The 144179-nt window shown below is 37.9% G+C and overlaps 6 protein-coding genes and 1 pseudogene across 9 annotated transcripts in view; 4 read left to right on the forward strand and 3 right to left on the reverse strand.

The window, feature by feature from the left end:
• Nucleotides 1-17666: 17666 nt before the first annotated feature.
• On the forward strand, nucleotides 17667-28219 carry LOC110163388 (coxsackievirus and adenovirus receptor homolog; annotated as a pseudogene).
• Nucleotides 28220-31718: 3499 nt separating this feature from the next.
• Nucleotides 31719-32705, forward strand: LOC110163302 (uncharacterized). Its single transcript, XM_020928231.2, has one exon. It carries the CDS (start codon nucleotides 31719-31721, stop codon nucleotides 32703-32705), a length of 987 nt encoding a protein of 328 aa, XP_020783890.2.
• Nucleotides 32706-37929: 5224 nt separating this feature from the next.
• dock5 (dedicator of cytokinesis 5) lies at nucleotides 37930-87118 on the reverse strand. Its single transcript, XM_020928272.2, has 51 exons — nucleotides 86966-87118; nucleotides 74887-74970; nucleotides 74652-74692; nucleotides 74516-74571; nucleotides 73460-73556; nucleotides 71942-72090; nucleotides 71441-71576; nucleotides 71085-71242; nucleotides 68940-69021; nucleotides 67704-67833; nucleotides 66447-66519; nucleotides 65004-65146; nucleotides 64709-64834; nucleotides 63687-63811; nucleotides 63432-63530; nucleotides 63168-63240; nucleotides 62467-62570; nucleotides 62046-62226; nucleotides 61065-61162; nucleotides 60782-60871; nucleotides 60447-60547; nucleotides 60178-60312; nucleotides 59722-59833; nucleotides 58971-59041; nucleotides 58680-58786; nucleotides 57754-57890; nucleotides 55859-55954; nucleotides 54406-54504; nucleotides 52259-52429; nucleotides 52044-52144; nucleotides 51902-51960; nucleotides 51500-51654; nucleotides 51288-51373; nucleotides 50848-51004; nucleotides 50708-50748; nucleotides 50346-50436; nucleotides 50138-50254; nucleotides 48875-48964; nucleotides 48415-48519; nucleotides 48020-48161; nucleotides 46301-46382; nucleotides 46113-46197; nucleotides 45882-45968; nucleotides 44861-45037; nucleotides 43834-43917; nucleotides 43610-43747; nucleotides 41917-42083; nucleotides 41120-41252; nucleotides 39961-40120; nucleotides 39422-39540; nucleotides 37930-39290 (listed from the first exon to the last, which is right to left on the reverse strand). Exons 1-51 carry the CDS (start codon nucleotides 87006-87008, stop codon nucleotides 39189-39191), a joined length of 5595 nt encoding a protein of 1864 aa, XP_020783931.2. The 5' UTR covers nucleotides 87009-87118; the 3' UTR covers nucleotides 37930-39188.
• An 8762-nt stretch (nucleotides 87119-95880) lies between these two features.
• Nucleotides 95881-98740, reverse strand: LOC110163301 (neurofilament light polypeptide-like). 3 transcript variants are annotated; one of them, XM_055161739.1, is made up of 7 exons: nucleotides 97682-98740; nucleotides 97312-97436; nucleotides 96819-97095; nucleotides 96696-96741; nucleotides 96585-96617; nucleotides 96478-96510; nucleotides 95881-96056 (listed from the first exon to the last, which is right to left on the reverse strand). In XM_055161739.1, the coding sequence occupies exons 1-7, from the start codon at nucleotides 98738-98740 to the stop codon at nucleotides 95881-95883; spliced, it is 1749 nt and encodes a 582-aa protein (XP_055017714.1). The 3 variants fall into 3 exon arrangements, with proteins under 3 accessions (XP_055017714.1, XP_055017715.1, XP_020783889.2); XM_055161740.1 differs by lacking the exon at nucleotides 96585-96617 and having other exon boundaries at nucleotides 95881-96068; nucleotides 96484-96513; nucleotides 96696-96726; XM_020928230.2 differs by lacking the exon at nucleotides 96585-96617 and having other exon boundaries at nucleotides 95881-96053; nucleotides 96478-96513; nucleotides 96696-96726; nucleotides 96816-97095.
• A 945-nt stretch (nucleotides 98741-99685) lies between these two features.
• Nucleotides 99686-128748, forward strand: cabin1 (calcineurin binding protein 1). The gene is given in 39 exon segments (XM_055161521.1): nucleotides 99686-99848; nucleotides 100173-100227; nucleotides 100367-100459; nucleotides 100535-100648; nucleotides 100748-100882; nucleotides 100960-101140; nucleotides 101231-101360; nucleotides 101439-101588; nucleotides 101653-101963; nucleotides 102042-102201; nucleotides 102272-102402; nucleotides 102476-102693; nucleotides 103718-103790; nucleotides 103895-104082; nucleotides 104194-104331; nucleotides 104674-104862; nucleotides 104966-105208; nucleotides 105594-105747; nucleotides 105813-105943; nucleotides 106062-106164; nucleotides 106167-106219; nucleotides 106476-106682; nucleotides 106764-106909; nucleotides 106995-107256; nucleotides 107628-107798; nucleotides 108742-108831; nucleotides 108978-109138; nucleotides 109586-109797; nucleotides 111723-111902; nucleotides 112479-112876; nucleotides 114455-114568; nucleotides 119010-119173; nucleotides 119265-119361; nucleotides 119438-120091; nucleotides 121537-121611; nucleotides 123963-124215; nucleotides 126284-126517; nucleotides 126886-127088; nucleotides 127381-128748. Coding segments are annotated over 38 exon segments (6663 nt in total). The 5' UTR covers nucleotides 99686-99848; nucleotides 100173-100224; the 3' UTR covers nucleotides 127525-128748.
• Nucleotides 128749-133340: 4592 nt separating this feature from the next.
• On the forward strand, nucleotides 133341-137367 carry tbx16 (T-box transcription factor 16). The gene is made up of 9 exons (XM_020928228.2): nucleotides 133341-134059; nucleotides 134142-134298; nucleotides 134396-134498; nucleotides 134977-135141; nucleotides 135556-135702; nucleotides 135785-135855; nucleotides 135946-136034; nucleotides 136104-136311; nucleotides 136726-137367. The coding sequence occupies exons 1-9, from the start codon at nucleotides 134044-134046 to the stop codon at nucleotides 137165-137167; spliced, it is 1398 nt and encodes a 465-aa protein (XP_020783887.2). The 5' UTR covers nucleotides 133341-134043; the 3' UTR covers nucleotides 137168-137367.
• A 2169-nt stretch (nucleotides 137368-139536) lies between these two features.
• Nucleotides 139537-144179, reverse strand: part of klhl22 (kelch-like family member 22) — a 7730-nt gene continuing 3087 nt past the window's right edge. For both annotated transcript variants that reach the window (XM_020928332.2, XM_020928331.2), the window contains exons 5-8: nucleotides 143753-144162; nucleotides 143164-143356; nucleotides 142441-142674; nucleotides 139537-141646 (exon numbers count right to left, since the gene is read on the reverse strand). In XM_020928332.2, coding sequence (XP_020783991.1) covers nucleotides 141311-141646; nucleotides 142441-142674; nucleotides 143164-143356; nucleotides 143753-144162 — 1173 coding nt within the window. In that variant the 3' untranslated portion in view covers nucleotides 139537-141310. The remainder of the gene's footprint in view (nucleotides 141647-142440; nucleotides 142675-143163; nucleotides 143357-143752; nucleotides 144163-144179) is intronic.

Below are 144179 nucleotides of genomic sequence, written 5' to 3' on the forward strand. Positions count from 1 at the left end.
GCTGCTTTGCACTCTGCATGTTTCCAAACATCGACCCCTGATGAAAATATTCCTCGTGTGACATCAATAGCACATCTAGCCCGCTCCACTTCACTTTTGATGTTTTATATGCTGTTCAATACAGCGCCATGTACCAATGATCGCCCTCTAATAGCTCATGACATTTAGGAAGAAAATGTCTGGCCAGACAATTAGCAACAGGCAAAATTTGTACTTTGAAGGGCGCATGTAATGTAAAAATCTTTGTGTGCTTTTAACCATGTAATCATGGTATTTCGACTAAGTCTAAGATATGCCTTTTAGAGTAATTTTGCATTGTCCTATATTCACCTACCCATATCTCCACCCACCTGCCTGTACTTTTGATTGTTCAAAATCCAAATCCAATCCCCTTTATTTCTATAGCATATTTTACAAACAAAGCAGTTTCCAAAGTGCTGCACAGAGATCATAAAATGCAGATAACAAAATGGTAAAGTGCTAAAATTTGGTCATACCAATCCTAAAACAATAAAACCAGTAAAATCAAAATAAAAGCAAAAACCATTCAAAATCATAAAATAGCACCAAATAAGTAAAATAAATAAAGTAAATAAAATAAATAAAAGACACAGAGGACCACACAACTCAGGTAGTGTTAAAAGTCAGAGAGTAAAAGTGGGTTTTAAGACTTAAAACACTCCACTGTATTCAGATTCAAATTCAGAAAAATTCCACCATTATTTGAGCAAAATTCAAGGTATGTTCTATAAGTAGCTCTTGATGTAATAATAAGTCTGCAATGTTCTATCTGCATTCAATTATGAAATGTTTTATTGTCTGATAATCAGGAAGTGTTAGCATGCTAATTGTTGCTTAAAGTCATGGTAAACTCCACTTTTGACTTTGGAAGTTGGGAAACACTCTTATCAGCTCAGAATCCAAAGGTAAGTGAGGGATAACTAGGGACCATTTTAAAATGGCCTAGTTCTGTTTTTCATGATTTTTAGAGTGTAAAAAGCAGGTACAATACCTTTAAATACTTTTTAATGCCCAGTACTATTTTTTGTATTATAGCTTTTAATTAAAGGGACTACTTAAAGACTGCCCTTGTACACCATTTATGCATAAATACACTGAATTCTGAGAAATACTCGTGACATTTAGGTTCAATCCCTGTGTAAAATACTGATAATGTGAGTGATACTGTAAGTGTTGTCATGCTCAATAACTCTGCCTAAACACCACGCCTTAACATGTCGTCTGCATGTAAAACGTCTGCATGCAAATACATAACGTTTCTAACAGAGAGACTAATGCATTAGTGACTCAGCTTGTCTGCATAGCCCATTAGGATTAACATTTATGTGCCTTATATTAAACACCACCATGTCTGGATGTATGCGTCTTACATTTAATCTGCAGTGAGGAATGTGAAAATAATTTACTATATGTGCCACGCTAACAGAAACCACTTTAAAACCTTTAGCGAGAACGTGAAGAACTGACCAAACTGCCAATTTGTGTCTCTATTATTACACTGAATTCTTAAGTATTTTGATTAATTAATGCAGACAGACACTTCTTTATCCCAAAAAAAAAAAAAAAATTACATACTAAACATATGTATTAATTAATTTCACAGACAGTGCAGAGTGACCTACAGTAACTGTAATAATATGCAGAGTTAGCTTGAAAGCAGTTTTTTAATTGTTGATGTTTGCCAGATGTTCAGAACACACCTGTTAAAGCAGAGAAACAGAGCTCATAGTTAAGAACAATAAATAATGTTAGTTATAAAACACCTTATTAACTCTTTCACTGCCAGTCATTTTTGTAAAAGCAGCCTCTAGTCTGAGTTTTTGCCTATTTTCAACAGTCTCAGAGAAAGAAAAGGTGTGCTACAATAAAATGTAAATTTGTAAGCCAAAGGGAAGATTCAAGTCTCAAATTTTTATTATTATTCTGCGTTCTTCCTTTTGTTATGAACAGTTGAGCAAATATAAGTTTCATCATTAAATTTGTAATTATATTGGCTGACCTGGCAATGTTATATTCTCACCACTAGATGTGATCTGTGTTACTACTGGATTACAGCATGTTTGCTTTGGCCTGACAGAAGAAGAGCAGAGAGCAAAGGTGAGCCTGAACAAAGGTCAGGTGAGGGGAGGGGGAACAGGTTTCACAACTGCCATCTCTTGGTTTAAAAAAGAAAAATTAAATAAACTTTTATCTGTCTTGTATGTGGCTCTACTGTGCCACAATGAAAAAGAGAAACATATTCAAAGGTAAATTATTAACTTAATTATTATTAACTTAAAGAGCAGTCATAGGAGTCTGTCCCTGTCTCTTGGTGACATTTTCATGGTATGAAGTTTGAAAGAATACATTTCCTTCATTCAGCAGTAGAACAATGTGATTCAACTCAACAGACAGAACTGTTGAAGTTTAGTCTGACAGTTGTCTTATTTTTTTGTCCAGAGGCTACAGTGACCCACATTTCTCTCAAAACTAAATTTATATGTTTATAATTTCTTATTGACTGCTGCAACCAAGATTTCAGAATACAAATGAGACAGATGGAGCCAAAGTGATGTGTACTATATGAGGCACAAATGATTCTGAGAGCTTTTACAGATCCGTTAAACTCCTACGCTGTTACACAATTCCCTAAATCTCTCAAATAAACAAACTGGACATATATCTGATGACTGCCCACTTAACTCAGGTTAACCTGTGTTATATATTCAGCATCTGCTTATTCAGGTTAAGGTTCAGGCAATAGCACGAATATTCTGTCATTTTTAGTGAAAACATTATTCTACTTCCCCTACTAAATGAAAAAGACTTGAACTGTACCATTATCAAATACCAATATTAAAGGTGCATTGTGTAAGTTTTCTGGTGGTGGGTTCATCAAATGCTTTTCTTTATGGGGATATTATTGCTTTATCTGATTTTTTTTTACAGTATAATATTAAACCTATAATATTAAATCTCTATCTTCATGGAGACCAATCCAGACCAAATTACAGCTCAAATCTGTGGGTACACTGTAAAGAATTTCTCTGTAAAATAACAGTAAAGAGCTGGCAGCAGAGACGCCTGCACATTACTGTTATTTTACAGTATTTGTACTGTGAATTCACCTCACGGCATATTGCTGTAATAGTGAATTACAGTATATTTCTGTATTTTTTTAAATTTACAGTAAAGTTCTGGCAGCAGAGACGCCAGCACTTTACTGTTATTTTACAGTAATTTGACTTTACAGCTTATTATTGTTTTGGTGAAATACAGGATATATGTATGCTATTTTTTTTAAATTTACAATTAACTACTGGCAGCAGAGATCCTCCAATATACTGTAATTTTGTAGTTTCCTTACTGTTGACCAATTCACAGATCATAACCTATTACAGTAAAAATAAAATGCAGTATTTCAGTGATTATTTTAAGTTACAACATCCTTGGGTTACTAAATGTTTACTGTAGCCAGGCATAATACAGTGACTCAGCACTTTAGAATATCTAAAATCTCAAAATTTACTGCAATCAAAATTAAAATTGTTCTGTGGACTATAGCTTAAACCTATGCATAATAACCAATAAACAATTTACAAAGGATATAAATCACACAAATATTTATTGAAACAGGCATTGTCAATATGAATACTGTTACTGTAAAATACAATAATAATACAAAATAATAATAATAATAAAATAGTTGAAAATAGGCATCAATTACAACATTTGGGAAGAAACTGTAGGTAAGCTGTTTTTTCCTAGTCCTGTGAGGTACATGTATATGTTCTATCAAAAAGCAATTATATCTACAGCATATAGATTTACTGGAATGTATTATCTGCTGTCTATAGAACTATACCTCAGTAAGAATTTCAGTCAATGGCAACATTTGGGGGAAAAAACTATCTCGTCCTCCTGGTTCAGTCCTGGGATCAGTCCTGGTTTAGAAATATTCTTGTGCATAGGATAGAAATCCGTGCATATTTGTCTGTAGTTGAGCATAAAATAAATATTTGTAAAGTCTCAAATGAGTCCAGTCATACATAGAATGTATTGTGTGTATTTTATTCATCAGAATACAAATTGAAAAGTTACAACATCAAGACTTACGATCACAAAATGAAAATTTACGATTACACTTTCTTCAGTACGAATACAAATTCACAGACACAACTCGACTGTCAAAAATACAACATCATTTCACAAGCAGAAGAAACATCAATCGAGATGCCGGACTTTTGGGCCGCAAATGGACTGAACCTGGACTAAACCAGGTCTAAACCAGGTCTAAACCAGGACTAAACCAGGACTAAACCAGGACTGAACCAGGACTAAACCAGGACTGAACCAGGACTGAACCAGGACTAAAACATGTTTAAACCATGTAACCATGCATCTCGATTGACGTTTCTTCTGCTTGTGAAGTGATGTTGTATTTTTGACAGTTGAGTCGGGTCTGTGAATTCATATTCGTACGGAAGAAAGTGTAATTGTAAATTTTCATTTCGTGATTGTAATTCTTGATGTCGTAACTTTTCAGTTTGTATTCTGATGGATAAAATACACACAATATATTTTATGTACGACTGGACGCATTCGAGATTTTACGAATATTTATTTTATGCTCAACCAGACAAATATGCACGGATTTCCCAAATATGCACAGATTCTATGCACACAAATATTTCTAAAAGCTTTCTTACTCCATAGTTTTAACTCTTAAAATAGGTCTCTGAGGTACTTTTACTTCTTAAAGGAGTTCTGTGACATAGACTCATGTTTTAAACTTTTAAAATAGTATGGTGAAGTTTGTGTAGCTTTTAAACAAGTTCTGTGAGTTAGGCTTGTGCTTTACCACCAAAGAGTCCCGTAAGGCCTGTGTTTTACCTCTTAAAAGTAAGTGCCTGCTTATCTTCGTATGAGTAGGTGTGGACAGTGATTCAAAGAGGAATCATCTCAGTCATGGAGAAATGAGTGTCACCAGGCTAGTTGTTGTTCCTCTTCCTGGCTTTATTTCAGCGTTGCCACTCTAAACAGCAACAAACACAATAATAAATATAAATATCAAAAATAAGGGACGTACAATAACATTACATCCTTCGTAAGCTAGGTAACCATAAAATAGTTATTGAGGATTGTTTCAGACAGAGCACTACTGAAGACTTAGGTGTGAAATGCACGCTCTGCCACTGGAATTATTTATTTATTTATTTTTCCATGAGACCACTTTTCATCAGCCAATTTATTCCTGTGTGCGTGTGTCTGTGGCAGGCAGGAGACCAAATAACATATTGCAACAGACAGACAATTTAGATAAATTAAATTCAAAATTTCAAGAAAGCAAACCCATTTTCAATAGTCTAATTGTTACAAAAATTGTTACAACTCATGTAAAAGTTGTTTTACCAAACAAGGATTAACGTTAGCTAACTTGCCTCAACTCAGTGTTTAACAAATTTCATTCAGACTCAACAGAAAGTAAAATAAACTCACCACACCATCTCTGTTCTCTGTCATTTCACTATTTCCTCATCCACCAACTGTAGTTTACTCGTTATAACCCCTTAATACACTCTGCTAGATGTAAATATGTTCTAGCTTTAATTCATGCACCTCTTTCCCTCCTGGTTACGCTAACGTGACTGTGTAGCATTAACTGAGCAGCTTTTGTCACTCATTCGAAGGAAGAGCAGTATATTAAACTGACCATAGCAAAATCAAATGCAAAAAATTAATTACAATAACACACTCACTCACTAGATAACTTGTTGAGCAACAGTTCGATTTCAAACATGATTTTACTTGTATTCTCTTGGCAAAGACAGTTTTTACTTACCGTTGTATTTGTAGATGCACAATCCGATGCAGAGGAAGCAGGTCGTCTTGCAACGCATGTCTCCGATGCACTGGCAGTAAAACTTTCCCTCGCAAGTTTAGCGTGCACCAGATTTCAAAAATACTGTAGTTTACTGTGATTTACTCAGATTTATTACATTAACATACTGTTGAAGGCATGTGTGCTGTTGCTTCACGTTCAGCAGCCCACAATGCATTGCAAATTACAGTATAAAACTGTATTACAGTAATACAGTATATTACTGTTAGAAATTGGCCGTAAATTTACAGCAATTGCTTACAGTGTAGGTGACTCCACACATGCCTGTTTTTCTAGGTATTTTTGTGCTATAAAACCACCTGTAATTGAATACATGTAAGACAGAGCTGTTTAATGCCATACTGCTGAACATTCCAGGCAGAGCAATAACATAGCCATAGAAACAAGCAGGTGATCGACCCCCAACTGAAAAGTTACACAGTGTACATGTAAATCCTACCCTAGTAACCAAAACTCTAGTAATTTTAGTGCTTAGGGCAGGGTAATTAATCCACTTTTAATCAAAATTGTTACTGATGAATATGTGGGAAAACATTTACCTCTAATGTGATGAGAACCTAACTTTGATTTTGTTTTCATAGCGTGACAACTTATCTTAGCATGGTATAACTTTCTCCTTTGTGTCAACAGAAGTGACACATGGCTCACTTCCCTTCCACCTACGCCATTGATGCGGACATGCTGTGTTGTGTGTGCATCTGTGCAGCAACAATGGAGCCAGCCACAGTTCAAAGCGTAAGAACAATAGAACTACCGTATATTAAAATGTATGGTGAAGTAGCAGAGGTGACATTATGGCAACATTTTGTGAATTAAATATTTTGTTAACCACGTAGCCTAATTGCTTACATCTTTTTTTAACATTTTCAAGAAAATACAAAATAAATTGTCACCAAGAGCAGTAGTCCCTATACTGAAGAGCACTAAAAAGGACAATTTTGCACAATCTCTACACATCCAAGTAGCATCCCTGTCCCCTAAAGTTTTGTCACTAAGAGCAGTTTGAATGTGTGTTTTTTGTTTTGTTTTTTTAACATTTAAATATTGGGCAAGGACACAGGACATAAGAGACTAGAGAGTAGAATAAGGCAGAAAACTCAGTTTGGCCAAAAACGCAGTCAGTTAGGCTATGAGGCTGATGATTAGAAAAAAAAAAAAAAAAAAGAAAACCCTGTTTCATATACAGCAGAGGTTTCCAACCGGTATCTCACCAAGGAACTTCTGAATAATACATAGTGTGTTGAATAACTACAATTTTATGAATTTAAATGCCTATTACCGTTGCAAATGTATCATTTTGATGCCTAACTTTGTGCACTACTAATTGGATAATGGTTCATGTTTTCTAGCCATCTAACTCTAGCCCACTGAAGTCACTTAGTGTGGTTCTTATATTTACTCAGTTTCTTGCGATCTCTAAAATTAGCAGCTCTCTGGTATTTTGTTATGTAAAGGTAGTTCACCAGGAGAGTTTCGAGACCCCTGACATACAATTATGTTAATATTGACTGCAAGAGATCATCTACTGTGACTGGTTTAATTCAGCTCCCACAAAAGCCTGAGGTAAGAATGGGTGAGAAAATGCATGTATGTTTGACCAGAAAGCTGCAATAAATAAAACACTGCAATTTCACACAAAAATTTGATCATCATGGAATAGATCACAATTTTTTCACCACAATTTATGTACAAGCTATTTGGTACATTACTGGCAAAATATTTCGTGTATATATATATATACATATATATACATTGCTGTTTGTTAGCACTTTGTTTATACATCATTAAGAGGGTTTACTAATCTGGTATAAAACAGGATAATATTATGACCAATTACAAAAGATGAAAAGGAGACAGAATCTATCAAATCTTTAATAATGGTGGGTAACTGACACTTTGACTCAATTTATTTGAAAAGAGACACTCAAAAATTCAGATGAAATTGCATCCATCTGCGCAAACCAACTTCCATCTCCTCCTTTTTATCACCCATCTGTCACAAAATTGGCTCAAGGTTCAACCCATTTTGCAACAATAGTTTCTAATAGACAATGGATGACAAATGTAACTAAGATGAAGACTTACACAGTATAGATGGCCAAATAAGAATTGTTTATGTGTGTGTGTGTGTGTATGTGTGAATGTGTCTGTATGTATATGTATGTGTGTGTGTGTGTGTGTGTGTGTGTGTGAGTCTGTGTAGGTGTGTGTGTGTGCGTGTGTGTGTAAACATGAGGCCGTATGTTTAACTTAATTGCACTTTCATTTCTAATGTAACTCACTAGTCTGTCTAAAAATACAAATATGATGCACTGGGGACAAAGTGGGAATACATGGGTACACAGAGACTGGGGCAGTTTAGAAAAAATATTGTTTGAAAAAATATTTCAATATTTCAAAATATTGATGGGAAATATTGTCTGAATTTTCAACATTGAACTGATACAATTACCAATATTAAAGATATACATCACCCAATCCTAATAAACAGATGAGTTTAACATATGCATAGAAAAAATATACCAAGTCAGGCCAAACATATTCCACTAGTTCAGACTAAGTTTAAAACATCGCTGGACTTCAGTTCACCCTGTGGAAATAAACAATGTTACTCTACTTAGAAATGTTATTGTGCGTCCTGATGCTGTACAAATTAGCATTTACCAAACCATGGCCAACTAGAGAAAGGAAAGAAGAAACAACAAAATAATTAATGAATACAGTCATATAAGGTAAGTTTGAGTGTATGCTATATAGCCTCGGGTATGTTGGACTCACATTTTCATTTAGGTTGGCTCAAGTGATGCACAAAGTCTCAACTGTCCAAACAAGTGCGTAGTGCATAATGTGAAATTTGTAGGGAGGTTTTGCTCTTGAAGATTTTATTAATATCCAGTATTGAGCGCAGCTATCTGTCGACAAAGTCAAGTTACACAGAGTTTGAACTGAGAACAAGGACACACGGCATCAAAAGAATGCTAATTTCGCTACACAACCACTGTTATTGTTTTGATGAAAATTGCCATAACTTGAAAAATGATTATGCTTTCAGCCATGCTCGGACTCGTGTGCCAATCCATTCCACGCGCTGTGGTTCTGCAAAGATAATGTTCCTCTGAATTACTGTGTTTTTTCATTCAGTTGAGGATAAAGCCAAACATTTTGTGGATTTTCAAACAGTTTCCACAAAGCCATTGGGGCTATTGCTACTAATACTGTTTCTACTAGTAATGTGTGTGTACTATGTTCTAGAATAGTTGGTTATTAGGAAAAATACTAAGACATTTTTACAAAACCACCACTACAACTGAAAATCAGACAGGCTCCTATTACTACTTAACACTAAACTAAACATTTTAGGTTTTATCTTTAAAGGTACACTATGTCACTTTTCTGGTGGAGGTGTTCTCTACCTGCCTGTCTCCATGGAGATGGCAGTAGTGTTAACCATTAAACATATCTATCCTACTTTTCTTTTTTTCCACTTTTTCCAGGTGTTCTTTTACAAAAATATATCTTGATAAACATGCAGTCGTGCTGTGAACAGCTGTTGAACATCCCTGTCAAGGCAATCAAATCTTCATGGAGACAGCCAGCGCATCCTGCCCAGAAAACTTAGAATGCATCTTTAAAATGACATGATGAAAGAGAGAAAAAAGGAAACAAAAGTGTTGGAAACACTTATTTGACCTTTATACGTTATGTATAACTAGAAATTACCCAACATTTTTAACTTTTCGTTTTCTTTTTTAAGTACTCTACAGGCAATATTACATAATTATTGAGTGATATTTCTCAGTTGCCGTGGTAAATATTCCCGGCTCAGTCATAAGCACGTGGAGGGGGTGAGATCTGACGTTTTTTTTATCTGAAAATATGGTTTCCATCCTCCTCCTGCAGTCAGGCTTAGGGGAGCGCGTGTGTGTGCCAGACTTCACTGGGTTTAGCACAAGAAGCACAACTTATTGGATTAGGGGGTCCTCCGTCTATGCTCATATAGCTGTAGGCGTGTGAGCGTGTTTGTATGGGGGGGTGGGGGGCTGCATGTGGGTGGGTGGGCAGAGGGAGGGATAGAGGCCGTAAATACACAGTAAATTCCCATTTACTTTCACATTTCATATGCAAAATGTGCTCACAGAAGCACTTCTTTTCATGTTCACGGGTTAGGAGTTTAAGCGGGCCTGAGGAGCTGAGTCTGGGAAAACCAAACCAGGCCATGGAGGTTGTTTCACGTGGATTTACCTGTAAACAGTCACTCCACAGTCGTCCCCATGTGGGTTTTTCACAGCACGCGCTGGAGAGCACTTCAGACGCTTTATTACACTGCAGAGATTTCTTTTACACTACAATTGTCGGATGATTTACTGACACTCATACAAAAGATTGAGGAACAACTCAAAATGTTGCCTCAAAATAATATTTCCTCCAGAAAGACTTACAAATGAGTGAAGTGTGATGAATAAATTTTTGAAGGAAAGCAAAGTACTTTTTTAGGGAAACTGTCTTCCTGCTGGGCCTTACAAGTGTTGAGGGGATGTAGGCTTCTCATAAAAAAAAGGTTTTAAAGTGCCATACATTGTTACTGTTAAAACTACTTAATGTAAATGACACAATAAGGCTACAGCAATACACTCTCTAAATGTACAATATCATTAAAAACATGAACTAATGAATTAACAACATAAGAAAAGTATCATTATTGAGTCACAAAGGTTAATTATTCAATGCTCTACAGCTCAAATGTTTCTGAACGAAGAAAAATAAAGAAAACGTATTCCATCACCTTTCATTTATTGAACAAAGTCAATATTAGGGATGCACAGACAATTCTGGTATTGGCTATTGGTGCTGATCCTGAAAAAATTGCTGGATCGGATATCCACTTCTAAATATCGGTTCAGTTGACATCCTTGTTGGACATATACATTGATGTAATAAGAATATTTACTATTTACAGGTACTAAAAGTGTCATAATGTTTGAGCTTTTATACAAAGTAGTTCTGTAGTTACAAGAGTGCTAAATAACAGCTACATAACACATTTGGTCAAAACAATCTGCAAAGAGGCTGCATATTAGAAGAACTTCCCTTTTTTATAATTATACAGCAAAATCCCAAGCTCCAATTACTGTTGACTGAACAAGTCATACTACAATGACACTACCCACTGTGAGCCAAAAGTTAAGTCTCACTTACAAACAAAAGTATTTTGAAAAAAGTAGAAATAATTTTTGGTTTCTTTCCACATCTGCATAGCCTTAATTAACAAGTTAAACATTTGATAGGTAACAGCAAATGTAACACTGATATCTATCTAAATTTCAAAAAGATACAGAAAAGCACACACAAAGCAATGGGATTTGGTCATGCTGCGTCCAGCGTCATTCAAGCATGCTTTGATTGTCGGTGTGCCCTTTTCTTAGTGGCTCCCGTACTGAGATAAAGAATCGCAGATGCTGGGGAGGATTCTTTGCATTTGGCTTTTTATTATTTATTGTGCAGTCTGCGCGGGAAGGCATGCAGTGAAGAGGCAGTAACACAGTGCTCAGAGCCCGGGAGAGCTGGGTAATCACTTCTGTCTCTTCTCTGCAACAATGCAACCCAAAATTAAGTAGGATGACATATTTACAAATCCACAGAAGTTAGGACACTGCCTGAATAAAATAGAAGGATTTGCACGCTTCAGAATTCTAATTAAACAAAAGCTAATTAAATGTGGGTGTCTGGTGTGAAAAAAGAAGATAATTTAAAGATGAAATTAGCAGATTGTGAAAAAATGCTAACAAATGTAGCTTTCCTACCATATTTCTAAACTCTGTGCATGTATTCTACTTTAGTGTTCCGCACTGTGTAATTTTTCTGGTGGAGAGTGCGTCAAATGCTTTTCTTTATGGAGATGTAATTACTTTGTCTGGAATGTTTCACCGTATATTAAACCTTTCTATTTTCATGGAGACCAAACCAGAACAAATTACAGGCCAGATCTGTGTAGAGGCAACCCGGCTCACAGTCAGAATACCCCGTTTTTCAAGGTATTTTTGAGGTATAAAACAATCAGTAATTGAACAAATATAAGGTAGCGCTGTTTAAAGTCATATTGTGGAACACTCCAGGCAGAAGAATGACATGCCCATAAAACAAGCAGGTGATAGACCCCCATCTAAAGTGCACCTTTAAAGATATTTCTACCAAATTCTGGCATAAGCCATTATTTTACACTATATGCAGCCACAAACTGTCACAAGGCGATCCACAGTAATTGGGCTGGATAACTTAAATAAAATGAGGCAAGTACAATGTCTATGGGCATGATTTGCTGTTGTGTCAGGATTTTGGTTTCACAACATAACAACTTTCGCACTGTCCAAACTTTTCTTTTAGAGGCTGTGCAACAAAGTGCTTGTTTCTCCCCACTCTGACTAGTATGTTTTTGATAGCTAGGCTTCGACAGATAAGAAATCAATGTAGTGTGAGGGCAGGCATTTAATTGCAACAGCAGGGGTCATGAATAAACTAGATGTATTCCTCTCACGTCTCCTGTTCAAGGGTTTGACGGACGGTCTTCTCCTGCCAGTAGTGCCATTCCTGGACCCATTGGCACTGCCCTAAAAGACCAATAGATGTGCCTACCTGCAGCTCTAACAAGAAACCGCTGCCTTATAAAGCAGTGCTGCTGGGAAGATGGGGCAAGTAGAGAACTTACAAATATACCAAGTCGTATTACTGCTCCTACTACAATGGTACAACAACTATTTTTCAAGCTATTACAGCTAAAGGCAATGCCATGCTGCTGGAGAAAATGGGATAAATACTACATTGTACTACTATTTACTATCCATACTGTTGCATTTAGTACTACTACTACTACTACAGCTGCTACTGTATATAAATTTCAGCTTTATTGCTTGGGGGAATTATAAGGTCACAGCTCAATAGTATAATAGTACAATAAAAAAATAAGACCACGGAATACAAAATTAATATTGGTAAATATAACCATGAAACATGAACAAAATTAACATAAATAAGTCAAAAGTACTATAGAAGGTCTAAGTATAAAAAGTACTAACCAATATAGAATGTGAATTTACAATATACAACAATCAATCCATGCAGAATAACAATAAGGATATGTATTACTGCTATTGCTATTGCTCCTGCTCCTACTACTTAAACTTCCGCTATTACTACTGCTACTGCTACTACTTCTACAAAAGCAAACTCACTGTACTTCTGCATCAAACTTTTGACCTCCTGACTAATGGTACTCTGACTGCTGAGCCATTCTCTGCCAATAGTGCCATCCTCAGCCCAGTGGCACTCCACCTTAAAAAGATGAATATATGTGCCTAACTGGCTCGCTGACATTGACACACGGTGAGTCACGAGCTATTTCAGTTTGACTGCTGGCTAGCCCTCCTCCCTCCTCCCCTCTCCTTCACCCCCCTCCTCCCATCCAATGCTTCTTGGTCATTTGTTTGCCTCCCTTGCCGGGCTGTTTACTTGTAATTTGGACATCTGTCAAGGTGGTTTGTTTGCTCCCCCTGTGGTGCGATTAGGCCACCTTTGCCAAATCTGCACAAGACAAATGAGGTTATGACAACTCTTGGCTGTAAATGCAAAAATAAGCTAAGTGTTTGGGCCCCTTGTCATCGGCACAGTTCAGGAGGATAATTAAAGTCCAATTAGGTGACTAAAGAGATAAAACATACAGGTCAAATGAGTGCCATCCTCTCTACTAGCACTTGTACTGACTTCATAGTGTTCATTTGACCACTACATAACTCTTGCACAACTTTGTACTTTAAATTTCAATAACATACTCATTATTGCTGTTTCTGCTTCTGCTGTTGCTACAAATTATTAAAATCCTCCTAGCTGTCGAAAATTTGCATTTTCGATGCATCCACTGTAGTTCATAGTAAGTACATAATTACAAATCTACAGCTTGATGTATAATGGGTAATAATTAAAACAACATATTAAGGGGCCTATATTACACTCTATGTTATAATGTTGTTTTCTCATCAATATACCTGGAGTTTTGTTTTGTTTCATTCACACAAACCCTGCATATTTAGACTGAGTTCTTTTCTCAGACAGAAAACACTTAATGACATGATGCCATGTGGTAATACAGAAAGTGTTCCACTGTGTTTATAAACTCCTAAACTCCACTCCTGTTTTTAAATACACCTTTACTAGAATCATTTGGATCACTGGAATTGCCAGTCTCTACTAAACAAAAGATAAAAGGTAGCTATCGCTTCATGACACCACAAGGTGAAACAAAGTATTTTGAGCTTTGGAGATGTTGTTTAACTACATTTTCTACTGACACTGCAATGTCCTTTTTCCCTCGACTGTTACTCTTTCAACTACTAATTGCACTATTCCTATTACTACTAATACTCTACTTCTCCAACTACTACTACTTCTACTACTCCATCAACTACTGCTCATACCACTACTACTCCCAAGTCCTGAGTTGTTGTCCTACGGTCCTTCTATATTGGCAACATTGTTCTCTCAACCACTATAACTCTTGCACACCATAGGAGGAAGGAGATATTAACCAATTAACCACCTGCTGGTCAAGCTGTCACTGTGCCCCCCTCCTCATGTTCGCTGACATTTTGCAGGACTACTGGTTGAACATGGATTTAGTGGTGTAAAGCCAATGGAGAGAGAAGTGAATACAGCCAAGTGCTTGTAAATTCACTTAGCTTTCCACAAGCATTTGTTCATCTTCTTAATGAACAATATTGGCAGCGTATCATTAGCCCAGCACTTAGCTTCTTAATGGCCAACAGCCATGCTTACATCCTGCACTGTAGTCTCAACAACAATCAATACTGAATCATTTCGGCATTCTTGCCTTGTTTAATTTTGGGGTGGTTTTGTTGGCTGCTAAAGAAATGAGTTGTGCCCATGTTTCTAGAAGTGCTTAGGAGAAAAAAACAGGTGACATGAGGGGTTATTTTAAAGGCATTATTCTTTGTCTGTTACATAGTTGTAATCTGACATGGATTATCATATTATATTTAAATAGCATCATTAATCTAAAATTACTTCATAAAAGAAACAAGTCAGCTGATAGTTGAAAACACAAACATCATCACAACAAAGTGCTGCGCTGTTGGCTCATGCTGACGACTCCGCCTATGGCTGGGGGTAGGTGAAAATGGGACTTTTCAAAACAATTTCATCTTGAATGCAGGAGAATAGAGGTTGCACGAAAATGCATTAGTCACTCTAAATTAGAAGGGAAACAATTGTAACATTGAAGAAGAAAAGAAACGTTGATTTTGCACGTATCTCGTCTAATGATTAGAAGCAGGTTTATTTCAATAGAATTTTGTTTTGATATAGTTTTAATGGGAACTAACTTAGTTTTAGTATTGAGAAATGGAATGTTATTACTGCTGTTACAATCAATAATATTACTACTTCAACTAGCTGTTATTTTACTGCTGGGACACTGTCAGAAATAAATTGTTTTAACTGATAGATACTAACAATGATCGTGTGTCCTTGTTTGGACAGTGTATAGACATCTACACCTATTCTATAGTCTAAATTAAGCTCAGTAGGTTAGTTGAAAAGCCTTAGAATTGAATAAGCCAAACCAGGCCTGGATGTGTTACACTGTGCTGACAAAGGAAAGAACCCTGAAAGCTGCCTGCCTCTCCTTGCAAATCATTCATAGCTGATAAAAGTTGTTGCAGAGTTCAGCCCTCTCAATACGTTTAATCATCTAATAAAAGCATTATTTACAGCGGGCATTGCGGCAGACGGCGGTGCACACTGCAGTCTCCAAGCTCCTGTCACTAACTTGGCACAGGTTTCAAATACATACACATACTCCGCCTTGTGTGTCTGCAGCAACAATGAAGGCGTGTTTTTTTAAGGTGTGTCAAGAAGGTGTGACTCCATGTAGGAGTTGTGTGTGAGAAAATGTGTGGCCAAAAGGTTTCAGAGGCTTGAATTTTAGCTGTGATTACCAGATGTACACTAGTAGACAGACAGCTCTGCAGTGAGAGAGGGGAGCCATCGTGGGACTTAATTACACAGTTGTTTATTTGACTGAAGAACCTGTCAGATCCTATATACAGTTCTGTAGGTGTGGGCTGAAATAACGTTGCATGATCCCTGGTGCAGAATAATATATGCAACTGCCAATCAAATGTAAACAAGGTGCCAGCAGGTACTTAAACACATTTAAAGATCAGATATCAGGAGATACTCTCTCTAACAGCTTAAACTAATCATATGTATACTGGTTTCAAGTAATACTTCAAAATAGTGTGCTATTCAAGTCAAAGTAAATTGAATTATCATTTTAGAATGTATTTTTAAAAAAAAAAGCAATTTATTATAATAACAACAAAAGACACATTGATTAAATAAAGCAAATAAATGTCATCCTATCTACTGGCTGTTGTACTGACTTCATAGTGTTCATTTGACCACTACATAACTCTTCTACAATCTTGTACTTTAAAATTCAATACCATAATCATTATTGCTGCTGCTGCTGCTTGTGCTGTTGCTACAAATTATTAAAATCCTCCTAGATGTCGAAAATTAGCATTTTTGATGCATCTGGTTTGTCCAGTGTAGTTCATAGTAAGTACATAAATACAAATCTACAGCTTGGTGTATAATGGGTAATAATTGAAACAAGATATTAAGGGGCCTATATTACACTCTATGTTATAATGTTGTTTTCTCATCAATATACCTGGAGTTTTGTTTTGTTTCATTCACACAAACCCCGCATATTTAGGCTGAGTTCTTTTCTCAGACAGAAAACACTTAATGACATGATGCTATATGGTAATACAGAAAGTGTTCCACTGTGTTTATAAACTCCTAAACTCCATTCCTGGTTTTAAATACACCTTGACTAGAATCATTTGGATCAATGAAAATGCCAATCTCTGCTAAACTAAAGGTACAAGGTAGTTACCGCTTCACGACACCACAAGGTGAAACAAAGTATTTTAAGCTTTGGAGATGTTGTTTAACTTCTACTGCAATGTCCTTACTATTTTTAGTACAGTTCCTATTACTACTAATACTCCTACTACTCCAACTGCTACAGCTACTTCTATTGCTACTACTCCTACCACTCCAACTCCTCCAACTACTACTACTTCTACTATTCCATCTCCTACTGCTCCTACTCCTACAATTCCCATAAAGTCTTAATTTGCACAGCTGTTGTCCTAATAAACTGCTATTTTTGTGGCTTTCATCTTTTGAAAATTTAAACTTTTTTAGCATTTATTTTTGCTGTTTGTTATTAAAATTCCATCTAATCTGTGAACTACGGCATCCAAGTAATTTCCCTTGTGGATTAATAAAGTTTGTCTAAGTGTAAGTCATTAAAGGCATTAAAAGAAACACTGTTGCTTCAAAATAGTGCTAATTGGAGGGTAAGGTCCATAGCAAAAGAAAATTGAAATTCTTTCAATAAATAAACTTTTGTCTGGTTGATAGAATTCAATTTTCTCATGCTAATTAGAAACAGCAATTTACTTAAAAGTAATAAAGTAAAAGTTTTAACCCCTTTATCTGTGCATAGCATTAAGCACCAGCATTTGTAGCACATGTAGGATAACTGCCAAAATCTGTAAATAGAACAGTTTCATTGCAGTGAGAGACTGGGAGTGGCCTCCACATTATGAACTATGCACCTAGAGAGGGTGGGGCCCAAGTCACCTCTGCAGAGTTTCACTCAAGACTCAGTCTACACTACAGCGAGCACTCAACAAAGCAGGAATTACTCAACGGCTGAACGGATTATTAGTTATCCCCTTTAAGGTAGGTCTATTTATTTATGTTATATTGGAAAGTAAAAAGTAAGTTCCTCTTTTTGTGACTAGTTAAACTGATAACAAAAGCAAATAGTATGCTAAGATAGCATAGTTTAGTTCAATACAGATTTAGTTTAATTCCTCCTTATACTATAGCGTATATATATATGTATATATGTATATATATGTATATATATATATATATATATATATATATATATATATATATATATATATATATATATATATATATATATATATATGTGTGTGTGTATATATATATATATATATATATATATATATATATGTGTTGTTGTATGTATTTTCAGATTGTGGACTTGTGCACACTACTAAATACATAATATTTTAATATTAAATGTTTAATCTACCAGTCAATAATGTCACTTCTTTTTCTTGTAGGTTTTCAATGGAATTTTCAAATTTGAAGATTGTGTTGTTTCTGGTTCTTTACACAGGTAAGTCTTTTACTTTCTTCTCTCATTTCTCTTTAAGAACTTGACTAATCAGGCAACAGAAAATACCATCTTCTAATTCTACATCTCATTGTAATATAAATGGCATTGCTTGAAAATAAAACATTTTTATCACAATTCTTAAACCCATCACATTCTGCTTATGTTTCCGCAAAATATTTTCTGTAATAATAACTTCAGGTACAAAAAGGTACAAACAAAGCAGTAATTTAGAATAATATGTTGTGGCACCATAGAAGCATTTGATAGTTTTGCTTTTATAAACTTTAAACAAAAAAATTAGACTATAAAACTGAAATTGACATTGGTTTTGATTGAGTTGGTCAGGTTTTGCAATGAAACAGCACAGTGCTTTCTATCTGAATGATACAAAGGGGCTAGTCTGCCTCGCTCCTGTCTGATGACCTGCCTCTAAAACTCACTAAATTGCATTGCACAGGGTCAACCAACCATGTACTTAATGTAGGTACATCTGACAAGTTCCTCGCATAGCATCCATTTAAAAATCTTTTTGCTACTACAGCTGCTGCTGAGGGTCAAACTGTTTGGAGCGTTTCAAAAAGCAAAGACCCTGAGAGAGTTTATTGTCCCCAGTAGAGGAATTAGTGTCTGGCTTTCGGCCAAGCTGCATGAGTTTATATAAGAAAAACATAAAATGCTCAGAAAATTAAATCAATGCCCACTGTGGGGACAGTCACAGGGCTTTAAAGACAGATTAGGTGCTATGGGAGATTACCCTTGTTTTGTGAAGATGCACTTATCATCTTTAACCACAGCCAAGAGAAGTTTTGTCTTTGTTATTCTATATAGCCTCTTAAAATTACTCTATTGTTGAACCTTAAAGCAACATAATTCAACTTTTGTTCTTGAATCCCTCACTGGTTGTTACCACTTTAATACAAAAATGCTACATCTGCTATAGCATATCAATATTATACTACAATTATTTCTGCTACGACTGCTAATACGACTAGCCTACATAATTGTTCTTCTATGTAATAACAGAAAGAATGTTGTATAATTTTATACGTTTTTATTGCTTTTATTATTGTTTGCACATGATGTAGTCTGACGCTTGTGTGACAGTGGAATATATTGCCTTTAACCTGACATTTCTAGAGCAGTTTCATTTGTTAGCAGCTCCAGGTACTGTGTAGTATGTGACACCATAGGCAGTAAAAATGAGATCCGCTGTTAAAGAAGACATACTGGTAATTGATAATAAAGACAAGAACAAGGGGTGTGGCAGTTGAAATTGTTTGCATTTTTGGTGTCCAACATAATGCTACACAGAGCTATATTTGAATACCTGTTAAAGTGAGGTGACCGGACAGTTTCACTCATTTGAAAAATGTGTGTTGTCTAGATTCCTGTTTGCGTTTACCCCGTAGGGATTCCTCAGAGTCAATATTTGTGTACCTCATGCATGCATAGTTAAACCATGACATACAGGTGAATTGCAAAGTAGCTGAGATGTTGACAAAAAGTGACACAGGTGCAGCACCGGGAAGTAGTCTTATCATTAGAGTTAGTTGTCTTTTGTTTTGAAAATCCAATAGAGATATGTATCCAAACATGCTGGTTCTTGTAGTTTAAATATAAGACACTAAAAGGTATTTGCTATGTATCAGATTACCATAATACACATGTTAAAAAGAAATAATAACTAAAAAGCCAGTAATTCAAACTCACCCACAATTCCTACATAGAAATGCAGCGAGTCATGTTTGTTTTGGTGCTTTGAATAACCTGAAACAAGCCATATAAATCCAGGGCATTATTCTCATAATTATCTTTTGTATGATTATATAAACAAGTCTTTCAGAGCTCAGGACAAAGTCTGCAGTTTGGTATCGCAAAAAATAAGCAATGCAATGACTAATAAATGCAGTCATAAGCTTGAATACATTTCTTCATTAATGATTAGTAATTTGTTTTATTTACTGTCACTGGCCATCTTTATATTAGCTGAACTTTTAATTTGAAACTGTTTAACACACTAAAGGGTTATTGTGAGACATGGCTATATAGCTTCCAAGGCCAGCATCACAGTCAGTCGCTGCTAAGCACTTATCTGTACTCAAAACATCAAACATAAAGAGCAATTAAAGCACAACTCTATGTGGGTGTTTGTCACTACATACATTTAACTGCCTGCCACTTGGATCAGGCCCATTTTTCATTTCAACACACATTCATAGCTTTCATCATTTACCAATATATTTCAAACAATTAATGAGCCTAGTGGGTTTTAGATAAGCATGGATCTCACTTTTTTGCCCAAATCACCACTTTTACTTTGGTTCCTACTGCGAACTCTTAAATCCTCAGATTGAGTTAAGAGGCTCATTAGTCTCGGATCAGCACTTCTACTTCATTTCAGAGTGCTTGTGTGCACAGGCCCAAAGCTTGAATGACATTAAAAAGTACAGAACAAGATAAATTAATTTAGTTTATTTATTTGTTTTTTGGCTAATGTGTATATTTTAGCATGAACACTGAATCCTCCACATTCTCCTGCAACCATCTATAAAATGTCTTTGTTGGCATCATTTTATGAATGCTTACTCACTCCTAGGGCTGTGCATTTAATCAAATTTTAATCAAGGCTGAGATGATCAGAGTTATTTCTAATTGCCAATGATCAGCCTGGGTCGAGAGGTCCACTGCCAATCCTCTGTCTGTAAAAATATGTGGTTTGGAGCAGAGTTCAGACTTGAGAGGAAGAAATAAAACTTTTTGTGTCAAAGCAAATTGAAAAAGCAAATCAAGATTGTTCAAAATGAGGAAAAATATTGTGAATATTTTTTTCTGGCATATCTCCAAACCCTGCCCTCTCCTCTGTATAAGTCTAAGCTTTCTCTGGGGTGGCCTCTCTAACTTAATCTTGCAACATCTTCAGCTATTCACCCTGTCTTTTCCCCAATGCGATTGATTTTACCACGCAGCAGTGCAATCTTCAGTAATGTCTATAAAAAGCATGCCACACTGAAGTAAATAACACATATTTTCCTGTTGATCTGTTAGAAGCTGAAAATTGCAAAATCGTTTTAGCATTTAAGGGAGTTTGGAAAGGACCAATTGTGATGGCTAGACAACATAATCAGAGAATCTCCAAACCAGCAGCTTTTTCGACTGGCAGTCTGCAGTGGTCAGTTATTAAGTGCGGCTCAAATTGTACAGAAGATTTACAATACTGAGTTTGTATTAACACGTAGTTGTTTTATACTGTACAGTATATTTTACAGTATGAGCTGACTGGCTTGGTAATTTTGACAGGTGCCACAACTGCGATGCAGGTGACATCGTCAGGACCTCAAACCATTCAGAAAGCCAAAGGAGAGACAGTCACCTTGGGGTGCACATACACACCCGGAGCACAGGACACAGGGGAGCTGGACATAGAGTGGTCCAATGTCAGTCCAGATATGACACAGAAAGACTCACTGGTAAGTTATACAAGCTATAAACTGTCTTCTTTTGTTAAGTAACCTATATTTCACAGTTTAGGGATATATAGAAATTACTCCCTTTTATGACTGCAAGAGTATTAATGGTACACACAATAAAATAATGGACTTTTAAATGTACACAGAATATTTAGTAAAAAAGTTGCCTTAGGAAAAGCATCTGGTTATAAATCTGGGCCAAACAAATATAGGCTGATTCTCTGTTGAGGTGGACCCAGACAGGAGATGAGAAAAATACTTACTTCATTTGGAAAATTAAAATAACCAAAACTCATAAGAAAATGAGGACTGCAATCAACTATTATTTTGATACTTAATCAATCTAGTTATGACTCTTTTGATTAACAGATTTTTAGTAAATGCTACCCAGAATAAGATGAAGTAATGGCACTTGAGGCCATTTTTACGAAGCATTCAGGCAGATTATTTTTAAATCATAACAAAAAATGTACATGTCATGTATGCTGTATTTACTACTTTGTCTGGGCTAACCCTAAATCTAACCCTAACCCTCTTTTCTCACCATATGTCATGTTTTAGAATCAGTATAGATCCACATAATGGTAATGTAATTCACTGCCAGACAGGGATGTTGTCAAGACAGTTCTGACAGGCTTTTGTGATCATTTGGCATATAGCTAGGACACAATTGAAGACTCTATTGAAGACTCTAGTAAAACCTGCTGTATGTGATCTAAAACTGTACAATGTATGCGTTCCAGATCTTATCGTTCACAGGAGGCAGTACGCATTACTATGGCACCTGGGATCTTAAAGACAGATTCAAGTTTATCGCAAACCCACAGAACGGCGACGCCTCGGTCTCCGTGTCCAACCTACGCTCTTCGGACACAGCCACGTACCAGTGCAAAGTGAAGAAAGCACCTGGAGTGGACACCCGTAAAGTCACTCTGGTGGTGATGGGTGAGTACGGAGACATGCCTTAGATACCGGTTCGACCTGTTGACTGTCTCTGCCTTTTGTCTTTCGTCATGATACCTGTCAGTCATCTGGAATGTGCTCTGCCAGTAATTGCACTTAGCTTGTTTCATAGTTTGCTTTGTTGCTTGATAACAACAGGTACAATATTAAAGGGCACTACCTTGACTGATAGGAAGTTGGGGAGAGTCCAATTCTGATATGTTTACTACCTTACCTTTAGGCTATTAGTCAGCTCAGAAAGAATGTTCAATTCACTGTATAAAAAAAAAAAAAAAGACAGACAGACAGACAGAAAAAGAAAAAAGAAAACAAAAACTACTAAGAAAATTGTCTCTCATGAAGAAGAAAAATATATACCATTAAAATATATATATTGCTGGATTTCAGATGACATCACATCATTGTATAGCAAACATTAATAAAAAATTATTAAAATGCAAAATTATGTCATAATATAGTGAGCTTTAGGGTGTAGTGACCAATTGAAAATACCAGGCTCAACAATTGTGAATTTACCTTTTGGATATTTCATGGCAAAGTACAATTTAATCAACAGGGAATCTGGCCCTTTCCCCCCATTTGGAAATAAGACATAACCATATTCGAGAATCTGAAAACGTTGTAAAAGTAAAAGGAAACTACAGTTACATCTTTAGTTAATAATGCCACAACAAAATATACGAGTGAATGTAATATAAAATTATATTGTTGTTTATCTTTCTCAGTTCCCCCAACAAGACCCAAGTGTTGGGTTGAAGGTGGCGAGGAGAAAGGCAGCACAGTCTCCCTGCGCTGTAAGGCCTCGGAGGGCTCCACGCCCCTCACTTATTCATGGACAAGAGAGTCAGGAGGACCTATGCCTCCAGCCGCTACCCAAGGTAAACCAAATATAAACTGAATTTATTCGGCAAAACAGCACTCTGCAGGTTAGATGAGTGTTTATTAAATATAACATTATTATTATGCATCACTTACATTCTTATATACTACAGCAAAACAGCACTATAGTTCTATTTTACAAATAGCCACAAGGAGCTTTTTCGAAAGCAAAAAATAAAATAGATTGTGAAACAGCAGTAGTCACTTAAAAGTTCTCATTTTGAAGGTGCTAAAGCCCGTCCCTCATATTCTCTGTTACAAAAAGATGGAGTCATGTAACTGTTATGAATCATTTTTCAGAAAATAATTTTGAGTGTTTTAATTAAAGCATAGAGTGTAGAGTTTGTGGTCATTGAATTAGGAATATTAGCATAAGTTTTGAGAGAGGGCCATTACTGCATAGTACAGCTAATTAGCGTTAAAGGACAGATACAAATTATAAAATGATTAATGTTCATTTTTAGCTATTGTGAGTGAGTAGAACCTTTGGCTCAGTGAAAGTTCATAATATACTCTTGAAGTCAAAGATCATTGGCTTTAAAATGGACAAGACCTGAAAGCAAACCTCACTTGCTTGCAGTTCAAAATGTTTCTATTTTCCACATTTATTTTCTATTCAGCGCTTTTTCAGAACCTTTTTACCTTGAACAGTACTGTATCACTTTGTCTTCATTATGAAAAGCCTGTGAAATCTGTGTTCTCTCATTAAGACTATTCCACCGGGGAGCTGTTGATAAAAAACCACACAGACAGCTATGCCGGGACCTACGCGTGTGTGGTGAAGAACGCCGTGGGGTCAGCACAGTGTAAATATGTACTGCACGCGTACAATCGTAAGTCACTTCTAATTGTACTCTAAATATGCTCTTTTCCTCTGGCCATGTTGTTTTTGTAACCCTGTGACTCAACTTTATCTATTGCAGTCTGTACAAACTTAAAGGGGGCATATTATGTAAAATACTATTATGAGCTTTTAACCTATGTTATATTTGTGGTCCCTCATCATTAGTTTACTCATAGTTATATTTTGGTGGATTCATACATGTTGAAATAATTCTGTATTGTTTTGCATTCATGACGTGAGTGTGCAAAAAAATTTATTTTTCACCTACCTCGTATCCCTACCCCTGGGGTCTCCAACCTGTAGCTCAGGAGCTACCAGTAGCTCTCCACCACCTTCCAAGTAGCTGACAAAGAGATTTCTGAATTATAAGCATTGTGCTGAATAACAAAATTTTGGTTAATTTAATGCTAATGCAATGCTATTACCATTGTAAATGTATAATTTTGATGCCCAACTTTATGCACTAATAAATGGTTTATGTTTTATAGGCATCTAACTGTACCCATCTTAAGGCTGTGGCTCTTTTATACACTCAATTTCTTGTGACCACTAAAATGAGTAGCTTTCTGGTAGATTCCTGCCCTACCCAGTGTTCAGTACCTACTTGAGAGTATTCAAAATAATCTGAATTTTGGTCATATGCATAGGGTAAAAAAAATGTTAAGTAACAATTTTTGAACAATGAAAACACATAAATGAAAATCCTCTGCTTACAACAGTGTTACATGTTTTTTGAAAACATGGGGCCTACCAGCTCTGCAATATAACAAAATGATAAAATGTAAAAAAAAAAAAAAAAGATCTATGGTGATAACTGGGGATGATGGGAATGATGTATATATTTATATAATAAATACCAGAAAAAATACTCCTTTAAATACATTAAAAGTATGTGTGATGAAGCTAATGTGATAAATGTGGCACTTACGTGTGATTTCTGTATCCTTATTTAGCGACGAACAGAGTGGGCATGATCGTGGGGGCCGTCATAGGTGCCCTCCTGCTCCTGCTGCTGCTCCTGCTGCTCATATGGCTGCTCATCTGCTGCTGCAACAAGAAGGAGATATGAAAAAGAGAGAGCCAATGAGATCAGGTTAGCTCAATCAGCTCAGGCCTATGTATTTAGTACAAGGGGAAAAAAGTATTAGAGGTCTATATTTAAAGGTGCACTATGTAACCTTTCTGGTGGAGGGTCTGCTACCTACTTGTTTTCATGGAAATGTTATTGCTTTGCCTGGAATGTACCACAGTATGACATTAAACTTAATCTCCATAAAACCAAGCATGTGACACCACCAGGCCAAATAACAGGTCAGATCTGTGGACAGGTGACCCCACTTACCATAAGAGTGTATATTATTCAGTGTATCTTTGAGCAATAAAAACACTTGTAATTTAAGGCAATAATGTTGACTAACACAGAGATGATTTCCTTCCAGAAAAAAAAGTTAAATAGTGGACCTTTAAATAAAAGCAAGGCTCTCTATTCTACCGTGCCTTAAAAACATGCAAGTCTCTCACAAAAGAAGGAACTTAGTGGCTATGTACAAGAATAGTTGTTTTTTCAGAAAAGATTTTTGCTAAGTGATCTGAGGCATTTAATAGGAACGCTTGAAGTCATAGATGCACAATTGAACAGTTAATGGAGATACTGTTGGAATTGTGTGAAAGTTAGATAAGCTTTAGATTTCACACAGGACTTTAATTAACTGAACCCAAATTGTTTTCAAGCAGTGTGACCTTACCCAACTTTTAAAGTGCCTTCTATTTTGGTGATGCACATGAAAGACTGGATTTTTTTCTTCAAATTAGAAAAGATCTGACTTGCAAGTCTTCAATAGAACTGTTGTAAAGCATAATATCAAAAGAAGTGCCAAAAGACGTAACAATGATTAATCAAAGTTTATTTGTTTAGCTGTAGTGCCCAACAACAGTCTATCTAGGGCTTCACAGAAAAATGTTTAAAAACACAGTAAGACCAATGTACCAGCAATCTATGGTAATAAGGTTTGCTTATCTTTATTAAGGTTGTCAAATCATCACTACCCATATAGTAATCAATACTAAAGCTATTGATACTAGATACTCTTTTGAACAAGAATCAATATTAAAGCTACTATCTGTAAGTTGGTTTGATTTTTCTTATCAGTAGATGGCAACCTGTTCCTGTTCCCCCTCCCACATCCCCCCAGTGGGGCTGTTGAGGCTCAACTATAATGACTGGTCTTCTTTTGTTAAGCCAAAACTGGCACTCGATCAGACAGAAGTAACACAGAGTGCATCTAGTAGTGATATGTGAGAATACGACAGGGGCAAGTCAGACAATATAAATACATATGGTAGCTTTATACAATATATACACTAAAAATAATTAGATTTTTCCTGTATAGTTATTGAATGGGTTTGATCTCTATCAGAACTAGTAAGATCATCTGGTATATTAAAGAAAGTAGGGCTTAACAACATGAGAAAAAGATGTGCTATTTGATAACTATCTTTTGTAATGCGATAAGTAATATTACACAAGCTCAGTTAAATTAAAACAAAGAAGATGCACAAATATTTAATTAATCAATTAATTAAATATTTGTGCTGCCCTGGGGCAGACTGACGGAAGCAAGGCTGCCAATCTGGGTCATCGGCCCCTCCGACCACCACCATCACTCACACACACATCATTTTCATACTAGGCAATGTGGGTGAAGTGTCTTGCCTAAGGACACAGCAACAGTTTTTACCCACTGTGGCACCTGGAATTCCCACTGGTCTCCCATCCAAGTACTGACAGGATCAGGCTTTGACAAGTCGGTATGGTATTACTAGTCAAACAGGGTAAAAATAAAAACTTAAAGACAAAAACAAGACCAATCCAAGCTTTTCAAAAACAGCACACTTTTGTAAATTAGAGAACTTTGTGTTGTGGCAATATCTTTATTTAAATTTTTGTGCTATTGATTGATAACTGTGTCAGCTAATATTTCAACATTGGTACTTGCGATATACTGTCCAGCCTTAAAAGAAAGTCTTATTAATGTGTGTTGAAAATTGTATTCTATTGTCTAAAAAAGTGTTTTTAAAGAGCGTATGCTAAGTTTGATGATTCTTGAATTTTTCCTAATTTGGTGCTATAATACCTGTTGTCAAATAATAATCTCTGTGTACATTTCAGGTGTTTTGGCCTATAGACTGTAAAAGAAAGTGTAAAATGTAAAATCTTAAATATAATGATGTTAACTGTGTTTTAGTAAAATGTAAAGTCCAACCTGTCACAGGCTATTTAATTACCTTTTCTTAGTATGAAAATCAACACTATCCTCTATATGCTTATTCTTTTCAGGGTGGACGTCCAACCCCCAGAGAGCCGTCCCACCAGCAGAGCCACAAGTGTGCGGTCTGTCCTGAGCTACCACACGCACCATGGGGTCCAGTACAGCAGTGTGAGGAACCCCCTGTCCAGTATCAGGGAATCTGTCCCCAAAGAAATCTGCCACAGGGGGCTCTGTCAGGAACTCACAGCGCTCTAACAAAATCCCAGATCACACACACACCCTCAAATATGATCCCCAGTATGGATACCCTGTGTGACAGCGCTACAGAGGACTTACTGTCAGGTTATAGTGTATTGAAGATGTACAGAACAATGTTTTATGTATTTGTAAATGTGAGTGCAGTTTGTATATAATATGTCTGTTGGCAGAGCAGTTTAAAAATTGTATTGTTCTATCTGTCTATCTTACAGTTCTCATGAAGATATTGCAATATTTTTGCTAAAATTGTAATGTGTAAATAATTTGGTGCCTTTTTATGCATTTATTGTAATCAGAGATGGATAGTACAGTGTTTTAATAAATATGTTGTATACAATATTTTTGCTGAAGTCCTAATTAATTTTAGGTTCACACTAGATAGTCAAAATTTTGACTATAGTGGAGTTTGTTACTTGTGTTGAAAAAGATGCAGAACAAAGTGCTGCAAAATTGCCTTTTCTGTTCACAGTGTGTCCTTGATTTGCAAAGCTTTCAGCTGCTCGTGCAGTGATTGTGGTTACATTTACCTGAGGTGGTAACCCTTAGCTGCCAGTCTCAGCAGCACCAGGCTGCGTCAGCACTCTGTACACATCCTATACACAATGTACAGAATCTAGGAGGGTATATACTGTATACGCCTATGGCCCACCTCCACTCTGCACTGGTACAGCGCCTTCAAAGGTGCGCTGCATTAATAAGACCTGCTGCAGGTGTCGAGGGGCTGGTGGTCCAGGTCAGTAATTCATTCAGCTCCGAGCCGCCTTCAGGGCACTACCTCCCTGCGCTAATCTGTGAGGGCTTCGCATTTGTTTACAAGTATGTAACAGATCATCGCCAACAGACACAACATCACATGCCTGTTGGATTCACAGTCACTGGAAAGGAACCTATTGGTTTTACAGCTGAATTTTACAAAGAAAGAATGCAAACATTTCATATATAATCCTAGGAATCCTTTGTTTTAGATTTCAGATTTCAAATTTCAATAATTCAAAATTGCATGTTCACAATTATCAGCAACATGTTTTTTAGTTTTTCACTGCCTCTAGCAGAGGTGGAGTTAGCAATTTAGGGGCCCTCACTATAATTCATTTTTTGTTTGTTTTCGTCTTATTAGTTAGGTAGCCTACTAGATAACCAGAGCTGAAAGTAGTTTTATTTTTTGCTGGTACAATTACATTTTTGTTTACATCCATTACATATTATTACAATTACGCTATGATTATGTTCAAATTGAGGTCAAGCTGTTTTTCCCCCTTTTTTCTGGTCCATTTTTACATTGAGGCTGGTGTGAGCAAAAAAAAAAAAAAAATCATCCAACTACCCTTTTGTGCACAGCTTTCATTCTGCAGTCTGATTACTTTTCCTATGGAAGCCCACTGGGCCAAGGACATAGTAGCCCTGACTTGCTCTAGGTTAAGAATTTAGAGTAAGGATCTAAACTTCAAAAACAAAACAAATAAAAAAATCTATGAGTTATATTTCTGGGTTATATTTCTAAATTTTTAACAGAATTTCTGTTTTTTGCTGACTGCTTTGAAGTGTAAGGTAAGATAACACTTTATATTCACAGCATCAAACTTCACACAAAGACTTAGATAAGATAAGAAAGAATCATGAAACCGAGGTGTTTCTTACAAGGTGAGGCAGACATTTCAGGCCAGCAGACCAATGGCTTTTCAAACACTGAAAACAACACAACCATTGCATTTTAAGGTTTGTATTTGTATTTATTTTTACTAAGTGCTAACAGTGCTAACACGGGAGGTAGAAGATGACTTTAGTGAATTTGGGAATTTATTTTTGTATTAGAAAGTATTTATTTGCTGGGTTATATTTTGCTTGGTCCTGGAAAATTTTATGAAAGTGATACAATTTTTGTTAACTAAAATACTGTAATAAAAATGTGTGAGATGTGTCCTGTATACATTATTAAACAGTGAACAAAGAAAATGAGTGTCACTGAACGATTGAACGATAAGGGATTATAATGTCCACACTCCTGAAGGTCATTGGAGGGTGATTGGCTTTTCTTATCAGGTAAAAGCCTGTGCTGCCGGTGGTGGCTTGTTTTGTAAATGTGTGGGCTAACCATTTTCCTGCTCTGGTCCAGTGTGGTCCAGTGTGGTCTGTGGCAGAAACCGGCTGACTGGTCCTGGTTATGCTCCAGGGGCTGCATAATCAGAGATAAAAACATTACCCAGATAAATAAGCACATGCAGTAGTAGCTTTGTTAACTAATGCAATACTGGTATAATATTATCAGAATAACTATATTACTAGCAAAACAACAAGCATGATTTAAGGCTTGTATAGTGTAACAATGTTAATAATTCCAACTTGATTTTGATACTAACCAAAGGGCACTATACTCATTACCTGTTTCAGTACCACAATTGCATACTTTGCACACTGCAACATTAAAAAGGGATTTTTCAGAACAAAATGTTATAAAATAGTTCCTCCAATTTCACTATGACCATTCTAAAAGTTCAGCTTCATCTTATCAGTATATTTTTTGTTTAAATTAGTATCTAGTTTCAATTCTAGTTTTAACAAAAAGTATCTTTTGGCTGCCCTATAGTTGGATAATCATGTAAATCAGTTTCTGTTTTAAAATGTTCTTTTTTTTCTTTCAACAGCTGGAGTCTTCTCCATAATATCATTTCAGATTTATTTTAAACCTACAATAAAACCCAATTTTTTTGTGTAATTAGCACAGATGCTGCTCATAGTGAGAGTCATAGGCAAATGGGCTGCCACCACAACTACCTGTGGTTGATGCAAATGTAGGCTAAAGATGCTGTATAAATCTGATCAGCAGTCCAGGATCCAGGGAGTTCACCTTGTGCTGTTGGCCTCCTTCAGACTTCTCCAGGCGAGGATTAATGCTGGGATCAACAAAACAAAACAAAGGATTCTTCAGCCAAAGCCAACAACGGTATTGAGTCATGCAACGCATCAACAAACAAAGGCTATGTATTTAGAGAGGGATTCAGGGCGGTTTTCTCCAGATAGCCATTACTGAGTCTACCAGGGTAAAAGAGGTGATGGGAATTTACCACAACAGCAATTTGAACAATAAGGACAAATTCATTACTAGGACTAAACCAATTCCAAACCAGGATTAATCAGGAAATATTCATGGATTTTAGGTTTCAATTATACAGTATGTAACATTTCAAGATCTGTTACTGTGGCAAAATAAAAAATGTTATGGCAAAATTTTTTATCATTCTGAAACTCACGGAAAGCTGGAACAAGTCAAGTTTAAAAAGGCACAAACTAATTTATAACTGAGAAATTTTTACAACACTAAACAAGGTAATCCACAATATGAACAAAATTAATTATAGTAAGGTGATTATAAATAAACATAACATTTTCTTAAATTACACTATGTTTTCTATATGAATTTATAGCAGAGGCCTTTATGGAGCAGTTTATTCCTGAATCTGCAGAAGTATGGCTCAGTTTACTATTTTCTTGCTGAGCTAAATAGGGCTGAAGTACCATGAATGTATTGAACGACATTGTGTACTGTGTTCCGAGAATCGTACTGAACAATCCAATATTGAATTGAGAATTTCCACATTGACACTTGTATTAAGACAGGATTAAAGCTGGCAGTGAAGTAACTAGCTTGTTCTGTTCACTGTTTTCTTTGAAGGTAACAAAGTCACGTCTGGTTTGGAAAGTGCGTGCATAATTCCAACCATCTTGCCTCTTTGAAAACTGCACAAACAGCGGACATCAAAAAGAGACACAGGCTGCTGAGGCACAAGTTTTCCTCATAACGCTTTAAACGACACAAGCTGCCGGCATAAGGACTATCAACATGTTGGGAGAGAGTAAGTTGGCCATCTGGATAATAACTGGCTTGTTTGCAGTCTGCACGGTGTTCTTTAACCTCTTCATCTTGCTGAGTAGCCTGTCTCACTACCAGCATACAAAGCAGTGGTCCCCCAGTGAAACCATTGTAGTGGCTCTATCCGGCGCCAACTTGGTTCATCAGTTTATCTGCTACCTCTGGATGACTATGGATGAGATTGACAGTAAATGCCACATCCCGTCTCGGCCTTATAGTATCCTCTTAGTTCTTCTCTTTAGCTTCAAATTTACAATTGTGTGGTACGTCAGTTTTCTCACCTTTTACTACAGCGTCAAGTTAGTCCACACGCCAAATCGCTGCTACACCACCATCCATGCAATCATCCTCAAGCATGTAACCCTTGGACTGACCCTCATTCCTCTGTCCGCTTTTGCCGTGTGCATGCCCATTCTGGTCCTGTTTCAATCAGAAAAAACATACAATATCACAATAATAAACCAAGATTGTGGCATCAAAACCCCTGAGACCTTTGTAGCACGTGTCTATGAAGTTATGGCTCTACTATTGGCCGATGTGTTCCCTGGACTGCTCATGATTAAGTGCTGCATTTCCATTTCTGTCCACTTGGCGACCCATCTGCGCCACATGAAAGCTAGTACCAATGGAGCTCATTGGCCAAAATTAGGATCCCAGTTGCGGGTTATTCAAATGGCACTGTCCCTTGTCACTGTCTTTCTAGTTTTCCTTGTAGTGGACCTGTACGTGAATTACCAAATAGCAGTGTACCATGAGAACGTTATAATGCTCACATTTTTATTCACATCCATATTCACCACTGTAACCCCTATGGTGTTAATCTATGGGAAAACATCTTTCTGGAAATCATTCTTGCATGAATTTAACACTGGCCTTGACAAGTACCCCTGCTTGTCTTGTCTGAAGGTTCCCGAACAAAAGCCTGAACGGCACTCTCCTGTGAAATATAAAAAATGAAAAAGTCAATGCCTTTGCTTTGTTTGTGCTACACGTTGGAGTCCCAAATTGCAAGCCGACTAAAAACAGTGGGCAATTTGTATCTTAGTGCAAGCAATCTCGGTAACGATTTTTTTGGTTTCTTTCTTCTTTTCAATTGATCAGCGTGAAGGCAACAAGAGTAATGGCATGCACAGCACTGGTGAGACAGGGAACTGTACAGCAATCTGACCATAACTATACAATAGGCTCCTGTGCTGAAGTTTTAGAGATGGCAAATAAACAAAGTGCTTTTCATTTTCTACTAGTAAGATCACTCTTCAGTATGTGGAGATACATTACTCACTAACCATGTCGTACTTAAAATTTGGTTTACCTTTGTAATTATATAATACACAAAAATTATATAAGATATTTGTAATTTTGTTAGCAATTGTGTCTCTTTTTCACAAATACATAGGTCTATATGTTGATCTCTAAAAGCATTTTCCTGGACTGCACCATGAATATTTCATATAAAAATAAAACTAATAGTTTTGTAAAATACATCAGCATACTTTCTGCTTGCACATGATGTAACCAGGTAGCCTTCTAAAAATACTGAAAAATACATGGTGGAAGTACTGAGTGTATTAATAAAACAAGAAAGTGCACACATCCTGAAGTCTGTTTTTTTGTTTGACCACGAAGTACTTCCTCCCAGTCGTTCAGGCAGGAGGCAGAGGCAGGCTATAGGAAGGTGGGGACAACAATCGCTGGATTTCTCTGGGTGGTTGCCAATACAAACTTGTGCAGTAGACAGCTGACAGCAGGCTCACTGTAAGTTTGTGTTGGACATCTGAGCTGGGTGGATAATCTCTGCACAAGCAACTCTTACATAGAAGCAAAAATGACTCAACTGGAAGGTAGGCAAACTAAGCCATAATCAATCAAGCAACTTTGCCTATAGTTTTACTGTGGCAGCTGGGTGGTGATCTTTATCATATGATTTATTGGGTAATAGTTATTCAATGAGACAGCAAATCCAAAAGCCAAAGCAACTTTGTGTAGTGGGCAATACCAACATAGCAATAAAATATGGCTGACATGAACTGCACTTAATCATGCCATAAATAGTCAAAAATAATTTTGGCTGATTTTGGCTAATTGCAAGAGCATATCGGAGCATATGGCCTGTATCCCATTAGCCAATAAATAAAAGTTGTAAATGGTACATAATAATGTATGTTCTTGCAGTGTTCAAAATGGCAAATATGTACTGCATGTCATCAATTCTATGAAGTAGCCTAAAGAATCTGCTAAGATGCTAAGTGTTGCTAGCAAAATTATTGCTTGTTCCCACCTGTGCGCCCTCTCCATGTTTGGCTGTAGGTCATATGCTACAGGTAACATGAGCCGATCTGCTGTGAAGACGCAGTAAAGCGGCTTCAGGTCTTCAGCATACGCGCACTAAATGATGCAGAGCTGTAGAAAATGCAGAGAAAAGCTTTTTTGCAATGCCCCACTGGTTCACACCCTCTGGCACCACCTAGTGAGCTTCAAAGAACGCACAGTACAATGGAGCAGCTAATCCGAGGCCCGAGCTGCCTACTGCCCCAAATGGACCAAGTAAAAAGGCATTATTATCCTTTGATGCAAAGAGGTTACTGTTACGGACACTGCCCTTAAGCACATTTTCTGCAACTTCTGAAGTAGGCTACATGCTACTTAATGGTTAATGATAAGGAAAATGGGAGTGATAGCAACAGTGGAGGAAAGAAATTACATGAATCTAGATTCTTGAGCAAGGCGTGGGTGCTGTTTTTTCTGTGGTTTTATATTACTATAAATTATAAACTAAATTGATTTTCTAATTCATTCTGCCGTGATTTACACAACTAAGCCCCTACCATTACACCAAAGTAGCTCTCTACCTACTTTTAAATAAATCAATACTTGTTTAATTATTAAAGTATTCAAATGAAGTTGTTTCCCAGAGATTGATGTCCACCCTCTAACTCATCATTCAAAATCTGATGTTGATTATTGTTTTATTTAGTGCATAAATCAAGAGAGGGTATACATACCAACTGAGGGAAAAATACACACTGTGCTCAAGCAGAGATGACCAGCGGTGTCAAGGTTTTGCACTGTGGTGTGAGTGTTTTACTCTTAGTATTATTGATCAACATGCTTTATTAAACAAAAATGTTGATCACTTTTTTTTATTTATTTTTTTTTATTTGACCTGTTGCCGTGGGCCTGTGGTGTGGCTCCACTCATCTGACTATGACCTGTCAGTTGCAGGGCTGACACAGAGTTGCTTTTTTTTAGTAAATAATAATATCACAGGTCTTTATAACTACAGAAAAATTTGCCAAATGTACCAGTACCATAAATGTTCTGAATAAAAAACATGGCTGAAAATGAGGGCACGGCCAGTAGTGGACCAGCAGGTAGTGTGGTCTGCCTGTCAGTTATTGTAGTTTTTGTCAGTTGCTTTGGCAATTTTTTCTGATTAGAACTGAATATTTCTTAATTTCTTGTTTAAACCTTCAAATTCTTCTGTTCTTTTCTTTCTTTTACAGTTTTTCCAGAGAGCAAATTCTTTGGTGTATTGTTTCAAATTATTTTGTACAGTTGTCTGATGATTCTTACACTGTCTTTTGATTTTGTCAGACAGTGCACAGTGTATTAAAGTGGATCTCATTCATTTGGACAAATCATTCATATGAGATATACTCTGGGAAAACAAGTGCATAAACAAATATTCAGACTGATACAGAAAAATATGCACACTGAGCTTATGTAATAGATAACCCTGTGAATCGCTATTTCATCTTTGCACTGCTTTTCCATGCAACCTTTGTATATACCTGAGATATATTTGTATTACCATTCTTTCTATACTTTATTTTTACTTGTATACATTTATATAACTATCCCTTATGTAACACCAGCCTCTTGCTATTTTTGATACTTATTTAGAATGTATTATTACCATTTATATTTTTTCTCTTTGTTATTATAATGTACTATGATGTGTGAGCTATGTCCAAATAATTTCCCTTGTGGATCAATAAAGTTTGTCTAAGTCAAAGTAAACATTTAAATATCCTGTTCTGTCTTTGAAAGACATTTCCAACACAGGCCTCATATATTTGGCCTGTGCATAATCTGAAAAAATTTTGACTCCACACTTCACTGAGGTCTGTACATTCCAACCCATCCTTCACTGAAATACTTCATCTTGTGAATTTCATTAAGGACTTAAAGCAGGTTATTTGATTTTGCAATAAATACAATGGGTTCTGGTGTTTATAATATAAACACTGGAACTCAGCCATAATTTCATATTATAAAATGTTTTGAGAAATGCATTTAAAGCTTTGAAAAAATCAGTTCTGATCAGAAAATTGTACCAAAGGAACTCAGAAAAAACAAAACACAAACAGAAAAACATATACCACTTTAGACTTGTATCTTTAAAAAGTAAATTAAGCTAAAGCAGGACATCTAAAATATCATTAATAGTTTAATATAAACAAATGTAGGTACTGTGACGATGTTTTATACCTACAGTAGAGGAAAACAGTGTCTTGAAGGAGTGGTGCAAGTTCAACAAGTTTCCCAACTTCAGTCATATGATGGGCTATTTATTAGGTGTAGTGAAGGTGTAGTATCTTCAATTAAAAAATTGCCCAGTATCATTAAATATATGATAATGTATAATGTGTGTGTATGTTTTTGTTGTTACAAGTTTGAACATGCTTCTTATGCACAGTCATACTAAACAGACCAAATTTGGTCAGATTTTAGCTTTACACCTGAGAAAAAAAAAAAACATCTGTGGTTTGATTTTTTTCTCTATTAAGCCAAAGCAGCTCTCATTAGTATAAAACCAGTCAATGGGCGCATCTCATTTCTCTATCCTTGCTCCTGAATAGGTGAGGAAGTCCCACCCGCAGAGGAGACACAGGGATGAGAGAGGGGCAGATGAGAGAGGAGAGAGGCAGGAGGAGACACAACCTGGGGGGTGAATGGTACAACTACTCCAAGTTCCTTAGTTTTAATGTAAAATAATCTTGAATTTTACATGTCAAACATCCTTTGTTGATGTACCTGTACTGAAGCAGCAATATAAACTCAATGAAACAAATAATGTTGCCTCTTCCATTGCCTCCACTACGGACACCACATAATATGACTTGCTTGACTGACAGCTGAAACATGTAGGATCGAGGAGAGGAATCAAGGAGAAAGAAGCGAAGAAAGAGAATTGGGATGCGGCCATTGTCTTCTTGAAGCAGGAAGGATACGTGTACTCCCCCTGCACTATATAACAGTGTAAATATTAGACAGTCACCTGTAGATGTCTAGAAGATAGTGTTTCCATAGAGATGCGTATAGTCAACTTTGTATTGTTCTGCTTCTGAGACAAGAAAATTGAATGACATTTGTGTTCATGACTATGTGTGAAGAAGGCCTTTACAAATCCAGATTAATGTTGTGAACCAGCCATACACAACTCATAAACAACCTCTCAAAGTAAGTGTGGCTTCCCCTGATAACAGAGTGGTGTAAAGATCTCCAATTTCCTGACAGTTTTTTTTTAAATACATAAATCATCACCTTCAGGCAAATATGATGTGAAAACGTGAGCAGTAAAATTTCACAGTATCAGAGCAGGTACTTCCATGGCAGTTTTGAGAAAGGGTGCTAAGGGATGTAATTTTCACTAGTGGTTTAATTAAAGTGAAAACAACAAAGTTAGCCATGACATTACAACTACAAAATGGGGTTGTTAAAAGTTGTCAAATCAGATGCTAATTGATACCAAAACTAGTATCAAAACTAGATACTTATTTGAACAAGTGTCATTACTAAAAAAATATTAAACACTACAACCAGCTTAGCTTTATCATAACTACTATAAGACCACAGTAAATATTATTTGTATTGAAAATTACATTCTATTTTCTAAAAAGTTATCTTATTACTATCATTGTGATACTGAAATCAGTATCAAGTATCAAGCCAGTTTCTTAATACTGAAATCGAGTTAAGTTGTAATATCCTGACAACTACACATAGTTAAACAATACCAAAGATTTGTTTTTATTTTGAACACAAGTCATTAAAACTTTATATATACTAAAAAGTGATTACATCAGCTTCTTACCACTTCACTTTTCACTCACTTGGGGCATGTCTCTGTGTTTTCTCTAATTTCTTTAATGAAGAAAAGGCAAAAAAGTTCAAATTTTGTTTCACAATTTATTAATTCGAGCTCAGTAAGCGACAATGTTTGTTCATAAAATATACTTATAAAACAACACTTTGATCATATACTATAGAAAAATCATCCCTTGTGGAAAAATTGTATCTAAATAAAATATATCTACTCTTACATCTTAATTAACACAACAAAGTTCTCACATGCATAGCCATCTGTACACATTTTGCATCTATAAAAATAAAAAGTGGTATACAGTCTGTAGATTTGATACTGGTTGCTGTACCATCTGGTTGTGCAAAGGTATAGATATAAATAGATCCTGTACCCTACTGAGTCTTCTTGAAATATAAAGAAAACTCAAACTTGTACCACCCAACAGTGAAACAGCAGTGTTCGGCTCACAAAAATAGTATTAAAAAATCTGCAAAACATTCATTAAAGTCATCCAGTGTGTATTCAAAATGGGGGCGTTTGATGTCTACATCAACGCTGGTTACATTATTATTATACTATATTCTGTCCATTCTATTCCCAGCTTTTGTTCGATTGTATGCTAAGGCAGCCTGTGCACAAGAGGAATGGCAGCTTGGGTGAACAGAAGTCATCCAGTGTCACACCAACAAAGAGGAAAAATAAACATCTTATACAACTATAGCTGGCAGTAATAAACAAAATGTGTGCTGTCATATATTAAATAATTCAGATACTATAAAAAAAAAAAAATTCCAAATCAGAATTATAATGTAATTTTATAAGGTAACTATTCCGGTTAGAGGTCCGTTACCATGGAGATGCTATTGCTTTGCCTGGAATGTTCCACGATATGATATTAACCTTATGTGAGATGCATTAATTCAGTTATGGATGTTTTTATTTCTAAAATACCTTTAAAACATGTATTCTTATTATAAGTGGGGTCACCTCTTCACAGATCTCACACACAAACAGGCCTGGTGTTGGAGATTGAAAAGTTTAATACCATATTTTGGAATATTGGAGGTAAAAAAATCTCTCTCTCTTTTTCTCTGTCTCTCTCAATTTTTTCCTTTTCTTTTTTTCATTACTGAAACAATTTAACAGTTCGTTTTGGGACTGCATGTAAACTTGTTTACCCAAATATCCCCTCATTGACCACAACTGATTTCCAAGAAGTCATAAAAAAGTAAAAAAAAAAAAAAAAAAAAGCAAAAGTCTCGAGCTGGTGAAGTGCATTGACATAATTAAAGTTGGATATTGCATCACTGCTAATGGCCCAGTAAACACACAGCTTGTACAGAGCCATAGTCTCAGTGAGGGGTATGCTCGTATGTGGGAAACATTGACTTCCGTGTTTTGGGTGGTGGCGGGGGTGGTTTGTTCTCAATTTTTGTTGGTAACGGAGGAGAAAACTGTTGAGAAAGAAGACACAAGTTAATTTAGGGATTTCAAACGTGAACTGAATATTTTTAGCATTTATGTGTCATTAAATATGCATAAGTGAAGGGCTGCTGTGATATATATTTTTTACAGGCATACATACCTCTGAAGGAAACCCGGGGATGTCAATCTCATGTGGGTGCTTTTTGGGAGGCATAGGTGGGGGGGTCCCTGGGGCGTCAGTGGTGTTGGTGTCATTATCACTGAGAAGCGAGGAGTAACCTACAAGAGAGGAAATAAATTTTTTTCAAAACCGCATGTGACCTAATTAAGACTGTAGACTTCACACTCTTTCAACGGTAAGGATTTATTGCTTTGCTGTGAGCGAAGCACAACTATAAAACGCAACATGTACTTAATAGTTTGTTTATGTAGTATGCGTTTAATGAACAACACAAGCAATTATCACATTTTCAATAGCTGTTTCTTTTCTACTTTAGCAATAGTCATTTCCCTATTGCTAATACGTCTTAAGCAGTATTTCTCTTGGGTTGTTTGTGGTGCTGTATAAACAAACATTGCATGTAGAGGTGACATTTGTAATTACATTTATTTGAGAATCACCGAATAAAGCTGATACTGTTGATATATTGAAGCAAAGTAATCACAAACACCATAACTGGATGTATATACTGTACATACTGGAGCTGCGTGGTGTGCTTTCAGGGAGGGGGGAGGCTGTGATAGGGCTGAGGGGGGTGGACAGACTGAGCTGAGATGAACTGCCTTGAAAAAGAGAGAGAGTCAACCGCCGGTCGCCCAGTTGTAGACTCTTGGGTCTTGGCTGCTTTTCTGGAGGATTCTGCAACAAAAGACAATTTCCATTTAGAACAAATCCCAAATGAGTCATGAAACTGCCATGTTATACAATGATCTTTTGGAACAAATTAAATCACTTTATTTGGTATTGTGATCGTTTTAACTTGGACTTTCCCCTCTGGACCTGACAGAGTATATAATCTACTCCACAATGTGCAATCATTTATAGTAAAATGTTTTTAAATAAATATTCAAACTGGATGAAGGAGAAAGTATTTAAATCTAACTAGATCTTAGCTCTTGCAAACCCTTAGGCACATCGTTAATATTCACATGAAAGACTTTTTTGGGATGTTTTTTTTTTTTTCAGACAGCAAAGTAAAGCGGGGGTGGGCCTCCACAACATAGTCAAATTCATTCAAGTCATTATACAGCTCTTACTTCTGGGTTAGTGATTGTAACAAATACTTTCTAAATTGCTGCAGACACACAAAATGTACTAATTAACATGAAAGAAGTCAGATACCCCAGCTTTAAACAATCACTCTCTATAAAAATTAAGAGCCATGAGGAATTTCTTAAAAAAACATAAGTCATTGGGCTTAAAAACGAGCAAGTAAAAGAGGTTTGGTGGTCAAATAGAAATAGGAGTAGTTAAATTAGATTTTGTTCATCCAATCACACCCCTGGGAGTCTGTGATAATTAAAAGAAAATGTTAAACCGTGGACCACCACACACTGAGACCGGATCTGTCGGAAGTCTTATCCACAAAATCAGCATTGCCCTGTTTTAATCCTAGAAAGCTTTTAGAAGATAGTTCATGACTCACCGTCAGGCAGAAATAAAATAACAACATTGACAAAATAGCTACTAATTATTAAGTCCGACTGGGGAAATAACTAAAGATGCATTTAAGACTCAATACAATTGTTATCGACTTGACAACAACATCTTGCTTCTGTTTCTTTGTTTTCTCTTACAATTTAAGTCCTTTGATTTGCTTTAACACCATTTGAAATATTAGTGTCACATTGGCTTTACCTCAGTTGAGTCCATCTTTTCAAGTAGGACCTGGGACTTGCTTACACTCCATTCTTTTCTGTTCTTCCGAGAGATCCTGTTGTCCTCCACTAAAACTGAAGCCCTATTATCACTGGGACGTGACAACAACGAGCTGTAAATATGAAAAAGGAAATACACAAGACAGGAAACAATCAGAAAACAGGGCTTTTAGTCTTGAGCTGAAACACTGTGAAAAACTTTTCCCTGCAGTGAATACAAATTTGTACTATAAAATTGCATGGGGTGAGACAAAATGGTGCATTCTGTAATAGCTTAATTGTTATCATGACAATTGAGTTAAAGTATTTAAGCCATAGGCTGCATATGCTGTCTTAACTGCTGTAAATATATATCTGATGAATAGTATACAAGAAAACAATACAAATTCTGTGTTCAGTCAAATATAAGCTCTTTTATAAAAGCAATATCGTGCACCAAATACACAATTTTAATGACCTGCTAGCTAAATGAAATTGCTGTTTTTTGAAGCATAAATTTAAATGATCAAAATAAGACTAAGCATATAATGTTTTCAGAATATAAGATTCTCTTTTAGCCTTGGTTGAGATAGTAATGTAATATTTTCTTTTCTCCATAAACCATAATAGAGGGCTTTTTTATTTGTACTTCCATCGAATTTCATAACAACTATCATTTTCATTTTTCTGGTCTCTATCTATCAAAAGCTACTGTGATGAAACTATTCCCCACAGAGATGGAAACTCAGACTCTAAAATAAATTGTCAAGGAAAGGAGACAAAAAGAAAATGTCTGACTCTTGGGACGAGACGCAGGAAGGTCCATCAGAGGAGGAGCTGGACAGTCCAGAGGAGGCGGTGGACAGAGTAGACACTACAGACATGCGGCGAAGGATGGAGGAGTGGATATAGGGCATCACCACCGAGCCCACATGGGTGATCTTCTTCTCCGTCAGTGAGTGGGGCTGGGGCACACAAATGGGATTAAGCATCAACTAGGGGGTTACAATGATAAGTAGACTTGTCACTATAACTAAATATGTGTGATAAACAAAAACATTGAAGATCTTTTAATGACACTAACACTGCAACCCCAAGATATTTCAAGTTAAAAACAATTGTCTAAATGGTGTTGTCCTGATACAAAAAAATAATTTCAACACTAAGAAAAAGGCTTGAGATTCAATACTGATTTTGCTACCACAAAGATCATTAAAAACAAAAGTAACAGTTGTAACAAAAAGTAATAGTACATAAATATTACCATGAGGTATTTTTTCTGATATTAGGGATAAATACCATTCAAAAACTATCCAGGAAAGGGCCTATTTTGTCCTAAATATGTAATTATTATATATATATATATATATATATTATATATATATATATATATATATATATATATATATATATATATATATATATATATATATATATATATATATATATATATATATATATATATATATATATATATATATATATATATATATATATATATATATATATACATATATATATACATATATAATATATATATACATATATATACATACATATACACACATATATATATATACATATATATACATACATATATACATACATACACACTAGTTTTGTGTATTCGTTACTGTCCGGGTAGCGAATTTTACAATCCTCATGTATATATGTCTGTAACAGCTGCAATAAATATGAGGCACAATTAAATCCAATTTATTGTAAAAATATTGCATATGTTAGTTTTTATATTCAGTCCTAATACTCCTACTACTAGTACACAAAGTTCTGTAAGTATAAGTGCATAATGGTAATGGTAATTATTATTTCATATACTGAACAAAGCCGAAAGGGAAACAAAAAGCAAAACGGGTGGTTACAGGTTGGGTACAAGATTTGTCAGTTCTGAGCAAGTTCCTATTGGCAAGTTTCTACAGCAATGTTTACTATTTGTGTTATTGAATTATAAACCTTGATTATGGGTTTCAGATTTCTAATTGAGCACACCAAAACAACTAGGTTTAATTAAATTTATTAGAGGTAATTATAGCTTAGAATTATTCAATTTGTCACAGCTCCTTCATAGCAGTTGCAGAGTGAAGCAATGACGCTGTACTTATAAAGATTTCAGGTGCCCTTTGTGTTACAATCAGCCACACACTGGGACTAAAGTAGGGCATGGACAGCCCATACTGTGCCAGTGTCACCCCATTATGGCCTCTAGTTAATAAAAAACGTAATTTAGCTTGGGTATGGGCAATTTTATGAATCAATCGAGATTAAAAATCCACTGTGGATCTTGGCAAAGGAGGTCGCAATGACAGGCGAAACAGGGGGCACAAAAGGCTGGCTAAAGAGAGATTTATGGCTCTCCTCTAATGTAATGTACACTCTAGCATGAATGAGAAGCATTTGATAGAAAGGCAAGAGGGCCAATAGCTTAAGCTGGCACCTCCTTTGGGTTAAATTGAGTTTGCAGTTGGCACCGTACCAAGGTTACCACACCGTACTGCCTCTCCACTTTCTCCCTGAGCTCTTGGAAGCAAGTGACCAGACGGTTGTGCAGGGGCTTGAGCTGCTCTGTCGCCTTGTCCCCGTGGATGTGAATACCGTCGGCCAGGAGAGGCATCTGGAGGAGAGAGCAACTTTAGTATGGCAAACCTGCTTCAACTGGCAACGTGAGCAATGACAGTGAGAAAAGAAGGCTTCTTATACCTGTAGGGCAATGAGGTGTTTGAGGACTTCAATCCGCTCATGGTCCTCAGGGTGCTGTTGGATGTAGGTGTCTGTGAAGAAAGCCTATGGGAGGAAAGGTAGGCAAGGGCATAGAGGAACTTAATCATTTGATTATGGCTGTAAGGATCTGTGCGTTAACATTTACATCAAAGATTCCAAGTGCATTGTACATTCATGCATATAAAGAGAAAAATGTAAAGGATCAGATAAAAGATGTTTTGAATGTTTTTGAAGATATTGTCTGGTCTACAATTAATTAAAGATGCAACATGTACTTTTCTAGTGGAGGGTACGCCACTTCCTTGCTTCTGTGGAGATGGTATTGCTTTGCTTGAAATGTTCCATGGTATGACATTAAACTTATGTCCATAGAGACAAACAATTGACACCAAGTTACAGGTCAGAATTTGTGTAGGTCACAGTGAGAATGCCGTTTTTCAAGATATTTTTGAGCAAGGTATTTTTGCATTTATTCAATTTGCATAAAGCCTTACTTTCATAATGCAGAGGTGCCCCTGATCAAGCCAATAACCCCTCTTTGTAATTACTAATCAACTCAAAATATCCACTTGGCTTATCCTCTCTCTCTGTCTCTGGGTAATCGTGACAAAGATCCTGGCTCAAAATCTGGAGACAAGTCCCCAGTCTGTTGCTCACTGCCCCTGACATTACCTAGAGGCACTGGTTCAAGGCTGAGTTAAATACAGAGGTCGAATTTCCCTGCGGGGATCATATGTCTAGAAAAAAATGAAGCCAAACTGCTCCAGGTCGTGCTGAGAGCAAACTTCGCTCTTTCAAAAGTTTGTTGCGTACAATGCACTGTGACTACTACAATCCTCTACTTTTGTCAATAGTCACAGCTTGTTGCTGAGTTCAAGTGAAAGGCAAACAAACAAAAAAAAGATCCAGAAAAATAACAGTTCCCAACAATTCCCAACTCAACTGACATACTTGAATAAAAGATTTCCTTTTGCCCTGGTGCATGCTGGGAGAGAAAGGATCTCACCCTCTCATAGTTCGCCAGGCCGCCCATGACAGCAGCGTCCACGATACCGTTCAGCATCATAGACAGAGGGTTGATGGACAGAGACGGGTCACAGGCCTGCTTCTGAACCAGGTTACTCAGCTTCTCATTGGTCGACTCCATGGTTTCAATGGCATTCTCCAAAGGACTAAGTTCTTCCTGCAAAATGATTACACTGTTAAGCTCTTTAGACAGATGTTGACCTTTGCATTTTACAGCTCTATTTTTGTGCAAACTGTGCCCAGTGACAGAAATGTTACAAATAATTTATTATATTTAACAAAATCTTAAAATAAATAGCATTGTGGCAAAATAATGTAAAGGTAATGTCAACACTAAATACTGTTAATGCTTAAAGCTCCCATATTACACAAAAAAAAGTCCCTTGAGCTGCAAGCCATGTTATAATGTTACATCCTCAAAAACAATGTTTAACCTTTTATTATTAGTCTGTCTACATCTCCAAAGCAAAATGCTCTGTACCACCTTGTGATGTCTTGAAGGGGTAGTTTAAGTTAACAGCTGCCTTTGGCCTTTAGTTAAGCAGATTGTCAATTCCATGGATGAAATGATTCTAGTGAAGGTGCATGGAGTTTAAAAACATAGCAGAGTACGAACAGGATTACCACGTGACATCACAAGGTGGAACTGAGCATTTTCAGTTTGAGAGATCATCTCAGCCAAAAATATGCAGGGTTTGTGTTGTGAAACAAAACATAACTTCAGGTACATTTGTGATGAGGAAAAAACATTATAACATAGGAGAGAAAACAGCATAATATGGGCCTTTTAATAGCAGTTTACTTGCTACTAGAAAAGTTTTTTCCAGAATAAAATTGAGCCAGTACTTTTTATAAAACTGCAATATGCTCCCAAATGACACTACATACATACACTGTTGTGAATGTTGTTAATAAAATACAGATTTATGACCTTTAATACTTATTTCTTTACTTGTTTTGCAAAACTATAAACAAATCAACATAAGAAAATGTATCCATACCACTGAGACAGATTTGACTTCAAACCACTTGAGGATCCCTGGGAAGCGATAGGCAGTAATGTATGTCGTTCTCTCAATCCACATGGTCTGAAAGGCAGCATTAATATCAATAAAAAATGAGGCCCTGACATTCAAGTGCTTGTATTAATCTTGGTACGTGTACACAAACTTGTTTATGTATATTTGGGGGATTTAGAGGGTGGATAAAGTAAAATTGAAAAAAGTGCTTACTGCAAATTCATTTTCTTTGTCTTTTTCACCTTTCTGGAATGGCCTTGAATATTGAAACTGGTCCACTTCATTTGCTCTGTAATAGCTGCAGAAGTAACAAAAGGAAGCGAGTTAGTGATGTGATCAAAGATGTATGAAATCAGTAGCATTTGCCAGAAAATATGTCAGGCGTTAAGTCTTGTACCCACTTTAATATCTGCTCTGGTACTCCCTTGTCCTTAAACTGGTGGGGCACTGAGAGAGCAGGCTTCACTGTGAAACACTGTATGTCTGTGAGGTTCAGCTAAGGATAAAACCAATATTGTGAATCGGACTTTGGAGATTTATTGTGAAGCAATTCATCATAAAACAAAGCTTAACTGAACAGTCCTGACAGCTAATAAGGTATGGAGAAAAATGCTTTACCGTCCCTTATGGCAGAGTCTGTCTTGGGGATATAGCTGCATCACTACACAATTACGAAACACATAATAGCACTAAGTATGTAGCTCGAACATAGATTAGGGACACTGTGTAAAGCAATTACAAGTGAATATAGACAATAAAATGTGTTATATGTGACCTTTATATAGAAGCTTGAACATGTATTTTTTGCTAAACCGTCTGAGCTTGATTTCTGGACTAACAAATATCTTGGGACTTGTTAGCAGGCATTTAAAACTGTATCTAAGCAAATTCTACTTTACATAGAACTTCAATGTCCTATTCCCAGCACACTGCATGTGGCCTTGTTTGTAAGGAGGAGAAACATGTTATGCATAGAAAATGAAAATAGGAGATAATAAGGGCTTAAGTACTAGAGTTGTTCAGTTTACAGTGTATATTCAGTATTCAAAGTGGAACTTAATATCAAACAAGTGGAAATTAATTTAAAAAGCCACTACTTAAGTTTGTATAGCACATTTGCACTAAAGCCTCCGACTGCCCATAAATATGCACCATTTTAGGTTTTCAACAGTATTATGATGAATTACTATGTTATGTATAGCCACATTTCTCTTGCTAAACATTTAACCCTGATGGTGGAAAAGACAATGCTGCTGAAGCAGTAAGCTGCACTCATTTACACGGTCATACAGATCAGAATACATTTAGCCCAAGCAACCTTTCAGATCAGATCTCGGCGGACATATTAGGGTCACAGCCAAGACGCTATTGGACCACTCAAGATGCTTAAGGCAAACACAGGCAAGATTCAAATACTGTCGCATAAACACATAAATAACCTTGTAAAGTATTTCAAGTATTTTGCATTTTTGTGGTGAATAAAACCCACATTGTTTATCTATTAAAATAAGATTCCATATATTCAGTTTTCATCTGTATTATTACTACCTGTCTTTTTGAATTGAACAACAACAGCTTTCTCTGGCATTTAACATTGCTCCTGCACAATGTTTGCATTTATGCTTTTGTTTGCTATATAGTTATAATCTATGACAAATTAATCATTATTTTATTGATTTAAAATGCCTTCATGAAAGAAAGAACTAAGTCTGACTAAGAACTGACTTCTGGTTGTAAACGGCAGCACTGTTTTCTGCCTCCTCTTTTACAGTTCGTCACAATAAACGTCATCAAAACAACTTGCCAAACTGTAGGATCCTGCTGACAGCCCCTTCTATGGATAGCTACACTGTTAGGAGAAAACTTTTTTTGTCAGCAACAGCGAGTGTGTAAACGAGAAGGGTAAACATTTAATGCATAGTTACACTTCTTAGAACTTGATTTTGCATATTATGTCTCCTTACAACAAAAGGCCTGACATCAGCATTCTACTGTCTGGAGTGTTGAATAGGCAGACTTGGCAAACAGGCTATGTCACAAATAAATGCTCTTTCTGTAAAAGCTTGATAAAGTAGCAACATCAACAAGAGTAACAAACAAAAAATATCTTTCAAAGATACACTGCCCGGATGAGTTACAGATGTTGTCTCCAGGGGGCGCTGTGCTTGTCATCCGGACAGCATTTGGGAACTGAGAGAGTAGCCTTAGACTGAATTCTTCAAGCCATTCGTACTCTTTGCCCCGGTATATGAACATTTTATTCTGGACAAATAAAACAAAATATGGTTAGGCTTTTGTATGAGGTTCTCATTTGTTTAACAATGCACAGGTAATGATGTAGCAGTGAAAGGCTTTCATGTACTGCTGGTACATTCAAATGTTATCAAAACCAATAACTTCAATTGGAGGTCTTTTCAATTGCCAGAGGCTTCAAGTAACATTCTGAATAGGCACCAAACAAAACATATGAGTGAGGGAATTGAAATCTCTCTATTCACTGAAGTATTTCTCTTACCCTGAGAAAAGAGGGGAATCCAAGCCCATAGTAACCAACTGCAAAGTACTCTGGCTGAGGCCGCATTGCGTGCATGATATTTTCATAGAACTGAGCCTGCTGTTTCTGTGAAAAACATCAGTTTCATCAAAAGAACAGACAATAAAAAATGACAATTGTGTGGCCTTGTGGAAAAAAATTAAAATAAAGCTAAATATTTAAATGCTTCAACAACTCCCTTTTATTAAAAAGGTGCATTATGTAACATGTCTAATGCAAGGTCTGTCCCCTGCTTGCCTCCACGGAGAAATTACTGCTTTGCCTAGAATGTTCCACACTATGGCATTATGGCATTCAAGAGTTTTTGATGCTCAAAACTATTGACCACCCACCAGAAAATCTACATAGTGCACCTTTAAAAATCCACTGCCAGACTATATTTTTTCTTAAGTAGCTAAATTATATTACAATGGCCACTAACCAGCAGTCGGCTCAGCTCCACGAAGTCGAACATGTGGCTCTCGTGCATCTTGGCCAGCTGCTTGCCCAACTCAATGGCTTTCTCCCACATCTGAAATGACATGTGCACAGCTAAATTAAGAGAGGACGTAAAGCACAGAGAAAAAAAAACTCAGGAGGAAGCAGCCAGTCTGTACCATCTGTCGAATAAAAAGAAATCTGAATACATAAGCTAAACCTGTAGCTGCGCAAATATTCTCACAAGTTTCATTGACAATATTTAATTATTTAATGATTGAATTAAAAAGACAGAATTTGGATCATTCAGTTAAAAAAGGGCTTCATAAGTGAGATTATCTATGATCATCTAATTCCAATTTCAAAATGTTGGAAAGCTGATGGAACAAATAAAAAGAGAATAAAAAACCATCCAATTCAAAATAACAAGTATAACAAGTATATAGGAAACAGTTGGCCGTGGGTGGAATAGCTACCAAATTGTATCCAAAATGATCAAAACATTATTCCAAGCTAAAAATTTTACCAAAATATTAGCTCTATAATGTGTACAAAAGGAAAAATATAAAAAATGGCACTGAATTTGAAATATGTTTATTATCTTATTTGATTCTTCTACGTAAACAAAATTTCAAGTATAATTCTGAATTTATAATGCACACAATTCAGAATTGCTTGCACTTTGAACAGATAAATCTAAGACTACTGAATAAAACTGCTAATGTTTAAGAAGTCCCCATTTCTATTAGGGAAATTGAGAGCAGTAAAGGCAGCAGTAAAAACAACAGCATAGTCAAAATGTCAACAGTTTCTTATTTTCCTTCTCTGGAGAAACACTTTCAAAATGGATGTTGGAAAGCTGGTCCCAGGTGAAGTGTGTGTTAATGCTGTACATTTGTGTTTTCAGGACTTCATGTTTGCAGCCTGAAGGTGAGCCACTACTGCTCTCCTCTACTCTCTGGAGTGGAGAGATATGTGGAATGGAAACCGCTTTGACCACAGGGATAAATTTTATAGAGAATGTATTTTACAATTTTATACAGGGCATGTTTGACTTACTTATGTGCCCAGAGTTTGTTCTGCAAATATTTTTTTCATAAATACAGCTAACGGGGTATAAATGGTATAGTTGCTGGTATTATTCTTACTTATTGGGTAATATGAAGCCGACTATAGCTGTAAAAAAAAAATGCTATATGGAGGAATAGAAGCAAGTCTGCCATGACAGAGGAGATCCATTACTTTCTAGCTGGGAGTAAACTTTTACCTTGCCCTTGTCCAAATAACATATGATCTCCTGGAAAAGCCTTTCTTTGAGCTCCTGTTGGGTCCACTGATGTTGTCCACGTGGTATCAGATGAGGGGCACAGGGTTTGTCCGACCACTGGCAGAAAAATTCAACTTTGAGACACAGTTTTGAAGAATGGTGCAATAAAGTCATAAAAGCTTAAAACTGTAGATTTTCTCTCTGGTACCTCAAGTAATTCAGCATGTAGCAGCAGAGTGTATGCCGCCTCTGTGTAGTTCTCACAGTCCAAGTGCAGGTCCCGCAGTTTGTACAAATACCTAGTAAACAATGGATTGGATAGTGATTATTAACCAAATGTAACTATTATAATGTAATTTTATTGCATTAAACATCACGAGTATCTAGAGCTCAAACTATATATTGCTAACCACAACACAGTAAAAAGAGTCTTCATACGGGTGTGTACAAATGTAATACTAAAAAGATGTAACATATATCAAAATGTGTAATCCATAAAGTAGAAAATGCCCAATTTGTTACCATCCATTTCCTGGATACAATTTAATGCATAATGGTGGTGTGACTTACCGAATGTAAATGTCCTCTCTTTTCTTTTCTTTGTAAAAATTCTGAGAGACACAATGCACTGATTAATAATACAATCTAAAATATACTTCTACACACGATACACAGAGGCCAGGTTTGTGGTAAATGCAGACACAGCGTACCAGCACATTGACAGTGCAGCTCATGCGGTGCTCAGGGCTTTCATCATGTGTGATGGTGCGGTACGCCAGGAGGTTCTCCAACAGACTGCTGAGCAGCAGAGCCAGCTCCTCTCCCGACTGTGACAGGTATCTGTGGCGTCTGCAATACTCCAGCAGCCTGAGCACACAAGAGCAGCGTCTCTTTTACTGACAACATTAAAAACTGATTATCATTTTGGAGTTTCACTTTACGCTTCTGAATGATACAGTTTATTGATTGAGCTTTTCACACAATCCTAACAAACCATCTGTGTGAAGCAGTGTCCTTAAGGACTAACACACAGAATGTCCTGAATTCATATGGCCAATACACAGAGTGAATGCCTTAATACAAAGCAGTGAACTGTAACATTGTTCTTTTACAACTACAGTACTTTGGAGACAAGCACTACGTGGCTTACGTTTTTTCCAGCAGGACTTTGTACTGCTCATCCCCTCGGCCTCCTTCTACCTCTTGATCCAATTTTGTTATCAGTTCATTCTCAAACTGCAAAGATAAGAGAAGAATTAAAGCATAATATCAAACACATCACAGATGTCACATTTAGCCAGCAGCTACTCAAGTTGAGTTGAAACAAATTCACAAAGTGTTAGTAAAGAAGGCAGGAAGTACCTTTTCAAAAGTGCGTCCTGGGCTGAAGTTGTGCTCACACTGCATCATATCAAAAAAGATTGGAATAGTGTCTTTCCTGAGCTCTGGCTCTGACACCAGAGTGACCTGCAGGATGGGCCCGACCATGGCTGGAATAAACTTAATTTTGTTTTGGCCTGAGGAAACATAAAACATAATGCACTGAAATAGTGTTGCATGACTTCAGAAAGCAATAAACTCTTTCTTCTTCTCTCAACATACAACAAACAAATTTAATAAAGTGGCAAGCAAAAAACAACAGCATGGTGAAACCGACCAATAAAAAAATGCCTTGCTCTTTCTCTGCGACACTTGTATGAATAAAATATGCAATTTCACAAACTCTGTGTGAATAATCGTCCGTTATATTCAGATGGCACTCACCAAGATTATTCCACATCTCTTTTATTTTAAAGCCCATAATCTTCCTCATGTCTCCATATCTGAAACAAATTCAAATTATAGCACCATTCGATTGAGTGTCTACCTAAATACATTTTATGGATATGTACAAAGGACTGCTCACTTGTTCACTATCTTGGTTCTTTTCTCCTGGGAAAATGTCTCCAATTGCAGTGTCTTATGTGTGATGAAAGCCACGGTCAAAAGAAAGTAGTTATCCCACAGCTGTGAATAGGGGATGAAATATTAATATCATAATTACCTTCTCATAACATTGGCTTTTGAGTACCCTCTTTTGTGAGAATAACCTCTGCGGAGACAGGGAAGGACCAGACTTACCTGTTTGTTAAAGTGGGTCGGGTCAAGGAAAAACTTATTGAGCACATCTGAATACTGGATAATGGCTCTGAGAAACACCTGCATCTGCACCAGGTTCATGACCATCCAGTCTGCAGGGAACACATTGCCCATGAGGTCCATGAACATGTGGAAGGTCTCCATGAGAAAATCCTGGAGGCAAAAACAACATTAAGCCACTGCAACATTAAAAATACATAGCAGTGATAACAATAATGCATGTTTAATAAGTCTGCATTGCAAGTACCACCAGCCTTAAATATGAAGCCTACGGCGTGATGGTTTCAAAAGTCCTAAAATTGCATCCATAACAAGAGGACCTAAGTTTAGCCTAATTATTTAGACTAAGTTGCTCAAATTTAAGATGCATTGTGTAACTTCTTTAGTGGAGGGCCCTTCAAATGGTTTTCTTAATGGAGAACTGTGTTGTCTGGAATGGCTCACAGTATGGTATTAAACCTTTATTATCGTGCACACTAAACCAGACCAAGTTACAGGTCAAATCTGTGGAGAGGCGACTCCGCTCAAAGTCAGGATGGATTTTTTTTTTTGTTTGTTTGGGGGTTTTTTTAGGTATTTTTGAGCTATAAAACCACCTGTAATTGACATTAACCTGCTCTACCTTACATTTATTGATACTGTGGTACATTCCAGGCAGAACAATGACATATTCATAGAAACACATAGGTGACAAACACCCAACCAAAAAGTGACATAGTGCACCTTTAATGCTTGTCCATTCCTACGTAGAAGTATGACCAACCAAGAACAAGATTTTCAATTCACTTTCCCTGTTATCAGATTTATGCCATGTCTGATTGATGGGTGTTTCAAAATATTAATGGCAGACAAAAACGTGTTTCTCCTTAACAAGTGTCTAAGAAAATATCAAGGAAAAAAAAATGGTGTGAGATACCAATTTTACTGATCTAGTTCTTTTGTAAAAAAAACACACACACATCAAGTTTCTTTAAAAAGCTATCAAACATTCATTAATATGCTCTCACAAAGTATGGGTCACAAAGCCTTAGCCATACATTTCCATCTTTGAAAATGTAGAACTTTTTGTACCCTATAAATATTTACAGAAGTTTAAGAAAAAAATAAATAATTTCTCTGTACTTCTCAAGCCTGAAAAACACACACCGGCACCAGACCTAAAGGTGCATTTATGCTTTCTTTTCCCACATTACTTATGGTCTGCTCACCAGCTGTATGACACCTTCAGTAAATTCTGAAAACCAAAACCAGTTAGTGTGACTACATTACAGTGAGCCTAAAATATCTCTCCTGGCTCACAGTCACCAAGTAAAATAGCTTTAAAATTTTGCTTCTTGGACTGAAATCTACACTCAGCTAAACATGGAGGGACAGATATGACATGCCATTAGAACCCATTGGATGCAAGAAGATAATACTTCATAATACTTAGCTCCTATGTTACATAAAATTAACTCTTGTGAATTTTAAGCCATGTTAAAATGTTGCTACCTCCTCAAAAACACACCTGGAGTTGTGTTTTGTTTCATTCACACACGTTTGAGTAACCCTTCATTTTTAGCCTGTCTACATCTCCACAGTATACAGTTCCAGGTATGATTTTGATGAGGAAAGAACATCATAACATAGATCAGTAAAAAGTGTAATATGGGCCCTTTAAACTACATAACTGTTTGTAATCATGATATACAGTGTAATGGTTGAATGAATGGGAATAAGGCAATTTATAACATTATTTAATATCAGTTTATTTTGATATCCCCTCTGAACCAATATAGCTTCTAAAAGTCTGCCTTAAGAAAATAAAACATATTCAGGGAAGGTGGACAAAGTGTCTTTCTCAAATACACAAAGACACTAAATCTTGCTGATGAGAATAAAAGCATCAAGTTCTAAAACAGATACAAGGAATTTACTAGAGCACTGATAGCGACATGCCTGGATACCTAATCTCCTCATACTTTCTAATGGAGAGTCCCACTAACATCCTCATTATGTTTGCCCAATCCAGCGCATGAAATGTCTATAATCAATATTCTGTAAGGAGCTGTAAGTGGCTCGGCTGGTTTAATGTCCGTTATGGATGAGATGTTTCAGGACAAAATGAGGCAGCAAAAGGAATCACTTACAATAATATCTAGTCTGGTCTTGAAGGTGCTGATGTAGTGGGCGTAGTGCATGTCGTCCATTTGCTTCAAGATCGCCGTCATGCAAGCTAAATAGTGACCCTGGAAAAAGACATATGCTTCATTAGTTCAGAATGGGCCAAAAGCCCTTTTAGGACGCATATTAGAATAAAAAATAGCAGCATTTCTGATCTGTATGGTGATTTCCATTGTCAAATAATATCTGTATGTAAAATAGAGCCAGACCGATATGGATTTTTGTGAAACCGATCTTAAAAATAAAAAAATAAAAAATTCACTGCTTTGTATGAGTTATACAAGTTTAATAATCATGTAAACTTTCACCTTTTTCCAAAAGGTTTTATTGGTAACAATCAGGTGCAATGTTTTTTTTAGCATATTGTAACAACTTTAACCAGAACATAATAATTGAATAATGTTGTTCAATAACCATAATAATAATCTTTGAAAACAAAATAACAAAAAATAAATATCTCTATATAAAATAAAAGGCAGAGAAATAACTGCACTTGTTTCTGCTTCATTAATGTCCAGTTTGTACAGTTTCACTCAGCTCCAACCTCCGACCAAATTCCCAAACTCAAGTGACCTGAATGCGCGAATGAAGCAAATGACTCAAAAAAGTAAAGCAGCAAAATAGGGGCATTTGACGTGATTTATTTCCGCCATGTGCGTTTGGTTTGAACACGGCTTTACAGGGCTGTAATAGAGGAAAAAGAAAAATTTTAAATATTGGCACTGATCGGCGGAATTTCGACCAATAGCTGATATAACCCCAGACCCTGATATTGACCGATAATATCTGCCAGTCGATATATCGGTCAGGCTCTAATGTAAAGGTGCAATGCGTAACCTAACACCTGCCTGCGTGTTATTTGCCTGGAAAGTTCCTGCTATCGATAAAAACAAAAAGTTTTTCCTTCTTTCTCCTAATAATCATTTTAGCAGATGCCTGCAATTGTTTTAACTAACTATGAAACTTTCCAGGGAAAGTAATAATATCTCCATGGAGACAAGCAAGGGGAAAGCAGCAATATTGAAACCTGAAAATCACTTGCTACAATTCCAACTGCACTTATCACTGCAGCTACAAAACATACCTGACAGATGACCAAGTTCAGTAGTGCTTTTTTTTATATTTCTGTACAAGTCACATATTTTAATTGTGACCTTATTTCTCATGAACTGTTATAAACATCTCTGTTTTAACACCTCTTTGCACACTGTTCTGTTGTTAACAAAATACTTTTTGTGTTGCCAATGTTAATATTGTAATTTTGACACTTTTCACACCAGTTCTGTGTTTTATATGTATTAAGATTGACGATGTTAGCCTCCATCTCACTGTACCACATATTGGTAATGTTATTAATATGAAAATGAATGCAGCGGGTGAAAGCTGTCAAGGGCATTTCTGAGTTGAAAAGTGACTTACAATGAGTGGGGAGGATCTGTCCATGCCAATGACTGTACGGTTAACCCTGCGCAGAAGTCGATCCATTATTAGCTGAACATGCCCTCTGGTGGAACCCTTCAAACAGACGTAAATGAGACACAAATGACTCAAGATCATTGGAGAGCAGAGGTGTGGCATACAACATCAGGCAGATAAAAAGCATATGAAATCTATCTTTGAATAAATAACTCAAGAAAAATAGTAAACAAAAAGGAACAAGGGCTCTCAATCCTCTGGCAGGGCATTGATCTCATCTTGAATTGTAATTACTGTGACCACACATAGACTTGGCCTTAGAATCTTGTAATAAAATAAGGTAGCTACTTCATATCTTGAACCACAAAATCTTAAGTTGTGACAATAACAAATTGACTGAAATATAGAATAGTAGGTAATACTTGATACAGAATCCTCAATTTTACTCTTGTTTCCTCTGACCATCAAATAGTGTTGTGGCTAAAAATACCTTATCAAAGTCTGATCTCGTCAGATCGCAGAGACTAAGGAGGACTAGGTTTGGTTAGTACTTGGATGTGAGACCGCTGGAAATACCAGGTGCCACAGTGAGCCACCAGTGGTAGTGGTGGTTGTGTCCTTAAACAAGATACTTCACACACATTGCCTAGTAAGAATGTGGTGTATTGGTAGTGATTGGAGGGGCCAATGGTGCATATTGGAAGGCTCACTTCTGTTAGTATAGGGTGAATTAATAATTCACAAAATTGTACCACGACTTTGAGCATTTGGAACAGCTCTATATAAGACTAATGCATTATTAAATAAAATATTGGGAGAATGGGATTGGTAATAACAAAGAAGAGCTAAAAGAACTAAAATATGTACAAGAAAAAAGCAATAGTTGTCTGTCTGTGTGTGCATCCTTACTGTCATCCCTATGACTAACTTGGCAATGTCCAGGTTGATGATGTATGCACCTAAAGCTTAAAATTGCTCCAGTCTGCCATAACCCCATTAAGCTTTGCTGCTGTGTGACTGGAGTTAGTATCTGTGACTCCATCTTGCAATCCACACCCAAAATGAATCAAATCCTTCTCCCGCAATTCCAATTATGGTCCTTTCCTAAAAATGTCATCATTTACAAATATTATTTGAGTTTTCTTGCAAAGGTGATGAGATTTTTGAGCTGCATTAACTTCTTCGATGATAGAAGATTTCTACTAAAACTAAATACATCTTAAATTCTACTAGCAGCATCACATTTATGTAGTCAAGGTTATGTATTACTTTGTAAAGAACAGTGCTGTATTGATGAATGTGAAATGAGAATATGCCAATACTGGTCAAGAGATGTGCTTAAATGTTTTAATGGAAACATAAGTTTAGAACACAGGGAGGTTAACCGAGGTCAACTTCCAATGATGCACATCTTCATCGATTAACACAAGGCGAGAGATGTGTCTATTGCCATTGGCAAACAAAAGTAAAATTATAATTCTCTCATACCATGAGTATGCTAACTTCATGTAGCAATATTTGCATAGTCTTAAGTATATCAACAAATAAACTACTTAAGTTATTAGCTATTAAAATGAAAATTAAGTTATTGCAATTTACACCCTCACTGCACTAATGAATCACACTTTTGAAAGACTGCTATAGGTGTCTAAATCTATACACCAAACCTCAATCAGGGAAATGTTAATTAAATTGGATTAAAATAACAAGATTACTTTTAGAGTGCTGAGTTCTAGTCAATGTTTTTGTGGATGTGTGCCAAGCTATCCCTGAACATCTTTTTTTATCCGAGTCCAGATAAAAGGCAGATGTGATCTAAAGGCTTTTTATCACTTTGTATTTTAAAGAGAAAAGAACGTTTTAATTTTCCCATGACACAGTTTTTGCCAGAACCTCACCACATCTTTGCGGTCTAAGTTGTCCAGCACGGTACTGAGTAGCTGGACACAGGCTTCATAGTCCGGTTTACACGAGTAGTCGTCCAGTTGTCCACTCAACTGGTCCGTCACCAGAGGCAGTAGCACATCTCTACAGTCTGTAGTAAAAAGAAAATAAAGAAATGTTACTCTTTTGATTGGCTGATTATATTTATTTTGATACCAGCACAACAATAGAAAAATGCTAAATATAATGGGAAAAGAAAAAAAGAATGTGTCAACATGTTTGAGAAGGAAAATAATTAAAATTTGATTTAATCCCCATTTATTTTCATAACACACATGATATTTTCTAGAAAGACCATACATGGTATGTTCAAAACACAATCTGCCACTGTTATAATATTATCAATAAGAACAATCATTTCACTACAGAATTTGATACAGTGTGCATAATAAAAATAGCACTACCAATTACCATAATCAACAAAGTAGAGTGTAGTTCCATTCCTCCAGTTTTTCTGCTCTGTACCTAGTCGTAGTACCTAGGTATGGACTCTTGCCAAAGTTACAGAATTCTATAAGCTAAAATCTATTGCTACAACTCTCAGCATTTCAAGGGCAGGCCATAGTATCAATCATAAAGAAATATCGAGCTACTGTAAATGAAGAACTAACTATTACCATACCATCTTACAATTCTCACAATTATTGTCAGCACTTTAAATGCCCACTTTCATTTCATTGGATTAGAAGGAAAGTATATGGTCGCTTTCCAACACAGTGAAAGAGAGGCATATAAAAAGGTCACTGTAGCACACAGAGCCTGTTTTGTTAATGCAGCCGACCAGACAAAGTTGCGTCTAAGTGTGATGTGGACAGGAGTTTCCGCTGGCTCTCATGTGGAATGGCATTATGCGTTCTTAAGACTCTTGAGAAGCTCCTACCTGGCTGCTTGAAAAGGTCACTCTCCACCATTTTGCACATGCAGCCCAGCTTCTGACGCACAAGCTGCAAGTCAGGAATGCTTTCAATGAATTTTGATAGGAGAACACTGTGGAAGAAAAACACCACAGTTATTTACCATACGTTTTGCGGGTGGTAATTATCACTGAGTAGGACTAATAGGCAACGTAGCAAGGGACGAGAATAGAACCCAAATTAGCCAGAAGTAAATATGATGTTTACGACAAGACAGGCAATTATCCTTTCTTGGTGAGCGCACTCTGGGGAGTTACCTGAGCTCCACAGGATCAAAAACCGTCTGGATGTCGTTAATGATGGTGGGAAGGTATTTCAATATTGCCCCCTGAAAGTACAACAACAGAATAAGTATCATCAGTTAAAACCACAGGAGGCAACTCAGTCACCGGGGAGGTTGGTAAAACATCTTTTTAGCAAAAAAAATAAATTATTCACTCTGTGAGACTGCCAGCCTGCACAGGCATTCCCTTCAGAATCCAACGGTAACTAGACAGATGTGATGAAATAGAGGTTAAACTGTTCAATTCAAATAGTAGCTGCTATCGAGAACTCAGGACCACACAAGACTGTCTGAGTTCAAGATATTTTTCTGGTATCCAATCTCTTTTTCTCCCAATTAGAAGTGAGAAAACTGCACAAATGCTGCCATCGTGCTCACAAGTTTAAAACAATGGGGGACCAGGCAACAGCGAGCAGCAGGAGAGCTTAATGTGGGTCTACTGTGGACATATGGATGCTTGTTATTTTCTAGTAATTATATGTATAGAAAAATAAATAAAAAAGATTGTCTCTCTATTACTATTACTGCCAAGTGTTGGGTTTGTGTTCCAAATTATGTTGTTTAAAGGAACTTAATTAAGTTGCTGTAGTACATTACTGTTATAGTCAGGGGCAGATATGATGGATAATACCTAAAAATAAGCCAAAAATACAGGCGTCCTTTCATCTGCAATTCTTAGGGTGATGGAGATGCCACATGACACATTAACACATTTTTAGACTGACCTTTATTTTGACTCCTTCGTCCAGTGGTCTGTCCATCAGAGTGTTGAAGGAGAGGAACAAGCTGCGAATGGAGTTGAAAAAAGCATCTCCGTCTTCACTTTTTCCATAAAATCTGCAAGAAAACAAAAAGAACAGGGACACTGAACCATGTTTTTTAAAGCAGACATTTTGAGCAATTTTCTAAGATAGATATTTAAATACTAGATTTATATGAAATGTAAGCTATGATCACGTCAATCAATTACACAATTACTTACTTGAAATTACCTAATCTATCTATCCATCTATCTATCCAGTCTTACAACCTGTGGTTACAACAGCAGCACATTCAAAATGGAACCAAAAAGCACTGTTCCAAAGTAATACAATTTAATTTTGCAAACTACTGACACAAAACATTCAAGTATGATTCAAGGACAATTCTCTATGCAGTAGTTTTTGTATTGACACTGTTACCTTAGATAGAGGACCCGGGACTGCACAATGAATCTGAACAAGTACTTCAGTGCTTTGAGTGCAGAGTAGAGCCTCTCTGTTAGAACAGGCTCCTCTGCATGGCTCACATAGTGGTTAAGCACCCCAGTTAGCTTCCTGAAAAAGTCATTGAGTCAGGCATCAAGGTCTGTCAGTGTAGGAGGCATGGGGAGAGCAAAAATGTGCTAAAAATAAAGCGTCATGAAAGCCTGTTTGCCATCAAAGGTATAAAAAGTCTGTGGGGCACTCACATGTACGCCAAAGTGGCACTGAAATGCTTGTTGATGTAGGTTTCCAGGACCGGGTTGAAATGCTGGAACTTAATGTCGCCAATAAGTGTGATTATAAAGACCTGGAATAAAAACACACATCATAACTAAGTTGAACTGTGCGACTTTTGCTTTCAAGTTTAGAGAGCTGAACTTAATTAGGAGTGTTCGTCAGTGAGTGTATATTTACAAGGTTAAAAGTTGTACCAAGGCACTTAAAGAAGTATAAACAGAAAATAATGGTTTAAGGATTATTTTTCATTCAAGCATTAAAAAATACAAAGTCAGTCAGGCACAGTAACAAGATAAAAACTAACCAGGGCATTGAACACCAGTGTGTCATACGTGTCTTTTTCTGAGGTTTCCATCATGATGTTAAATAAGGCATCAAGGGTATCCTGGAGAAACTGAAAATAAAATAAAATGCTTAAAAACATTCAAGGGGGGCAACTTCACCTTACATACATAAATATTTACAGTATATACCATATTTATTAATCAGAAACAGAATCAATGATGATTGATATATATATATATATAGATATATATATATAGATATAGATATAGATATATAGTGGCTTTAAAAAGTAATATATTTACTTTGACAATCTCGCCTCCTTCCACCTCCATCAGTCTCTGCAAGTTCTGCTCCAGGTCTTCAGGATTTGACCTCCAGTTCAACAGGCCGAGAAGATCGACTGAAGACAAATCATCATACATCATACAATGTGTAGCAAAATCAGTGGCTATAGACAAAATACAGATTAATGTGTTCTTGGATAATGTATGTATATATATGTATGTATATACACACACACACACACACACACCACCACCCACAGATACAGACACACAGACATTACATATATACATATATATATATATATATATATATATATATATATATATATATATATACACACACACACACATATATATATATATATATATATATATACACACTATACACTATATATTACATATATAGTTTTTGCAAAGCACATTAACACTTGCACCTCCCATTTATTCAGAGAAGGCAATTTAGTTCTACTGATTTTACTGTAAATGCATGTCTTTGGATAAAATATGGAAATATAAATGGCTTCAAAATTTTGGCTTTGTCAAAACGCTCCTATAATTTTTTATGTAACCTGTGCTCCAATCATCACTGAACCTGCGTTGCCAGTGCCTTAACCTGCATATAGAAGACAAGTTGTTTTTTTTTTCAGTGTTTTCAACAACATTCTCTGGCTAGTGTAACCCTTAAATTTAAAAAAATCAACACAGTCCCACTTTCAATGATGAGAAATGAGAAAGCTAAAATACATTTTGTGAAATATTAAAATGTTTTTGTTTTTTTTTCCTTTTACTTACTTTAACTTTATATACTTTGCAATGTGATCTAATCTATAGCTGTCAACCAGTTTCATGTAACATTAATCAATAAGTAATTTATAAAAAAAAAAATGCATAGTTGCACAGTGAATATTTTGGTTTTACAAAAAGATGTCCCCATTTTTATGCAGCTCTGCAAGTTACAAGCTTAAGGATTATATGATGTAAACGGTGCTAAAACGTTACCATTCTGAGTGAGTTTAGTGGAGCAGGTGAGAGTCGCGATCTGGAAGCTGTCTTTAGTGACTGGAATGGCTCCTGTGTGGTGAAACTGCTTCCCCGTCTGCCTCTCCCTCTCCTCCACCTCAGCCCATGTCGCTGGCAAGCCCAGATAAACCTTAGCATCCTCAGACTTTTTGCCATCAACCTGGGGAAATTCATAATAGAGGCAATGGATGGTGTACTGCATCGATTGTGGTAGATCTAATTTCATATTTATTGATTTAAGGAGAGATTCATGCATAATCCATCTACCTGCTGTCAGCTACTCAAGACAAAGATTTCTGCGTAATTGAATGAGTGCAATAAACATTTCCTACTTCATATAAAAATGAATGCGGTGAATTACATTTTGCACAACAGAAAATGCCACAAAATTGTGCATTACCTTATAGACAATAAGTTCATGCCTGCCATCTTTCAGAGTGGTCCCATCCGTTCGCATAAGCTTCACAAAGGCCATTCCAAAGGGCTTTTCGGATTTGTCTCGAGCTGAAGGGTGCACAAGAAGAAAAACATGCAAGATGTAACAGTCACTTTCACTCAGTTTAAGATACCAAGCCTGGGTGTTGGTGTACAGTGTGGTAACAAATTTTGGTTGTGAAAAAAGAGGTATAATGATGTACAAAGGTTGTGAACAAGTATAAAGACTTCTACCAGGGCAATATTTCCACCTTTCCAATGTGTCCAGACCAAGAAGTACATACTATAAAGGGACAAGGGTGAAGTCCATATCTTTCCATACCAGTGGTGACATTGATGTATTATCATAATTATGTGTAATAAGTGTTATGCAAGAACAATTTATTTTTGCTCCACTCAAAATTTTAATCATGCTGTGCTTAAAAACAAAGTAGAATGTGCGGCAACTAGGATTATAATATCTGCAAAGGTGCAGGTCTGTGGACAGTTTCGGAAATCACTCCTGGGTACAAAAAGCAATCAATTAACACAAAAATAATATATTTTTTGTCCAATTACCAATGACTCCTGGTATTTTATTTTTAACAAAAGCAAAAGGCACTTGCAAACAGACTGTGCATATTTTAGTAAAAGGTGCAAAACTAATAAAATTCTGAAATCACTTACAGTCCTGGGAGGAGCGGTGCCGAAACATCACTCTGAGATGGCAGCGGCATACATCTTCAATGGGGATGGTCACCTTGCAAGGATATAAAAGTCAAGGAAATGGAGGATTATGGTACAAATGAAAAGCAATGTTATCTGTGGCGGTAGCACACATCCTCCCCTGGTATCTCTCCCCCAAAGATGACTTTATTACACCAAGCTATTGTAAATCCATACAAAAATCTAATTGGACAACAATGGGATCATATTTAAAGGCAAACATACCTTCACAGTTTCATTCCAGCATGGTTGCTTCACCTGATAGTAAATAACCGACTTGTACTCTGATATGCCGTCATAACCTGCTCCTGGAAATATTGCTTTCTTAAAAAAAAAAAAAAAATGAAGACAGAAAGAAAAGTCATTATTTTATAATGATGAGAGCCAGATCAGTTTCATTTCTGGTGTAACGTTTAGAGAAAAGATGACTAGGTGAGTACAGAGGTAGGTAAATAAATAGGAGAAATGTGGCTATTTCACCTCCATTGGATTGCCATCATCATCATGTACACTCAGTATGACCTCTACATTTTTAGGGGTCTTCTTTTTGCCTCTGTCGAACTCTCCCTGCACCAGTGTCACATAGAAATCATTCCTCACATTTCCTAAACAAAAGATAGCAAAGACAGCTGATGAGATAGTCATTTAGGTTAATACAATTATATATGCACAGTCCTATTTCAGATGAATACGCAACCTTAGCTCCAATTGGTGATATCCATGCTTGTTCTGATAGAAAGGTGCCACAGTGCAGACAAGCTAAGCACACGGTTGCACCTTAGGCATGTGGTCAGAACAGATCTATGACTACGGAGCAGTGGTAATACTCTTCGCAGATGCACATAAATTGTTTTAAGATACTAAATTATGCATTGCTTTATTTCAAATGAGACACTGGTGGTTATAATAGTAATCTTTTGTAAGTGTTACAAACTACAGAGCCTTGAAATAAGAGAATGGTTGTCAGAAGTAACAAAAATCTGACATTAATTGACAATAAAACTAGAAGCAAAAGTAGATACTCATTTGAATCAGCATCAGTCCCCCAAAAAATAGGACATTTCAACTATACTATGACATGATATATGATATGATATGATAACAACAAGCAAAATGTTTATCGTAATAATAAATTTAAAAACGTGGTAAAAATAGCAAGAAAGAGGTGTCAAATAAGGTATAATTACACAATTGTATATGTACAAGTAAGAATAAAATATAGAAATTTTGTAATACAAAATATATCTGTCCTATATACAAGAGGTGGTAAAGGAGAAACAGTGCAGAGATGAAATTGTGATGTCTAAATAAGCATAATTGTGGTAATGAAATTGGTATCAAGCCTTTTCTTTAAGATCAAAATAGAGTTTGAAATATTAGTATTGTACAGACAGTAGTTAAAATATTTCCCTCGGGTGTTTACCAGATGTAACATTTTCCCCATCGTCTAACGCTTGTATATATATTTGCTGAGCAGAATGAGTGATCTTAGTTTAACCCACCGGGAAGGATGATTTCTGGAAAGCCCATCTTCCTCACTATAGCTGTGCTGCGGTCCACAAAGTGAGGGTAGTCCTTCCTGACCTGGGCCAGATCTCCCGGGAGCAGCTTGAGGGTCACAAACAGTCCTGCCAGCAAACATGTAAAGAAATCCAATGAGCCAGACGCTGCAAAGGCTATACACCCTGTGGACCCTTACACACATCATTTATTCTGCTCAAAACAAAAAGGTCAAATTAGAGTCGGCCCGGCTGAAATCACAGGGGATGCTAGCTGTCTGTGAGCACTTCATTTTACCCTGGCCTTTGTGATTGACCTCCCGCGTGGCGATGACTTTGTTGAAGACGGCAGTGAGCGGCTCATTCTCCCCTATAACCCGTGAAGGAATGAGTGGGGACATAATGAGCTGCCTCTGACGAATGTAGGTTTCCATCGCGATCCTGAGAGGGAAAAGAAGGGATAGAGAGAAAGTATAATTCAGCTGCCAACTCCTCTGACAGGTGACAAACAAATGGGCCGAGAAAGGCAAAAAGGCACCAAGAAATGCTTTATGGATGTTCTGGCACGTCATAGTTACGATGTGCATCTGCTTATGTCTAAACTGAATACAAGGGAGTCATGTTTGAAGACTTCAAGTTCCCAGCTGGCAGTTTTAAGTAAGTTTCAATCTGGGTATCATTTTAGAATAACTCAGCACAAAATGTATTGTCAAATGACAGTGGAAAAGATTCCCCCTTTTTTGTTTTTGTTTTACACGTATATCACATTATCTTCACAATCCTTTAATGAATTAATAGAGGGCTCGAACGAATACTGATGTTTCAAATGTATTACTGATTTACAGACCATTCCTCAAGTATTAAATATTAAAGTTTTTTGTGACTTTTTGTTAAATGTTAAAATATTAATTTGTCCTTTTAAAATTATTCAAACTGTGCATTGCAGGAAAGTTTGGTTGTAGTCCAGTCAAGTGATTCTATGTTTCAGTCACTGCAGTCACCAAATTATATAACACTTTTCCTTAATTTTAGGCCCAATTCTTTTTCTTTTCTTCTTCGGAAAACTCAATTTGGATGACCTTTTCTATTAATTTGTATAATTATCCAGTTCATGATTGCCTGTGGAAAATCATTCTCAGTGACTTAATTGAGTTCAAATGCATTTGGCAAGATTGAAAAGCTGAACAAGATTTTTCCACTCATGTCTTGAACACTTATGCTATTCCCACAATAATCATGGTCGAAAAACATTACCAAGTGAGATATTTTAAAAAGGGTTCATTAAACAAGACACAAAAACATGACAGGAATTTTGTAAAAAAAATATTTGCAACATCCCACTTTGGAGAATTACTACCTTCTGGGCAAAAGCGGGCTGTCACAGTAAAATGTCAAGCACTGAAAACTACAAGTTGGATTCTTTTTAAATGTGGCCTCCATGACAAGAATATCCCAAGTTTTTGGGGGTGTCTGCTGCTTAGGTTTTAAGGTTTCTAAAAATAGATTACAACCTCCTCTCGCAGAGTGTAAGGCAGTATAGACTATTATATATACTGAAAATGATTGAAAAAGAGAAAAATCTTGACTATTTGTCCTTGAAAACAAAACACTGGTAACATCAGGAAATATGTGATGGAGCACAGTGACAAATGTTCAGCTCTTTTTATACTCTCACTATTGGTTCACTGCAATAAGATTTTACTGTTAATTATGTTAAGTGAGACTATATCAAAAGACTCACTGTTGAAAGGGGATGAAATGCTGTTTGTCTTCATCATCATTTTTACCATGGGCGATTTCTGTTATGTCCATTACTGTAACACACATATAAAAATAGTTAATCCTATGATACACCTTTGTTGCTGTGTATAAAAATATCACAAGGGCTGAACTCAAAGAAGGTGAGCCAGGTGTTAAATGCCACTTACCTGTTGCTTGGCACAACACAGTGAGACACACTGGGAGTTTGACATTTTTCTTTTTTAACAGAATTAAAAATATCCACTCTAGGCACATAAAAAGGCTCTCCTTGTACAAGAATAATGAATGTTAATTTCACTTTACTTTTCCCGAGATCTCCACCGTATGACATTAAATCTGTCTATCCAGCATTTATTTCATTATGGGACATTTTACTGCTGTAATACTGTAGAAAAAAGAAAAATATTATGACTGGGCAGGTGCTCCATATATCTGACTTAATGGTATTCTCTTTACAGTCACACCGTGCACCTTCAATGCGGTCAGTGCCAATGTGGATAGAAAAGGCCTCAGTGCAGTAATCTGGCGATAATATTATGCCTGATCGCTGCCAGGTGTTGGAGGCCATTTACCTGTTGCTTGGCACCACAAAGCAAAACCAACTGAATGCATTTTTCATCTCACACATGATAAAACATTTCTACACCACTACTCCGCCTTTAAGTGTTTTGATTCCAGCCATAAAATTATTTAAAAAGTTGGTTTCAGTCAATTTACCCAAAACCATATTTCAGTAGCGCCATACATGAGCTACCGTACTTATAAGTGCTTAAACTTTGACTAAGTTTCAAATAATGTGCACCTACTATATAGTCTGGAGATCTGGAGATCAATAAAATTCACAGTCTCACTGAGTTAGAAGAGTCATTCAAAGTCTTTGAAAATATGCAGCAATGTACCAGCAGACCTAAAAGTGACTTAAAAAACAAACACACACACAGACTATATAGGACTGATAGATTGGCAAACCATACAATATTGTCTCTTTCTGAAATGGTGTCCCCAAATCCTACTAGGAAATAGAGGTGAGGACAGTTTTAAAAGTTATTTTGCCAATGCACAAAACTGGGAATTTCTAGGTCAGGAAGCAGCTGTTCCAATTTCCTTCAGCACATGTGTTTGTCATTTTTACACCTTTTTACAAATGCATGACAAAACTCTTGCCACAGAAAGGAGTGTCAGAATGTGGCGACTGAGCTGAATTCAAGATGAAGTGCTTAAACAAATATTAGCTCACCCGCCACACCAAATGGCCTCCGCAGTCCTCCGGTGCATTTCTTGCCCTCTTTGAGTTCCATGCTGCCGACTCTAATGATCTGACACACTAGAAAGAGCCGTAGCCTCATCAAGTCACTACTGCTCAAGTCCTGGAAACACACAAAAGTGATTTATTATGGCAAATTAAGGGTGATATGCAACAATACATAGAAGAAATGAACAGTGTAAATAATTGGGCTCCATTCATGCACCATGAAAGATGAGAAAGAGACTGAAGTGCTTTGAAAAGAGTCACCTCGGCCAAATATGAGAAGGGATCAAAAAGCAAGAGGAGCAAAGTATTCGTTTTATTTCACAAAGGAAAAAATTGCAGAATTGTGCATTATGCGTGAATGTAGTGAGTGGCTGTCCATCAGTGTGTGTTCAAGTTTTAAAGGTCCTATATTACACAAAATTGACTCTTGTGAGATCCAAGTCATTTTAGGACGTTGGTACCTCCTTAATAACATGCCTGGAGCTGTGTATAGTTTCATTCACACATGTTTGAGTAATCCTTTTTATTAGCCTGTCTACACTGCCAAAGCACAAAATACTCTATTCCACCTTGTGATGTCATGAAGCAGTAGTTTTCAAGTTAACAGCCATACCTTTTACTTTTAGTTCAGTAGAGACAGGCAATTCCAGGACTAAAATTATATTAATGAGTGTAGTGAAGGTGTATGGAGTTTAAAAACACTGTAGAGAACTTCCTGTATTACCACATGATATCACAAAGGATATGCAGGCTTTGTATGTTAAACATGTATGAATGAAACAATACACAACTCCAGTATACTACACCAATGTAGAGGTATGTGAATAAGCTGTAATGAATTATAGTAAAAGCTAAATTCCATAGAAATGCAATAACATTTCAATAATGTAATAGATATAATATTTGCAAAAAAGCAATATTATTTAAATAAACAATATCTATTGATGTGAGTTACTGCAACACATTTCAACTCAGTAATTCCTAAAGACACCCTCAGTTTTCAAACAATTGTGTGTTTTCAAAATGATGGTTAACAGCATTATAGCGTCAAATGTATTCAAATTTCCATAAAAGTGCTGTGAATGCCAGTCTTACATTCAAAAGTTCCACTAATTTAACATCCATCCAGGAACAATGTATGCCTTTTGTCACAGGTTTTAGACTTTGTGGATTGTGTAAATCCTAAGCAGAGCACACACAGGGTGTTTGGGATTCAGTTACCGTGAAGAGCGCTGGCAGGTTGTTGAGCTTTTCAATTTCTTTAGGCATTCCCATACTGTCCCAGCGCACCAGGAAGTTCTCGCTGCATGAATTTAAATAAGACCCACAGTTAGATATTACAAATGTGCAAGCATCAAGAAAAATACAAAATGATGGATTTGGAGTTTCACTGCCTAAAAACCAGAAGCACAGAACATACAGCAGTATGCAAAGGTGTGGTAAAATTATGTTAAATAAAACAGGCTGAGAAGACACTGCATTGTTCTCAACTAGTAAGGATAACACTGTTAGTTTCTTATTTTATATATACCATGACACAAACTGATATCATGGCTCAGTGAAAAGAGCATTGAGCACTGAATTAAAAATGTTCAAGTTTGAGACAATGCCTTTATAGGGCTATGCTCTCAAAATAAAAAAATTGTAAAATGTTCACATTTATAAAGCACTTTTCTACCTTTGAGGCATTCAATGCACTTTGTTTTGCCTAAGGACACAACAGCAGTCATCTGTGGAAGTTGGAACCAAATTGCCAAACTGTAGGTCAGTGGCTCTGACCAGTCTACCAACGATGTTTTATGTGGGGGCGGGATTTAAACCGCCAACCTTCAGATCAGAGGACGAGCAATCTACCAACTGAGCTTTCTTATTTTCTAAACTGTTGGATTTAATATAGTCATACATTTCTGCTCATTTAATTTCTTAATAATCTAAAAACATGTCACAGTTCTACAGCACAGTTATTGTAGGCATGATAGACACTCATTACATTGCCATTTAACCCAATAAAACAGGGTTTTATTTAAAACTGCTCATTACAAATATATTTGTTCCTTTGTAAAATTTAGACATTTTATTTTATCTTATTGCATAACAGAAAAGGTTAGGGATTAAGGATTTGTCAAAGGCAAAATATTTTGGGGAAACATCACACATATTCATAGAGAAGCATTTTTAGACATTCTTGCAATTTATGCTGACACATTTTTTGTCAAGTTGAATTCACACCGTCTGTTTTCCTATCCCACTATGCAGAAGCAGCACTGTCTTAATGATGCCTAAAAGAGAAGCCTTCCGGCATGGACTGCTACTATATAAATACACTAATGCTACTTTAACAGCAAAAATACGAGACAGGAATACATGACCAATCATAATAATTACTCTTAATAGCTGTGGTATTGTTCAGAAAGTACACAGGGGCAGTCCTAGTAAGGGACAGATGGGGCAGCAGCATGAGCCCCTTCACCCTGCTGGTCCCCATTTTATTCTTCCCCATTCCTCACTTTTTTTTTCTCCAGGAGGGGGGCTTGCCCGGGGCGCAAAACAGTGTAGGATCGCCACTGAGCACACTGTTACTATTAGGGCTTGAAGTTTCCCTTTGTTTTGGACCAGGCAGTGTAACAGAAGACACAATGAATTAATTACTTAAAAGAGAAGTGACTCATGTATGTCATGGGTGTAGTCTATCATGTAAAATGCAGCTGGTTGCTACAAACAAATCACTGCAGTTTTTTTAAACACCCACAGTCAGCACAAAAGGAATTTACAGCTCAAGTTTATCTGCTGAAGCAAAGGCAACTTTGAATCTTTGAAGTGTGCTGTTTAAAAGGAAGGGGTAATCTTGTTGACCGTGGAGGAGATTATAATCACAATTATGAGTTAACTGCAGATTTGTCCAATAACTGAGAAAAGCACAACTATTTATATTTCTTGGCACAATCCCTTGAAGCTCCAGTCACTTTATATTCAACTGATACCTTTTTTGACTGTCAATTACAGGATGAATTTAAGTAAGGTGGCACTTTGTCCTGAGCCACTGTGCTCTGTAAATTATATTATTACTTTGCAGTGAAATCACAGTTCACACACTCTGATACAGGCTTTGGTCATCCAAGTGAAAATAACATTTAAAAACATTAAAAAAGTTATTTAATCTAAACAAAGTTTTTTTTCTCAAGTATTTAGTCTCCAGTTCAAAAAAGTTTGGTCATAAACGAGTTTAGACAGAAACAAATTTTAGAGAACCAAAACTGACAACAATATCTAAAACATATGAAAAGACACAACAAATGCAACTTGAATTTTAATTTTGGGGTATTTTTCAAAACTTTAAAATAAACTACATCAACTATATGTACTGACCTGATGAACTCTGACTGATCAGGGTCATACAGAGACATGAGGAGTTCGGCGTCTTCTCCGATGTTGCACACAAAGTTCTTCAGATTCATGAGGAGACTGTAGGTGTGCACAGTGCTGAACAGGGTCTGACGTCTGGTCTCAAGGTTCTGTAGCCGGGTCTTATAGAAGCAAATGAAAATAATCAGGTCTTAGAATAGAAATGAAGCTCATGACATGAACACAGGTCGCTGAATGAATATATTTCTGTATTCTAATTGAAATGAGAATATAATTTGCCATCTACTTCATCTGCTGTTCAATATTGTCCTTGCATAGGTCTAATTAATTTATTGACATGTGTCTAAATGTAGCTGTACCTTCTCTTCTTGAATCCTATCATCCACACTTCGTGATGCTGTCTCATGAGCCCGGAAAAGACTGACTGTACTGGTTTGGTCCGGATCCAACATGTTTCCAGCTTCATCTCGTACCACCAAGTCCAAACCCAAAATTCTGTGCAGCACAAAAGATAAAATTGCTTTGCAAAACCACTCAAGACCCCAAATTTAAAGGTGCACTGTGTAACTTTTCTGGTGGAGGGTCTGTCACCCGCTTGTTTCTATGGATATATCATTCTACAGTATGAGATTCTACTTTATATGTATTCAATTATAGGTGTTTTTATAGCTCAAAAATACCTTAAAAAACAGGTATTCTTTTGAGCAGGGTTGCCTCTCCACAGATCTGAGTTGTAACTTGGTCTGTTTTGGTTTAAGATTTTATGTCAAAAAGCATTTGACAGGCCCTCCACACAATGCACCTTTAACAGTGGTCTTTCAATCTGAAAGCATTCCATTGGACAAAACAAGCATCCATACCTGTTCCCATAGTCTATTTTTGCAGTGACTTTCTTCTTGAGCTCCACAAGGTCATCTTTGGGCAGTGTTCCCGACACTATCTGAGATCGATACTCTATGAGGCTGTAGGCCATCTGCTGAACATTCCTGAACAGCGTACTCTTGTTGGCCTGTCCGATAAATAGATACACACACTGTCTTACACACACTTCAAAGGAATCGACCAAATGGGCTCAACAAAAGGGCTCTGTGTTAAGGAGATACTTAAATCTGCCCTGAGTTAGGATGCCAAATCAGGCCATAGCTCAGACACACAGACAAACACATTTCCAGGGTTTTTATATATTACATTGTCCCCAAGAATTCATAAATTTTCTGGAGAGTGATCCTAACCTTAACCATAGTCACTAAATGTGTAATCTTACCCTAACCTTCACTTATTTTAACCCATATTTTAAGTTTAAGACATGTTATTGATTTAATAATAACAATAAGTGACATCCTGGGACATTATTTTTGCCCCCTTGAGGCAGGTGCCAATGACGTGAGTGTGTATACAGATTTTAGTAATCAGAATGTGATAAATACCCACACATTCATCAAAATAGTGACTTATCTAGAGCTAAATTGAAAAAGAATCCTGGACTAGACTAGAACTAGGAGTGAACATAGCCTTGACCTTCACTTTCAGTGTACAGAGGTCTGTGCCATCAGTAGGACCAGAGAACCACTGTGATAGACAGAATAAGCTGTAATACAAACACAAGAGAAGTAAAATGGTTCTCAAGAGATCACTAAATTCAATGCAAGAGACACAATTAATATAAATGCCAAATAGACAACACATCCTTTAAATGCTTAGCACATTAGCCTTGTTTAAACACCAGCAAGTGAGTCTGCATGCCCCATTACTGTGCCTTCTCTGCAAAAAAGTTTACCAGTATAGTCTCCGGTGGAAATGTAGATAACATAAAATAACCGTGTAACCTTTCTGGTGGAGGATCCGGCAAATGCTTTTCTCCATGAAGATGATACTACTTTCTCTGGAATCTTTCACAGTATGGTATAAAACATTTCTATCTTCATGGAAACCAAACCAGATCAAGTTACAGGTCAAATTTTGAGCTATAAAACCACCTGTAATTGAATAAATGTAAGGTAGATCTGTTTAATGTCATACTGTGGAACATTTGAAGAAGAGCAGTGACATGTCCATAGAAACAAGCAGGTGGCGGACCCCCAACCAAAAATGAAAATAGTGCACCTTTAAATAAGCAATCCTTCTTCACACCAGCAGCACGTTGTCCCTCCCTCTTCATATCCTCTACTACATCTTTCTGTGCACCAGAGCAGGTTAGCAGTTCAAATCTAATTCCCTGAGATCATCTTTGATAGCGGGGAAACCATCTTAGTAATACAGAAAATCCAGGTTTCACCTCAAACTTACCTCTATATACCTTCCTAATCCTGCTTTGTAGTACAGTGCCCTGGTGAAAAGCATGTTAACTAAATACAGAAATGCTGATAAGAGTCACATACCACGTAGAGCTTGTGCCATATCTGCGCCCATTCCCTGAGAGTGGCCCCCAGCTCTTGCACCAACGGGAGGTCTGAGGGGATAATTATTTCCTGCTGGCTGACATCCAAAAAAAGAGAATAAGATATTAGAGTAGTGCCTCATCATTCACAGCTGATGCCATATGATTGAGACAGTGCAACATTTCTACTGATGATAAATAGGAAGGATGCTTTGCCTTACACAGCCAAAAAAGACATTACCAAAGACGATAATTGCAAGTGCAGAGTGTTACTGACAGATGCCGAGGCGGGCCAGCAAACCAATATTATGTGAATTAATTATGTCATTTAGTTTACAATTTCCATAAGACGAGACAAGACATAAGACTGGATCTACGAGAACTTGACGAGATTTTGACATTCAGGCTATAATAATTTTAGTCTCACCATTTTTTACTTTATTTATAATATATTATATATTTAATATATATCTGCTGTTACTGTAGCTCTGCCTTTTGGGACTACACTCAAAAAATGTCACTCGCCACCAGAACCACTATTTTTTCAATCCAAATGTAGAGATCTTCTGACACAAGATTTTGTTCTATCCCTTTATTTAGTACATTTCAGAGTAGTTTATTCTAAATTGAAATAAAAAAAAGTTTTCAGATACTTTCAGACAGAATGGTTTTCATTATTCTTAATTTCTTTGTTAGTTTTGATGCTAAAGGTAAAATTGTGAATTGTATAGAAATATATACACTATATGTATTATTACTTTTTATCATTATTATATTGTATTGTATTGCTCTGTCATTTTCATCATTGTCATTTTGTTTTGCTAATTAGAATGACTTTGACAAGAAAATGGAGAAACCTTGAATGCTCTTGACAAAAGTATTTCTCTGTCTATGTGCATGTGTTTAACATAAAACAGACAAAGCACAAGGGCCATTACCATAGTTACATTGTAAAAAAGGATGGGGACGGACAGTCCATCCTATTAAGACTCTACCACTGAAATACATTAATACATTATTCATTTTAATTAAAGAAAATTAAGTGCCAATTTCTCACCCAATTCCCTCTACTCTGGCCTCCTTCAAGTGGATGTAGGAAGCTGGGAAAATGCCCTAGAGACAATGAGTTACTATCAGAATTAATGCATCATGGTGGAAGGTACAGTATCATAATTAAGTGCTAATGACGCTACCTTGTGTGATTTCTTGCGTAGTGTGTAGCCTCTGTACCAGCCTGCGGAGACAAAGATTCATCTTGAAAAGGAGAGGAGGCAGGGGATGACAGTCAAGAGGGCACAGTGGCAGTGCATGCTCATTTACATGATTAGACATGGCATACCGTGTGGTGCTGGGTTCAACACTTCTAACCTAGGTCCTGTGTCAGCATGTTCAAAAGGACGTGTTGGTGCTTGTTGCATGTTCACTCACCTTCCAGTTTCTCAAGTATGTGCACCGCGTCCCCCACCTGTAGGCACAGCTCGTGGTCTCCGCTCGGATCATAATTGTAGATGGCTGCGGGACAAGAACAAAAGGCTGTTTGCTTATATGTACTTAACAGGAGAAACAGACTTTAAGCAAGGGCTGCACTATATAATGCGATCTAATTTACGCCATAATTTGAGCTACCGCAACTATACCTCATTAGAATGTCCTCTGCAAACCACAAACCATCTTGTCTTTTTATAGACAGCACACTTGTACCTGTAGTAAAGACCTTTTCAAATATGTTCTGAAATCTGATTGGATTCTTCAGTCTTTGAAATGTAAATACTCTTGGAGCTGTTTACATTGTGTTCTTTGAACAGATTTCTACAATTTCCATGAAATTAATGATAAAAACTGCAATTAAATTTTTCCAAAAAGCTAAAAAGTTTGTCCACATGGTTGAGCAGGTAACGGAACACCAAATCCCTTTTCAGTCACTTGTCACACACAGAAGCAAGGCTGTTTAGAAAAAAGCTCATTGGAAACCAATTCTTTTTCAAAGGGACCAATCTTTGTACAATTTGCACATGTAACACTCTTGAACTTAGATTTATTTCTTCACTGATGGCTCTTTTAAAAGTCGTGTCCAGAGAAAATGCTTTTTTGTCAAGTCTCAGAGGAATAAAGGTTTCTGGCCACCTTTTATTGAAACAAATAGTCAGAGACTGTAGCTAATGCTGAAGCAAATGGACCAAGGCAGAGAGAGTGGCCTTTGGCCTGGTGCTGGGTCAAAGCCAGAGTAGGACAGAAATCACACAAGAATAATGTAACTAAATGATTCATAAACAAAATAAAACTTTCTGCAAGACACACATAACTAGCATCTAATAGTCTGAAAGTTCATTTTAACAGTACACTATCAGCCAGGACATACAAACATACCTATGATTTCAAATGTTTTTATTCCTACTCATTAAGACTCCAAACAAGATGACAAAAGATGTCATGCTTGAAAAAATGATAATTTGATTTTGTTATTCAGATATTCAGTCAAATCAGACTTATTTCTTAGGGGAAAATTGTTTGGAGTTTGAATATTTATTAAGGAATAACACACCAAGATTATAATGTTGCTTAACAAAGCAAGTACTGCCCTTTATTGTTGTTATTGCTATGTTCTGTAGCACTTTGGTCAACCTGTGGTCAATTGCATTATAAATAAGTTGCAGTCGTCTTGCATGTTTCTTCCTCTGAGCACTCAACCCACCCATCAATCCAAAACACGCACAGTAGGTCAAATTCTCCAGCTAAGGTAATCCTGACCAAGAACAGCTCAAAATCCAGAGATGGGTCCTTGCATCCTGTTCTTTGGCACCCACTACCCCAAATGCAGAGGACAATTTTTTAGGACAATAAAAAAGAAGAGAGAAAAATATTTTTTTAGCTAACAGGCAAACAAATCATAAAACAAATACACTGAGATACAAACAAAAGAATACATAAAAGTGCATAGTTTTCATACAGCTCTTGTGTGTTGAACTCTTTCATTTCTTACATAGCAACCTTTGACCCCTATATAGTCAGCTGGATTCCATTTGCGACTCCTCCTTCGTATTACGTATACTTGATTGAGTAAACTTGTCATGTCTCTTCCTTTGGTTAGTTGAAGGCATACAATATGACACCAGATAATAAAGGTACACACAAGCCCATGAGTGTCGCAACAGAAAAAACACCTTAGCAAACAATACAGTAACAAAGGTCTTTGCCATGACTCGAGGCAGCTGCAATTGCGCATAGCCGCACAGTAACTTAGAGGAACTGAAGTAGCCATGCCCTGACTTGCATAGTGATAATGCGGATTGCTGGAGGCTAGATTTCATAGCACGCTTCAACTGGCTCGGCTTATCGCACCTCCGTCTGAATACCTAAATTTAACACAAAAAAGTGAACTCTACCATATCTCCATCTCTATAACTCCCTCTTCTATGCTGGGAGATTTTTTCCTGAGCTTTCAATAAAAAACATTTGCACAAACAGTCAGCTCTGCAGGGAACCGGCTACTGTTTGTATAACCAATGCATGATCTGAGCACCCCTGCTGTGTGGTTCACACCTGCACAAGCTGGAAGTGTAATAACAATATTTGATCAGTAGAAGGAGGTGCACAGTGCTACAGAGGCTTTTATACACTACATCACTCCTTCAGCAAGTTACATGCTTAGATAAATGTAAGAGAATGCCTCAGGAAGGGCATCTGTCATCTGACACATTCCTTTTTAATCTATGTTTTTATGATAATGGTTACTATGAATTTTGACTATTTGTTAGCTAAACGTATGTACTTCTAACATTGTATGTCATGTTTGTATTCCCCTTATTGTGTGTTCTGCAGTGTCAGCACTTTGCCCCAGACACATTTCCCTCTGGGACAAGAAAGTAGATTTGATTTGATTTGAAATGCAAATGCTTATTCATGTTAACATGCATGAGACACACATGTAAACACACCAGCTTGTAGCCATAGGCTTACTTCAATCTGCTGTCTCATTTGCTTTTATAAACATACACTCATTCTTACACCTGCAGCTGTGCAGCATGCATAAACAAAGGAAGTAAGATAGGGGAAGTGTCTTGCTCAAAGACACAATGGTATACACCAATCAGAGCAGGGATCAAATTGTCAGCCTTTAGATTAGAGGTCACACACTCTGTGACTGAGCCAGTGCTACCCACTGCACACTGGATGTAGAGAGATTATTGCCTGTGATTTACCCAAAAGAAAGTGTCAGTGGGGGAAAAAAGTGGTGAGTGCTACTTTCTCAAGAAGGTGGTTGTGGGCGCAAGTACAGTAACTGAACAAAGTGTGTGTGTGCTGTACTCCCTTTACTACAGTGGAATCCATATGGGTGCCCTAGGTTACTAACATCCATTTTTAGAAATAATCTGTGAATGTAATTTTCTATGTCGAATGAATAAAAGAGCATGTCTGTCAAGGCCCTGTAATGTGTAGGCTTGAACGTCAAAGACCATCAAAATAATTCAATACTAATGAATACTGGAGAATTGCTATTTCATAGGTGAATACACTTGCTAAGGTGAAATAAATTCTTGTTCAACAATACATATGCCTTGCACTTTAATTCATCGACATGTCAATGGTAGCTCTCAAAACTATTAAGTATCTCCATTATCACACCCTCCATTGGATCCAAACTGAACTCACATGCCCAGGAATTCAATGCAAAAACAACTATTTATACTGAGGAAGTTAAACTTTTGTCTTTTAGACTTAAAAAAAGGTACAGCTAATGTTGCACATAATAATGCATTTGATTTATTACAGCACCCAAAGGCACTTTTAAACTCATGAAACTATTGAAAATAAATTAATAATAATTTTGGTTTCAGGTTATGTTTTCTAACTTTTGCTCTACTGGAGAACATTGATAAGAAGACAGTTAATTAGTAGTAAATGACTACTCTGCTGCTTAACTAGAAAAAATGTTTGCCTACATAGCTGTCACAGAGCATGAATGGCTTTATTCAAAAGATAACCTTGACTTCTTTTATTTATCTTAAGTAGATGATTATTTACGCTTAGTGAACAATGCTAAATGTTTTGGAGAAGTGACATCTGCTTCTAGTCATGCCCAGAGTGACAATGGCCCATTCAAAGCCTGGACGCAGTGTCTGCGCTTAGCAACACACTGGAATGGAGCCAATAGACTGCACTGGGTTGAGCAGGCTGTGATGCCACACTGTCTCAACTAAAGGCAACTCTCTGCGCCTTGGCTGAGTTCAGTGAAAGACGCTATATCTCTACAGCGACTTAGACAACAAATACAGAGATAAGGATCCAGCTCATTTGCTGCAGTCGGATTTCCAATAAAGTTTCTCTTTGAGCAAGTTCAAGATTGTGTGAAGTAGTCCTAGACAAAGTCAGAGCCAGTTAGAATATATTACAGAAGTGGACAAGATAGTAACAGGCTGAGTAAGACCAGTTTTTAAATTATGCATTTGGTGCATCCAGATTGCACAATGTGTTTTTTTACAACACCCTAGGCACCTCACCTTTATGTGAATGTGGTTTTTGAGTAAGATATTAGAGGCTGCAGGAGGGGCTGCAAATTAGAGCATCTGGAAAAGAGCAATGTATTAATGCATCAATGGAAAAAAACAACAATGTAATCAATTACCAAAACAATTACAGCCCTAATTATGAGCATATTTGTACTATTTAGCTTTTAGCATACATGCTAATATAAGTTCTGAAAATTAGATTGAGTGAAAATTGATCATGAATTTCCTAAATCAGGCTGTGACATTGTTGCCTTTATACTGACATAATGGCTTTAACACTAAGAATTTTCAGAGTATCTTCTATGTGATAAACACATAAGAAAAACATATTCACAGATGGCCTTAAACTCACAATAAAATGTAAATAAATAAAAGTATTGGAGTTTCATCAACTCTGTAACGTAAATAAGGATAAAATATGTATGGAAATATAAAGAGCCACTGTAAATCTCCTCAACTCATTAAGTGAAAGCAGCTCTATAAAGTTTTCTGGAGAGACACAGATTCTGGGGTAGGGCATCTCAAAGCACAGACCTCAGTGGGAGAGCAGCCGTTTGCCTTCTCCCACTGTCTAGACGCCTCCCAACGATCTTCACTTTACACAGCGCTCCAGCTAATAAGTCCTTATAGGTTATCCATAAATCATGACGTTTTTCTGATCTTCATGCCAAAAGAACATAAAAGAATACATTTAGACTGGGGTGATAACATATTTAACTAACAAAAAGGCTGGAGGAGTCTAGCAATGCATTTTCTGCTGTGGGAAAAGGTTGCATTAAGTTGATCATTGTGAAATGATGTCTGGTTTGTGACAGTGCACTTGACCTAATAGTATACAAGTTTCACAATGACCAAATTGCTGACCAACTAGGTTTCTAGGTCACTAATGTTACAATACTAAAAATTCCAAACTCAGTATTGATACTTAGGAAAAGGCTGGATACTTGATAATTTTTGATAAAAGAAAACTCTTTTTCAACACAATAGATTATAGAGGTAGACTGGGATATTTTAGCATATTTGCTACAGGGCTTAAATCTCCAGCAGCTTAATTTAAACAATATAGTGCGACGAGGGCAGTGCACAAAATATGACTACGCTGCACTCTTATCCAGTTTGTAATAAAACAGGTTTATGGATGAGACTGTAATCAATATAAATTATATATTTGGGGTGAAATTCTCAAAATCTGGACTACATAACATCCCAGAAATATTAGCAGAGCTTATCAACTATATTGATTTCTCTGGATTCTAAACAATTTGTATCGACATCAGAGATCGGTGACCTCAGACAAAAGAACTATTTCTATAATTCTATCACACTGTCTTAAAGGTGCACTGAGTAATATTTCTAGTGGAGGGTCCGCCAGTTTGTCTCCATGGAAATGTTATTGTTTTGTCTAAAATGTTCCACAGTATAGATCAAATCTCTCACAAGTGAGACAAGCAGGTTACATATGGCAAGTCGTTTTAACATTTAAACACTAAACTGGATATGTATTGCAGATATCTCTAACTTAGTTTTGCCTAGTCAAAAAGAAAATTTCGGATATCCGCAAAGTCATTCTTCCTATCCATAACTGTCATTTTAGATATCCACTAGAGCCCAACCAATACATCATTTGGCTGATATTATCAGCTGATATGGTCACATTTTTCTATAGCGCTTTTTCCACCTTCAAGGCACTCAAAACGCTTTACAACAAGGAACCACTCACCCATTCACACACACATTCACACACCAGTGTACACAGACACTGTAGGCAAGGTGGGTTAAGTGTCTTGGACAAGGACACAACAACAGCATTCATCTGCGGGAGCTGGAATCATATCAGCCAACCTGTGGGTCAGTGGATCTGACCACTCAACCTGTGATGTTTTATGTCGAGAACTGAATTCGAACCACCAACCTTCATATCAGTGCGCAAAATGCTCTACCAACTGAGCTACTGCCGCCCCCGATATGGGCCGATATTTCACGTGGGCATGTTATACCTCGTAAAAAAGCTTAGACTCTCTACATTATGTTCATTTAATCCAATTTACAGACAGATAAATGTCCTAATATGTGGCTCCACATCAGTATTTATCTGTGGAGTCATTTGTCTGTGTCTGTGTCCGTACTGTCCCTGAACACACCATCAGTCACGTCACTCATGTGCTCGTTTACATCCGCAGCCATAGATCCAAACACTGAGATTATATTCTTTTTACGGACAATCGGTTTGAGTCTGGATTAAAAGGGCCTTTATTAGTTATGATGTGAGGAGGAGCCTGTGTGAGCGATGAGTGTTGGAAATACATCGACTTTGAAGCTAGTTGTGGTTATTGTTAATGGTTAGCGATTAGCTGCTGTAGCTTCCACACATAAAATTGGGGTTTTCTCTTCTATTGGCCTATTGTAAAGTGACTATATTGGCTGTATATTTGTTAATGGACCAGCATTGATATGTAAATGAACTGTGAATAGAGGTGTGAATTATGACATTTATGCATATAATTAATTATCATGGCACACACGCAGGCTAATAGCAGTAGTTTATTTTCTTTACTAGCTAATAGTGATGGGTTGGTCGCGAACAAAATGGCTCTAAGAGCCGGCTCTTTGAAGTGAACGACGGGAGCCTGCTCCTTATTGGGAGCTGTGTTTTCTCTTTCTTTCACTTTTTTTTTGACAAAGCGAAATGACGTTGCAGATATCTATATGCAAATGATCCCACTTTAGGCGGGAGCATTTCCACATGGCACCTGTAGCTGTTAACGGAAAGTTAATTTATCAGTAAGATCGGCAAAAGGCATCTTAGGGTCTTTTTGTTAATGGACTCTAGTGAAATATTCGTTAAAAATTATATTAAAGACAAAAGCTTATTTTAACAGACAGTTGTTAAGCTTTAGACACAAATGGCTTTTTGGACAGATTGTGCACTGCTAGTAGCCCGAGACAATTTGGTGCTTTCTGTGTCATGATGTCATAATGACGTATGAGATATCTTTAACTTTCCTGCCTAGTCAAAACTGAATAACAGATATCTGCAATTGTCATTTATGATATGTGATGAGTTGAATGTCGCTTACAATGACACCCGTAACGTTCAATCCATTTTCTTCTGCTTCTTCCGGGCCGAGTTGCGGGGCAGCAGGGACTCCCAGACTTCCTTCACCCCAGACACTTCCTCCAACTCCTCCGGGAGGACCCCGAGTTGATCCCATTTCAGCTGACATACTGTATTTTCAGGACTATTGAGCGCACCTGAATATAAGCCGAATCCACAAAATTTTTATTCAATTTAAAAATTTTACATATATAGGCTGCACCTGAATAGAAGGTGCATGTCTCCATGTCTTCAAGAACGTTTTCAATTCGGGCCATCTTTTTTTATTGCCTCTGAAAGTTTTTGTTGTCCTTTTACTTTGTGTCAGTTTGTCACTCTGCCATCACCAAAATCTCACCATCGACTCAATGATGCCGAGCTCACGTGCAGCAGCTCTATTTCCTTCTTGGACAGCCACATCAGTCGCCTTTAACTTAAAAGCTGCATCATCTGCATTTCTTTGTGTGTTCTACATGAGGAGTGTGTGCGCATGAAGCACAAAATGTGTTCAAAACACAATCAAACAAGCATCTTCCTCAACGCATCACCCCCGTCTCTCCCCGCACTCTACTGCACATGTCTCCTGCAGAAAGAGCCACTGTCCTGTCTGGTATGTCAGTGTCTTGTAGAATTTCAGTAGATTTCAGGCTCTCCCGGGGCTCGGCTAGTTGTATCAATCAGGTATGAGTGGATGTCCGGCTACTGAATTTTGAGACGTTTCTTCTCATCATTTACACACTCACCTACATTTAATGCATACATGTAAGACGTATCCCCTTCACTAATGTTCATTTAGCATCATATCATATCATTTATCACACACCGATAAATTGTGCGCTGACAACAATGCTAGCCAACGCTGCAACTTCATGTTAATCCTGGATCGATGTGTTAACCGCACAGACAGCAGCACTTTCTTCACTCAGGCTACATGCACATCCGCTGTGTTGCCAAACCATAGACCGTATATATGAATGAACAATGTGCCAAAAATAATCCGTCCATATATTAGCCGAATTGTTGTATAAGATGCAGGGTTCAAAGTGTGAGAAAAAAGTAGTGGCTTATAGTCTCTCCAGCATGCCCTAGGTCTTCCCTGGGGCCTCCTTCCGATGGGACATACCCAGAACACCTACCCAGGGAGGCATTCAGGAGGCATCTGTAACAGATGTCTGAGCCACCTCAGCTGGCTCCTCTTGACGTGGAGGAGCAGCAGCTCTACTCCGAGCTCCTCCCATGTGGCTGAGCTCCTCACCCTATTTCTAAAGGAGCGCCCAGCCATCCTCTGGAGGAAACTCATTTTGGCCACTTGTATCCATGTTGTCCCTGTGGTCATTACGCATAGCTCATGACCATAGGTAGGAATGTAGATTGACCGGTAAATCGAGAGCTTTGCCTTTCGGCTCAGCTCCCTCTTCACCACAACGGTCCGATACAGTGACCGCATCACTACGTCGGTAGTGAATGAATAAATGCTACATACAGTAGATATGTTTAATGTCATACCATGGAACATGCCAGGCAAAGCTATAACATCTCCATGGAGACAAGTAGAAGACAAGAAGGTAGGGGACCCTCCACCAGAAAAGTTGCTCAACACCCTTTAAATATAGTTCTGAGATAGAAGATTCTTCATTTGAGGTAGGTCCAATTTTGTTCAAATGAGTATCACATTTTAATGGGCTTATTTCTTTGCTTCAAACCCAATTACACAAATTTACATTGGTGTGGCTTCATCTTTAACTCAAAGGGATTATGTCAAAAGAATATTTTAAAGATAAGATTGTACTCCTTTATATGTAATGAAAAAGGGGATGAATTAAACTGATCACAGAGCCCCATTTTGGCCCATCCAAACTGGGAACAAGTTCGACCCAATCTCTCAAGCATCAGACCATAATCACATTTGACATTGGACGATGAACAAACAAGGATGTTATCAGTGAGATCTAAGAGGAGAGGAAAGCCAAACTGATTTGCTTATTAGACAGAGATGCCCAGGCAGCACTGACCTTCGAAGGACCACATTTCAAAGCAACCTCTTGGCTGCTTATACTGCTCAAATAAAGCAGAAGCGGACTCTAACCTTTTTCACACCACAAATGCTTAAGTGCTGACATTAAGTCAGTCCTTATGAGCTGAATGACTTTAATGGCTGCTCCCCATAGAATATGTCAATGTAATTATAATTGAATGCCATTTCAGATTTGTAATACATGCTATGTGATTTAATTAGGCATTGTTAAAAAGGCGGGTGGGTGTGGGGATTTCTTGGTTTTTGACAGGTTAATTATCAAGGATGGTGCACAGTCATAGAAACAAACTAACTAACCAAGCTTATTTGAACCTTAATCTTTTGCTACTCTGTGCAGGATTGAAATGATACAATTCAGCACAAACAGGTTAGACTGATGCTTAGTCTACCTTCACCAAAATATTAAATATACAAAACCATTTTACATGATATGAAAGTTCTTTTTGTCATTTAATTTTAGAGAAAATATTATGTTATATGCATATCCAAAATAGAACAAGTAAAGTAAGTACAAAGAAATTTTTAAGGCTGAGCAACTGATTCAGTAATTTTGTCATTCATCAAAGTATAGTATCTTTTTAATCGAGAGGTCAACAGGTCAGTAAGAGCATGTGGTTTGGAGAACAGTTGTGAATTGAAACTGGACTATTTTCTAATGGTTAGTGGTAATGGCAAGTCTGCCTTAATGTTCAGGAAATTAATACTGAAAGATATTTTTATTTGTTTGTAAATGGTCACATTTTTCTATAGCGCTTTTTCCACCTTCAAGGCACTCAAAGCGCTTTACAACAAGGAACCACTCACCCATTCATACACCAGTGTACGCAGACACTGTGGACAAGGTGGGTTAAGTGTCTTGCCCAAGGGTGGGAGCTGGAATCACACCAGTCAACCTGTGGGTCAGTGGATCTGGCCGCTCAACCTGAGATGTTTATGTCGAGAGCTGGATTCGAACCACCAACCTTCAGATCAGTGGGCGAATGCTCTACCAACTGAGCTACTGTCGCCCGCAGTAAGACTATTCTGATTATTCTTTTTTTAGTTTTTCAATTTAGTTAGTATTTTTGGAGCGTGTAAGCGAATACATTTTTTACTCAGATTTGATTTTTCTTACTTTTTAGGTGGATTATTAAAGCAAAAATATAAAAACTAGTTTATATCACACGAGAGACAGTGCATGTAATGCAGCATACCATGAAGGCAGTATTAGCACAACAATTCAATTACATTCATGTGTGGGAACATTTGATTGGGTAATTTACATTTCTACTGCTAAACACTAGAATATGAAAATTAGCTGTCAGTCTTATTGGTGCCAGTATTAGGATATGCTTCATTTGAATTTCACTGATATTAGAGGTTCTATCACACAACTTACGATTTTTTTCTTTCATCCCAAAATGTAGTTGCCTGTATTTGCCTTACCTTGTCTAATCGGATTACAACCTAAGACCTTGTACAGGGTCTGATGGCATTTTGAGGATTAAGACCAGTGTAAGTGACTCCTGCCCTGTTTCTGAGTGAATGGGGCAAAAAACAGCATAGTATACAAAAATGTGCAATAGTTTGAAATGGCATGGACCTGAAAGGCTTATCACAGAACATTCCCCAGCATCAGCCACTAAGAACAAGGAAGGGTAAAAGACCCGACAAGGTTGGGTGTAAGAACAAAGTCGGGTAAAAGACCATCAACAGAACTGTAGGACTTCTACAGTCCTACAGTGTTGATTTTCCCTTATCCACCTGAATTTGTGGGTTTATAGAGCTTAGCAATCAAAGCATCAAAGTTTAAAAACAAGGTATCAAAGGTGTGTGCGGAGATCTAGACGATACACGAGACAACTATACCCTACAGTTTTTTCTGAAAATATCCTCATACCCAACATTCTTCACAAGGACCAACCACATCTGGTGCACACCGGGCAATGAGGGTCTATAAAATTGTGTAGCCTAGAGCTGATTTAGTTTTTATAGCCTGAACCTGAACTGGCTATGAAGTCACTAAAGCAAACTAGAGAGCATTTTTCATAGACTGCACGCAGCTGAGGGTGGAGCAGCGTGCAGGCAGATATCATTACAAACATATAAAGGTGCAGAGTAGACAAAAAGCCATGGTGATCTCTGTAATGGCAACACAGAGCCTAACTTACACAGTACATGAAGGGTTAAGAAATAATGAAAAAATAGCAATGCAAAGTAAAAAAAAAAAAAGAAAAAAAAAAGTTGCTTAACCAAAACCAGCTCCAAAAGAAACACATTTTGGTTACAAATTAAGACTTTTGAAATCCACTGGTACATCTTTTTTCTTTAGCAAATATTGGGTAATTTTTCAAGTAATGGTGTTATTATCATCAGTAAAAAGTTGAGAGAAACTACTCACTAGTTATTTTTTCAGAATAGGCCAGATTCAAATTCCTAGGAGACAAGTGGCAAACTGAACTTGTCTATGCAAATGTCACATTCTTATCTCCCAGTGCATGCAGAGCTTCCCATGTGGAGCCAATGGGAGACCTTGAAGCTGCCTGGAGGGATCTTACAGCGAAACAAGGACTCATTTAAGTTAAAAAAGTTAGCTCTAAGAGATTAAACCAAGCATGTCTGGTATGCTTATTGAACAATTGTTGTCAGACTCCCCACCACAGACACACCACAAAATATTTCTCAACCCGAACGCGTAAACCTGGCAGGCAGCATATACACACTGGCGGAATATTACAGACATGGACTGAGCTCTATCAATGTTGGACTTTCCGAATTCACGAAAACCTCCAAAGTAATGATAGCCTGCAGTATTTCCCGAACTCCACTCCCCTTGAAGATAGTTCAGTAGAACTTTACGCACCAAACGCAACGATAAGTATGGCAACTTACCGACTCCGTATTTCTCCTTTTTAGTGGGAATCCAGCGGGTCATAGTGGAAAGTTGTGTTGATTGGAGAATAAATAAATATATACACTTGTTAAAAAGGGAGGACTGGCGGGCGGTGCACTCCTGAGCGTCCCGAAGTCCTACAGTTCCGCCATCATGACTTGTGTTGTTGCGAGGGGGAGGGAGGAGCGGTGCGAGGAAAATACTGGATAGGCGTGAACCACAAAAACTACAACCCCTGCAATTAGTGCTTCAGTTATTTGTCTCAGTTGTACCCATAAACACATAACCTACTTTTTTTTTTTTTTTCTTCACCACATTACCAGCGAACCATTTACAACGAGCTGAACTCTCAAATTCCCTAAAGCAATTCCCTTCCTTGTAAACTGTAATCTTTATGGGAATTATGCAATAAATCACTTGTTCCTAAAGAAATTATTAATATGATTTTCATTTTAATTTCAGATATGATGGAGTTCCCAGTCAGTGCACGTGGCAGATTTTTATGCGCGCAGTATTCTGACCTCTGATGCGTCCTACTTGTTCTTTCAAATATAGTTTATCCTAGCACACTTATCTTTCAGCCAGGCTCCAGCAAGGTTGGTTAATCACCTTACGTTTGAATAGGTCTGCGCTTTTCCTTTCCAAGTTTCATCTCCAAGCATTCCAGTATTTAAGGGAGGCTATCTTAATATTAATGCTGCAGTTCTAAGTCTGTGACCTTAGGTGAACAGCTATTGACTCTGGCCTGCATTGCACTTAGCCTTTTGGTTGGTCATCGCTTGCTTTTTTGCTGCCACTTGCCAGGCTGCCAAATGGTGTTGTCAATAATGTTGTGCTTTTGTTGTTCTCTTTGACAGGACATTACGCGTTTTCATTCTTTGAGGCATGACTGTCACCAAAGGCTTGTGTGGGGAATTAAGCCACTATATTACAACACGGTGAGTGACTGATATCTGCCCTTGATCTAAACATCCTCGTAGACAATCACAGCAAAAATATTAGTACTGAATACATCTAAAGAATTAGGCCTGCACTGTATGTACAGTTTTAAATGGTAAAGTCACTCTCACTCGTACTATATAAAGGTCTTTGCTTCTAATGACCCGCATGAACACTTTTCACAGAGTTATAGCCTGGCCCTAGACAAAATGTATTTCTATAAATCTATAAACCAATTTTTACTGCAAGGCTCTCTTTCCACCCCCTGCTGTGAATCGCATTTTGCTCAAAAGACAACCTCTTCTTAATATGAAAAAATAGAAGCTATTGACAATGCTATAACAATCAATTCTTCTAAAAAGAATGCAAGGTTGCCACCACCTGACGGCTTTGTGCCATTGCATACAAAATTAGTTGTGACAACCAAGTAACCAGTCTATGAACTTGACATAAAATTTAAGGAAACCAATTTAGTGAGACATTAAAAAAAAAGATAAAATAAACAGTGTAATAAGCATTAGCAGCATTATTAGTATTATTTCTGTTACAGTATTAGTTGTGTAGTAGTGGTGGGGTAGTAGTAGTAGTAGTAATAGTAGTAGTTACTTAGATTATATTGGAATATTGCTCTTTGTTTGTATTTGTACTGGAGATTTGTAAAGAAAGGTCAGCTATATATGAAAAATTCAATTCCTTCATCATGGTCTGTTTTCACAACAATGGGATATGAGCCTGCAGCATAAAAGAACAGAAAAAAGCATATTGTCCAGTGGTGCATTGACTGTACTGTAAATTCTGTGCCATAACAGATTACTCTTTTCACTTTCATGGAGTAAGTGAAGAAGCGTGCAAGTGTTGAGATTGTTGGAAGATCAGCGTTGAGCCCATGAAGTGTTTTCATCTGTAAATATGGCTATGTGGTCTGTTTACTTCGCCTAAGGGCTTCTCAGCGTGCCATCGGACAGTGCAAGGTGAATTAAGTTTTAGCATCTTATAAAATACGCCCTTTACACATCTCCATCTTTGAATTCATTTCCTGCACAGGCATATGAATGAGATGACTGCTTATGTTGTAAGAAAAGAGAAGAAAGTAGATCCAGAGTATAGAATAAAAACTTCAGTATTAGTTTATGCCTTGACATTACCATGCTCATTGAACTGTGCCATTCCTGTTGTGAAAGTCAGTTCTTAAGAGGTGTCTGAGAGGCAGGGTTCCCGGCGCTGCTTGTAGTCCCCACTGAGGTGTTCAATTCTCGAGACAAAAGCAGACATAAGGCCTAATGGATTTATGGGTAGCCTGCCAGGCCTGTGCCATGCCAGAGGCGAATTAGCTGGTCCTGCGCTTCCAGCCCACCTGCACCTGCCATTCTGCCAAGACACGCAGGTACCAGGCTGAGCAGTGAGCCTAGGTGCACAATGAAGGACCATAGCTGAACAAAGACTATACATAAAAAGAAACACACTGCCCATTTAAATATTTTATTCATTATACACATGTGAATCAGGAGTGTAACTAACAATTATATTAAAGGTGACTAGTCAGCAATATTTTTTGTTTTTTTTCAATTAGTCAGCTAGTCAAAAGGTTATTTCTATTTCACAATTTATAAATATATTTTTATTTTCAATCATGGTGACTGAAGGCTTCCATATAGAAAATATTACAAATGATAAATTAAATGTTTTATATAGATACAAATCAGAAATAGCTTATTTATAGACCTTTGATTTAATGTCACTGTCTTTGTTATAAAAGCTTAGGTGGAATGTATGCTTTTGTATAGTTGAGATGAAGATGATGATTACCAAAATTACGCTATTTTAATTGTGGACCAGTCACGAATATTCTGATTAATCGTTGCAGCCCTGTTATGAATTATATAGTTCTGAATGAGCTCAAATTTGTACCTGCCTTGATAACATTGTTAGTGTTAACTATTGATGATTAAGACTCTTGTCAAAATAAGTTATGCATCATAAATGCTGTCACATCCAGAAATGTAGATGTGTTTCATCTAGTTCAATTACAGTTTCCAATATGACTACATTATTAAATGGCTTGGTGGCCTAATCTAAGAAAGTCATGAAGTGTTTTCTAGGGTTTTATTCTTCCTCTATGTAATTGTCCAACCTATATATATTTAATTGCAATTGAACTAGAATGAAGTTTAAAATCAGTATTTTCAGTTTCTATATCAACCACTTTTGGTCCCATATCCACAATCTTTGGAATAATCAGCTACATTTATGAAAATCATGCTTCCACTACATTGCCATTATAGCATTCTGGAGTGCTTTTGAAGTGATCCATTTAGGTTCAGACTAGCATTACATTTCCAGGCTTTGATGCATGGGAAAGTACCTGCCTGAGGCTCCATCATTTGTCATCATCTACCTCTACCAAACACCTCTTCTTGTAGTGCATACATAAGAGTTGCTAAATTGTGGTATATTTTTTCACCATGCATTTCTAGAGCAAATAGAAGGTCATTTGTTAATATCTGCCTTTAGGCCAATGTGACAGCTTGTTCAGAGTTGTAATTAGGCATTTGCATGTATCAGCAGAGGGAGCCACAAGTCTTATCTAAAAACCTGTGCTTTCTTCAGTGCAGAAAACTGAGCTTGGCAGTGTCACATCCCAAAAGGCAAACTCCTGCTTCACACTTACAGCCTGGACAGGATCCAATATGGCCTCTCTGGGGATGTGCAGACTCTTGTCTACAATTAAACAGGGACAGTAAGAGTGACAAATGCCTCTCTCAAGGTGAAAGTCTAATTCCTTTTTGAGACTTGCAAAACATTAATCTGCGGGTTTATAAATCTGTGTTCAATAAGAGCTGCTGTGAGTGGAACTGCCAGTTTTCTCCTGCAGCTCTCCGCCCCAGTATTAGCTCAGCACTGAACTCAAAGGTCAAGATATGGACAAAAGAACAAAACAACTCAAGACCCTTGCTCCCTCTCAGATTGCATTACATTTTTAAATTCATTTAAATTTCATATTTGTATGCTAGAAAGGAAAGTCATTCTTTTGTACAGTTGCAGTGTTGATTGTTGTTTAAATCCTTTCCTTGTCCATTCTTAGTGATAAATCATCTTATTCATCTTATAAAGTGCCCTTGCTGATGCTTCTTAAAGGTGTACTAACTTTCCTGGTGGAAGGTCCGCTGCCTGCTTGTTTCCATGGAGATGTTCTCAGAATTAGAATAAATTTTATTACCATTGTCAGTGTCAACACAATTCACAAAAGTAGCTTTGCCTGAAATAACACCACATTTCAGTTCCATTTATGTATTGCCACTGCACACAGTACATTCAACCTTGTCAAGTAGTATTTTAAAGCAAACTAAATGTTATAAATTATACATAATTATATAAATGGATTATTACACAACTGTATAAAGTTTATTACTGAGAAAACCTAGGTAATAAGTATAAACTATGTTATTGTTTAGTTTGTTTGAGAGTTAGACATTTCTGTATTGGACTTTAGAGATGTACCTCACATAGACTTGTGCTGTTCCCACAAGAGAGACATTGACTTATATAGGAAATATACCTCAGTCTCTTTCTAAAGGTGTCACATTAAATAGAAAGGGAATAAAACCCAAACTTTGGAAGAAGATGAAATGTTAAAAAAATTACCCAAGTTTCATATAGGGACTTAGGCTCCAGAGCATATTCAGATAAGATAAGCTTTTGGACTCCCATGAGGAACACAAACTATATATATGAGCATGTGTATATGAGTTTTCTTATACTGGGCACTGCAGAATTTACTTATAAGCAATAGAATATTATCTTGGTGCCACAGTACCTTTCTAATCAGTAGGAAAAACATTTACAGTATTGCTTTATCGCATTTGACGTAAGTCTAAAGGGATGTGCATGCCTAAGGAAAATTTATTGCAAAGTAGAATTCCCAATGATTATAGTGCTGCTGGAATGGCTCTCTGTTGCAATACAGAGCAACGGAAGGAGGAAGATGGTATTGTGTGGCTGCTAGGGGTGAGGTGAATTCAGGACAGGGGTAAAGGTGGAGGCAGTTTCTATGTTATGTTGACATGCAACTGTGTCTCCAGCCTTGTCTGATCTGAACAAGATCTAATGCATCTTAACACATTTGTGACTGAGGAGTCTTGATCATACGCATTTCAGTGACTGACCAGTGGTGGATGAAGTACTCAATTTTGTTACTTAAGTAAAAGTACAGATACAAGGGAAAGAAGTTACCCAAATAAAAGTAGATTTTAGTGAAGTAAAAGTAAAAAAAATCCACTGTAAAATGTACTTAAGTAAAGTACAGATACCTTAAGTTTGTACTTAGATATTTAGCTTTTTACTTTTGTACTTTGTTATCTTCCACCACTGTGACTGAATATGAACAAAAAACTAAGGTCAATAATATATCTTAGATTAAATAATTTTCAGTTTTAGTCAAATTAGGTTGGTGCAAAAATTTGTCTTCTAGGCATGGAATAAACAAGTTGGCAACGTTTGGCAACGCCAATCTTTTTCCATTCTTCAGCAGTGACGTCTTTGATGGATGCTCAACTTGTTTCTTCAGAATTCCCCAAAGATATTCAATTGGGTTCAGATCTGGTGACATACTTGGCCACTGAATCAATCTTACCCTGTTCCTCTTCAGAAAGCCAGCACTGGCCTTAGATGTATGTTAAGGGTCATTGTCATGTTGGAAAAGTGCACGACGACCAAAAGTGATGGAAGCATCTTCATTTTCAGTATAGAGCAATACATTTCTGAATTCATGATGCCATCAATGGAACACCAGCAGCACTCATGCAACACCACATAAGGACACTACCCTCTCCATGTTTCACCGTAGGTACCATACTTTTTTTTTTGTATTCCTCACCTTTTAGATACCATACAGCTTTTAAGGCTTCAGTTCCAAAAAGATAGATCTTGCTCTTATCACTCCAGAGTATAAAGTCCTAGTAGCCTTCTTTGCCAGCATGAGCCCTGGCAAACTCTAGACGTGCTTTTTTGTGACTGGACAAAACTTATGCATGCCATTCCTCCTCTCTATACAGCATATTGTGTCACGGGAAACTGTCACCCCACTTTGGCTCTCTACTTCTTTAGATAATTGCCTGCCAATTTTCTTCAACCCTTCTCATCAGAAGACGCTCCTGTCAGGGTGTTAACTTTCATGGCCGACCTGGACATCTCTCTGAGATTATTGCAGTTCTATCTTTCTTAAATTTTTGAACCACTTTTGCAACAGTATTCTTACTAATAAGTAAAGAAAAAAGAAATAATTTTCTTTCTCAGGTCTCATGTCATTTCTTTTCCATGTAGTGCCATTGCTGACAGCAGGAGATGGGAAGGGGCTTGTTTTAAGTCACACCCTTTTGTATCTGACTGTCTAATGGACACCTGTGGAATAAGTCATTAGACTGACCTCTGGCTGAATGCTTATTCAATTCCACATTTGCAGCCTAAAATGTAGTTTTCCTCTGAGATTTTCAGTGGATTGGACTCATTTTTGTACCACTCTAATTTGACTAAAACTGAAACTTATGTAATCTAAGTTATATTATTAATCTTAGAGTTTGTGTCAAGTTCAACAAATGCGGTATTAAAATTAGTTTGTGCACATTTTGAAAAAGCATAAAATTTGAATCACTGGTACAAAATGTTGATCTATAGTTAGAAATTTTATTTTATTTTTTTAATAACCCTATTATTATCTGCTGTTTCAATCGTATTCTTCTTCTCTGTCTCTTCTTACTCCTGCCTCTCATCTCCTACTTCTTCTTCACCATCCTCCTCTTTTTCCTCTTCCACTTCACCTCCATGCCCTACATCTTCATTATCGCCATTATGGTCTTCACCCTCTGCTTTTACATTGTCAAAATTCATCTAATCTAAGATTGCTTAGAAAAGTGGCACATGGGCTTCAAGTGGATTTCTTTGAGAGACATTCAAGTGGAACAGAGTGATATTTTTTCATTTGCCTTACTTATTATTGCCATTATACAAATCAATTCAAAAGCAGTGGAGTACAACAGAATAACAAGGTTAGGACAAAAATATGTGATTTATGTGTATTTCACACTTAAATCTGATCAATCTGACCCTTGGGACTGCATTGTTCTGTTTCAGTTTAAGGTTCGGGATGGACACAAAGATTACCTCTGTGGCTGAGCTTTTTACACAAGCATGTAATGTGTTGCTGAGTACTTTTTAAAGTTCTAATATTTGTAAAAAATTGAGTGAATGCCATAGGAAGGCAATTTGACACAGATTTGAATTAGTGTTAATACAGGATTACTCAAACATGCATGAATCTGAGGGAAGGTCGATATAATAGGCATATATACCATATGATTAATTCACACACCTTATGAATGACCCTGGTTTGTACATGTGAGTAAACCTAGATGCAAACATGTGCATTACAGACATTGCTATTTGTTACATGCATCATCTTACACATTTTAAATCCAGTATGTTGTACTTATGGAGAAAAAGCGAACTTTACGTGTTTCAGTTAATTTATATGGTCAACTTGCCTTTTAGAATAGCGACCTAGAGGAAGCCCCTGGTGTACCCGCCTCTTTAGTTGCATATAAAAATGTGTCTGTCCTCCATCAAGGTTTAGTACACTGCCTGTATCCTCACTGCACCTCCCCTCTCCTTCACTAATGCAATAATGAAATGTGCCCCCCTCTGTCTCCTTCCCTTGCCATCCTCTTGCCTGAGTTGACGCTTAGCCAGACTCCTTTGGTGCAGCTGAGTCACAGAGCCCAGTGTGCATTGGGTGATTTATGGACAGTGATGTGGGAGAAGCAAAAAAGCACTGGTGTCAGCTCTGTGATCTCCCAGACACTGTATAGTATCCGGGCATAGACGACTTGCTGACTGCTGCTCAAATACAGACCTCCCCTTTCTTTTGTCTGCACACTGGAAAAAAATAGCCCCAAGCACAAGATGACAGCTAATTTACAATTTTGTTCGATAAGATGCCCTTTCTGGTCGCTAATATGTGTAAAATAATGCATTCTCATTTTACGGATTGGTTTGGTAAACAGTCCAAAGCTGCTGACTCGGCTGCTTTGCTGTGCTTTCGGCCACAATTGTGAACTGATTTATTCTTACAAATACTGCTACACACTTTAAAATTTTAGATGTATGCTCTTTCCATTACCCTCAATTATGGAATGTCTCAGAAGTAGAAAGGAGTTAATTTGAATATTGCATGTGGCTTTAGGGGAATGATTATAATGATTATTTATGGGTAATATGCAAAAAATAGGTGTATCTGTGTAACCTGCAGTATTGTATGGTAAAGAAATAAAGGCAATGACAAATTAAATGGTCTCAAGATTTATTACATTTTGATATACCATTTTATTTATAGCACCCAGGACTATAGCATAGTTATTTTAAGGCTTTAGGGACATTGATCAGTTTCCTTCGAAACTGTGTATACACAGAGGCGGTTGCTTGCCTTCACTCTAATATATAACTTTCACAGATTCAGTTCAAACCACTGGTTCTTAAACTGTGGTGCATTTTGTAAAGTCGAGAACAGGTCAAACCCTCATTTAGTTTCATTTTGATTCATTTTGGTTTGGTTGAGGTTAACTCAATTGTTAAACATGATGGCAGTGTAACTTTTGTCTTAAGGCTAATGCCTTAGTAAGCCAGGCTTATGTTTGAATCCACATGTAGCTTACTCACTATAGACAAAAATGGAAACGATGCATTAGTTTGGAACCTAAATGAACAATATAAAACAAACTCATAAACAAACAAAATAAGCCTGGTGTAAGCTGTAAGGCCAGCCACTTCAGTGGGACATTCTTCTGGATGAGTTGAGATGTAGGGCCATTGTATATTATGCTGATATTTGAAAATGCTGACATTTGAAAATCCTGGTATTTTCTACAGTGGTGCTTGAAATTCAAAGTTTGAGAATCACTGGTAGATAGATCTACAGCAGGAAAAGTTACACCTTTTGATCTGTTGTTTCAGTTTTCTTCTCAGTCTCCACTGACTCTTTGGATTCCTTTTCCTCCTGCCCTTCATCTCCTACTTCTCCGTCACCATCCTCCTCTTTTTCCTCTTCCTGTTCACCTCCATCCCCTCCATCTCCATCATCACCATCATGGATTTCATCCTCTGCTTCTACATTTTCTGAATCAAGTACAAAGGTTCTTTAGAAATATGGCACATGGGTGTATTTTTAAGATCATTCAAGTGGAACATACTATATTAACAAATTATATGTTTCCATCTGCCTCACTCATTATTGTCATTATACAATTCAATATAAAATCAGTGGTGTAAACTGGATAACAAACTGTAGGACACACATATCCCACTAGCCCAGTGTGTCACAACCAATTTGTGCTTCTGGTCTTGCTGTTGGAATTGGAGCTGTATTATTTATTGCTTTGCAAAATATTTAAGACATCAAGATAGTTACCTTCCCCAGCATTTTCCTCGGTCTGTTCTGTTTCAGTTTGAGATGAAAAAAAGAGTCAAGTAAAGGCAAATTTAAAAAACAGGCATGAATGTATCTATTAACTATAAATAATTATACCTTCACCCTCTTCTTCTACTTTTTCTTCCTCTTCTCCTGTTTAGAGTCAGTAAAGACAAATTTAAAACTGGTTATGAGCGCATGTGTATTAGAGTGTTAAACTGTACCTTTACCCCCTTCTTCTACTTGTTCTTCCTCTTCTCCTGTTAGAAATGGTAAAGACAAATTTAAAAATGGTTATAAGCGTATGTGTATTAAAGAGTGTAAACAAATTGTACCTTCATCCCCTGCTTCTTCTTGTTCTTCTTCCTTTGGTTCCATCCTCTGAACAGATAATACTCAATATTTAGTGTAAAAAAATACCCAAACAAAAATTTTTATTGAACCATCTTGATCACTACCTCCTCTCCATCTTCCTCCCCATCTTCCTCCCCATCTTCCTCTTCAGGCTCATTGGGTGGACTGGTCTCTGCCTGCTGTGCCTGGCTGGAGGATATTTTTTCCTCGGTGGAAAGTGTGGATGAGTACCACCGGGAGGAGCAAAGCAGAGTACCACCAGGAGGAGCAGAGCAGAGCAGAAGTTGGCCATATGGGGGACTGCTGTACACGGTCTGGGAGTAGACACTGTGAGCTGGAACTGACACATTCAAACGGCTCTCCTCACCTTCCAGCAACTTCCTGACATACAAGGTACATCACATTCACAAGGTGTTCTTCATGATATTGAGGATTGCAATGCATGTTTAGACTTACTGTAGCTCGCAATCAAGTGAAAAATGCAAGCTAAATAAATGCTACTATACACAACAAATAGATCAAATAGAAATTAATAAAATATAAAAACTAATAACAAAAAAGAGAAAAAGTTTACACTTTACAAATTTAAGTTGTTACCTATATGCTGCAATCTCAATATCTAAAGCCATCTTCACATTGAGCAGCTCTTGATAATCTTTCAAATAATGAGCCATGTCAGCTTTGTTTGCCCGGAGGTCATCCTCCAATTGATTTATGGTATCCTGTAAAGAGAAAGACAATATATTATAAATTATTCACAAATGAACTTGGGCAGTGGTGGTACCTATCTTAGTGGAGCTTATTTTTAGTTTAACATACATCACATTTTATTGTATTTTATTATTTGTTTAAAATTAGCTGTTTTAGACCTATATTCATTAGACGTGACTTTAAATAATCCTAGCATTTAGCAATGATTATGTTCAAGTATTTTTGCTACGCATTGTCTGTTTGAGTTGTATCTGACCTGAAGTGCTTGAACTTCAGCACTTTGTTTCTCCTCCACTTCTTGTATTTGGTTTTCCAGAGCTTGGTTCATTTCCCTACAGGCTTCAATCTCCAGGGATCTGGCATTGAGCAGTCTGCGATACTCTCCGGCCTCATCTTTGGCACTTCTGGCACTTTCTGTGTCATGTGCGCTGCCCACAGTCATGACTTTGATCTTGTTGGTGAACCACTCCTCAGCTGACTGCAGGTTGTGCTGGGCCAACTTCTCATACTGGAGTCGAATGTCCCGCAAAGAGGTGGAGAGGTCTGGTTTGGCTACCTCCATTTCTACTGTCACCTCCGCAGTGTAGTGGATATGAGCTTGGAGTTCGGCCATCTCGCTCTCACATACACGCTTCAAGAAATCAAGCTCATCCAGGAGATTCCCAACCTTCTTCTCCAACTCAGCCTGCCCCAATGCTGCTTTATCTGCTCCCTTCCTAGCATTCATCATATGCCCCTCTGCCTCCTCTCTGGCCAGGACTTCATCTTCATATTGCTTTTGCATGTTTTGAAACACATGCTCCAGTTGGTCCTTGTGATCCTGGGCTGCTTGCTTCTCACTTCTGGCTCCATCTAGCACTGCATGAAGCTGGTGGATCTCTTGCTCATAAAGGGCCCTCAAGTTGGATGGCTGGGTCTGCCTTTGTCTAAGTAGCAGAAGCTCAGTCTCCAATAGCTTATTCTGTTGCTCCAAATCATGCACCCTGTCAATAAAACTGGCAAAGCGGTCATTGAGGTCCTGCAGCTCAGCTTTTTCTTGGGTCCTCAAAACTTTGAACTCAGAGCTGACCTGGGCTGCTTGGTCAAGACGTAAATCGGTCACAGCTGCAGTCACCGGTGCAGAAAGCGGTACAGGGCTAGAAATAACACGGCTGTGCATGGGATAACTTCTGCGTGATGAAGCAAAAGAAAAAGGGGCAGAGTAGCTTGAATAAGTGGACCTTGATCCTATTCCTCCATCATATCTTGCATGGAGCCCAACCACTCTTCTTTTGTAAGTGGATGGATAAAAAGGGTCTAAGCCGCGGGAAGACATGATTGTAGATGGGCTGCTCTAGTCTTGACTACACAGTGTATCTGCATTACAAGAGCTTTTATAAAGTCTGTAATGACAGTGACGTAAGCTGTTTTTTTTTTTTTTTTTCTGCAGGCTTGCTGACTTGAAGGGAATAGAAAATGGTGCCAGCCAGTCATCCCCAGCCAAGTAGAGATGGGGTGGGGTGAGGATGAGAGTGCATTGAGCAGCCGAAGTGATGGAGCTGTAAGTAGCTGCAACAGAAGGGTCACTGAGGACAGAAAGGAATGAATCAGTCCTGTTTCTATTGTCCTATTATTATTGCTCTCATTAAAGCTGGTTCATGGTTCAACACTTTCTCTATTGTATCCATAACTCCCTAATATAGTCAGGTTTTCTGAATGGGCTAAAAAGAAAAGTAAAACTGTTCATTTACCCATTACTGCAGCCAAATCCAAAAATTAAGTTGTCACAGAACATTTGATGCTAAATCAAAGCCTAGAACTTAAAATATTCATCTAGCAATTTAATAAAAGTATGACCCCTACTGGTTATAAATATGCATGCACTCTATTTTGTATTGGATTTATTTAAGTTAATTTTATTTTCCCAATTTGCAAACTATTGCCCTTTATTATAAATACTTTTTTTTAATAATGAGGGAAATGTTACCTGTCTAATTAGTTAGCCTAATTAGATTGCTAACATAGACTCTTGGAAGCTTATGAATGTAAAACTACAACTGCGGGGTACTTATAGGTCTAAAGCCTGTGATTATTTATCTTTATTTATTTATCTTCAAAAGGTGCATCCACCCAGTGTACCACATCTTTGAAGCATCTTTAACCATTTTGGATAAAACGGTTTCTTATACTTGCTGATATTATTGGCCAGATACAAACGCCCTCAACTGTTTAACCAATCAGGGCGCATTTTGTTACTTGGCGCGTTGCAAAGTGTCACGTCGTGACGTAAAGTGTCTCAGCAGCCAGCATGACAAACAACAAAGGAATATGATGAAAATGTGAAGTTGCGAATTTGTATTTGCTGGGCTTGATTTTTGAAGCTTTGACGCTTGATGCTTTTGTGCATTAAAGTGCTATCACTACTGCAAAATCGGCAATGAATGGTAGGTCCAGTTGCATATCTTTGTACATCCCTACATTGTGGCTAGCTCAGATAAGATGCTATGCAGCTAACGTTATCAAAAAGTACTGTGCAGATGTTATTTTGTGCTGTCGTCATGTACCCATCTTTACGACTGTCCTTGAACGTTGCTGATATTGTTAGGTCATTTTAAAGCATCCCATTCACGACTGCTTTCTACATTTGATTAGATGCAAATTAGCACATTTCTCCGAGGGTTATCCCATATCATGGGGTCTCGATCTGTCTGTCTGTGTAAGGGATGTTAAATGACGTATGTTTATGTCGTTGCATTGTGTTTTTCCAGATATTATCTCTGATAAATAGCCAAGGGACGAACAGCTACCAAATTGACCAAAATGGTAAGAAAAACACTTGATAATAGAGTAGCGCATTCTGTTATTTTTAACAGTGAATGCATTTCATTACATGTAATTCGATTCTTAATATGATCATTAATGCACTGTTATTCCTCTATGCACCTTGTGTTGTTATGCCCAGATTCGTATAGCAGCATTGAATGCTTCTTTGTCAGCGGCAGATGAGTCTCAAGACCCTTTGAAAAGTTCAAAGAGTCAGACCAAAGAGGCTCAGGTACAGACAATATTGTAAGGAAATATATAAGGTCAATGTGCTCTATAAATGTCTATAAACTGATTTATTTTACAGGAAGCCGAAGCTTTTGCTTTATATCATAAGGCTTTGGATCTGCAAAAACACGACAAGTTTGAGGAGTCTGCGAAGGCTTATCATGAGCTTCTTAAAACTCCATTGCTTAAAGAGGTAACTATTGATAACTCCCTAAATAGCTAAAGTGTCAGTAATATTGAATGAGTCTTGCATAATAACAGTCATAATTTTGACAATGGCTTATGTTTTAAGGCAATGCCAGCAGAGGATCAAAGAGTGGCTCTTAAGCATCCTGGTCTTATGCTGAAGTATTCAACTTTCAAAAACTTGGCGAGTATGGCCGCTTCGAGGGATGATCTTGAGACAGCCATGGACTTCTACTTAGAGGTAACAAAGAAGTGCCTACATAACAATAATGTGCTTACTGTTGATTGTCAATAATTAGTTACATATTTATTTTTTAGGCAGTGATGCTGGACTCCACTGACGTAAACATGTGGTATAAGATTGGGCTGGTGGCTGTGCGCCTTGTTCGTATTCCCTTGGCCCGCCATGCTTTTGAAGAGGGGTTACACTGTAACCCAGACCATTGGCCCTGTCTGGATAATCTCATTACTATATTATACACTCTCTGTGATTACACATGTATGTTTAAATGTTTGCATGTAACTTAATTCAACATTTTGCTGCTGTGGTCATGTATGTAACTACATTTATTGTACGCTGTCTTTTCAGGTTGTTTGTACTTTATTGCAAAAGCACTTGAGAAAGATCACTGTTACACTAAAGCGCTGGTGCTAAAGGAGAAGATATTTGCAGAACAGCCTAGTCTGAGAAGAGATACCACTCAGATGTTTAAAAAATGGTGAATTAGTTAATACAATAACTATGCTGTTATTTTATTACATGAATCTAAATAAAGATGTATTTGTCCTCTTTGCAGTGAGATGTCTATTCACTATGTTGAAGTGGAGGATGAAGAGCGTAAGTCTATTGTAGAAGAGGCCTTGGAGTTAAGGAGACGAAGGCGGGCTCTCTCATACTGTGAACCACCAGCAGATCTTGTCCTGATTCAACCTATTCGCTGTCTCTCGTAAGTGCAACAATGTCATATTTTAAAGTTTACATAAAAGGTTTACTTTCCTGTTGTTGTTTAGCTGGAAGCATGTGGGTGAAAGCCTACTAGCAATGTACAGACATCAGACGACCTGTGAACCACCTAGACCCAGTCTAGGAAGAAGAATTGATTTGTCGGAGTACCGTGATCCCAACTTTCTTGAAAATCTGCCTCAGCCAAAAAGTCCAGTGAGCATCAGCCAAACTACTGCTGTCAGCAGCAGCCCAAGCTCTTCTCTTCCACCTCTTACTTTTTCTGAACCAGTAGTGACACCACAAACCAGCTCTCAACCTCCCATTATTCCCACTCTCACCACTGTTGAGGTGGCCTCCACCACAGTACCATCTGTTGGTGAGTTTGAAGTAGCCAAGCCTTTCTTGTACACGCATGCACATTTTCTTAAACGATAATCTTGTAATGTTTCCACAGCCTCAATAATGGAAGTAAAGAAGCCACAAAAAAGAAAGCGCACAACTGACGAAAATGTAGATACAGCAAAGAGGCGCTCAGCTCGTGTCAGAAACACGAAATGCAAAAAGGAAGAGAAAATAGATTTCCAGGAACTGCTTTTCAAATTTCTACCGTCGAGGTACTTATACGCAGATATTATAACATAGTATGAACTGTAATTGATTAGTGATTTGGTTGGTTCCATTTAGATTGAAGAAGTTTGACCCAGATGATGATGAGAGTTTAAGTAATCTTGATGCACAGTGCAATGGCAAGGAAGATCTACAGCAAATACAAAGTGGCTGCATGCAGGTGGACATTATAGAATACATGGAAACTGGTAAGCAAAGTGTCACCAAGGCAGTACTGAAAATAACTGCAGTGTATTTACACATTGTATTTTGGTTTCATAGAAAAACAGGATGTCCGTAACTTCCTGCTGAACAGCATGAACAATGGAGGTATTCTTGATCTGCTAATGCGTTATCTCAAAGCTGTTGGTCAGAGGTTTTTGGAGAACTGGCCTCGTGGTTTGACTTCTGTGGTACTGGAGGTGTACCAGACCTGGAGGAAGCATAGCACTGGTCTCCCCAACCCACTGCTCCGGGACTGCAGTAACCAACACATCAGGGTACACACTCAATTTGTGATTTTTATTTATGCATTTGTTTTGAATATATCGATAATGATTAGCAGAAGATGTTTTTGTAAACCAAGGGAAATGTGTATCAGCTGAGTATCAGCCCAATGTGAAAGGACTGTAAAATTACCCACAAACATGCAGTAATATCATTTTTCAACCTTGGATACATTTTTTCTTCAGCTCTTTTTGCACTATTTTGACAATAGTATCAATAATTTGATGTATTCCTCTTCTCTGCCTGTAACTCCTCTAAATTTGTAGTTAATTTGCTTAAAGGTTGTATGGAGGATTTTTTTAAAGTTTCAAATTGTCAATGAAAGTTTAAAATACCATTACAGAGACGCAGCAGCCTTGTAATTATGATGACCAAAAAAAAAAAAAAAGAATGAAAATCTATCAACTGTGGACGTAGTGAGGCCAGATAAACATCAGCCAATAGATAACGAGGCTGCCTCATTTTCTATTGGCTGTTAGGTTGTCAATCAAACTCCCTATGTTTCTAGTGTAACTGACTCGTCAGCGTGAGGGGATTACGTGGTTTATGCAGCGGTTCTTAGAGGCTTTTTAAAACAGTAGCTTCCTTGCAATTCGCACAAAGTTTGTTGTGATGGCCGACGAGAGTCCACAACCAGTTCGCTGCAAAAGAAAGTCAATTTTTGAGGTCGCTGAAAGAAGAAGAGAAGGGGAAAAGGAGCAAAGCCAAACTGAGGTGATTCTTGGAAATTCCTTCCAGCGATGGCGCGGCTGAAGCAGACAAAGTGTCTAAAAACTGATGCATCGGTCGCTAAATTATTTCTATTTCGCATGCACAACATTTAAAAAAGGACTGTCGCTGTATTTCTCTTTCCTTAAAAAATCCTCTATACAACCTTTAAGATGTGATGTGACAGAGAGCAGCAAAATATTATACATTGCCCAGGAAATGTCTTTTCACTGACAAATTTAAAATTGGAGGAAATCTTTTTGTTGTGTTCTTAAAAGATAGTTATATCCTTTTGACTTGTGCTTGCAGGAAATGTTGACTATCTGCTTGGCATGTATGGAGCTTCAGTTGGAGCAGTGGTTACATAGTAAGGGTAAAAATGGTGAGTTAATGCTTATTGATTCCAAAACAATATTTATATGTAGTAGCATCCAGTGTATTTTATTGATAAACTGTAATGGCATAATTTTCTTTTCATTTTACTAGTCTCACCAAGAAGAAGCAGCATCAATGGCAGCAGTGAAGCTGCTGACTCCGATTCCCCTGGACAGCAGTATCAGGGCGATTTGTTCATTCTGGCTCTAGGTTCATCTCAAAAGGACCTTTTTGAAGACGACTGGATTGATGTCATGGTGCGTGTCTACTGGCTCAAGGCACGCTACTTGGCCCTGCAGGTACAGCAATCTTTGTTCTGTATTCATGGACTTTTGGGCAGTTTATTTCTTATCATACTTGATTCAGCAGCCCCAAGTCTCACCTTTTAAAGACTCATGGTTTCTTATCAGGGAGACATGGAGTTGGCTTCCGAGAGTTACGATGAGTGTCTTAGCTGGCTCCAGTCTAAACCAAAGACTTCAGAAGGAAAATATGACACAATCACCCTGCCAAATCTACGCATGGACGCAACCATCTCTGTAGAGGAGGTGGGGATTTGGTTGGCTATTTCATGTTGTATGTCAGTAATGTGTTGTTAAGATGGTGACAGGAAAGTAACTGTGCTACTGTCATGAAACCAGCTAATTACAGCTTTGAACATCTCTGAAACATACTGTTTTACATTGCATTACATTAGTCAGCATGTCAAGTAAATTGAGTTTATTTGGTGAAATACAGCAAAATGCACATTTGTTGGACTTTCTATTTGGTCATGTATTTATTTTAAAATGGAAAAGCAGCATATTGGTTGATGACATGTTGTACCACAAAGTGAGATTTCAGTATTATGTAATCAAATAAAGTGACACATTTTCCTACTCCATTAACAGATTGACAAGAGGCTGAAGTCCTTGGAGCGCTGTCAGTCTCTGGAGGAGATCCAGCGTCTCTTTGAATCTGCAGACTACGCTTCTGTTGTGCTCTTGTTGCAGCCCACACTTAATTATGGCAACAGAAGTAAGCCCCTAGAGTTTGTGAGCTCTGCACCAGAACGACCTGCTCAACTAATGCTTTTACAGGTTGGCTTTGCTACCTAACATTCCACTGTAACCATGGCATTTTGATATATGCCATAAAGGTGTTTGGTGTGATGTTGCTTGTCTGTTTGTTTTTTTCTTTCAGAACTCATTATTGAGGATGAAAGAATACCAGCAGTGTTTGGAGTACAGTGAGCTCTCCCTTAACGAGTCTCTACAACAGCTAACATCTGCATCACCCACTTCTAATCCCAGTAAAGAAGAGTGGGTCAACACCATTGGGAAGCTGTTGGATGGCATAGAGCTCTGTTTCAATAAAGATGCAGAACTGCTTAAAAATGTCCCCCGCTACTCAAGTATGGCTCGACTGGCTAACAATCTAATTCAGGTAAAGACACTTATATATAATATAATATAATATGATATAATGTAATATAATATAATATAATATATTATATTACATTATATTATAATATATTATAATATAATATAAGCCACTGATTTAATGTAAATCTTAACTTTATGATGTGAGATAAAATAACTTTAATGGCAGAAGCCAGCATTTGTTCCTCATGTGCCTTCCATGCACTTCCACTTATCAGTGTAGGCAGGAAACAGTGGTGAAGAGCTTCTTTAGAAGCTGTCCTAGCCCAGGTGTCTAACCTTCAGTCAGAATGTTTATTGCCATTGTCAGTGAACAGAAATTCAGAAAAAAATGTCAAACTAGCACTTAATCTAAAGTCTAGATCTTATCTCTGTTATGTTCTTTTCAGCTGATTGATCTTAGCATGGCCATTTCTGATGACCCCAAGGAACCATTTTTCTTCTCAGTCCTGCCGTGGATAATCTTATATCGCATTATCAAACACGAAGAAGCCGCTTTTGATTGCATGCTTAGACAGCACATGTCTATGGGAGATGAAGAAGGTTTGTTCACTGGTTGTTTTCCCTTAGTGACCATGTCTTGATGCCTTTTACGTTGTGTAACCCAGTCAGGTCTCTTATAGATGACTCAGACACTCCCATGCTGCCCTCCTCCTTTATGCTTCTCAGTACTGCCCATGAGTATCTTGGCCGCCGCTCAATGTGTTGCAATTCTAATGGTGCACTTCTCAAATTTTTTGTAAGTTATAGCTGTACATTTCTGCAGATGCTACATTACCTTAGGCATTTGTTGAAAAGATGCTTCAGTGTTACACAACATGAGGCAAAAATGTTTGAAAACTTTTATTTTTATGTAGGTTGGTGTTGTGGAAAAAGAATCTGCTGCTTGCCAAAGTGAGGCACATCCCTACAGAGAGGAATTGGAGGTTGCTTTAGAACAATGCTTTTACTGCCTGTATGCTTACCCAGTAAAAAGAGCAAAGCACGCTACCTTGAAGACCACTCTAGTCCTCAGGTAACTTTCTTATTCACATCATACTTAAGTTGACAATGATTTTAATCTGTTACGCTGTTCTTTAACATAGTCTCTTTACAGTGACACAATTTGTGTTTTTGTAATGTAATATTCTGTCCACCAGAGGTCTCATATGAACATTGTCCATATACCAGTACTTACAATACATAGGAATAAATGTGAAGCAGCTCATCTTTTGTATGTAGATTTTTGGGGGATAATGATGAAATATGTTTGGTTTTTTTGTTTTTTTTAGGTTGAGTTAATGTGGTGTGATGCCCTGTCCATGTTCCAGTATTTTAAACCAAAGTCATTGCCTGAGTTTGACAGTTATAAGACAAGTACTGTGTCGGCAGACCTTGCCAATCTTCTCAGGAGATTTTCTGGTATTGCTCCCATCAATGACACGCCAACACTGAATGTGGAGGAGGTAGCTGCCTATATTGAAGGCAATAATGAGAAGGTCAGTGCCTATATTTTTGATGTGACTTAAATCTTAAATGTCTTTGTTTCTTTACTTATTTTACTTGTTTTGTTTTTTAAGATCCCTGGTTTTCCAGAGGGCACTCCTCCAGCACCACCAATCATCAATGAAATGTATTACCTGCTTGCAGATTATCATTTCAAGAACAAGGAGCAGTCCAAAGCCATCAAGTTCTACATGCATGACATCTGCGTCTGTCCAAACAGGTTATTCAGATTATCCTCTATCAATGTGATTATTTCCCTATTGTTGTCTGTAACACAATGAGAAATATAATCTGTCTTCTTTCAGGTTTGATTCTTGGGCGGGTATGGCTTTAGCTAGGGCCAGCCGTATTCAGGAAAAACTCAACTCCAATGAATTGAAAAGTGATGTGCCCATATGGAAACACTCACAGGCAGTACTTAACTGCTTTAAGAGAGCCCTTGAGATTGACAGTTCCAACCTGTCTCTGTGGATTGAGTACGGGACCATCTCATATGCACTCCACTCCTTTGCCTCTCGACAGCTCAAACAGTGGCGCAATGAGCTTCCCTCAGAGGTTGTCAAACAGGTGACTCTTTTGTTTACTTAAGGTTATCACTGACATTATTCATTAATGGACTGGAGTTATTCAGTTCAATGTTCCACTGTTTTTAAGATCTGCATAGGTAAATTCAAATGCAAAATGTCTCATACCTATTTTAGTGCTGCTTTTATTAACTTCACATTACTTCACTGCTATTTTATAAGAAGACGGTAATGTCTACTCTGTTGAAAGAGTTCTTGCTAGCTAATAGAGCTGATCCAAATTTGACCAACCAAATATGGCATCCTAACACTATGTCATCACTTGTAGTTTGTTGCTTGCTTATCTATCTGATGATCTGCCACTGTGAGCTAAATTACTCATGAATGGCCTGCTTGTGTGTTTGTGGTGCTCAGATGGAGGAGCGGAGAGACTCCATGTTGGAGACAGCGCTGCAGTGTTTCCAGGGTGCTTCCCGTTGTGAGGGTGACAGTGATGAGGAGGAGTGGCTCATTCACTACATGCTCGGAAAGATTGCAGAGAAACGCAAGCAGCCTCCAGTGGACTATCTGCAGCTTTATAAAAAAGTAAGTGGTCACCATTTTTGTCATTTAAATGCAAAATACTGCCTACGCCTACATCTTGCTTTCCTAAAAATGTGGTATACACTGTAACGCTGTGCAGATGTTTTAGGCAGGTTGATAAAATTATGTTAACTTGAATGATATTTACTGTATCTTTCAGTAAGCCAATAAATAATAAGCAAAAGAACAAGGCATAAATTTGTTGAGTCTGTTACATTGTTCCTTCATTAGGGGTCAGTAAAAGAACAAAGAATATGTTTAACTGTGTTCATATTATAATTAGAGATCTGTAAATTAGTATTAGTTTTGGAAAATCTTGAACTCCATCATCCACCTATTAAACTTCAGTGGTCTGCCCTCTTTTGTGTGATTTAATAATATTACATTTCTATCTGTCTATTTTGTAATTTGGACTATATGGATTGAATTCGACTTGGACAACCGTTATTGATCCACAAGAGAAATTACTTAACTTTTCATATTTTACCCAACATAGTAATCACTGTATTTTGAAATGGACAATGCCCATGTATTTTTAGATAAATATTTAGCCTATGTTGTTTAATCATTACTAATTAAACAAGTTAATTGAATCAAACAAAATGGCCCACAGCAACATTTATGTGTAAATAATAATAATTATAATTGCTGTCAGTGACTGAAGAGGATACTGTGAGGCAGGTGAAAAAGGCGCTGACCCATCTTAAGTGCTCTATCTTGCCAAAATATGAATTAATTATTATTAATGAATTATTAATTAATTGTTTAATATTACGCCTCGGGTCCCCCGGAGGAGCTGGAACGTGTCTGGGGTGAAGGAAGTCTGGAGTCCCTGCTTAGGCTGCTCCCCCCGCGACCCGGCCCCGATAAGCGGACGAAAATGGATGGATGGATGGATGTTTAATATTAATTTAAATGCGTCATTAGCATCTGTCTTATTTCATAGTCTGCAAACTATTTACATGAAGAAGCTGCCAGATACCCACGGAAAATCCACTATCACAATCCTCCTGACTTGGCTATGGAGGCCCTGGAGGTAAACTAGCTGTTCATTCATAACATTCTTGTATAACATTTTTGAAAAGAAGAGAAAAAAGAAAAACAAGTACTAGTAATTGGTCTAGAAAATGTATGTAAAGCTAATTCATAATGTTTTGGATAAATTTATATTGTTTCTCACAGCTACATTTTCGGCTCAGTGCAACAATTCTAAAACTTTTGGAGAGTGGTGTCTCTGATTTGGACCATGAGCTTTTCTTTAGTTTGTTGGTGGAGGCTGCTACAGGACCATTTGCAAAAGGAGAAGAGAAAAGTGTGCCCAGTGTGCCGAGATCCAATGAAAAGTAAGCCATTTTAGAGATATATAACAGTAATACTCCAAAATATGTATAAGGATTATTTCAACAAAGATGGTTACATTTATTATTGTTTCTTTTATAAAAAGGTCAAATAAATCCATGCAAAATTCCCAAGCTTCCCAAGCTTCCAATGAAAATAGAAATTTCTTATATCTTCAGGCTTTATTGCTGCTCAGTTAGGGCTGTACTATTAATTGTAATTGAATTGGTGTCTCAATTGATTTGGCAGAATTATCACATTGTAACGGCTGGTTTTAATTACTGCACAAGAACAATATCCATCTTATTATAGAAATATCTTGCTTATATATTTTAGACCTACAAATGTTGTGAAATGCTCTGGATTTGTTTACAATGTGCACCCTGAACAGAATGCTGTTCAGTACTCCTGATTGGTGATTTACTTGGAATATTCTCATGACATTTTTTCAGGGAGAAGCCAGTCTCCATAGCAGATGAGGATTTCACCAGCTCCTCGGTTTGCATAGGAAATGTGCTAAGCTCGTCCCTCCCGTCGGCAGCCACCCCAGGTCTGACATCCCCTCCTTATGTGGCCACGCCGTCTGACCACGATTACGCCAAACGCAAAACACTCCGACGGCAGCAGTGGCAGCAACAGCGGCATGAGGAGCAGCAGGCCGATGGTACAGTCCCAGGCCTAGACACTGTCTCTGGGGTTTGGGCCCTATGCTCTGTCCACGCTGGGACACGTGGCCTTTGGGGGGCGCACAGAACGCTGTTCACCATGCTTAATGGCTTTGGTTTCAGTTACAATAATCCCCCTTTGAACTGGGTGATTGGGATGTGGTGAAATGGGCAATATGGCTAGGAATTATTTCACCCCTTTATTTTACATAGTGCCCAGTCTGTCACAAAAGTGGTTCACACAAGTCAGAAAACTTGTGCTGCTTTCAAACTTGGACAAGTGAATGTGTTTTTGTGTATCTACTACTAAAGAAAGACACTAATCACCACATGCTAGGATACAGTGAAAAGATTTATACTGATTTTATATTGCACATTTCTTTCACTCAGTAAAAAGATTTCAGGCCTCTTGGGGAAAAGAAAATAATGATCATACATTGCATAGTGATACATACATACTTTCAAAACATTTTTAAATATCCAATAATGTAATCTTGTAACCTTCAAATGGAAAACTTTTAGAGTGAATTTGTTTCACCTGTTATCCGAGTGGGTTCTTCAGTTCATTGAAAATATTTTATTTGCTCAACAGGGAGTGCTAGCAAACAGTACTTTTCTATGGTGTAGGATTTTGATCTTCCTTACATACAAACATTTAAGAAAGTCTTTTTTACAGACTTACTTACATTTATTCAGTAGTTGGTTTGTGTAATGATCAGTGGAACATCTTTTCCTTGTTGCAGTTAGCTGTGTAAATAATGCCGTCATATTGCCCATGTAGCCTGTGGTCACCCTGTCCAGATTCCTTCCTGCCTACCTGCCTGCTACCTCTGTGCCTGCTTGCTTTTACCACCTGCTTTGCCATTCATGCATGTGGTTATAATGGGGTGAATGGTTGAGACAACAGGGGTACATTCTATCATTGCTTCCAAAACATATTCAACCCTTTGAGATTTTTTAATCTGTGAACTTCTTATGAAAGCTCTGACACTCTTATTGGACATAATATCTAATTACCTTCAATTAGTTTCAGAATACCATGTCAGTGGTGATTTAGCTAGCTCATACTTGGAACTCAGCTTGAAATAAACTTACATGGTAGATCTATGTGCGCATTCATGTATGCAGGTGTCCTTTTGGTGAATCTTCAAAGGAGCACAAGGTGATCAGATGAATATATAAGGACCTGACTCACACACATCTATTTATTTACTGAACTGGATAAACTGTGGCCAGTTACAGTTTGCAATAGTTCATACAGAAGCATCACTGTTACAGCTATGCAAAAGGGGCTTGTCCGAATTCTCTTGGGAGTGGTATCACATTTTAGCTTTTGAACACAATAACTGTTGGCTGTAAAAATGCTGGATGGTAAAACACCCTCACCATATCTTCAACAGCCTCCCAAGAGTTTGACCATGATTACTGCCTGCCCAGGTCTGCAATGTGGCTGGCTTCCAAAAATGGTACTGGTCCTCTAATCCTGCAACTCACTCCCCCAATTTCTAAAACTAGGATTTGACTTTGTCAGCTTACTCGTTTGTGCATTCCACAGTCTTAAAAACTTGTTGTCCTTGTTTAGCTTTTGCTAAGCCTGCAAACAGTGGCAATTAACTGAACTGTTGGTGGCATGGTTTTGACAAGGTACAAAACGGTGTCTCTTCATCTTAACAAGAGTATGAATGTGTCATCAGTGGTGCACTAATAAGGATTTGAGATTTTGCGTTTTTTTTTTTTTTTTTTTTTTACATGACAATTATACCTCATCTTATTTAAAATGTTTATCAAGGAATGATCACATACACAATAATTGCACATTTTTAACTAATATAATGATAATTTAAGAATATTTATATTTCTGTCTATGTGTATTGATTGGCTCATTGCCAACCAGCAGCATGATTTTGTTGTTTGAATTGTGTAGAGCGCAGTCAAGACAGTGAGGTGGTACTGCTCTCGGACTCAAACTCCACCCAGGATGCATTCACAGACCCCACCAGCTCTCAGGACAGCAGCCATAGACCTGCTCCTGGAAAAGCGAGCTCCACCTCCTCTGAGAGTACCACACCAGTGAAGGAAGGCCAACCAGCACCAGATGAAACAAGTAGGTGCCATCATTCGGACTTGGGTATTTTTTTATATTAGTTTCTATTGTGTTATATATTGTGAAATCACCTTTTAGGACTTTTAGACACTATGTAAAATCCTTACACTTTCCACTGTCAGAATTGCAATTATTACGCAGCTAACCAACTTCAACTCTTGTCTAGCCTCACTTAAATAGTTTCACTAGTTATAATGTATATGTATCACTGTACCTCATTTTTATTGTCTTAAAATCTTAAAAAAACAGAAGCAGTTTATTTTGAAATATTTTGCTGTGGTCCAAAGTTATTCTGCACTTTCGTAATGCATTTCTAGCATCCCAGAAGTGCTAGAAATTTGTTGAGTTGACTTGAGTTCATAAGGTTTTAAATAAGGAGTTACTATTTGGTCAACTGGACAAAGGTTTTAGAGTTTTGCTCTAAAATGTTTTGCTCAGCCAAGCAGCTTCTTCAGTTTGGTTTCTTCACTGTAAAACTTTTTTCCTGTTGACAAAATTTAATCTTTCATTTGCTGTGTCTGAATGTTACTGTTTAATATCAAAGTATCAATATCTAACTTTAAATTGTACTTTCAGCTTTAACCAGTGACAATGCCTGTGTCTTGGTGGAAGAGAAGATGATCCAGGAAGTGGAGGTGGTGGAGGTGGTGACACTTCCTGACACCTCAGCCCCTAAAGCTCCCGTGGACATTTGCCCTCTTCCTGCTCTGCCCATCCCAGCCACACCTCCGAAGCCACCCCCCTCCCAACAGGCTGCCCCTCATACCCCTGTGAGCGAAAGCAAGAAGAAGCCTGAGCCTCCCCCAGAAGTGATAGAGGTACCTAAGGCTCTGCCCACCGACCCAACCGAGCAGAAGAAGATGCTGGTGGAGATGTGTGTCAGGGCTCTGTTCCTCTGCCTTGGCCGATTCCCTCAACATTACAAAAGTTTATATCGCTTGGCCTTCTTCTACAGTAACAGCAAGACGCACCAGGTTAGTCATGGTCAAATATGCTGTATCAAATGATACAATGATCTTGTATGTGATCTTAGTACAATTAGACTTATCATAATATCATATTTTGAAGAGTGATTGCAACATGAGCTGTTTTTCTTTATGCTTAATAAATAGCATAGAGAAAAAAGTAAAGGTGCATTGCTCAACCTTTCTGGTGGAGGGTTCATCACCTGCTTACCTTCATGGAAATGTTGTAGCATTGTCTAGAATGTTCCCCGACCGAAGTTAAACCTATCTATCTCGCTCAAGGGAGACAACTATAAACTACGTTACAGGTCAGCTCTGTGGAGCGGCAATCCTATTCAGAGAGAATTATTGTATTTTTGTGCAATAGAAACACTTGTAATGAATAAATGCTAGATGGATGTTTAGTGTCATACCATGATACATTCCAGGAAAAGCAATAACATTTCCATGGAGATAAAAAAGTGAATTGCACAACTTTTCTGATGGAGGGTCCATCACCTGCTTAAGTAGTTTCTTTGTATCTATTGTGAATCATAGAACTTATTCAAATCCTATTGTACAAAATATAACTAAGTTTCTCTGTAATACAAAGAATAAGAACACACAATAAATATTAGGGCCCAAAAGTATTGTTCCGTCTTTAATTTATTGAACTGTAAGTTGATATAGTCATTATCATGACAGGCCTAAGTACAATGTGGATTGTGGCAATGCCCTGAGTTTGCGCTGCAGTGATAGAAGTTGCTGAAGCAGGCTGTGGAGCTCTGTGGGCAGAGGTGTGCGTGGGTGGGAGCACAGCGCTCTCTCAGCCAGTTTGGCACAAGGAGGCTGTGTGGGGCTTCACTGCAGTAGCATCCTTCTGTTAGCACCCACTTTGTTAAGCAATTTAAGGCAGCCTTTTAGCTACTTCTGAAATTCTTATTTACATTTTCATTGTTGAATACACTATGCTGCTTAAAAAATATATATATTAATTATGATATTAGAGGTAAATATGTGTGTGTGTGTGTGTGTGTGTGTGTGTGTGTGTGTGTGTGTGTGTGTGTGTGTGTGTGTGTGTGTGTGTGTGTGTGTGTGTGTGTGTGTGTGTGTGTGTGTGTGTGTGTGTGTGTGTGTGTGTGTGTGTGTGTGTGTGTGTGTGTGTGTAAAAGCAACAGGTGTCATTTTTTTAACATATACAATAATAGTTTTCATACAATTAAAATGTAAGGCAGGGAAGGTGATGAGTCATACTTTAGATGCTCACATTCACTCAGTGAATTCTTTTGAACAAAAAGTAATGGAAGACCTGTAAAATCCAAGTTATTTAAAACTGATGGTAACACCAAGTGGGGGAAATATATTGTTTATCAAGGAGTCATTCTTATAGATGTCTCTGATTTCTTGTAGACACTGTGCCAGTGTTTTTAGCCATAGTGTTTTAACATGATTTATACAGTCTATGGTTTAAACTTTAGGAGTACTAAGAGAAGGCAAATTATTTTAGTGCATTGAAAACGAATTAATCTGCTTGATTTTTAGTTTAATTAAAATGATCAAACCAAATATATGTTTTTCTCCTCATATATTTATTTATTTCTTTCACAGAACCTACAGTGGGCCCGAGATGTGTTGCTAGGAAGCAGTGTCCCATGGCAACAGCTGAAGCACATGCCTGCACAAGGACTTTTCTGTGAACGAAACAAGACTAACCTGTTTAATGTAAGTCAGGGGTTATTATGTAAGCATGTCGCTACGCAAGTCACCACACGTGCCTGCCTTTTATAAGAAAATCTACTTGCACTATGTTCAACTGATTCACATGCATCATAGTAGTAATAACATTTTATCTTCGACTCACAAAAACTGCCAGATGCTGTTGCCTGAGCATGAGAAGCGCTGAAGTGCGTCTGCAAATTTGTGACTAATAAATTGTCTGTGAGCTTGTTGAAGAGGATTGATTGGTGTACTATGATTATTCACACCACACTGAATTCATTGGAACTCAAATATTAAGCTGTAAAGTTGGATTATGGTGTGTTAGTGTTGCAAAGAATACAATACATGCATTGCAGGTGGTTTGTTCACTCTTTAAATAACCAGAGAGTCAAACAGACAAAATAGTCTGTATTGACACTAACATAGGATAAAGTATGTCTGTCGTTGTCACCATGTTTGTTTTGGGTCGTTTGGGAGCTTTGCCTTTGGCTTCCTCACAAACCCCAATGCTGCTCTATGATTGGTCTGCCCCTCAATTAACCTTACAGCAGGCACACTCCAAGATGGATTCTTGAGAGTTTGTGAACTCACAAATATTGCGAGAATCCATCTTGCTAAATATAAGAGTTCTGTGTAACCCTTAGGTCTTCAAGTTTGGGACTAGCACCAAAAGAAGTCTGCCTTGTGATGCCAATGCTTGTGTCATTTAAGGCTCTTAAATGCCTAAATTGCCACATTAAGTGCTGTGATTAAAGCAATTTGGAGTTTGTTTAGCTCGTCTTAATTTGTACACTGCTAATTGCCGGATCTATAGAGCACTTGTGCTAACAGACTGTATTGGCGATGTAAGCCAGCACTGAGCTGGAGGAGTGCTCTGCAGCTCCAGTCTCCCACTGGGTTCTAGCAGAGCCCCTTCTGGATTTAAACCTGCTCCTGCTTCGGCACACCAACTGTTGGAGCTTTACTGTTCGCACAAACCCAGCTCTGATTCCAAAGCACTGTGGAAAGCACCTTTTAAAATAACGCTCAATTATGCTGTTCTCATAGTAAAAGAGCAAAATATTTATGATGACTGTTGACTGTGTATGAGATTGACAGTCTTGCTGCACCAAGTTAAGTCAAGTGTATGTCCTGCTCTATCTACCGCACAATAACTGTACACCAACATAGAGCAAAATTCTACACAAAACAACATTTTTCCAGACTTGGGAGGAAGAGCTGTTGGTCTTGAGTCACTTAACCGGTTGATGACATCTTATTTGACCAACATTTTTATTAGTGAACAATTTTATGAATATTAGAGAATGAAGTTGAATGAGTTAACTGGAGTTTTGGCAGTGAATCATCTTTACTCTCCCTTTTTACATATGAAGATGCTGTCATTTCTGTATAGTATAATACAGTACAGTTTGGGTAGATGTATAATCAGGGCACAGATACAGTGAATAGTTTTCAGAGTTGTCTCACCCCATATTACTTGACACTGGCTTGAACTTCTTGCAGCAGTTGCATTGTGTGATCTGAAGCAAATCCAGCTTATTAGCATAATTGTTTTCTCCCTTGTGCTCTTGTGGAACAAACTGTTCTGCTTTTATCAAATGTTAGAATCATTCTTGCACCTTTCTTACTGTCACTGCTACTTCTAGGCTTTGCGGCTGATTTGAAATGGAAAATACCTCTGTAATTATTGTCTCCAAGATGCACTGGATGTGAGGCGTCCCTATGTCCTCCTCCCTCACCTCCCTGTGCACCACACACATACCCTTGCTTACATATTCTTCCACCCACTCAGTGTTCTTTCTTTGAAGCAAGAGATACAAAGCTCTGTGACATGGATGTTATCACAAGACATTATTTAATTACCACCACCCATATAAACTATTTGACTCTTTCAAAGGCTTTGTTATGTTTTTGGAGTTTTGGAGTAGCTTTCTTATAATCTCTACTTTCTTTAGGTGTGATGTATGACTCAAGTCTTGTTGTGCCGTTGTAGGTGGAGCACCTCTTAGAAGGTCCTTTCAGAGTGGGCGGAGTGTTGGCCCAATGAGAATGTTTTGACGAAGTTGATGTTTTGTATGGAAGTGGTTGTGAGTGCTACTACCTCAGTGCATTGGTCAGTTTGGTTTTGAATTATGCCTTCTACGGTGCTGTGTTTAACTGATCCTCTGATTTTGCCGGTGCTGACCAGGAATCAGGAAGAGCAATGTGCATTTGCCTAGTATGTTTATGTTGAGCAGCTGTGCCAGGGTTGGAGGTGAGGAACTCTATCAGGTGAGAGCTGTTGGGGGTGTATATAATGCTATATTGTGTTTTGTATGGATGGTGGTTCAGTGCCTTCATCTGTACGTACATGTTCATTTGTTGAGCCAGTTCTTTTCCTGTTGCTCTGTCTTTGGGCTCATGCTCCGCCCCTCCCCCTGGCTCCTTCTACACTCTACTCATCTCTTGTGTGCTGCACCGCTCAGTTTCCTCATTACTCTCCTCATGTTTGTGTGTGTTGTGTGGGAGTGCACAAATAGGCGGGAGTTTGGCTGCTTGACTGTGATAGGCTGGCACAGGGCAGCAGGGATTGGCTGTTGGCTGTGTATAGTGAGAGAAGGAAGGGAGGAGGGGGAAGAACTCTGGGGTCAGGGGAAAGCGAGCTGGAGTGCGTGGGTGTTTTGTTTTGAGATGGCAGGTTCTGAACGCAGCAGAGGAGCGGCTCAGCCTGTCTGTCAGTGGCACATTGAGCTCATAGGCACAGTTGACTGCTGCGCTCACTCTCCTCTCGCTGAGGCAATGGCCCTTCTCTCGAGGTTTTATGCTGTGTGGAGCTGTGCTTCCCGCTCTTCCTCTGCTGCCCAAACACCCAAATGCAACGCACACCGTGCTCTGTGTGCGTGAGGCTCTCTCTGGGTGGAGGCAATACCAAGGCTACTGGGGCCACTACGGCCAGCGGGAAACTGTCCAAAAGTACTGTCGAATAGGCATCGTGGTAGCTTCCTTTTGGTGATGGTGAGTCCTCCTCCCTTTGAGTCAAACTTTGGATTTTTGTACTATGTAGTTCTTAAAAAAAATATTGTTACACTGTAACACACTAAGCAGGTGATGCATGTATGTATACAAGTAAGTTTATATTTTATCTGTCAATAAAAATATAAAATATATAAGCAATTCCTGAATCTGATGGATACTGTGTTGCTTTAGTAATATGAAAATGTCACTTTTCTTTACTCTTCAGTTTTTGGGAGTTATTCCATATACACCTTTTGATTATTTTCACAACCTTTTAGCCCCCTTTTATGCAGGTTTAAATTAACTTTGCAAATACTGTAACCTTGTGTGCTACATGTGAAGTCTTCATCTCCTTGTTCTATTACTTTGATCATTACTCTGGTCATTCTCCAGACGATGGTTGTTACTGAGGTACTGACTATGTTGACTACTCATCTCAGGGTGTATTGATAGTATTTTCCTGTCAAAAGCGCAATATGCTTTATTTGTTTCAGTTCCAGTCTTAAATCTGCTTTAACTATGCTGTGGTATAATCTGTATAAAGCCATGGCTCTGCTTTCCCTAAACAGATTTACTGTGGTCAGATGATTCTCTGATGAAGAGCAACTCTCCTCCATTAGAGATGTTTTTCTAAGTGAGCAAGCCCACCCCCTCACCGTACTCGTCCTGCTCCTGTTAGAGGCTTTTGGTAATCTGTGCATCCAGTAGTTCAAACCACGACTATCCCTGGCTGATTGCATCATACATTTTGACATGACATTTTTTGGATTCTTATTCACATCAGGTAGCACTGGTCTCAACGATTCAAATGTTATGGCAGTTTATCACAAACTGTGTTTTGATTGACACATGTGTGCTACAGTGCTTTAGTCGCTCCAGCCTGATGGAGATTCTTAGCTGTAAGTGTTATATTTTATATCTTGTGCCTCTTCATGACTGCTCCAAGTCTTGCCCACCACCTGCGCTCCCAACAGTCTCTTCTGAGTACAGTGCTAGGCCTGGCTGGAGTTGGAGCACACATCTGACAGGAAAATGTGGCTTCTACATCAAAATGGCTTCATGCTTTCAGTGTGGATGCGTTTGTTGGCAGCCAGCCTTGTGGTCTGTTGCTTTGCCTGAACTGAACTGAGCTCTAATGAGGCTGCCTATCGTGTGCCCGGAGAGAAAGCACCCCATCCCTTACTCCTCTCCTCCTCCCATCTCCTCGGCATCTCCTCCTCATACCATCTCATTTTTCTTTGAATGCCATATTTTTTATCTGCTATTAAGCCATTCGATAACAGGTGTATCTAATTAATCATTTCTACCAACTACAGATCATGCAAGGAATCAAAATGAGGGACACAGTGCCCAACCTATTTAAAATCCCACCATAGAAAAAGTGCTAATAGAAACATCTTAATATGATGTTTTGGCATGCTAATGCTTAGGGCCTCTGTTTTATCTCCAGGGCATCTGGCGTATTCCAGTAGATGAGATAGACCGCCCTGGAAGTTTTGCATCTCATATGAACAGATCCATTGTCCTCTTGCTAGAGGTGCTGTATCAGCTAAAGGATCACGACACCCTGCTGAAAGTCTCTTTCATGTTGCAGAGGACCCCTGATCAGGGAAAGTAAGAAATTTTGCTTTTACTTTTATTGTAATTATAAGTGAATGTTCTTTCTAATGCCCTCATTTCATTTTCCTCATTGTTTTTCTTTTAGGAAGTATTTACGGGATGTTGATCGCCAAGTCTTGGCCAAGAGAGCATTTTTCCTAACAGTTAAAGTGTTGGAGGACAACCTGAACAGTCTCACAGGGGTGAGGAAGTGCACACACTGCTGTAATTGTCTGGTATGTATATGCTTCATGTTTGACAGCTTCTGTTTTCTCTCAGGTTTCAGAGCAGCTTCCCAAAGCGGCTGCCCCCTCCATGGGGGAGATGACCACGACTGAGTCATCCAACAAGGCCAGTTCAGAGGACAGTAAACATGGCCTACCCAAGAAGGCCGGACTCTCAGAAGGAGTATGCACTCCAGCCCCTGACAGTGGGCCTCAGGAGGCGTCCCAGGTCTCTAATACTGGAAGTAAGATTGAGGGCGACACAGGGAAGGTGGACTCTGTTGGGAATGAGATTCAGAGACATGCCCCTGAGGAACCCATGGATCTGGATTCTGGTCTCTGGAGAAAGAGTTCCACTGCCACAGACTCTCAGGGCAATAAGACAGATGTGGACATTAGTCTGAGCACAGCAGCACCTCAGCAGAAAGGCACTGACAACAGCCGTGCTCCAGAGCTGTCTCTGGAGGAGCTTAGCATCAGCTCTAGACAACAGCAGGTCCAGGCCTCTGCTCCCAAAGCCACAGCTGCCCCAGACCAGACGAGTTCACACAGGCCCAACCGCAAGAGGAAACTCATAGAGGATGTGGAGTCTGGAAAAACTCTTCTACTCAATGCTTACAGAGTGTGGCAGCAAGGCCAGAAGGTCATGACCTATGACCTGGGAAGCATAGAAAAAATCATGTCCGAAACATACATGCTTATGAAACAGGTAATCCCACGAAACAACCACCACATCAAGTTTATCTGCTTTGTAAGCAGCATAACATGAGCAAACATTTCCTTCTACAAAGCAGGTCAGCTCTCAAAATACATTTGGAAACACCCCTTTCAACAGAATTAGTAACATGACACCCTCTTGAAAAGTAGGTACTTTCCCTTCAAAACTAGGCAACATATTTGTCTTAGTCGTAATTTCTCTTTGAACCATAGATGAAACCTTTTAATGCTTTTCTGTAACATCATTGTTGATTTGGCAACTAGCTTGTATTTGAACACAGTTTGCACTGAAAAAAAAGACAGTAAAAATCTTCAAGCCCTTAGTATCATTAATATCACTGGTGCAGAGCTGCCAGCAGCTTATGAAGCCATATTGAACTCCAGATCAATGTTGGCCGTACACGGTGTCATGCTATTGCCTTTTTAATGACGAGGGAACACGTATTTTCACTGATGTACCCATTAAAGGGAGCAGAAGCCAGGAGCAGCTACAGCGTGTTTCCTGTCATCAAGTGGCTCATGCTATTAAAACGCCAGGGATTCTCCTGGAGAGCTGCTCCTGTACTGCTATGCTCTGGAGCAGCAGTTTTGTAGTTTACAACCTATCCATCTCAGCCATATTATGTGTCTGCATTAGCCCTGTATTTATGCTAATGGAATAATAAACAGGCTTTGCCTGATGAATAATGAATTCCTCCACAATAGAAATCCCTTTGTACATGCGCTTAATAATATGCCTCTCAATATAGCCCACTACATGCTTCTTGGTTCACCATCTAAGATGCAGTTTATGACTTGTGCAGCTCTATTGATTTGCGGAACTCACAAAAAAGGAAATGCCATGATTTTTGAAATGTCTTAAGCTTTACCAAAAATGGACACCTCTATAATGACACTTTAGAGAGAAAAGGGTGCATAGTTCATTCCCAAGTTATACCCTCTCTTTGAAGCTGTGTAAAATGACAAATAAACCATAACCATAATTGTACCTTTTCAAAAGCACAAAAGACACAAGAGACACGTTTTCAAAGTTCAGTTCATTTAAGATTGGTATTGATAGCTTGTATGTTATAGATAAATATACATTTTTCACCTGTACCACTTTGCATGTGGCTGTGGTGCAGTCTTTGAACTATTGTGCTCAAATGCCACTGTAGTGAACAGCTGTGCGGACAAGATTAGTTTAATGTATACTGTATCATGTTTTGTGGATAAGCTCCATCTCCCACACAATGTACATATGACAGCTTTACTCTAGATTTCCCAGAGCATCATCTGCCAGAATTGACAGATTTGATAAAGAGCTTTCACTTGTGTGAGCTGGATGTTTTGTTTTTTTTTAAATAATTATGGTATTGTAAATGATAACCACGTATCATTTACAAAGAACATTGCAAATTAAAATTGTAATCTATTGCTCTCTGCTTTTTGTGACAGGTTGATGAGGACGTAGCTTTGGACCAAGCTCTGAAGTTTTGCCAGATACAAATGGCAGCTTCTACCCAAAGACAGGTAATGACACAAATTCAAACTCTTCCATTTCAATGTAATATGTGTGAGAAATGCATACACCAGTTAGTCAGAACTGGCAACTGGCTAACCTGTTATGTCTTCATTGTTGTGGTTTACACGTTGGCTTGTTATTCTTACTGTTGATGTTTTTCTCATTTGGATTGCCACACCAAATACGGTAACTGAGTGGGTTAGTTTTTTATAGTTTCTTCTGGTTATAGTCAGTCTCTTAACTTATATTAATATGTGTACCTTGCTTTAGTATTTTCTCATATTAAATCCCCCTATGTTATCCATTAATGTGGCCTTTGAAAAAATCCATCTGCTGGTATAATTCACCTGTTCAGATATGTGTAGGGGAACTTCATGTAGTGGTAGGTAAACTCTGAAGACCAATATACCAGTAGAGCTGCAACTACTGATAAATTAAATTTTTTCTTTATTTTTACATTTTGACAAGATAAATACAAGCAAACTGGTTGTATTTTTCATAAGGGCTGCTTATTTTAGTAATCCAAAATATTTTATTCTTTTTTTGAGATTTTGGTTTAATAATGCCACTGTCTTGTACTTAAAGGTCTTTTGGCATTTGTCTGTATAGTCCAGATAAGGATAGTCAACTAGTCATAATTATTTTTCATCACAACCAGAACGACATAATATATAATGTTCTTTAGTTATTTCTATAATGGTGCCTTTACCTGCACATATTTTCGTTGTGTGTGTGTAATCATTTGTCAATTAATAAATTAGATGTTGACTTCTTCAATAATTGATTAGTCAGAATTGATCCAATTAGCTGGCACAGCCACTAAATAGGCGATGTGTAATCAGTCTCGTAAATAGCTCTGTTCTTATTCTTTTTCAATCTTTACTTGGTTTAGCTCATTTTATCTCTGGCCCTTCCCCACACCCCTCAAGCCCACACAGTCATCAAGGGTCTTTCTGCCCACAGCTGGTTGTCACGGAGATATTCCCCAAATCTCATATAATATCGCTCAATACAAAATAAATAAGTCACTTTGATTTATTTTCTGATAAACTGGCCATTGACTAACATCCCAGGGTTTCAGCTAATTCATGTTTTCCAATCCCACAATTTTATCATGTTGCATGTTTCCTTTCCCCTGAACTACTGTGTTTCAGCACTCGCTGATGAAGCTAAGGAGATGTTTTACTCACAATAGAGCCACTGTATCAATATAATGTAATAAATACAGATGTAAATGTAGAGGAAAAAAGAAAAAAAGCCTTTGAGCTTTTCAGACGTAGACGTAGTTGCACAATGCATCCACACGTCCTGTATCCAAGTGCTGTGATATGTTTTACTATTCAGAAAAGAAATGGAATGTGATGGCAAAACATCACTACTTCCATGTGTCTTTTTTCCAGTTTGATTTCCTCACTGTGGTGGTATCTTCTCAGGGATCCTCCCTCTCAAGAGTTATGCCCACTAGTCACTGTCTTCATAGCTAATGTTTAATTCATGACATAGGAATCATCAAAGCTGTGTAGTGCTGTGCACACTTGGCACTGCTCACTGTTGGACGGGAGGATCTAGTGCAGTGTTATTGGATGGTTAGTTTGTTTGTTTTTTGTTTGCTAATTCCCATGGGTCACTTCATCAGACTGTGGCTGATACTGGCTTAGACTATACCTCCCAGCAGAGTGCTGTGGAGCGTGACAAACACTGTTGATTCTGCGTCTGTCAAAGATCATTTACACTAATGTGGTTTTTGACAAATTAATATCTCTTTCAGTATCAACATTGACACAGAACTGTCAAGCAGAATATAATTTTCAGTGTTTAATTAGTGGCATGTGGTCGAGTGCAGTTCAGTTGAAGGCTATCTGTTCTGCTTGTACGGTGGGAGGTTATTTGTCAGACTTTCTTTTAATTTTAAGATGAAAAGTGGAGAGAGGCTTTGTTATTTCTTTTAAATGCCCTCCTCTGCGTTGCCATGACAGCGGCTGTGGGAGCAGGGCGTCTGTTGTCACAGGTTGTTTGTGCAGCTTTTGTGTTTATAAGTGGTCCTCAAAAGGACACCCAGGAAAGTGGCTCAGAGATGTAGAGGGGTGAAAGCTGCTGCAAGAGCAGCTCGCGAGGCTCTGAGCCTCAGAGCCTCAGAGCAGTGCTGTCAGGGTGGGCAGCAGTGGGCTGAATCAGGTGAATACTGCTGACGCTTAAGTGTGCAGTGGTCACGACAGGCTGTGTCTGTGCTCTGAGCGGTGCCTTTGGGACCTGGATAATCACCTCTGCAGTAGTGGACCAGAGTAGAGGACATTAGTGCCACAGTGGGACACTCCTGTTAGTTCTACCAGAACTGAACTCTGTTCTTCTGTGTCTCCAGCAGTCTTCTGCCGATGCCCCATCCACTCCAAAGTTCACCAAGGAGCATCGTGACATCTTCTTCCCTGCGTCGCTGCCTACGCCTGTCCTGCTCAGCCACAGCACCTGCCACCCCCTGTCCACTCCAGATCCAGCCAAAGTGGTCTATGAGCCCCTGAATAAGCTTCCCAGGACCCCCGCTCCGGGCTTCCACGAGCAGCACAGGAGAACAGCAGGGCACCCGACTGCAGCTATGGCCTTCCTGCCACACACAGGTACTCCTTTTTTTTTTTTTTTTTCTTTTCCTTTCTTTTCTTTTAAGAAACAGTTATTTTACTTGGCGTCCTTCCACTGGCACTGTATAATCTGTGGTCTCTTTAGTGACCAGCAGGGGGCTCTGTTGGTCTTCTTTCCCTGTTACATAATGGACTCTGGCTGTTAGTTTGCCTTTTCGGTTTTGTCAGCTTCCTAAACAGTGCTTTTATTTAATTTTTTGTGCTCCAAAATGTGTCTCCAATTATGCCTTCACCCTAGTTGTTTTTTGGAGTTGCATTCTATTTTTTCATTTTTAATTTTAATGTTTTCTTTATCTGATTAATAAATAAAATATAACACAGTTTACCTTCAAGCATGATTTCTCTGAAGAACCTGTTTTAAAACCATACATGCTCACAAAATATAATTAAAATTTTAATAAATGAGTCATAAGTGTGTGTACTTTTTGTTCAGATTGAGCATTTATAATATAATTTGGAATGGGCTGACTCACCATAGCCTCAGGTCTGCCTCCAGACCATCTGACCACTTTTCATTGTCTTACATTATAATGCGTTACAGACACCACAGTGTTTAAGGACTCATCTTTGTTGTGGGAAACCCTTTTTCTATTTAAATACTGTAAGCCCATTTGAATTCATAGTTGCATACATCATACTGGTAAGCATCAAGCCCACTGTGACTGAGTGTTATGTAACAGTTACCTAGCAACACACTGAGCATTCATAATTTTTTATTTCATACCTGCTAAGTAAATCTAAGCTATAGTAGTCTGTACATTTTATACAAGATGTGCATAAGTAACATGTTTGTCTCCGGATTGAAATTTAGTTGAAGGCATGGATCATTATGCTTTATAAAATGTGTCCAAAATAAATTACATACACATTGCATTGCTCATAGGCATAGTCAAGAAAATTAAGTGAACAAGTCGAGATCACTTATCGAGAAGAGCAACAGCCCCTGCAGTTACTAAAATGATGTCCCTACCATTATTAGGCCCAAGCATCACAAGCTGCCAAAGGGCTTATTAGTTGTAGCCAGACTAAGGCTACGTCCACATGACAACGCTCCTGGATTTTTTTCTTTTTTGCGTCCACACACATGCCGGATCAGTAAATATTCACATCCACACAACAACGGAGCACTGAGTGAAAACGATATAATACATCTGCCACACCTGTATGTGGTGCTGTTAACAATGATGATATTTAATAATGCAAATCTCATCACCGTTTTTTAAACTTTAAGGTAAGTTAGCCTCTTTTAGATGTATCCCAGAAATATAGCTGTTTTGTTTTGCAAAAGTTAAACATAAGTCACAGAAAGAACCCATATATTCCACTGAGTCCTGTCCTTTAGTCCAACAGAAGCTGAACCCCATCAGCGCACAATAGCAACCTGTTTTGTGCGCCCTTAGTTTATGCAAATTTGCCATGCAATTTTAAGTTTTGTTTCTGTAAAATGTATACAAATATGCACAAAGCTGTGTGGATAGGGAAGGCTTGCGGACACAGAAACAATGTATCTGGACGCAGATTGTTTCTGATACGGTGATATGGTGATATGGTGATACGCGGATTCGTTTCAGTGTAAACGTAGTCTTTGTTATTGATCCGTGTGCGTAATTTGTGGTGCGTGTTGTTAGTATTGCCACTAGCAGCCTGGCTCGGTTGCTGGGTGATGGGAGCAGCTCCGTAGGCTACACCTGTCCTATTTTGGCGAGGCTAGTTTGAGGGCTGCAGGCTTCGCTGCATCAGAGGACCCTAGAGATGATGGGATTGTGGCGTGATCGTTTTCTAAAAGCAGCAGTTTGCTTGCCCACCCGAAATGCCGGCTCGAAAGGACGAAAGGCCAAAACGAATACAAACTGCTCCGTTTCGACCAAAAAACGTTGTCGTGTGGACGGCCCCTAAAAAGCAAGTGTATATTGTTACACAATTAGGTGTATGATAAAGGGGTGAGATCATTGCTGCTTGCGGCTTACTATGTACTGCCCTGAATTATTTCTGCAGTAAATGTGTATAATACTTTTATAATGTCATTTATCCGATTTGTCTGTCAAAGCAGAGGAGAGGGAGGAGCACTCAGAAGGCTTAGCATACCGGCAGCAGGAGTCCCACCTGTGCCAGCAGATGAAACTGGCCTCTGTCTCCCCAGGACAGGACTCTGCAACATCCACAACAGCATCCAAAACAGCATCCACAACAGCATCCACAACGGCACCCACAACAGCGCTCACAGCAGCAGCCTGGTTCAGTGAGGAGATCCCCACATGTAGCACCACACAAGTTTGTACAGGTATGGGGAAAATATCCAAGAGAAATGTTTACATAGCTAGCTCAATAATACCTGTAATCCAAAGAGATACTAAAGGTGTACTGTGTAACTCTTCTGGTACATGGTTCTCCGCATATTTTCTTCCATGGAGATTTTTTCAAGCTAAAAGTTACTGCAGCTTTTAACATGTACACAAAAACATGCACTGACATAAGGACAGAATGACTATTCTGAGTAGATAAAAATGTATTTGATGCAAACCAAGAAAGAAAGCAGTTTTAATTTCTTTACAAAATGCTCGAACAGTTTATGTTCTCCTGAGAAATAATGTGCCTCTTTAGATGTTACATATCCAATTCTTACCTGAATCTTCTCTTTCTCCTCCTCAGACCAGCAGCAGTATGCCAGCAGTGACCTGTCAAAGCTTCCAGACCCAAGCCGAATCCGCTCCCGTGTCCCTCCGAACATGCCAAAGCTCTTCATCCCCTCCACCGTCGCAAAGTTCCCCCCAGAGATCACAGTCACGCCCCCCACACCCACCCTGCTCTCCCCCAAAGGCAGCATCTCAGAGGAAACCAAACTCAAGCTAAAGGTAAAGACTGTTGAACTTATCATATCTGCTAGGTAATAGACATACTGTTTTACAGTTTTAAAAAATTGAAAAGAGGGAGCTACTGTTTCTGTCAATGTTCATGTTAGCCAATGTGACTTTTTGAAGCAATACAACTTATTTGACAATATAAACTTTCACAAATGTGCAGCTTTATACACCATCATACATAGGCAGTTATAATTAAAGCATAATTTGTAAACTGGGGCTGGACAATATTTTGCAAACTAACGGCTAACAAAAATTGCCCCTTGCTGTTTGTACTTTTGAACAGAATGTGATTTTGGCGTCTCAATCGGCCGCCACGGTGAAGAAGGACACTCTGACCCAGCCGGCACTTGAGGTCCAGGAGACGTCCAGCCAGGAGTCGTCTCTGGAGAGCGAATCTGATGAGGAGGATGACTACATGGACATCTGAGCCCCACTGTAACTCACACTCATGTTATTCCCAAAGCTTCATCTGACCGACATATCAAAACCAACCACTTCAAAGGCCCTTTCCAATGATGGAGTCCTCGTAAATTAATGAAATAAATATGTATCACTGTTCAAGTTGTGAATCAGTTCTGCTGTTCCCAAATGGCCATAACAAATCAGAGGCCTACAAGCACACAGTAAGTTGATGGGGCACATGTTTTAGACCAGCCCTTCTACTTATGTCCAATCTTGGGTCTAATTACTTACAATCATAATGTCATGAATCATGTTTCTCCTTTCATATGTACTTGGGACTTGCACAAGGACTATTCAGGGTAGCTCCCCCTGTGTTTGGACAGGATGTACATCATTTTGGTGCCTCTATGGAATAAATCTTTGAAGGATCGTGGACCTAGTCTCCTCTTGGACTCTTTCCTTTCAGCATGATAAATTTGTCTCCCAGTATTTTTCATGATGATGTACAAACTGAATTTTGAGTGTATCTGTCAAGCTTTCAGACCACTCCTCGACTTGTAGCAAATTGGAAATGTTTACATTTAACATTTGTTCTTCAGTCCTCACTTGAGCTTTTGCTGTTTTTGTACTCCACTTGTAATATTTGTCTGATATATTTTTGTGCATTTGTAGCTGCAAGACTTTTTCCAGGTATGAGTCCTGCCACCAGCACTGATTTGACTGATATGGTTTGAGTAAATTAGCTTTGTACATATCATTAGCTAAATGTTTTTTCACTCTGTTTGGCTTTAACGTGTGAGTATAAGGCGCTGTGCATGTGTAAGAGGGCAAAGGTCATTCAATTCCTTTTTTCTGATGCAGCGTTTCCTGAGTTCATCGGAATTGACTGAAAGTGCATGCTCCTCTCATTTGAAACTGTCTCAATCAACTAACTCAGCGAAGACAACCGAATGTTTTTACAGATTGTTTTGTATAAAAGGAAAGATATATACTCATAATGTATCTGGGAGGCCATCTGAATAATTTTATAGAAAAGGGCACAGATTAACAATTGTGAAGTATGACCCTTAATATGTCATTATTTTTCTTGTTGTACTAAAATTTTCTATTGTTGCTGAGTTTCTGGGATGTACGCGATGAAGATGTAACCGGGTCAGCCTCCGCCCCCACTCAGCTGGAGGGGAATTGTTCTGTCTCGATTGAATGCATTATAGATGTCAAACCAAAAATATATTTGAGAAACACTGAGGTTTTCTGTGTGCTGCTTCAAAGTAAACACAAATAAGCACAAAATGTTTAATCTCCACTGGGATCAAGCTAAAAAAATAAATAAGACTTGCACTTGCAAAGTTTACTCTTTAAAGACAAACTTCCTGAGTCAAAAAAACAAAAAAAAAAAAAAACACTTATGTGACACTGAACTTTTCCTAAAATGAAATATGAATATTATGCCATTTTTGTAACGCTTTTAACACATTTGTCGTATATTGTTTTGTTTTTTATGAAAATATAAATAATTACACATGCGGATAAAAACAGGAAGGATAGAAATTACTGAGTGAGTCAAATGCAGTAATTGACTAATAAGATCTTAGTTAATCCAAACCTGCTATAACCTCTTCGTATGTGCTGTCAGACCACCCTGGTCCACATTGGCTCTGTGCTCAAAGGACTCGTCCTTCGGTGTGAAGTCTGTGACACGAGGGAAGTCATTAGTCTTCATTAGCCACTTCCAGGAGCTTCTTATGAAGTGCTGTGAAGTCGTCATCTGCCCCTTTGCCGATCAAGCTCAACATGCAGGTTTGTTTTCCTAAGCACGAGGCTGAACCAAATGTGAGTGCAGCCCTTCTGCTGCTGCCTGCCTGTGAGAGCAGTGTCATGGACCCATCTCCTAACACAAAAAAATAATACTCCACATCATGCATAAATCACTGTAGGGTAAATACAAAGCTATACTGAAATTAGATAGAAAAATATGATTTGTTGTAACCACACCAAAATTGTATGCCATCACTCAGATGACATTATGTAAAATACATTTCACAATTCAATCATTTCACAATTCAATCACACAGAATCATTACATGATTCTGTGTGAGAGAGAAAGACAAAACTCCATCAATTGTAGTTCTAGCTTTGACAGATATGTGAATAAATTCACATATTTATGAAAATGCTGTTATGTTTATGTGTCTTGATACATGATAAAGCAAAGTGCAGAGTGCTTGGAACACTGAACAGTTACTAAAGTGGGCAAATATTATTTTTCAATTAAAATAAGACAATGCAAAAACACTGACAAAATATTGCAGAATCTATTCCTTTGAATTCAGGCAAATATTTGAATCTTAAACAGGATGTTTTATGATACTGTCCAGTCTTGAGAATTTGCAACCAATAAGACATATACACAAACCCCTGAAAGTGGCCAATTAAGCATCAAAAGGGCATGGTGCATGGTTAATGTGGGCGAAAGGTGTGAGATTTCTCGTCAGTCCACTCCGGGGGCTCTTTATGGGGCTGCTGCAGAGCCGTCTGATCCCCAGCCCGGGCTGTATATTGGCAGCTGTTAACTGTTGTGCGCTTAAAGCAAATGGCCACAGACAGTGACACCTGGGAGCGAGGGACAGTGCTGCCTCAAGGTGAAGTGTGGTAGGCACATAGACGACAGCCCGCGGCACACTCATGTCACTGGGGCTCAAATTTAGACACATTTAGAATAGCTCCACACTTCTCCACTGTAATAAAATAAATATCCAATTAACTGTATTATAGCAAATTAAGAAATTACCATGGTGATTATAAAATAATTTTAAAAAGCATATTCAAATTATAGACTTAATAATAATTTAACCAGAATCTCTCAATTGTACTCTACTCCATGAAATGATCAAATGTTTTGCAAATGGAGAATTTATTCCCTTTTGAAATACATATGTTTGTATTTTACAAGCAGAGTGCCTTGCCCAGTGTCAGTATATGCTGATGTATAAATGAGCGCGACAACAAAGGGAAATGAGCCCACTATGCTACAATCTGTGTTTACAGCATATGTTCATTTAACACACACATTTTTACAAACATTAAGCTACATGAGTACCCATAGTTTGATCATCATAATTAACTCACTATACTATACTGTTTTATTATACCCATAATTATATATTCTGTATATTGTATAGTGGGGGCAAAGTTTCAAAAATAATAATAACAGTAATACATTATATATATATATATATATATATATATTATATTATATATATATATATTTATATATATATATATATTATATATATATATATTTATATATATATATTTATATATATATTTATATATATTATATATATTTATATATATATATATATATTATATATATATATTATATATATATATATATATATATATATATATATATATATATATATATATATATATATATATATATATATATATATATATATATATATATATATATATATATATATATATATATATATTTATATAGCCCTTTTCACACTCAAATATGCTGTACAGAGTATACAATTAAAAAGAATACATATAATAAAAAACAAGGTAATCAGACAAAATATAGGCATGATTTAAGAGCAGGTTAGACATTAAAAGCTGTTCTGAATAGGTGGGTTTTGAGCTGTACTGGAAGGTCTGTACTTAGATAAACAATATTTCAGGTGTTCTCAGGTAACTTACAACTTCCCCCTGAAGCATTATCCATTTTGGACTGCCCTAGGCTCAGTTGCATAAGTCTGTCTGCTCCTCTCTTAGGCTGTAGTCTCAAGGCAGTGTACTGAGGCCATGTACCAGTCACAGCTGTCACCTCTGGGACTAATGCGTAATGGGATCGACACTGCTGCTGCTGGAATGTACACCTCTGCTCTGACACCCCTACTCATGTCATTTGCAAGTTTAACATCCGAATGAACTGTTTCAAATAGCATTTTAGTAACATCAAAGGCTGCATGAGACCTTCTCCTTTCTACATCTGCATCCTGCACTGTGCAGATGTCTTGACTGTTTATAAAAAGCTATGGACATTGCAAATATCAAAACAGAAAACTCGAATCTTAATATAGAATATAGATGCCAAGGTGGTCAATGGCATTAGCAAATAGTTTCAGGATAAAGCACTTAACATTTTCTGGAGATAATTAAAATTCAAGAAAATAGGCAACATCTTAAATTTGATTAACTGAATAAAAAGTAAGGATTGCTTATTAAGTTTCCTATCATGTTGGGACTGTATTTCTTTCCTGTACTAACGCTATCTTTTCAGCTACATACTAAGTGACAGAAGCCACACTGAAGCTGCGATTCATAACTCTCTGACAACAGTTGGCTCACATAAGGCAGAGGAAACACTTGTTCAAGGCCAAAGTTGTGCCTCTGAATTGACCCTCATGAAGTGTGATTCCTGCATCGGGACTTTTAACACGCCTTGGCCATAAACACAGCTCTCTGCATCTTTAAGTGCATCATTATGTCAGTGTTACAATGCTTTTTGTTGTACATCGACTGAACGTTTTAACCAGTCAATACTTTCACACAGTCCACTTCACAAAGGGACTGCTGAGACATCAAAACACAGCTCTGCCTTGTGCAGCATCTGCTGCCAATGTCTTACCCAGTCATATCCTTATGATTGATTCCAAGGTAATAGTTTGTACTGGGCTTTGCCATATAACAATATAAAAACTTGGATGTTTTTAAGTCAAGTATTTTACATTAAAACAAAAAAATAAAAATTTCTCATGGAAACCTGTTATGAAATAAGCACTAGTTCAAATGAGCTCTACCATGATAGATCCTAGATCCACTTCCTTGTCCTGGCCCACGTTTTAATTTTCCATTTTCTGACAAACAGCATCTGAAGTTTATCATATTTATTCTGACCTATCCACTGGGAGTCAGTGTGATGTGTTCACTGTGCACTATACAACATGCAATAACCCTTACTCCAACAGTGGAAGTAGCATTGATGTTGTAAGTGACTGAATGAGACATGAAAGATGCATTAATTCTGATCTTTAAAAGGTGCTTGAGCGTTCCTTTTTAATCTATATGCTAATGCCTGTAATGTTGTTTTGTCTTTGTTTGTTTTTTAGTGACATATCATCGGGACAGATAGCCCTGGATGGCCCTGGATGTGGATAGGACACTTGTATTTCCTTATCACCCCCCTCCCTCCCTTCTCATCCCATTGAAGGCATACTTGGCCCTGTGGTGCTAACTGGCTGTTAATTGCTGGCCTTTACACAGGACTTTCTCCACATGTAGAAACCAGCTTCTTCAAGGGAAACAGACCTAATGAGATTATCTATCAGAGCAGTAGTCTGTCTAGACACCGAATACACAACCCCTCCCCTGTCCCCTGCACCTCTACCCTGCCCCAGGAGGCCCCAGGTGAAAGTTACCTGCAGATGATACAGTGCATGTTATCATTAGACCATTATGGCTTTACTGAGCTTCTCACCCTCTGCCATTTATTAGATACAGGGATGTAGAATGGGGAAGTGCATCCTTGATAGTAAAAATAAAACTATTAAGCACGCTTGTTTGCATAAAATTCAAATTTTAATTTTAATGTCAATGTCAGTGAATAAAATTGAGAGCAAAATTATTAATAGCAATAGCTGTTTTTTATTTAGTTTTTAAAGAAATATTTTACAACTATATTTAACTTTGTCAAATAACAAACTTATTTTTTTCAAGGAACTTATTTGAGCTTCTAACAACAGAGGGATTATTTGAATAATGAATATACATTTTATGCCAGTAATTTACTAATTAATAAAACTTAAAGTATTCAGTCCTGGCTGTAGTTGCAGATCAAAAACTCTCTGGCTGAATATATACACATTTTACATGCAACTCTTATTAATGTGGGGGAATTCACTTGGTTGATAATGTGTTTAAATTTGTTTTTAATTTGTGTCTCCCACTTTTGTGAAAATCAGCAATATTTGCCATTTACCTCATTGCACAAAGCCACTAAATGTTGTTTCCAGTTTGGTGAAGCCTGTATGTCAATGGTAAGTACACATACAGTGGTGCCGCCAAGGGGCCTCCTTGACTCTGCATCAGGGAAGTGCATGGTCCATATTTGTTTTTAAAGTCTCTTAGCAGTTAATAAACATGCATTTCCTCCAGTTGGTCCTTCCTGTTGGGACGGTATCAAGGCTCTGTTAAGTCTCTTTGATTTCCAGTGCCCTCCAATCACAGCAGGGGACCGACTCATCAATGTGCCACTTCAAAGCCTGAGAATGGCTCTACTGGCCCCGCCCACATTGGGAGTCCCCTTAAAAGTCATGGTCGCCCCATCCTGGAGGACCAAGCACCTCTGACACAAGTGGCACTAGGACAGGCCCTAATAACATCTGATTAACCTTTGGCTTTTGGATATTTGCTTCTTCTACAACCAGGAAACTACAAGAGAGTGAAACATTTGGATATTTCTATACTTGGATACTTTTACTAATTCTTCTCCTTTTTACTGACCTTTTTCACATTTTACTGCGTTCAGTGGAAAATGCAGCCCATCAGAGGTAAGCCATGTTCACCGTACTCCTTGCTTTTAAAACATTTTTATTTTCTTAGTCTATAACAAAAGTTTCTTTTGCCTCTTAGATCTTAAGCCTAACTTCACTGGCCCACCTCCAGCTTCCATGGCGGCTGGTCCTGATGCCTATCTCCAAGGCAACATCAGAATGACCCTGGAGGATCCTGAGCTGTGGAAGTCCTTTCATGAAATAGGAACTGAGATGATCATCACTAAACCTGGCCGGTAAGATGACTAAACTGCTTACATTTGGCTTGGTTCAAAAAAGTTCAATTAAATCCAACAATGTAAATGAACAAATATTGACCTGTGTTGTTTGCAGGAGGATGTTTCCACACTGCAAGGTCAACATCTCCGGCCTCATCCCATGTGCCAAATATATTCTACTGGTCGACATGGTTCCTGAGGATGGATTCAGATACAAAGTAAGACATGGCTACAAAAATAATAATTTAACCATATTTAAAACTTTATTTATTGGTCTTTTATATATTGGTTAAAATAGATATGTGTTTGCATGTAATAGTAATTCTAGAAAGAATAAACTAGAAAATGTAAGTAAGTTTAATAGTTTAAATAGGAGTATAACTATTTCATTCATAAAATGTAGACTATTGCAAATGAGCTAGTGACACCCCAAGTGGTCAGTCAGTCAGTACCCCAGACGCCCCATGCCCCCCCTTGTCTTGACAGTGGACATCAAAGGGGTGCTATCTCTTCCTGTTTTTTTATCCCTTGCTGGGAACCTACTGTACCAGACCCTATCTCTGTGGGAGTCCCAGGCCAACCGTCGCTCTCAGCTCCTGCCCTGTCTACTGTAGTGTCATTGTGAGAAGCAGAAGAAATCACTTTTTCCCCAGTAACAGATTAGCCTAACAGTGTCCAACTGTGTGCTTCCTCTAGTGGAATAAAGACAAATGGGAGGTGGCAGGCAAAGCGGAGCCCCAGCCGCCGTGCAGGACCTACCTCCACCCAGATTCCCCAGCCCCCGGGAGCCACTGGATGAAGCAGTCTGTATCCTTCCTCAAACTAAAGCTCACCAACAACACACTGGACCAGCATGGACATGTAAGGAAGCCAATTTCAACTGTTTTCAATTGACACCACCCTTCTGATATTAAATGCCAGTTTAGTACATAATAGAATATATTTAGGAGACTTACTCATTGAAGTGTCTTGAACCTGTTCATCAGTTGTTGAAATTGTGCTAAATATTAGTTTTTATTTCAAGACTAAATTCCAAATGCTTCTCTCACCCAGTAAATATGACAATGAAAATTTAACTACATATACTATTTGTAAAATAATTGTACAACAGCCACAGTAATAATTTGATTTTCACTGTCCCTAATATGTGCACTTAAAACACATGAGATGAACTTGCTATTACGAGGTGATATACCCAACAAATATTTACAGTTCTGCATTATAACGTGAACAGCCATTTTCATGCTCATTATGTAATTTTTTTGTTTTGTTTAGATCATTCTGCACTCTATGCACCGCTACTATCCCCGCTTCCACATTGTCCAGGCTGATGACCTCTTCAGTGTGCGCTGGAGCGTGTTCCAGACCTTCACTTTCCCCGAGACCTCCTTCACAGCAGTCACAGCCTACCAAAACACTAAGGTCAGACTCACCTCCTCTAAACCATTAAACCTGACTTTAAAACATACGTGCAAGATTTTGACCATGCTTATGTTTTGTACAGATCACCAAACTCAAGATTGATCACAACCCCTTTGCTAAAGGATTCCGAGATGAGGGCACCAACAAGAAAAGGTGTGTATTAATTAACATTTCAATAAACATGCGCATTCCTTGGATCTTTTTAAATTTAACTGAATAAGTAACATTGCTATTTGTCTATAGACGTGCAAACAAGAGCCCAGATAGTGCAGAGAAGAAATCCAAGATGACTGACATGTTGGCACGAGACTCTGAGGAGGACAGCCAGCAAGGTATGTGACACACTCAGTAAGTAGATTCATTTGTTATATTTTACACCGGTCTAATCTAGTTTTCTTCAGACTTCTGCAGGCAGTCTTTTGATAGTTTTGATGGTGAAGAGGTGGACAAGCGGAAGGAGGTGGAGCCTGTGAAAGAGGAGACTTACTCCCCCTGGGCAGCAGATCGGGAGCACAGCGTCAGGACAGAGTCTCCAAATGGGGCAGATACCCGGGACATGTATAATGCAGAGCAGCTAGTACCGGCTCCTGCTTCCTACCAGCCCTACAGGTGAATATGTTTAAATGATGTATATCAATGTAAACTGAAGGGGAAGTTGAGTTGCCAAAATGTCTTAAATCATTTCAGTCGTGTATTCCTCAGTTATACTGTTATAAGTAGTAGTAAATTGTTCCCTCCATTCTAAGTAGTTCTTGGATATTTAGGTTTAAAGTTCTGACCACTCATAGAGCACAATAGTTTTTTGCTCATATAAGCCTACAAATGCACCAAATCATACATAATTTACATAGTTTACAGAGGGTAGAAAAAAAAAAGAGTTATCTCCAAATACTTGCATCAGTGTTACAAGTATGGCTGTTGATGTAATACAAAATAGAATAGAAAACCAAATAGCCCACCAAACACCGTCATCACGTATTTTTAAATTTTCTCCATTAAACATAATTACTTTTTTCTCTCAAGGTTCCACGAGTATTCTGGCAAATCCGTCTCGCCCTCTTCCACTGCTGGTAGAAGCAGCGTTGGCTTGGGACGTTTTGAGCCAAGAGTCCCAGATGTTGCCACTGTTCCGGACCATGACAACTCCAAAGCTGCCAGACCACAAGATATGGTTGCTTCCTCTTCCTCCTGTGCTCCTCAGAATCTACCCCAGGACTATACGGGCGTTCTCAATATGACCATGGCCCAAGCTGGCAAACCTGGCGTGATCGGACACCCCATCTACAACCCCTATGGCACAGCGGAGCAGCCATTGGCACAGTGGAGCAACACAGCACCATCTCAATACCCAGCGCCCCATCACCTGACAGCAGATTACCCCACACAAGCGGTGCACCCTGGGTACCACCATAGCAACGTGGCAGAGTGGAGCCAGTACCCTCTTTTCTCCTATTCCTGCTGGTGAATGAACACTGGAAGTCAATGTGTTTGCAATGTCTTGGAAAAGACTGAATTTACTGATGCTACTGTGCACAAAAAGGCTCGCTAAGAAGACGGTGCATGCCCAGGACAGAAGCTAGAGGCCGGTCATAGCAGAACAGTTCAGGAGTCAGAACGGATGTGGTATGTGCAAATAGTGCTTTACTATGAAGTATGATTGTCTAATTGTGGTCTATTTATTTAGTATTTCAACTCATTTCAGGTGTAAATATTATTTTTATAAAACAGATCAAGTTAAGTGTGCAATTTAATTCTGTCTGCAACTTGTGATGTGATTTGAAAATAAAACTGAAAAAAGTCAATTTGTGTGTATTTATTTTCTGTAAAAAGCCATTAGGTGATATTTCCTCCTTGAATCAGTCAAGAAGCAACTGGTATTTTTAAAAATCTCTCCTAATTGTTTGATTCTGTGTTATTTTGTTAATGATTTGATGAGTCCAGCGTGTATTAGAACATTTTCCTTGACCAGGGGACCAAGTTGGCAGCGCATTTGCAGCCTGTTTACTGTATTAATTACAATGATTACTATTAGATTGGAAGGTCATAGGGCTACTGGTTTCAATTCCCTTCCAATTAGATGTTTCACTTTGAGCTAGGGGGGTACCCAAAGAATACTGCTCATGTTTACCTACAACATCATAAAGAACAACACAACTCACTTTCTCCATCTCAATGATCTTTAAAAAGCATGAAAACGAGGGGCGTTTCATTGTCTTTCAACTGTGACTGAAGCCATCTCCTCCAACCTTTGTGGCCTATGAGCTGTTAATGATCATTGGGAAGTACTGGGGGAGGGGGTGATTGTTTGTATTCCAGCTCATTACCATTTAAGACATTTTTAGAGTGTAGCATCCTTTGACTCCTAAACAATTCACTAATGATAATGAGGTAAGGGCTTGACTGAAGATATATATCTACAGTTTTAATAATTTGTGTTATGTTAGAAATGTGGTGGTCAATGTTTGTTGGTTAGGAGAATAAGTTTGATGAGAGTGAAAATGAAACAGATAAAGCTGAATTTACCTGCTTACAACCTGATGACCTCTTTCTGAAGGGAGGAGTATCCCTAGGTCTGGGACACACAGAGTGTACTTTGTTCATAAAGCTACACATTCTTGTTATGTGTTTTATATTTTAAGTGGAGATGCAAGTGTAGGGTGCATATTCTATTCAAAATACATATATAGAGAGGTGCATGTTTGAATGACCATGAGAGACCTCTGGCATGGTCTACCCCTATCTTGCCCTTGTTGTTTGTGAACAGTATACAGAATAGAATTGTATACAAAAGACTGTATGCAAATATTTTATATTCTGGAATGGATTTAAATTGGGATTAACAACAATATTTTGGCAAATGGTAGGCACTCAGATACATGTAATGTCTGAGCTTGGTTAGAAATTATACATTTTACATAATCATTTTTAAAATAATAAACCACAAATCAATGTTAAACCTAAGGCCCCATCATAAACATACCTAGAGTGTTTTGTTTCATTCACAAATTTAACACACAAATACTGCTCTCTTCTTCTTCTACTTCTTCTTCTTCTCTCAGAAAACAAATATAACATTCTGTTCCACCTTGTTAGGTCATGTGGTTATAGGAAATGCTCCACTGTGTTTTTAAACCACCCATACATCTTCACCAGTATATTTAGATAATTTAATCCATGGAATTGCCAGTCTCTACTGAACTAAAGGTAAAGGCAGCCGTTAACTTGAAAACTACCTTTTCATTGCTGTGATAACTGGACAAAAAGCCTTACATTGAGCTGCAGTTGGACATCTAAGTGCATGACATTTGTGTTAAGTATCCCCAAGGTGGCCCTATCCTGAATAAAAAGGGTCCAATATAAAACCCAGTAATGGAATGGTCCTAAGTGTCCAGAGTCAGTGGCAGCAGGCCTGGTGGGGTATATGTCTGCACAGGAGGAAAAGGGAGCTGGCACTGCAGTGTGAAAGCGGGCTGAGGGGACTAACAGCTGCTCATGAAAAAGCTTTAGACACAAGCTGCATAAAACTAAAGCACCAAATGGAAAGGAACTCAGAGAGACTACAAAAACATGGCCACAAGGCAACAAAGTCAATACGCACAGCAATTGGTTGGGAGTATCTGAAGTGATTGGTTAGTTGGTTACTACCAGTGTTGTTACTACATAAATACTGAGTTGAATGTTTCTACCTACAAAGACAAATAAAACTGAATGTCCAGGGAGTATGCTACTGCAAATAAAGTCCCTATAGTTTGGTTAACCACTTTAAAACGGATTGAGTAAAATAAGAACTGCACAAATAGGTAAAGTAAGAGGTACACAAATTGGTAACATAAATAAAACACGGTGAAATCATTGTTTAATTACAGTGTATAATGGATAGTATTCTACACATGATTCGGACACCAAACAAAACTTAATTTCTTTAACTAAACATATAAAATAATAATATAAATGTTTGAAAACATTATTATAATGTTACATGTTATAACTAAAAACAATAGACAAACATGGTGACTTGTTAGATGTCCTTAACATTTGACAATAAAAAGTATAATTCTGTAGGCACAGGACTATAGGCACAAAATCAAAAAAGATAGTGTTTTTGTGATGAGGTTGAACATAATATCGTGTCCATTTTCTCATTACATTATTGCACCGTCACCTACATAAGCAAGAACCCCCAGTGATATTCAAAATTTAATTGACAACAGTACAATGCTGAGAAACATAGTCCAAAGAGGCTCAATTTGGTCTTCTGATATTTTATGCTATTATGGTCTTTTTTCAAAGTTTGTTTTCATACCTGACAGTTTTGACTGCTCACTAGCGCTTTTCCTTAGAGTGGCCACTGATATTGCTGTGATGTGTCCGGTCAGTTGATTTATAAAGGTTTTGACGCTGGCTTCCTACCGGTGGAGGCAGGAAGACAGCGCCATCTGCCGTCTGACTTTCTCAGGACAGTATCACAGATGTGTGAGAGTAAAAAAGGGCAATAAGAAAACATAATATCAACACACCAGTGAAACAGTACAGAAAAATCAGGGAATTACTCGTCCACCCAAAAGACAACATAGAACCAGAGCATAAATGTAATGTCATATACGAAATACCCTGCATGTCCTGCAATAAAACATACATCAGGGAAACAGGGAGGGCGTTGAGTACACGAAAAAAGTAACATAGTAGAGAATGCAAGAAGGAAAGAGCGAAGGCGTGCAAACAAGCAACAAAACACAAAGCAGAATAGGAAGAACTCAAATTTCTGACCATTGTAATAGAGAGAACCACATTATGGACTGGGATGGAGCAAACATCATTGGGACAGAGGAAAACAAACACCGTTGCTGGATTAAAGAGGCAATTGAAATACAGAAAGGTGCCCAAGGGACTATAAACTAGGACAAGGGGGCTTTTTTACTCTCACACACCTGGGATACTGTCGAAGTCAGGAAGGAAGTCATCCTGCCTCCACCAGGAGGAAGACAGCCCCAAAATCTGTATAAATCAGCTGACCGGACATGTGACAGCAACATCACGTGACCACTCTGAAGAAGACCGCTAGTGAGCAGTCAAAACTGTCAGGTATGAAAACAAACTGTTGGTCTGAAAAAAGAACCTAATAACATAAGATGAGAAACATGTATCCTAATGCAGCTTTATGTCAATAAAATGTAGTGATATTGCCAATTGCATATTTTAACAAATTATTATTATTTTTTTTCTTTATACAAATAAATAATGAAAGAATAAATTAATAAAAGTCTTTTTCAGGAATTTTTTAATTGCTCAGAGGCACTCAAAGTAACATGCAAGGAAACAATGCTAAATATATTATATTTAAAATGTGTACGTTTTTGTCTCTGTCACTCAAATAAAGCACTTTTTAATCACGAAATGTCAGAGCTTGGATCAAATGTATACCTATTATATGAGTTTATATCTGTGCAGTGAAGCAGATATGATTTAGGTGTGACTTGAGCTTGCAAAATGTTAAAATATATTAGCCAAGTGGTAGAACATTTCAACCTTGGGTTAGTACCACAAAATATCATACAACTCCATAAGGCTGAATAAAAGTGCATGACAGTCTGTAGTGTTAAGACTCAGTTTAGTCCTCACTGGAGTCCTCTGAGTTTTCTATGACATCATCCCATGATGCTTTGCTGCCCTCCCAGCTCTTGGACTGAGCGATAACAGCAGGGGGCATGAGGACAACACAGGCGGCCAGCCCAGAAACGCACTCTGTAAACTCAGTGTCTGTGTCCCATTCATCTGCCTCACTATTATACACATGCACATATTTCATTCTGTCACCCCTGTCATGAGAGCGCCCCCCCAGGATGTAAATGCGACTGTCCAGGACCGCCACACCAGGCTCTCCATGACCAGCGGGAAGCGGGCTCACCACAGACCAAGAGTTAGTGGCTGGGTTGAAGCATCCCACCTGTAAGAAATAAGTACACTTTAATAAAGTTTCACAAAAACTCCTGATTTAAGTGTTTAAGCAAAGACACTGTGATGAATACTATGGCTATTATATTACTGTAATTATTGTATAGTTGTAATGCCTTTGTATTATTATAAGATAACATTAAATTAAAGGTGCAATATGTCAAATTCGGCGGTGGCCGCCACATGCCTGCTTCATCAGTATGAAATTGGTTTGCTTGGAATTTCACATATTTTTTCAACTCAAAATTACCCACGAGATGTGTATGTTGCTTATGATACTGCATTATATATCAAAAACAACTAGGAATTACGGTCACATTTTATATAAATTGTAGAGCCCTATTATAATGAATAAATTCTAGACACCAAAGCAGGGGTGGGCAATTATTTTTTCCAGGGGGCCACATGAGAAACAGAAAATATTGTAGAGAGCCGGGCTAAAATGCTTAACTCAATTCTACATAATATTAATTGTACTTCTTTATTAAAAAAAAGCAGTAAACAGCATTGTGTTGTCAAGCTGGTAAGACTGGTAAGAGTATGTGAGGTTGCATTACAAAAAATCTATTTAAATAAAAAACACCTCTAAAATAAAAGCAATGCCGCTTTAGTCCATGCATGAGGTAAAATGATAAAATATGTTTATTTTGTAATTCCAAATCAGCCTAAATGGGCCAGTCAGAGTCAACTAAAAGGCTGTATGTGGCCCGGGACCTGTACCACACCCAGGTTTGCACCAAAGTTAACCTGTATTTAAATCTAACCTCCAGTAGATTGGGGTGTTACCTTGACAACATCTCGGCGATACCCATGTTCATCATTACTTCCCCCGATAACATAAACTCGTCCATTGACTGAGGCCATGCCATGCCAGGCCCGCTCCACTGGCCCCTGAGCGCACTCTGTCCAAGCATTCACTACAGGGTCATAGCAGTAGGTCTCTTTGAGGTAAATATTCCCTCTTCGACCACAAGTGATGTATATTCTTCCATCAACAGTAGCCCCAGCATGTGCGTAGACCTACACATAACATTAGTGTCAATTAGCAAAGAATGAAGTACCACAGAGTATTTTAAGTGTCATGCTTAAATCAATTGAAATAAACCCAATCAGTTTATATACCATTAAAACCAAGTCTAAATAATGCTACAACCCAAAACATGCTACAGGTCTCCAGAAGAGTTAATAGTCAAGGTCAGTTAAATACAATCAATCAATGAACCTGCCCAGGGACTACAGGTGGAAATCAGCACTGATGCTACAACCTGATGTACAATGCATCTCTCCTGTTAAGGTTAATGCAAAAATTGTGCGCTGTCCTTGTCTCAACTAAATAAACAAATAAATAAACAAATAAAATAAAATAAATAAGCTTTTAATTCCACAGCAAGCACCCCGCAGCAAAACTAACTCTAAATCAACACTGGAATTGGAAAAAGACCAACCATGAACTGTTTATAGTGCCATCTTGTGGATACAGGCAGTATTACATGACAGGGTTAGTCATACCTCTCGCTTTAGAGGTGATACATATTCCCATCTGTTAGTGCGTGGATCATAGCGCTCCACCGTGTCTAGTTCGTTGCTATAATCCCGGCCTCCAATGGCATAAATGTGACCACCCGTCACACACACACAGTGGTCCGCATGCTGACGCTGTAAAGGCTGGATAGTGCACCAGCGATTATGGCGAGGATCATACCTGGGCATGGAAGACAAAAAACTTTATAATTAACGAACAACTGAATCATAAACTATTAAGTCAGCTATTAGTAATAAGAAAACATTTACAAACACTTTCTAGACATCTTAATGGAGATACTTAATTTGACAGCACCCCTATCCCAACACACACACACACACACATAACATTAATATAAATAAAAAGGAAACAATCAGAAGTCAACCCATGTTGTCTCTGTGGAGATGTTTGATGCTTTGCCTGAAATGTTTCCTACAGTGGAATACAATGGAACATTTCAGGCAACACATCTTTATGGAAACCAGCTGATGCCAGGCCCTATAGTGCTTATTTAAATCGAAAATTGGAAAAACAAAATACTGAAAAAAGTGAAGAGGGAAGCAAATAACATCTCACCTCCAACAGCGAGTCTCAGCCCTAAACCTCCTGGTATTCTTGTCTCCTCCAATGAGATACACAAAATTGTTGAGCACCGCAATGCCCTGGTTGGACATTTGTGGACCAGGCGCTGCATTCAGCGTCCTCCACTCGCCCCAGCTCGGGTGATACACCTGAAACAGAGGCTCTGGGTCGATGTATGGGATGGAGCAGAACATTCCTCCGAATCCTAGGATACAATGCAGAGTGGAGCGTGGCTGTGTCAGGGGACTTTGGAGGACAGGCTGCAGGATTTCCAGTTCATGATATTTAAGAGCTTCAGAAACCAGATCCCTCAGAGGACACGGGCTGAGTCTGCTGTGCAATCTCTCCAAAATATGCTTCTCAATCAGACAGAAGCGCACGGTCTCCAGCATTTTCAGGTTGTCCTTTAAAATACAATATA

This window comes from Boleophthalmus pectinirostris, unplaced genomic scaffold (genome assembly GCF_026225935.1).
Source record: "Boleophthalmus pectinirostris isolate CB_2022bp ecotype Guang Dong unplaced genomic scaffold, ASM2622593v1 HiC_scaffold_4, whole genome shotgun sequence".
Taxonomy (NCBI): Eukaryota; Metazoa; Chordata; class Actinopteri; order Gobiiformes; family Gobiidae; genus Boleophthalmus; species Boleophthalmus pectinirostris.

Bases quoted from the DNA above. Each gene is read 5' to 3' on its own strand.
- LOC110163302 (XM_020928231.2), top strand. From the start codon at position 31,719: ATGTTGGGAGAGAGTAAGTTGGCCATCTGGATAATAACTGGCTTGTTT.
- dock5 (XM_020928272.2), bottom strand. From the start codon at position 87,008: ATGACCCGCTGGATTCCCACTAAAAAGGAGAAATACGGAGTCG. The intron at 71,243-71,440 runs GTACAGCTACAT...TGCTTCTATAAG, and splicing joins ATAGGATTCAAGAAGAGAAG to ACCCGGCTACAGAACCTTGA. The intron at 69,022-71,084 runs GTCAGTACATAT...AAATTCATGCAG, and splicing joins GATCAGTCAGAGTTCATCAG to CGAGAACTTCCTGGTGCGCT.
- LOC110163301 (XM_055161739.1), bottom strand. From the start codon at position 98,740: ATGTCTTCCCGCGGCTTAGACCCTTTTTATCCATCCACTTACAAAAGA. The intron at 97,437-97,681 runs GTCAGATACAAC...TTCTCTTTACAG, and splicing joins CTGAAGTTCAAGCACTTCAG to GATACCATAAATCAATTGGA. The intron at 96,742-96,818 runs GTAGTGATCAAG...TTATCTGTTCAG, and splicing joins GGGAGGAAGATGGAGAGGAG to AGGATGGAACCAAAGGAAGA.
- tbx16 (XM_020928228.2), top strand. The intron at 134,299-134,395 runs GTAAGATGACTA...TGTTGTTTGCAG, and splicing joins ATCATCACTAAACCTGGCCG to GAGGATGTTTCCACACTGCA. The intron at 136,312-136,725 runs GTGAATATGTTT...TTTTCTCTCAAG, and splicing joins GCTTCCTACCAGCCCTACAG to GTTCCACGAGTATTCTGGCA.